Source organism: Enoplosus armatus, chromosome 13 (genome assembly GCF_043641665.1).
Source record: "Enoplosus armatus isolate fEnoArm2 chromosome 13, fEnoArm2.hap1, whole genome shotgun sequence".
Taxonomy (NCBI): Eukaryota; Metazoa; Chordata; class Actinopteri; order Centrarchiformes; family Enoplosidae; genus Enoplosus; species Enoplosus armatus.
Window position 1 is genome coordinate 13,903,422 of NC_092192.1, and position 120,505 is coordinate 14,023,926.

The window sequence follows — 120,505 nt, forward strand, 5'->3', positions numbered from 1 at the left end:
ATTATCAGAGGGCAAAAAGGATCTACACTGGGCTTATCAGGCGTTCTATAGGATCCCAAATCATAAACCCTACAGGCGAATCATATTAATGTAAACATACACTTTATGTTGAAGTGGTTTATATTGCGTGACATGGAAGGGGTTATGTTCCAGTGGGGTTAGACTCCTCAAAGAATGCAACTTGGAAAGAAAGTAAAACAGGAAACCAGAGAGAAAAAAAAAACAAACGTGTATAAAAAATGAGGCGTCCATATAAGAAAGGCTACAAAAACCTCCACTGGCCCTCTGGCATCGGCATACAGCAAAAGGCACCACAATATTACTCTATTTTTTACGTTGTGAAAAAACTGGCACATCTTTTTATGCTGTAAATCAAAATGTACATATAAATAGAGTTTTCCCTATAAAAAAGTCTTTACTGTTAACTAGTAGACAACTTTTGCTAAAATGAAAATAAATATTTCATTTGTTTAGAATATCTGTCAGTTATATAAAATAAAAATATTTCTTATAGATGCAGGTCTATACTATATTGATTTTTGTTGGTTCATGTTCACTCTTTAATGGGGTGTATTGTCCGGTTTGGAGCGTGAGTGTGTAAGTCTTGTATGCATGTTGCCATGCCCACTGTGCCGCCCCGATGAGTGAGAAGTCCGACTGTCCACCGGCCTGTAGATGGTGGAGGGCTCGGCATTCATGTTCTGCATACTGAGGAAGGGCGTGCTCTCACCGTCCTCTTCTGACTCACTATCTGTTAGGCAGCTTCGAGACCCATAGTCCCGAGATGCCTCATATCCGCGCGGGGCCACGTGGCCATTCAGTCTGGATCTCCGCCAGCGCCGGCTACCAGTTCCACTGGACCCACTTCTCTTTGGTTGCTCCCGAGAGGAGAGATACTCCTGGGTGGTCTCATAGTCCTCCTCCTCAGCCAGCCGGTAGGGGCTGGAGGGCAGGCTGCCTCTGCTATCATTTAGATAGGTACGGCGCTGCTGCCGGTAGGGCTCCTGGCACTGGGCATCGTGTAGGGGCACCTGGTAGCGGCGCAACAGAGGCTGGTCATCCGCCAGAGGGTAGGGGTTGTGGACAGCAGGAGGGAGAGACATGGCGTGGCTGGCATTGGGGGATGTGATCTGGAAGGTAGGCACCTGCGAGGGCAATGAGTAATGGAAATCCACCGGTGAGAGGCGGGCTGGTGTCGTCAGGGCTGACACATATCTGTAGTAAATGCAGAGGGGAGTAAACAGTTAAGAAGAGCAAAGAACAGAAACGACAAAGAGGAGGAATGTACAAAAAGAAGTTTGAATGTTTTATTGAATGTTGATTGAAGGAACATTGCATCTTAAGTGCCGAGTTACAGCAAGCTGTAAATGGGTTCTTAAATATTCAGTGGAAAAACTGTCTGTAACCATTGGCAAAAGCTTCCAGTGGTGTCGCCCAGGGATCTATTCTGGATCCACTTTTGTTAAAATTCTTGGGTCTTGCAAAAGTGGAATTATTATTATTATGCCCATTAACATTGGTAACATTGGGTGCAGTATTCAAACTATCTTAATTACAGTTTTGAATTTTATTAAATTTGCACCAATTTGCATCACCTGGCTACATCTGAGCTTCTCAAGCAGTTTAATCCAAAGCCCAGCCTGAGGTCCTCAGGCAGGAGCAGCTGCTTGGGCTGCCCGTCAGTCTAAACTCAAGACTGATGGTGACTAAACTGTTTTCCTCTGCACCCCTATGCTCTGGACCAACCTGCCCAACAAGACTGGCCTGCCAACTCAGTGTCCTACTTTGTAACACTTTTAAAAACAAACCTTTTAAGCCTGGCTTGATCTAAAACCTAACTAGTCTTGTATTCAAGAATTAAGCATACTCTGAAGCAGCACATTAGCCACTTTACCTTTTTTAGCATGTTAGTGAACAGGCTGATTACCAGGCAGACATACTATTCCTAATTCTCTCTCATACCTTCCCAGGTCCTTATCTCTGCACAATAAGTGGTCAGCTACTGAGTAATGTTACGGTGCAACCTCTCCTGAATCTTCATCCCACTGTATTATTTTTAAATGAACTGCTATCTACACAACTCATGGTTACTGAGGTTGTCATCTTAGGAGGCTTTGTTCAAACGTGGTCATGTGGGCACCACAGCTGAATGCTGAAGTCAACATGGAGGTTCTTGAAGATGTGGAACCCCTAATAACTGTTGGCTGCAAGCTCTAAAAACTTCTCAAAGTAGAAAGTCAATATTAAGCTTTAAAGAAAGGTACTTTTTGGAGTGTGTTTTCCTGACAGACAGAAGTCTTTGCCTCACACTCCGTTGTCATGGTTGCCACTTTTCCATCCCTCTTCCACCTAGGATTAAACCTTTATAACCAAATTTGGATTGTCTGGTTTGTCAAAACATCAGAAACGTATGGGTGTCACTCATACAGTCCTGCAGACATAATACCATAATCATATAATCATAATCCAACTAAACACATCAATACATTTGAAAATCAACGGTGAAAAGAATTTACATATCACTGATGGTGAATCACTGTGGATCAGAGTGTTTGCATCGTCTGTTTAATGCCTTGAGGAAGCTGCAACAGGCCGTGTGAGACACAGGCCTGAGATATTCCCACAACACTGCTGATTCAGCTGGTGCAGAAGCTGTCGTCATGATGGAAGAGGCGCTTGTTACCTGGAATGACTCTGAGGGGATGTTGGTTATGCAATCTGGCTCTGCATAACAACTCAAGTCCCACATGCTTGCCGTATGCCGGCATTGTTGATACCTTAGAGCTCAAGCACATAAAAGGCAAGGCATGCCTTGTCTGGTTAGTTTTTGACAATTTATATGGCACTGGTCATTTGCTTTAGATACTTTTTATTCAGCCAACAATTGCCATCACTGCATAGTCAAATTTCTTTTTCAAGTTCTTGTGATTTATATCTATGTAGTTAAGTTTTCGCTGCAGCCAGCAGCTGGGTTAGGAACATCCTTGCTCCATTCACTTCATTTTGGCTCTGTTGTTAAAGCATGAAGCTGGACATGCTCTAATTTGCATATTCAACACAATCAATGCAGGAATAGCAGGCCATGTATCACAGACCATTAAGTATAGTCCTAGACTGAGGTGGCCCTAAGTGTGCCTTTGGTAGGCCTCAATGTGCTTGAAAAGTGCATAGCTATTGGAACCTTGTTCAGCCAAAAGGCAGGCTCAGATGATCTGAGGTCATTTTGCACACTGATCCAGTGGACGCTCGTACGCTGCACACCTTTGTTAATGAATGTAAGTATTATAGACATAGATTTGTTTTCATTTCCACTTTTTGTTTGTGAAAAGGAAGGTGGCTTCATACCGGTGACCTGTGCACATTTTACACATTTAAATAGAGGACACTTGGGCTTTGCACTTGCACAATCAAGTGTTTGTTATGAAAACCCTGTGCAAGGGTTTATTTACTGAAAACGTCCCACTTGCGTGAGAATGTGACCACTTATTTGTTTGTTAAAAAGTAATGTCAATGAAAGACGTCTGCTTTGTGACCACCTTGGCTCTGGCTTTGCCAACATCATGCTGTCATATCCACTGGATCTTATGTGGTTTCCCTGGGCACGTTTTCTTCAAGCTCAGGTTCCATTGAGCTATCATTGTACAGTAACTTATCTAATGGTGAGCCATCTGCTATGGATTGGCTGATGCTGTGCATAATCAAGGTTCCATGAATGAAGACATTTGGGTTAACAGCAGTGAATGAGGGCCTGTGTTTAAGCTATACGAAAGGAAAGGGCAGGGCGTCCTCATGTATAGCAACTTTTAGCGTCTTCAATTACAGGGTCAACAGAGACAGACTTGCTCTACCTAACTGGGCCATCATTCCCTTCCTGCAAAAAATGTGTGTGCTATTAGAAGAAATACCAAACCAACTGTTTTTATAGGTGTTGTGTTGATGCTTAAACATACACTCCATCATTTTAGCATAGGGACCAACCGTGCTCCCATATCCCAAAATTTCCTCCCAGCTTACTGCTAATATAGACTTGTTGAGCGATGACTGCTTAGCTCGGAAATGTGCTGGAATTCAAAACATCAGCAGCCAGTAAGGGAGGCATTTTGGGATTTGGGGGGTCACTATTGGGCCCTACAACAAAATCAGGAAGGCATTTGCAAGCAAGTTCAAATTCAGCCCATGAGTGACATTGAGCACTACTGAAATAGAGAGCATATGGAAGTCCTGAAAGCACATTATTTAGAGTGGATCAATTGTTTGAGTTATGTCAAGTTCTAGTTCATGTTAAAGGAACAGTCCAACATTTTGGGAAATATGCCACCTTGCCCAAAGTCACATGAGAAGATTGATATTTCTGTGCCTTCAGTACAGAAATAGGTGCAGGATAATTATAGACAACTTTGGAGTTGTCTAAAGGTATATATTCCTCATTTCTGACAGACAGCGCTAACTGCTTCTTCCTGCTTCCTCTCTTTGTGCTAAGCTCGGCTAAATCCATCCTGGACCTATCGTAAAGATAAAATTGAAATCTTATGTGTATCGGGGCAAGATGGCAAATAAGTGCATTTCCCAAATTGTCACATTGTTTCTTAAATAAAATTAAAGGGAACACTTTAGCCAAGCAGAATTACATACTGACCAGGTAGTAATGTTACAGTAGCTGTATACACAGAGTTCCCATTGAAATAAGCACTGTTTTTCACTCTTGCCTACCTTAGCGAATTTCATCATCATGCCTGCTGTGTGTCAGTTTCCACTGAGTCTCTCAGAGTGCCCTGACTGGCCTCTCGAGGCTGAGAGAGAACCAGCAGAGAGAGGAAACTTCTCAAAATGTTCACGACAAACCCAGTGCCATATCAGCCACGCAGGCCTGTTTCCCACCTGTCGCTGTGCGGAGAGTCTCCCAGCGAGTCGAAGGAGTCTCCGTACTGTAGGCCCGGCCGATGGGGGTCCGAGTAACCACAGTGTGCAGCGCGCCGGGCCCGTGCCTCCATGCATGCAGGACTGCTGCATTTACTGGTCCCCACGGATGATGACATAATTCCCGGCGAGTCAGAGAGGATGCTGTCAGAATGTTCCAGGCTCCATGTCCGTTCCTCGTGCCTGACAGATAAAAAAAAAGGTGTTAACATGCACACACCCCAGCGTGTCCCAGTGTGAATCTTTTTTTTCTATCCTTTTTTCAAAAAGACGCTTGACAAGCGTTGCACCACCGCTCAACCACTTAACCAAATGAATCTGTATTTATGCAAAATGATAGTGCTGAACGTAAGGTAGGCATGAGGGCAAACACACGTCATGTATGGTGCATGCTTACCTGTGAGTTGATGAATGGGCTCGTGTGGAAGAGTTGTGAGATCTGGAAGAGGCATGGCTGGCAGGGAACGATCCCTCTGTTGCAGGCCGTATGACTCGTTCAGTTGCAGGGACGTTCTTTGATATGTACTGTGTCGGGGGGGGGGGATGGATTTGGCAGATGGAAAAATGTGAAAAAAAGACAAGCTTTTGATTATATAACTAAGCATAAAACCATTTGGTGCACATCTGTGTGCGTATACTTTAATAACGTTAGGAATCCTTTCAGAAACTCACATCTATCATAGGGATTTCCTCTGGGCCTGGTCCTGGGTGATTGGGTCCGTTAGCTAAGTTACGATTGGGATGTTCTGGACACATGTTTTGTCGCAGATGATTGTGCATCTTCTTTCTTTGTTTCCTGTTGAGCAAATCTCTGTCATTCTCTCTCACTCTTTTTTTGTGTTAACATTATGATTTTTTACTTGATGTCATAACTAGATCACTTTTTTTTTTTTTTACCTGTTAACATATCTTATAATTTAAAAAGACTACATTTTAAGACAGCAAACTCATTAATCTATTATTCCCACCTATGCTGCATATTACAGGCACTGTCAACAGTAAGTCAGCAGTGTAAGTATACAGTAAACAGTTAATAAGTAACTTAAATGCAGGTGGTAATAGAAATCTGAAAGGAAAGGCTACATGTTCAAAAATCATGAGCTGAATCATTTATCAGCAGGACTTACTTGGTTTTACAGTAGGCAACCACACACACGATGCCCACCACCAACAGAGCCACACAAATACCCGTGATTGTCAGGACTCTTTTCTGGTAGAGTTCCTCTGCCTCTGTCAACATCACACCCACAAATACACAGACGCACCCACACACACCACATGCACACAGTGAGAGAAATAAAAGGGAAAAAAAATTAGTGTCTTGAAGGTGCAGGTTTTCACTGTATATCCACATTTCTTTCTTTCTTTTTTTTTTTTTTTTTTTTACTAAATCCTGAGCAGTATGAAGCTTCATCTTCCCCTTCCCTGACAACTCACTTCACGGTCAAACCTCTCCTCTCACATAATCACAAATACAACAGATGCTGTTGCTGCCTGTGCTGCAGTAAGGCAGTGTGCGTGGGGGCAGGGGCTCAGCAATAGTTACGGCCGATCTATTCTCTAAAAATTAGTAGTAAGTAATTTCAAAATTACATATGATACTATAATGGTTAGGGCCTTTAACTGATGACCAGAAGAACCTGCAAACTGTGCAGTATAGCACCAAAGCACATGAATTGGAAATGTGCAATGTTTGTCTAAAGTTCTATTACTCATATGTGATAAGTCAACAACAACCTAATTCACTTATAGAAGTCTTCATCTACTCAGGCATTCAGTAAGCACCATGATGAGATCTTATTTACAGTAATTTAAGAAACAAGTGAATTTTGAAATGAAAATATCATTAAATATGAATCTGGAGAAATCTTGACTGATGCTTTTTGCTTTTCCAGAGAAGAGCTTGTGCGAGGTTGAGGTAGACTCTTTGTGTTCCCGGGGGGAAATGACGGAGCAAAGAGGTAGTGTGGTTGCTGATAAATAATGTAATAAAAAGGAATTGAATGTGTGCGACTCCTTCCATCTGAGGTTTCCCCCTTTCATTCACCAGCAGCCATTTTACATCGGCACGCCAAATTGTGTCAAGTTTCTGACACCATAAATAAATCATATTCATAAATGGTATTGATGTTGGTCTAACAACACGATGTCCTCATGGTCCAGTACGTAAATGTACTTGTATAATTAAATTATCCCTGAAAAGAAGCCTCCAGTATTTATTCTACACTCTCAACCACTGAAGCACTTTTCTGGAAAAGGCAGCAGAAAACAAGAGCTAACAATGAAGGAGGATGGAAATAGCGGCAGGTAGAAGAAAAATATGACTGTAAGTTCTAAATATAGCATTGCATGCTCACATCACAGCATCTACTCCTTGAAGGATAATTCAAACCAGTAACACAGGTATTATATGTCATACTTCAAAGTTACATTTCAGCCATACTAAAGACGGGGTGATGCAGGAAACATGGACAAGATCACACATAAATAAAAAGATAAGAGATGGCATATCAAAGGAAAACACAAGACAATAAAGGCATGAGACTAAAAGGATTGGATAGGTAGAGTTGAAGATTGAGGAAAGACATCTGGTAGCTACAAACATGATACATCATGCTTATTACAGATGGAATGAGGAACCAAAAATCAGTCCAAAAGGGAAAATATGCTACCGTGAGTGAGATGGAAACTCAGTTAATAGTTCTACTCTTCCATTGCACATGTATGAGAGGTGCAGGTGATGACATCCATGTTAATGATGTTTGATGGAGGATCAGTTGCATCGACTGAGGGTTTGTCATTACAATGAGTTATGGCAGGGTTGATCGAGAGGTTGATTGGTTAATCGAGGGACAACATGATTTACAGTTCACACCACAGACGGAACGAGAGCAAGTCAAAACCAAGGACATCTATTTAGTAGCTATGCTAGGACTGAGAATCAAAATGGATTGTTCCATACCCATAAATTCAATCCCAAGATGCTCTGCCATTGCAGAGGGTTGACAGTTGGAAGAAAAAAACAAAAAGAAACAAAAAGACCAGATTAAGTGGCACCTTCTAACATATAGTGGAGCAAACAAAAATAGGCATTACAGCAACTGGGACAACAAACTCTTGTCAGTAATTGTCAGTATTTTCAAAGACGAGACACCAGAACACACTCACAGCATGCAACACACTATACAAAACTACATGACTACACAACTACAATTATTTCATGACTGATATATTCTAATATAGCTCAGGATCTTCCTCTTGTGGGAAATTTCTATCTACCATATGTCTCAACACAGTCCAATGTTAGTGCTGCTTTCAGAGGAGGTGCCTCAGTTCGATATTTTACACTTTACAGGTGTTTTCTGATTGAGGTTTCAGGTTTACAGAAAGTGCTATTTCTTTCCATAACCAAACAAAATCTCCTAATGGGAATAGGACACATTAGATGCACAGTCGCTCTCATTACTGCTGTCTGGGGAAAATATGCGTCATCTGCTGAGATTACCTGTGCTTTCAGTTTTCTGCTCTCTAAAAAACGCTACACTGTCAGTTCCCGAACACACCCATCACATGAACAGGCAAGTTAAAAGGAGTGTATCTGTACAGTATCAGAATAATAAACGCTGAATGGGAAGACTTGTAGTTGGACTTTATATTATATGGCAGAGTAAGGCCATAGGGAGGCTGCACCAACCAGCTGAGTCCATATCTCTGGCGCACAGTTGCTTTACTTGAGTTGAAGCAAGTCCCAGCTGTTCTTATGACCACATGCTCTTGTTAAGCCAAGCCCTTATGGCTGAGGAGCAGAAACCATCCTCCTTCTATTTGGTATCTCCTGGGGATGGGAGGCGCCCCCATCCAGGAGGCGGGTGTTTAAGTAAGTAATAGATGTGTGTGTGTGTGTGCGCACATGTGCCTGCTCTTCGAGAGAAAATTTGATTTATTCTCCTTAATTGAGGGTAGAAAATGTGAAATATGTGAGAGGCCATTAAAGCTAATTTAAAGGCTGCATCCACTACATCTATCATGTCTGAATTTGGCTTTTATGAATCTGATTTCTACTGTGGATCTGCATTTTTCGACGAGAGGTCAATAGCCATATGTAGAAAAACTGCACAACATCTTACACTTGGATTGAGAGGAGGCTCAGTCTTTTCTATTTGAAATTTTAATTAAGTACACAGGGATGAATGCATCCTGTCTCACCGTTGGTTTCATGAAATCTGATTGTTTTCACCCTGCTCTTTTAAATCTATCGTCTCTTAATAATCAGGTCATTGATTTGAACATATATGCATGTAAACGAAGTGATCAACGCCTGGTCTGTGTCCATGCGGCTGGATGAGAACTGGACATAAATGCAGTCGCACAGCTGCACCGAAGTTAAACAGAATGCAGAGAAAGTGAGTGAGTGTAGGAAAAAGAGCTCCCACACAGCACTGTCTACTCTGCCAGAAAAACAAGTCATTTCAGAACTGTGCACTACGACTTAATGTGAGCTGAAATTACTTGTAGTTAGGAAGGGGGTTTTCGTGTTGTACTGAGCCAACATACAACAAACAGTATGTGTAAGCTCTACAAGCCAGACTACAGAGATGAGACTCCGTAACAACGACAGGCAACTCCAAAAGCAGATGCAGTTAGTTATTTTCTAACTGTAATGTTACATTGAATTGCAAACACATGGGCTTGCAAAGACATGACGCTGACAAATATTCAGTAAGATAGACATCTGACATGAATTACAGGCTTCGTATCTAATTCTATAGTATTATTATCATACTCTATCTTTAACGTTGTGTATGTGTTCTTTGGAGAACCAAGTCAAAGCTACATGCAATCTCATTGTTGTTTATGTTTCATTAATGTCAGGTCACTCACTCCTTTCAATACCACTTGAGGTACTTTACAAGTAATAAACGAACAGGTAATACTGAGGTGTAAAACACTGAAGACTGCAGTTGATAATCTTAAGAAGCATGATTCCACAGCAAGCGGAGGGTTTTCAAATATAAAAAAAAAAAACCTTAAGGGCAAGATCTATCAAGCCGTAGTTCTCCACAAACCTTCATCTAATCTCCGTATAATTCTGCAGTTGGCAGATGGATATGATTGCTGATATTGGTGTGTGATGTGGTGCAGGGTTGACTTCTCTAACCCCAGGCTAGCAAAGCTGTTTGACACGGCACTCTAGTACAGCACGAACTCTATGCTGAGGTCATCTGCTGTGAGAGCACCATTTTGTTGCTACTTCTGAAGCAATGTGTGTTAGCAACAAATGCAAACTTTTGGACTTGTTGACAAATGCGCGGTGGCTGTAATTGAGGTCTTAAACACGTTGTCGGCTTTTTTCAACAGCTTGGCATATATTGAAGAAATGTGCCCTACCTGTATTTGCATATTTATTCAACTTAAATCAACTGTGATCCATGGAATGAGAACGCTAACATTTCAAGTATTTGCTATGAATGATTGGACCTTTGGGAAATACCCAAGTATCTTTAAAATCAAATCAATTTAGTCAAGAATTACATGAAAGCTAACTGGATCTTTGTCATGTTGGCTCAAGTATGACCTGCACACTGAGGAAATTTCACACTAATATATTTATGAAGAAATCCTACATGTCGTATCTTGCGTGTCTGGAATACATACACAAGGGCCTATAATAAAAGCAAGACTATAGTTTGAGCGTTAGCTGATCAGATCCCTTCATGTTATGGCTTTCTTGATCAGTTAAGCCAGTGCACTACCTAACACATTCAATCATTGGTCATGCCTATTAGTTAATGCTGGCTTTCCATCCATCAGCTCTGAAAGGCTCATACATGCTTGTGTTTGCAGCTGATTGCATAAACAAGCATCATTAGTAAGTGAGCTAAAGGTTGAGTTTTGCCATTAGACTGTGTTGTTACATGCAGCTGAGTTTGTGCAAATCAACTTCCACAAAGCATCTAAATTCTGCCGCCTACTTGTTGCTATCAAACTTACTATCAGCTCTGATTCTGAGAGTGCACATGCAATACACTGTGAGTTAAAAGGCATCCAATATCACATGCAGACCAAACACAATAACAGACTCAACTAAACTATGCCAGCTTGTGAATGAGTCATCGTAGGAGGCACAGACACTACTATTAGGTAATAACAGGAAATTAATGTAATCTGTCTACACTCGGCATGCACGCATGACACCAGGACAGTCGGACAGAGTGACAGAAGAGGAAATTGACATACGGTAGAAACTGGCCATAACGTAGGTTTGACAGCGATCACCAGTAAAGTCATTTGGACACCTGATGGAAAGAAACAAAGCCACAAAAAGAGAGGGAGGAGAAGGGTGGTGGATGAGTGAGAAAGAGAAAGAAAACAGGAAGAGAGAGGGCAAAGGGTGGAGTGAAAAGGAGAGTATGCGTAAGAGAAAGTGAGGAGGGAGGGAGAGAGGGAGGGAGGGAGAGAGAGAGGCAGAGAGACACAGAATTAGAACAACAGCACAACTACAGACAGCAGAAGCAGAGCGCTCCCATGGATGACACCACCGTGTACATGGTGTAGTGCACAGCTCATTGCGTGTTGACCTGAGAAGGAGAAAGAGGAGGAGAAAGAGGAGGAGAACTGGGGGAGGAGGGGGGCAGCAAGAGTCCACAGAGGTAATCCAGGGACAACTGTGTCTCTGTTCTCAGCTGCTCATATCAAGTGAACATACTTTTGAAAGGATTGGGCATGTACAACCGCAGCGGCTCAGTCTGTAAGCATCGAGGGCCGAAGTATCCATCCGGACATCTGGGAAGGAGCAGACAAGTGTTATGAAAAGGAAAACACAGGAAGTGAGGTGCACTGTAAATATTACTGTGACCTTTAACAGCACATTGTTAAAGGTCACAGTGAAGCCATATGGATAAAGCAAAAAAAAAGAAAAAGAAAGTGAAAACACAAGAAACTTTGTCACTTCCAAAGGTGACCCAAGCGTTAACGTGTTCATTGACATATTAGTGATGACTGCCGGACACCTGTTCATATTGCCACAAATAACTGATTTAAAATAGATAACTACGGCTTTCAATAATCATTATGATAATATTATTAATTATTATAATTATTATTATCATTATGATTATTATTAATAATTATTGTTATTATGATATTAATAATAATCACAAAACTTTACTTTGATAGAAATCTATATAAATATAAGTTAAGGCACTTAACAAAAAAAGTGAAATGGAAAACAATAGAAACAATAAAACCTGCTACTACAAGTTACCCACAGTACACTACAAAAGATTAAAAAAGATATGTAATAATCAAAAATAAATAAAATAAAAGAATCAATAAGGGGCAAGTTTACAAAAACAGGTTTCAAATGATGATATAAAAGGTAATATTTAGGCTTCAGGGTCTCTGACAGCAAAGGCCCACTCTCTTTTGGACTGGAGTGTATGGACAAAAAAAAGTGGAATGTATGTGGGGATAAACCAGTCGCACTGCTTTGTAGGTGATCAATAAATCAATCCTAGGAAGCCTGTGCAACAAAGCTGAAATTGGGGTAATGTTGCCTCGTGGTGCCTGTTGGGAGCCTGGTAGCTCCGTGTTCATAACCTGCAAATGTGACAGTTTTATACAGCATAAGACAGTGAGTCATAAAGTGGCCAAATCAAGAGGAAATAAAATCCTCCATTTGTATTCCCAGTTCTGAAAGAATAATTTGAATACAATGGAAAAACATGACTGGGCAACTCTCTTTACTTGTGGTTTGAAACATAAGTCAGAGTCAAGAACAGTTTTCTGACATGCAGCTTTATGTTTTTGTAACTAAAGACAAACTACTGTATCATCACCATCAAGCGTGTTGGGCCAAACCATATTTCCTCATTATAATCCCATTAGGATGAGCAGTTGGTCTTTTAGGGGCACCAACATTCCACTCACAGTCACAACTAGACCACCAATCCGACAAAGGTCATCGCTCGTGATTTAACACCTCCCAGGAGCACCATAACATTCAGCATTAAATTACTCATCCTGAGTGATGGTGTTTAACTGGGGGATAGCACCACCCAGACCAAGGAAACGTGGCTGAAAGATGAAAGAAATGAACTGTCACCATATAATTTAAAAATTAGAAGAGGGCACAAATATCCAGCTGCAAATTCTATTATCACTCTTTTATCTTGAGTTTAAAAAAGGGGAAATAAATCATTGTTAGAATCATTCATTATTCTCTGATCAAAAATAAACATGCAACATTTAGGAGGAAAAAGAATGAATGTTTTACCATGTGTTAGGAGACATGAAGCAGGACCAGTACTGTAAAATATTCTACATACTGTGTATACAGTAGACTTACACAACCAGTTCCTGTCTCAAGGCCCACAGAAAGGTGATTTGGTTCCCAGTGCACAATGTTGATAATTCTACTTTTCTTATGATTTTATTAAGAAATGATTCCCTTTCAATGAAGGCTGCTAATGTACTTTTATACATTTTTGTACAGCTGAAACCATTAGTCACTCAATCGAATAGTCGTTTGACAGAAAATTCTGCAACTATTTTACAAATCTCTGCTTCCAGCTTCTCCAATGTGAGATTTGCTGCTTTCCTTTGTTTTATATCATTGAAAACTGAATATCTTGGGGGTTTGGTTTATTGGTCAGATGAAACAACCAGTTTGAAAACATCGCTCATGGCGTTAGGAAATTATAATAAGCAAAGACCAAAACTACCAATCAATTGACCAAGGAAAACATTGACCTTTATTCAAGTTTGAAATGAATACTAACTATTCTTACTATTGTCACACCACGTAGACACATGTAGATTATATGTTACATTTTGGATACAATAGATTAAAAAAAAGTTTTTAGCTAGAGAAAAAGACAATTACTTATTTATTCAAATTCAAAGAGGCTGAATTCCTTTTTTACAATCAAATTATGTGAAGGAAATCATCAGAAAAAATATGCTTACTTTAGTGAGTTACTTACTTTGGGTCATTTATTAACCTAACCTCTCCCCAAAACAAAGTTTAGACCTCAAAGTGAAGGAGCTGGGCATAAAAGTAGGGCTAGCTGTCTGCAGGACTTGTTTAGCCAGTGAGTAATGCCCACTGAAGTCTGGCCTATATTGAATGAGATGGCTGTGGGGCAACAAATCCCCGCAGGCCTTCACTGCATTATCCAACTTTTCTGGACCCATGCCCTGGCCGTGAGTGAATTAGCTGCAGCAATTGAGTTATTGCTGCCTCCAATTTGTACACAGCGTATTGAACGGCTGTTGCAGCCATGTCCTCATTGCTTGTCGAGCATTCTTCCCTGGGCCAACTGGGCACAAAAGCCTCAGCTCTATATCAGACCAGCCAAAGGACTTATGCTATGATGACATATGGTCGAACAGAACCTGCAACATAATATTTGACAACCATGACAAAAGACAATGTGTGTATTTTGTGATATAGGTATATTATAGCAGCCCTCCTGATTTACTGGTTGTAGCAGTTACTGTAGTGGTGCTATACTGATTGAAACACGATTAGGACAGCAAATAACAATTATTTTCTGGGGATCATTTTCTTGATTCATTGATGAATGTAAAAATGATTTAGAAGATTAAAAAAAACAGCCTATACATCTACATTTGAGAAACTTGAACTTGTGAATGTTTGGTATTTTTGCTTAAAAACTGACTTAAAGGATTAATCAATTATCAAAATAGTTGACGATTTATTTTCTTACAATCGATTAATCGGGTCATCATTGCATCTCTACACACAAAAACGTATTACTGATCTGAAAAATAGAAAAAATAAGAGAGAAAACAGTTATTTTCAATGCTATCTCCTCCTGAACATCGTGCCAAATAATGTTTCTTGACCTCGAGTCTAATACAAACTAAAATGCAAACGTCAAAGAAAGAAAAAAGGTTGTTTCTGTGATAATGTCAACCTGTTTTCTTCCTGAAAAGCTGAGAAACATGGTTCCAGCAGCACACTTTACACATGGGCCTTGATCCCCCTCTGCCAAGGACCTCAAATGTAAGCAATGATTCTATTTACCTCACTGGGGGCCTCTAACAGGCATAAATATTTGCTCACTACTAAACCAGTGACTCATGACATTTTGAAAAGGCTTTTAATGTGCAGCCCTCCTGTACACTAAACATGACTTAAAAGGATGAGCACACCACCGCCTCCCTCCATTATTAGTGTTAAAATACACAACAGGTGGGTAGTTAGGCAGACTGGCAGCATTTTCCTGTGATGTGATGTGTTGCTGCTGCTGCTGCTGAAAGAAAGAAGAACGGAAATCAAGTGCTATCAGGAAAATAAACAGCAGGATAAAAATGAGTAGTTAGGATGTTGAGGGAAAAAAAAACATCATGAAAGGAGCTTTCATTAAGGGACAAAGAAGATTGACAATGCAAATGTAATTTGTTTGTGAATCCAAAAACAAAAAGAGATAACTCACTTGCAGGAGAGCTGATTTATACCATGTATGAAGTAACATTCGCCGCCATTCACACAGTAGGCCTTCTCTGTGTCGTTGCATCTTCTGGCGTGGCCTGAGCCTGGAGATAGCGTTGTGGTTACTGATAAAAAAAGACAAAAAAAACAAAACAAAACAGAACGCATTAGCACCAGCTGTAATCATCTTAATCTTAATTCATCTTAATAGCCTCAGTAAGATGAATAAATGCTGAAATATGAACTTGGTTGTTATTTAAATCAGCATGACAGTCTTGCATCTCTACAAGCCTTCTCAGCTTTGCTCATATTATACACTTGTATTTCCACGAGAACTCTTAGTTTCCCATCCACAAATGTAATTGTGTCTCTAAGCAGTGTTGACACTATCTCAAGAAGTTTCTATGAGCAAAGATAAATATTTCCCTGACATAGCGTAGGAGTTGTTTACGCGTTGACTCCGGTCCTTGGAATGGCCCAAAATGTCATGTATCTGCACTTAATCCCCCCGACTGAATAGATATAATATGTTTGGGATGAAGTCTGCTTATCAGGACCAAAAGCAGGGACGTCTGAAGTAAGGGGAGTGCTAAGAGAGGCGCAGAGTGGCAGGATTGGGCTTGAGAAGGGAGGAGTGTGCTTCGCATGTCAGATCCTGACACGTGATTGCAACTGTGTACCTGCTGTCAGATGCTATTAGCACCTTAGCAGAGTGTGACAGTTTGTTGGTAGGAATACGGAGGTTTCCGATTGGAAGACCTTTTACACCTACAATACATCAGCTTCAGCAGTCATGTCATGCAAAATGTTGTGACAAGAATTTGCACTGGGATGTTATTCAGCTGGGCCCGGCTCTGACATATAGTAGGCTGTTTGCCACCAGAGGTAGATTTCACAACTCCCATTTGTTACACAGTTGAAGAAGTCAGTTTGACTCTCTCCTCTGGTTGGAGAAGTGTGCTCGGTCTTGTTCAGAAGCACACTTCTGGTTTAGCTAAAATAACAGAGGTTAATTCCCATGCTAGTTAGCATAACAAAACAAACGGAGGACATCAGTCTGCGCTTCACTTGCCAATACGAGTACGAGAGAGAGAACTGTGAATGAATAAGTCAGCACTTTGCAAATTCCAAACACAATATTACATCTAAAACTAGACATGTCGTGTTATTTGTCAGTATATATCATTTATTACCAAAATAGGATGTCATCGCTCTGCAAAAAACTATTGTATTACTTTCCAATTCCTATCATACAGCCCAGATAGGTTACTGGATATCAAAATCTTCCTTTCAGTGTTTCTGGCATGTATTCTGGTGGTTCTCATGGTCTGGCAGACATAAAGGTTTACTATTACGGACATCCATCCAATCAACAAGCCAAGTCATAAATCTGATGAGACGTGCTGATGTAAGTTGTGATTTATAACTAACCTTTCATTTTTGGAGTTAAAAGGGTATTAAATTTAGGCTTATGTCACAAGCTGCCATGTTATTGTTCTGCCGAAGTTCCCCAAAAATGATTTAATGTTTCCAACATAACACAGCACCTCTTCCACTATAACCTAAACATTTTCCAAAAAGCATTTCCAGATTTACCAGTTAATCAGAACTACCTCATCGTCACACCTGACCTCTCACTTGGAGAGCTGGCGTGTAAAACACCTCGTAAAAAAAGATCAGACAAAGCTGTCAGGAAGGGGGAACCTCAAAACATTGTAAAAAAAAAAAAAAAAACCTCCTACGCTCAAAATAGAAGCCTTGTGCAGTCTTCAACTGTAAAACACGCAAAACAAAAGGCGGCAAAAACAAGCTGCACGAATCTCTATCTGGGGCAGCGGCCCATCCCAGAATGCACCGGTGGGAGGGAGGGGGACGTCCTGGACAGATCATCAGTCCTCTGCAGGGCGTGCTAACACATAGACCATCATACTCACACATAATCTCCAGTCCACCTGGCTTACATGTGGGTGGACTGTGGGTGGAAAACAGACGACCCGGAGAAAACCCACACAAGGAGGTGGAGAACATGTAAACTTCACACAGAGAGGATCAGGGCTGATACGTGAACCCTGGACGTGTTCTGCTGTTAAAGTTTATGTGGCTACTGGTCATACCAAATCCATTTCACTGTACCCCCCCTCTTTTTTTTTTTAACTCATTCTCATAATTTCCGGTCCAAAAGACAACTTCTGGTACTTTTTGAGAATGTAGCTTAGTTTAGGTGATTCATTAAATATCCAGCGGGCCACCAACTGATCTCGGACCACATTTAAGTACAATACTTTCATTGTAAAGAAACACTTCCATCCTTATTTGGATGATGACAACTTGGTCTGGACATCAATATAGGATAAATATCATAGTCTGAGAAGAAACTGAAAGCTGTGGACTTTGTCTTAGACCCAAACAGCTGTAGTACCCGTCTTGTTTTGTTTTGCCATCCATCCGAAAGCCCACACATCACCTGCCTTTTTTAAAAGCTTCTAGGAAGAGCAGGAGGGGTGGACATTCCAGTGGACATTATTTTACCCTCAATGCAGTAAAAAAGAGAAAAAAGTGAGTCTTCTTTTGACAATTCAATGCTCTCTGAGGGAACTCAGTATCTCTCTTTTAAACACAGGATAAATTGTAATTATCTGTACCCATTCATTTGTAAATCTTCTCAACTGACATCTCAGAAAAGATTCAGTAGCACTACAAACAATATCAAAACAATGAAATGATTACATGAGGGGTTAAAAGTTAAAAGACTGGCGAAGAGCCCCCTGAAGGGTCTTGCAGAAAAACCTCTACCTGTAATGTACACTTATTAACAACATCAGTTTAACGGCAACAGTAGCTATATATCACTCAGCTTCATGTATATAAAATATGGGAAAGGATTTTATATAAATCCTACATCATGTAAATAATTATCACGTAATTATATGTGCTGTGTAAGGTGTCACCACAGGCATAGAGGAACCCCAAACCTTTCAAAATGATCATTTTGATCAAGATTTTTTTTCCCTCAAAACTTAGCAACATTCAACTAACTGCTGCAACTTGCTTTCAGTGGCTTCAAAGATGGCATGTGTCCCAATACTAACAAAAACAATCCATTTGAGAACATTTATTGGCCTGCAGTCATCAACTGACATCCAATCTATGACACTGCACAGTAAGTGTCCCAATTTTCTTCTCCTCTCCTCCTTTTCTCTGCCGTCCTCCATTCTTTCTTTCCTTTGTGTCCTCCTATAACTCCCCCAGAGTGGGAAAAGGTTCTGGTTTCAGCACGCCTTACATAAACTGAGTGTCAGTCCTATGTCCCAAGCTTAGAAATACTGGATTATAAAGCACTCATACATTGACTACCAAATAATATAACACAACTTGGCATAGCAGGACATCTGTAAAGTAAACACAATTCGATAACCAGGAACTATCAACGATTCAGATTATTACGTTTAAGTTTAAAATTTAAACTACATGTATGGCTATTTTGATTCAAACAGCTCGAGGCCAAAGTGAGGGAACTGACACGAAACTGATGCACGAGCAACTATAAATTCCACATGTGCACCCACTTCAAGTTTTATAATAAACCTGTAAAGCTTGACAAAAGTATGTAAAAACCTGCTGAGCAGCAGTAAAATACCCGGGCAGGACTCTGTACGAGAGTCCGTTACTGCTTCTCATATTCACCTGCAGCCAGCGGTAGTGTCGGGCTGAATGCCCACGTCCTCATAACAAATACTGTAACCAGCCACTGTATCTGTTGTTCGCGAACAACCCATAGGCCAAGATGAACCTATGTGCATGTATCAGCAGGAAATAATAAAAAAAAACTGTTTTTCCATGAGATGTGGCAGTAACGATTAGTTTGCTGGCATTTCCATCATTAGATAGCACCAACCAATTGACTCCTAGAGTCAGGCATATAAATGATTTCCTGCAACAAGTTATGTTTTGCTGTACCAAAGAACTACATCCTATTGCAAAATCCTTATTCAGAAACAATGTTATTGTGTAGTAAATTGAGAGGCCGTTAGCTGACTGAAAAATGTTAACCTCATTTGTGCATTTTAAGTGGTGGTGAATACTTGCATTTGTAGACATTCTCTCTTCCTGCTCGATATTTTAACATAAAAAGGCTCGAGCCACAATTGAACGAAGGCCCAACAGCAACAGTCGCTTCTTTTGGCCCCTTGACTTGTTTGACTGAACTTTAACATGACAAACCAGAAAATTAGAAGAATGGCAGACCAGACCACCGCGGATATCGCTGAGGTAGTAGTTCTCTCATTTATTGGAAAACCCATACAAGGAGAAGCACATACGGACCCTGTCCTGGTGATGAAACAAGAACAGTGTTTTCTCTCTGAGGTGATCTGGTTCAGCCAATACAGTGTTTACTCAGGCTGCACCACATGTTTACTCGAGATTAAAACTAATGACAAGGACGAAAAAATTTATTGACATGCTTAGAGATACATATACAAACAACAGAGGAGAATCTCATTTAGTGGCGTATGATGTGGATATAAAATTATATTGAAATTACTGCACTAGTGTGGTTGCAACACAGTTACAAGATAACTTTTGACAAGACTTTGTGGGAATACGTTTCCTCTATAAAGGAGTGCAGGCCTACGGTGACACAACATATCTGCAAGCATGCCAGTACATTTTGTCCTTTGATAGGAACAGATATTATTTCAGCATTATGTCACGACACATACAGAGTAAGAATACACTGGAGCACCATTTTACAACAATCTTAGGCACTGAGTGTTTAAACAGCTGATACTAAGGACAATAGCAACCTTTTGTTTTCAATATATTGCATATAGAGTTTTATGTTTGAGTTGATTTTTATGTTGTTTTTGAGGGAACCTGGGTTACATACATAACCATATCTATGTCTTTTCTCAATCTGTGTCGGTCTTTGTCAATTGAGAGACTTTCTATTGATCTAGTCCTTAAATTTCATTGAGGATTCTGTCTTCATATACAGTAAGGGAGGATAAATGATGTGATGACATGAGTTTTATATGTTACTCTGCTTTTGTATTATATTGCATTGTTTTGTCCAAGCAGGTATGTAGTGTTGAATCCCAAAGGCTGATGTGAGGTGGACTCATTTGTAATCATCCAGTGAGGCTGCCGTGAACAGACCACAGCCATTTCTGTTGACAGTTGGCATAATAACATGTGTAGTGAATGCTGTACGTGTTCATCACGGCCATGTAGAGCAGCTGTTCAGCCGGGTACGTGTGAGAGTGTTTATGCACGTGTCGAATAAAGAAAGTACTTTGCATTGTACATTGTCATGTATCAGTAATACATATTGGTTTCAAACCTCCCGAAAGCCACAGTCTAATTCAAACAATGTATTTTACAAACCAATCAAGAGACATATTCTGTCACTTGAGAGCTCCTCTGTTCCACCTGCTCCAGTTATTCCTGTCAACTGAAGGATTGTTTTCTCTATATAGTGTTTGAAGTGATAATTAAAGGAAGGACAACAGTGGGCAGCACTATTAACAAAAATAGCTTTGTCTCATTTGGAAATGAACAGTTTTGCTCTAACTCCCCTTTTGTGCTTTTTATTGGTTGTCATCTTCTTTCCGGAGACGGCACTTTTATCTGCATCTATCCCCAAGAGGCAAGACAGTAATGGCGAGGCTAAAAATGGTTGATAAAAGAGAGACCTCAGCCTGATCATAGCAATCTGGACGTTTTTGTACTCGTCTTGCGTTACAGTGAGAATGCATTCAATCACTGGGAACAGATTTTGAGTCATGGCCAGAATGACATCAAACTCCATTTGTTAAAATCTTTACTCGTAACAGAGAATCCATAAATATCAAGCAGCACAATCCCCCCACCTCACAAAGGCGACCAGAGTTCAGGTGTATTTGTCAAGGTTGACTCTGCTTTCCTGGCTGGATGTTGGAGACAAATTCCTTTAACCCAAGGAGGAGATCAGCCGCTCTGCTAAACGGAGTTCGTTTATCTGCGCTTAGTTAAGTTTGCTTGGTTTTTTAACCTCAGGTTTCAACTTTCCTCGGTCCCGTAGCCCAGGGGCTGAATCTGAGTTGGAGTTGAAGAGGGGTTTCCTCTAGGTTAGTGAGGGCCACAGTGTTTAGCCATCAGCCCTTGCCACTGACTTTGATTAATCCTTCATGGCCCAAGAACTGAAAAGAAAAGCTGGGGGTGCAAGCAGGACCATCTGGAAACCTTCATAAACATGCCTGTCTTTCCACGCTCTCCAAAGGATTCTAGGAAAATCGTAAAAATGAAAAGAGAGGTCCCTATTGCACAGTTTTTTTTTGCTCTTGAGGCACCCTGTGCATATGCAGCAAACAGAAAAGCGCTCACACTGAATCCTAGCCCTGCGCTGCACCTCACAACCCAGCCCCAATTGTGTAATGAAATACATTTCCAATCGGCCTGTCTATGGTGCAGAGTTATACACATGCCCCCCCTAATTTATGACAAATGTTAATAATTTACTGCAGCTTGGCTTAATCTTTTTCACTTCTGCGCTGCAATTGAACAGAAAGCCATCTCAAAAGACAGAATCTGATTCTGTGCAGGGAGAAAGCCAAGGGAGTTATTCAACCAGTGGTGGATCGGTTCCATCTGGACTTTGTTGCGGCTTTGTGTTTTCACTCTTAAAAGCAATGCTATCAGGATAAAAAGTATAAATTATGTAGCCTGTTTGGGAGTATGTCAGTGTGCGAGAACAGTGTGCAGACCGCTCCATCTCTGGCAGTACTAGATGAAGGGACATCCAAAAACTAAAATTCATATCTAACGTTAAGATACAATCTTGAACTTTTCAGTCATGTAAATGTTTAATTATGTTACAAATGCAAACTAGCCTCAGATACATGCAGAACTCTTTCAGTCACACTTATACTTGACAAAAAAGCTAATTAATTAATATATAAATTGATAAAGTGCTAGCTGGGCAGTGCTTTGTCAACAGGTGGCACCGTACTGCAATACCACACAGGGCCTTTGACTCTTTCTTTTATCAGATAAAGTAAATCATCACAATTTAAACAAGGAGAAAAATTAAACTCGGGCCATATAAATCGGTCAGATGGGAAATTGATAAATGTCTTAAGTACTGACCCTTCGGCAGACACATAAAGAGGATGGTATCTGTAATAGCTCTGCCACCCAGACATGCTTTTCCACAAGTCAGTTTTATGTACCAGAAAAAAGCTCTGCGTGCCCCCCTTCCCTCACCTCCTGACTCTTGGCAGGGAATGTCTGACATGTCTCCTGTTACAGCTGGGACCGAGATCTTTTATCTCTATACTAGAGGCCAATTCATATTGCATGCATTCTTGCTACACTTGTGTGGCGTCCATTGTGTTCTTTTCTGTAATCCTGAAAGGGCAGCCTATTCTAGACGGAACAAATAAATAAGATAAACAGATAAGGAAAAATTCCAAAAACCAAATTGGTAAGTGTGGTTTCTGCTCAATGTGAAGTTGTTGACAGCTGGGTGTGATGTGGTGAAATGGGATGTGATGGGATTTTTTTACCTATTTACATTGTAGGAGTAGTGGTGTTGAATAGTGGTATTATAGTTCTATAGAAAGTGGAGCCGGAGACAAACACAAAGCAAGATAAATGTCTGGACGTTGCCTGCAGGCTTCGCATATGCTACAAGGAGGATCTGCTACATGTACAAATTTGCTTTTATATTTATAAGATGGATACTTTGCTATTTGAATTTTGATAATTAAATACAATACATGTTTTCATTTTCAGATTTAGCACAACAATGTATTTTGACAGGAGCTCAAGTCCAGACAAATGTAGCAGCAATGAAAGAAAAATGAAAAAAAACAAACAAACAAATGAGAAGAAAGGTCAAAAGAGAGAGAGATGGATATAGGAGTAATGCAGGGAAGAGGAGGGTTGAGAAAAGACGGTTTGTCGACAGGATCTTAAGTTGGAAAATATTTCAGCGTGCCAAAGCCAACAAAAAACAAGCACGCACCTACTTCCACACATAGAGTATAGGCACACCCAATCAATGGCAATATCCAGCATCTGTGTCTTCAAGCATTTTGTACAGAGTTCAAAATGAGCAAGAGAGATTTCATGTCAAATACCCAAAGAGGAATTAAATTACTATTTACTGTAGGTAGGACGCAGGAAAGAGCCCATTATGAATGAGAGTGCACTTAAAGCTTTTTTTCAATAGAAAATTATCCACAATTCAAACACCTTCAGTATGAAACAGGAATGTTTAGAAATGAACAAAATGGAGCCTGCCAGGAACATTAATCTACCACCCACTCTCCAGCAAGACTGCCACTGCCACAACCAGTGTGTCTTCTTTTATATTCTTGTCTCCTATTACCATTTTTCAGTCACATAGCTGATATGCCTGGTCTTGCCTGCCTCAATCGTCTCACCGCTGAAGTGAAATCAAAGAGCAGCCCAGTGTGTGATTGCACAACAGCTGCTCATGCACTGCAAAGAAGCAAAGTGCACTTAGGAGGGCAGGGTATGGTGCGGGTGCATAAACGGGTGGTGGTGTGGCCGCTGGCGGGCACCAGAATGTGTGCAGTTGGCAACAAAGTGACACATGGTGTAGTCCGCGGCACAGATCCAGACAGGGCTGTTTCCTGCTCTGTCCCAGCAGCAGCTCGGGCTCAGTGTGACGGTGCCACCGCTGTTGCTTCCTTGTTTTGAGTCTGAAGACGCCTGTTGCTTTCATTTTCCCACTCTGACCGGAGAAACTGTTGGGATCCCCAATTGGGAAAGATGCAAGCACAAGGATGCACCTTTCCCAACTGCTAGGTATGGCCACTACAGTCACAGATGAGCAGCAAAAGGTGAGGAGGAGCAAGAGGACGCCTCGGCAGAAAACTTTCAATGACACTGTCATTGACTCTGCTCCTGCAGGGGAGTGTGCTCAGAAAATAAATCACAAATAACATTCGGTTGCCCGAGATTCAAGAGACTGAATCACTCTGGTAAAAGGGAAAATCCACTACATGTTTCCAGGACAAATGCTCATCCACTTTAGAGCCACTCAGCCTGATGGCATATTTTGTCTAACCTCATCTGACAGACGGCAACACTGGAGGTCGGAGGAGCAGATTTGTGGCTTGAAGGTGACACATTTGAACCTGAGGGCCAGGATGAATATTTTGTGAAAATACACTCTTCTGTTCCTTAGCAAGATGTTTAAAACACCTTCGCTCAGCTGAAGCAGCTCAGTGACCAACAACAGGAGATGTCTCCCACTTCTTTTAATCTGGATAAAATGTAATATATGAGGGAGGTTAGTACTGAAAAAGAGCCAGCATGCCGATTTTGTTTATGTGTGGTACTGTTTTGCTACTGCACAAGGATTCATTGGGGGGAATGTACACACGTAATAAAGTGATTACATGCATTGTCTGACTAATTTAAGATTAGATGACAAATCCAGTTATTTTCATAAATTAACTACTTATAAAATTATTCTTGAATTTCCCTCAAAATCAAAGAATGTGTCTCAAGCGCCAACTAAACACATTTGCACTGACAGTGGAAGCAGAGATGATTGGGTTAATAACAGACTGAAGTTGCCCCGTCCGACAGATGAAGATAGTCTGAGTAAATGTGTAAGTTATTCAATGTCAAAGCGCTAGTCTAAAATGGGCAATGACACAGAATTTTGGATAAAATACCATTAACGTACTGCTTCTGTCCGACCTCGACAGTCTGGATGTGACAGTGCTGTGAAGAGTAGCTAATTAAAAACCAGCAGAAAATAGCTAGCTTATGATTTAAATCATCAAACTCCATGATTTATTGCATTGTAATTGGAAGAAATGCATTCTTTATTAAAATTGGAAACACATGATACTGTAAATGTGTAAAATTTTGGACAGGAAACGTACTTCCAAGCTAGCAAGAGATATACAAGAAGTATGCATTTAGTAGATTACAACCTTTATTTTCAATTAATTTAATGTGTTTCCACAGGATCTCCTGGACAGATTTCTTTACATACACTACTGTGTTGCAGGTTTATAAGTTAGGTGCCACTGCAGTAACGGCAGCTTATCTACTTCTGCCTAAAACTCGAATTTGTCTACAGGACACATAAGTAAGGACACTGGAAGAAGAAAGAAGAACTCTTAGGTAGTTGTACATAGCTGTGAGAGCCACCAGGGCAGGAAAGACAAAGAAGAGGACGTTTACCTACGGAAAGTCAAACTTTGACCATATATTGCCAAAAATGTAAACAATATATTAGTATCACAAAATAATTCTAGATAATTATCACTTTAAAAAGGACAGAATCGAAGGTATCCACATCCTTCCGCTGCCCTTCATCTTCAACAGCTGGCCCTCATTTCTGAGGAAGGGCAGACTTTGCAACCGTGTACCAGATACAGAAGACATATAGCTCCATATTTGGGTCTTGTGCTCACAGCTACAGTAGTGGCCAGCTGCTAGGACTAAAGGTTTCCCCTCTGCTATTCCCCCGAAAGCCAGAAAGCACACAGTCTGCTTGTATGAGTGTGCTGCAGCTCTACTTCACTCATGTACACACCACCCACACTCGCTCTACGTCCTGAAAACGGGCAATGTATACTAAAGGATGAGTTCACGGTGAGTGTATCAGTGATTAAAGTGAGGCCTATTGCATCCACAGCTCCCACCTACACACTCAAAAGAACTTACACAGAATCCCCAGGAAAGAACCTACTCACCCCAACGGACATGATGCGATGAATACAGTTGCAAAATCACCAACAAAAGGAAAGAGCGTGATGGAGTAATGGGAGGTTTAGGATGGGAGACAGCTGTGGCAACCAAACTATAGTAATGCGCTCCTGAGCTTTAAGCAATGGAATGGTAAGTATATGTTCCTCTTGTGCTCAAAGAAAACTTTAAAAAGTGCGAAGACACCCAGGATTGCTCATGTCCAATTCTGACAAATGCAAAGTAATAGGAGGAGCAGGGATTTCGTTTGATGTGAGTGAACAATAGTTTACTCACAGACCAGTTCTCAGTGTGCTTGGCTCTGTTCACTGGATACCCAAGCAACTGCAAATTATTACTGACTCAGTGCAAGCAAGCCTTTATGAAGCAATGAATCATTTTTAGGCAATCATTTTTCCTGTTTTAAAGTATTGACAAACACAGAAGTGCTTGTTAGTTATTTGGCAAAAAAACAGAATCCTGCTCAGTCACCCACAGTTGTGGGGGGGGGTTCACCATCAGGGGAAGACCACCAGGACAGCTGAGGGGGCCTGAAAGGGAATCTTTTATTATGCTATTAAATGAAGTCTCAGATAAGTTTTGTGCCCGGGCCCGGGAAGAGTTAACAAAGCCCTGCACACAGCAAAACCTCATGTCACCTCCTGCTCACATCACTCAGCTCTTCAAGTGTAACAGCTGCTTCCTTCCACACACATAGCAATATCCTCACTCATTCACACTGAGGGCTTAACTGTCCCACATAACACAGCGAGATTACTGGATATCCTAAGAAGTGAGATGTGTTTTGATTTTCAATAACTTAGTTGTTTTTGCAAAGATTTGATTGAGGGCGCCCACTTATCACATTGGATTGACGGGATTAAAGTGAATTAAGAGAGCAAGCAAAACATAACGATGCTCTGAGAAACTTTTTTCCGAGGCCTTTTATTTTATATCTTTTTTGCTCATTTTTCTCTGATTCTGATAACGATAGGATGCAACAGCTGCCTCTTCTCCAACACATTAGCACATACATGTCAAAGCCAATAACTCATACCATGCATAGCCCTTGTCAAAAAGCAATGAATTACTGACATATTAGGGAGCTGATTTATGTTTTATGTGTCAGCCACCTAACATTACTTATCTTCTCTCACTTTAACTTGAGGTTGTTGGACTGCTCAATAAACTGTGCTCCCATTGCTATGTCAGAAAACACATAAAACACATCTGAAAACTAATACGAACTTACCTTGTAGGTTTTGCTATGGTATACATACAAAGTGTTAGAAAATGCAATTATAACACACATAATCAAAACACACATTCCCAGGCTTAAATGCTTCTGGAAATATGTACACCTAGATGCCAAAAGAGCAGAAAAACATGGAGGTGTCTCTTTCCTTATAGGCATTACAAGCATGCAACAACGAGTTGCTATCTCATGCTACAATTTCTGAGCCTCATTGAAATATCTGTATCCTATCAAGTTGCTTGATATTCATCATAAGTTAGTATGTTCCTTTGATTTATTATTCCTTTGGATGATGTTTGAAGCGTAGGGTTCAAGTCCTCCTCAGTCCTGTGCTGTACGTATACACTGAACCCATTTGTAACATCACATGCCGTGCCTTGATGGCTTGGTGATGCTGCACAGCCGCATGGTGTGTGCTTACGATGCTGTGGGCGTTCATCCGCTCATGACATAAACTCTTCCATTTACTCTGGGTCTTCCCACTGTAACGGATGCTGCCCACTAATACAGAAAGGCCATAAACAAACACAACATGCAGTGTGGGTTAAGTGACGATTTTGTGACTGCCTCTGGAAGTAAACATTATTGTGTCTAAACTCTGACACGTTCCAGCTGTCATGAGGTAAGACGTGATGTCAGACAGAATAACAAACACTCTCATTTCAGTTGATAATATTTTAGCACGGAATTTGAAAATAATTACTTGATATGATTTAAAACTGTTTGGTTTCTGTGGTCAGTGTTGGGCATTTGACCTTGACACATTGAGGTTATTTTCAACTTTTTCACTCTCTTGTTTGTGCTGTGGGACACATACACGTAAACAGATTTTTTCAACAAAGCTAGAGCAACATAGATTCAGATTTCTTTGCAATAACATCTTCTGTAAATTTGCCTGTAGGCTGTTATGAATACCATGCAGAACTAAGGACTTTGTTGTTTTGCTTCCAAAAGCAAAGATCAGGATCACTTCCTTGCATCATTGTTAATTTTACATGGCATACATTCAGCAGGCATTTCCAAACCACAGTGTCCATGCCAACAACAATTTGTTTTTATGCTTTGTGTGTCTTTCAGATTACAGCATCCTATTTGCTCCACAGGGCAAAAACTGGATCCTGATTTTGTGGTCAAACCCGCCAGCTGACAAAGACCTGAGATTCTGGTGCAATGAGACGGCCACCTCAGAGGAATGCCTGTCCAGACCCCAGGACTGAGGATAATTTTGAAAAAGTGGGCATGACTAATAGCACAGCGGCTTGATCCACAGAACCCGACAAGCTGTTCTCCAGTGGCCTGTAAATACAGAACGCTTGGCAGATGTGGAGGCCTGTTCCTCTCAGACGTGGCTGCTGCTGCTTACCCACACCAATCAATAGAATTGACTGGCGTACAGATACTCCACATTGAGCAAAGACCACAACTAACATCCTTTAGCGTCATTAGAGATGAGTTTATCTTGACGCTTGCGTAGTAAGAGTGAGTAAGTTTTGTTTTTACTAAATAGAGACATAGATGGACTGAAGGAAGTTGTTGTTTATCTGGTTCAAAGTGGTGCTTACTGTAATGTTTCACTTACGTAGGACAGATATGAAAACTTACTGGAAGAAAACAGAAAGAATCTGTGGGAGTTTTTTGTCTGGTTTACGTTTATTTGTGTTAAGTGAAGTTCTCTGTCACATGTAACACACTTTAGATACTTTCCTCTTGTGTGTCACCAAGACATTAAACACAATTTCACCTGTTCATAGGCTATAATAATAAGTGACAATTAGGCCTCTAAAAGCCTTTTTTTTTTTTTTTTTTTTTTTTTTTTTTTACAAAATCTCACTAAAATAACTTATCATAACAATAAAAAAATTTAACTCAAGATTTAGGCCCAGGATGCCTGGAGTGTGACACGTCTGCTTCATTCACAACTGAGCTTCATTTGAAATAGCAAAATACATGGTTGTAGACTCTTTGTAGCTCTGAAGGCAAATGCAGTTTGTGCAGCACAATTTTATGACATTTTTGGTGATGGCTTATTGATGAGTTTACTGCTTACTAAAAGTGCAAAATGTTCTGATTCTTTACCACTTTCAGATGTTTTTCTGTTGCTGTTTTCTGGCACACTTCGATGGAGCGACACTGTAGTGCCAAATCACTACCAATCAGAACCATCCTTTCATTCTCTAAAGGAATGCATTAAGAAATCCTTTTTATTTGCTATATGAATATATTTTCTGTAGCTGAATGATGTATAATGAGACAGTGATTCCAGCTTCCTACAGTGGCCTGAAGTCATATTCAGCACGTATGAGATGTGATGGGAAAAAACTACTTGAAGCAAAGATCCAACCATGGCATGTGTTGGAGTCAACAGTGACCAAGATGCAACACCTTGTCAAGTCTATATCTCGACAAATTGAGCGCACCGTGGCATTGCTGAGATGCTAAAGTGTTGTTTTGTCCACTCGGTTGTAAAAGTTACAAGGTCATTTTTACTTAGTTAAGCATTAGTTTATGTGACGGGGGGACTGTGTTTGACTTCAGGATGGGGAGTGAAAACATGTAAAGGTATGTGCACATGTGCGTGTGTGTGTGCGTGTGTGCGTGGGCCTGCGTGCATGCATGCGCGAAATTGTTGCTAGTGGGCCCCAGCATGACTGCTGAGGTTGGAGCAATCATATGTTCAGCTGTGATTTCCATCAACACATTCCTGGACGCTCACACACTCTCTCAGTGGAGCTGCGCACAGCACCCCCCAAGGATGTGACCTGCAGCCTGCAGACACATGGCTGCCTCACAAGCGCTTATCACAACACAGCAGCCTGTAGGATAATGGGAGGCCTTAATCTGAAGCCACGTGGAGCCAAGCAAACTTTGACTAGTGTTGCTCCTTCACACTGGCCTTATAGAAAACAGTTGATGATATACTACACCGTTCTGCAGAAGGCCAGCAGGTCTTACCATGCCAGACTGATTACAGGGTAGAGGTCAGACCACATGGACAACAAATGGTCCCTGGTCCTCTACACTGGGGGTTGGGCCTGAGGCTGAAAACACCACTTTGTAAAAGGCAGCAATTGTTACAGAAACTGCTAAAAAGGACACATGATATTCCGGACCACCAGGACACACACACTCACACACGTGCTGTGTACTGTTACGCATTCTGTCACAATGCAGAAGTTGGCAAAATACGAACAATAAAACATGGCGGATTCAGAAAAGAATGTAAAAATTCCACCACTGATTGATCTCACGTTTCAGCTAAAACGCAGCCGCAGAGAAGGACTCAAGTAACTCAACGAGTCTTGAGGCTGAAACATTGATAACAAACAACTTAAAGATTCAACATCTGTGCTGAATAATGATACAGTAACTAGCAATTTATCAGCTGACAGAGTGTGTTTCTCTTCTACTGGTCAAACAAAAAGGCATGAGTTAAAATCCCCAAACAGGTCCAATCAGTCAATGTTATTGGCAAACTGAATGGCAGCCATGAAGCCACAATGTACAGTGTGCTTTAAAATGCATGAGGGATTCACTTTGAGTTTCGGTTCAGTCTTGAACACACCGGTTCTTTTTTCCCGCCCAAGGCAATTTGCACACCATGCTTCACATCTCGGCTCAGAGGTGTCGCATTTGTCTTGCTACACAAATATTGATATGGGTTGGCTGGGCTGAGTAATGACCAGCTGTTATGACTATTATCAATAATGAGGGTTTCTATGTTTTTGCCTTTTATGGCAAGGGGCAGTGATTCTTCCCTTCTACATACTATTTCATGATAAACTGAGCTATCACTTTTTATTTAAGGAATGTTTAGGCAACTCCTATATCATCACACCTCAGGGCTACGTGTCAGGTTTGTCTGGCACTCCTTGTGTAATTGATGAAAGGCAAATCAACTCAAAAGTACCTATGTTCAAACTCGTTGATAAAATGTTCTGCTGTGTTTGGTGCAGCTGAAATTTCATAAGCAAACTGCTGTTACACTATTTAAACAACAGTGGAAATGCAAAGGAGAACAAGATTTTTGCAATTTTAGCGATGCAGAAAGATTAAGGGAAAAAAAACACAAAATAAATGAGTAATTCAGAAAATAATATTAATCAAGAGCTACTTCCACCATCCACCTCACACAAACACAACAATGAGTCAAATCAACGACTGGCACGATGCAGGACTCTGTGTAAGCTGCTGAGCTTGTGGTGGCCTGTATTCACCATGTGGTGGAGCTGAGTGATGGTTTCCCAAAGCCTGCCTTCACCAGAGCAGGCAGCAGACAGGCACAGCCATGTGCTACATCCTCTCTCGCTGTGAGGCTTGAGAATGATGCTCCAGTGCAGAGCTACTGTTTGACTTCATCAGCCGTGATTGTTAGCTTTCCCTTTCTGTCTGTGCAAGCTGGTATGACGGACAATATTTCTAATGATTGCATTTTCCTCTGAGACTCCACACTGATCGAGCAGGCTCCAGCCTGTGTTAGCATGCTTGCTTGCCAGATACTGTCAGTGGTACAACACAGGTAGAAAAAGCCATGCTCTAGCACCTGACTGTAGACATCAGATACAGTAGGAAGGTGCTTTGGACAAAGCTAGCAAGCAGTAACTGCATTCTAAAATGGGTGTGAAAGTCTCCTCTGCAACACAGCGGGCTCTTGTCTTCCTCCTCTTCATACTTTTCTCTCTCTCTCCCTCACTGTCTGTCTCTCTTTCCTTTCGCTGTATCCCCTTCTCGCTCTCTCCCCTAATGTCTTTGTCTGCTTCCTGTCATGCATTCCCTCATTTTGTAATTTTCCCCCCCTTTATTCACGCTCTCTTCTTCTTTTGCTCTCTCTGTCCATCTACATCTGCACCCCTCCCCTTGCTGTCCCTCCCTAGAAGGCACACATACACAGATAATACTGCGGCTACATGCTGCTTCGGCAACATACTGCAGCAGGCAAGCATACTCCACTGCAGCCCTTTCACACAATAGCCATTTCTCTTATGACCTTAGGATGAAAAGCAGCCCTTGGTCTAAATGAATCACATATCCTCTGTATCAAAATCAAGCAGCACATTTGGCTCAAACAGATGTTTTTAAATCCAACCTGTTTCATAGGCAGAGAAAGCTCATTATTGTCACAAACATTCTCTGCAAGCGCAATGTGCCTTTTTTTTCTCAACATCTGCTGATTTCAGCCTCCCATCAGCATATGATAATCACAGCAACATGCACTGTTTGCTGCCATTTCCTTTTATTGACGTATGTAGTTTCAGTGAAGCCCTCCCCCTGCCTATGGACATACCACCCCTGATTCGCCCCGTCTTGCCTTCTCCCCTGAAGCATGACGGAACTAGGCGTGCTGCTGTACACAATGGGACTTTTTTTATTGAACGGTGAACAAGCACATTCGCACATACACAAACAAAAACACACGGAGACAGACATCTGATGATCATGGCTCATGATAGGACGTACAGTGATGCCATTGTTTGAATATCCAGGAGTGACTTGAGGAAATGTCAGTGCTGACAGACCGACAGCCTCGCAAAGGAACACACAGGGATGCATTTACACAAATACATGCGCAAAAATGGGCAAATGTGAATGAGATTCAAGACATTGGGCACAAATATGCACAAATGTGTTTTAACATCAGTTTTAACTATTAGCAGCCTGCACCAGATGTGGGGATATCATGTTTTACTTGTTTTAAAAAGTGTGTGCTGCAAGTGAAAACACTGTCTAGTGTACCGTATAATTGCTCAGTCATGTTTTATCCATTGTGGCTACTGTACGCCTCAGCCCACTTGTTCATTGCTTTGTAATATTATATTTTCTTTGATATTGTTGCATTACAAGCACTTTTGCCTGCTAAGATCATCATATAGAGTTTCATGGGGCCACCAGTCACATGTTCATAAGCCTTCATTAAACACTCGGGCAAACAGGTGCTACCACCAGGGATTCCCCCGACCTTTGCAGGGTGTAGAGCACGATTTAACCTATTTTATTTAATTGCCATTAAGCATGATTGTTACTTAGTAATTACCGTTTATCAAATTAATTTTTCATAAATGTTAGCACCATATGTCTGGGGCTTGGATTCTTGCATCACTGACCCTTTTAATGTTGCATGCTCGTGAGTAAGAATAAATATATCATTGCTGTGGAATAAAGCCAAGTGTCATAACAGGCGTACAGTATAAGTCACACGATCTGGCTATAAAACTCAACTGAAGCTTTTTAGATGTCAGAAAATAAAAAGAGGCAATGTGCAGCCCCATTTAAATACAAGATGGATGACTTCTTTTCTGCACAATTGTTTGCTGGAAATGAAACTTGCATGTTGGAACCACTGAGAATCTCTGTGTTTTCAAACACAATGGGCCCTTTCTTTATCTGAAAAGAGCTGCTACTCTAATAATGCAGCTCAGCTTAAATCTGCTAACGGTAAACAATAGCACTAAAAGGTGGCCTTGACAAATATAAAAGAGAGAAGGGGGAGTGATTATAGTGCCTGAAAGTGAATACAAGGACAATGAGTGATGGCTAAACTCCAGTCCCTCCTTTTCCTTACCAGCTATACCTCTCTTGCCCTCATGCCAGTGTGGGATGTCTACAGAAATCCTCCTGCTGTCAAGGTCAGCGATGAGAACGAGAGGATCTCCTCTGTGGTGCGGTATGAGGAACCTTCCTTGGCACCACTTTTAACTCACCGATGCTCCAAAAGCAGTGAAAGTATAATGAATATTTGAATCCAGTCAACTCAGACAGTTCACCTGCAATAGCATGAATACGAATATTTCGCCATGTATGTTAAGTAAAAAAAAAAAAAAAAACACTATCTGCACTGACCCTGTTCAACATCACAGCGCCTTGTCTGCACAGTATATATAGATATAACAGTTGAACTCAGTGTGCCGGCAGGAAGTTCATTTTCTGACTCATGTGTATCAGACAACCTGCCGTGTAGTTCTCTGACGGCCCAGAACCAGATAACATCATTCCTTGATCGAGGCAGAAGCACAGCTACATGAATTGTATCTGCTGCGTAAGGGCCTTATATTGTTTTTTTTGTTTTTTTACGCTGGCTCCATCCACTCAGACAACAAGCTACACACTCACTACCCGCACTGCTCGGAACAAACACAAACTCACCACCCCACCAAATGGAAGCAGCTGTTATCAGAACTCTTTCATCTGCTACAGTACTTTGCAAAACTCAGCAATACACACACACCACTACTGAGCAAGCCTGTTAGATTCTATCACACACTCTGAAGATTTAGATTTACTTTTTTTTTTCTTTTTTTTTTTACAACTTTCATATTCTGTCGAGCTATGTTTTAGATTTTACACTCTATAGTCTGCTGCTGCTTTTGTTGTGTGTTAGCGACGGTCAAAGGCACGGTGCTGAGTAGTTTTGTGGGATTTCACATTGCCAGCAGGCTGCATTGAACAGAAAAAAGAGATCACGCCATACATTGCATTTAAATTCCGCTCACCTCCAAGTACGATGTACTGTTACACTGATTAATGGCCTGCAGCCACATGTGTGGACAGTTGTCCTTCATGCGTGTTACCATAGTTACATGCCTGTTTGCGATGGCTCCTTTTCGATTTCTCTTTTGGCAGGAGAACAGTCGTAACAACAACAACAATGTACATCTGTGTCACTTCACTTCTTGCTTAGGAGTCAGTACTCACTGCTTTGGACGTTAACAGTGCCAGTGGAGTTGTCCTTTCCCAGCGGGTTCTCCACCACACATGTGTAATTCCCAGAATCCTCCAGTTTTGCTCTGTTGATCTGGACTCTGGAGTTTTTCCTGTGGGAGACAACACTCGCACAGCTGAGTCAGGGGAATCGGGGCAGGGAGGAAATAGCATGGAAACGCAACAAGTGGAAACATGGGGGACAGAGAGGCAGACAACAGGGCAAGCAGTAGCATGGCAACAAGTCTCTGCTTTGAAATGGACACATAATCACTTACTCTGGTGCCAAATTTGAGGGGGAGAAACTGCTTACAATAAGAAAGCATAGGACCAAATGTTACAGCTACCGACATGACTGGGACTGGAACAGGACCATGGATGTATTAAGAGACCTGGATATGGTGGCACCAGTCAGCCTTGCTGCTAATTTGCCTCAGTGGCCAATTGTGGAACTGCAACAAAAAAATCCCTTGCAGCCCAAAAAGCATTTTTCCCAACTAACTTTTGACAGGACACCTCAAACAATGTCAATTATAACTCTGATGAGTGTAAAAAAGTTAATTTATGTGCGTGCTGTCATCCCAAGGGAAACTCTATGGGCTGAGAGTAACTGAGCAGGCGGGGCCAGGACATGTGCAGTCGGCTGCACAACATAGAAGAAAACCAGGAAGACAGAAAACTTGTTTGGCTGAGCAATTTTTATTCAAACAAATGGGCACCATCTTGGAGTCTTGTATCCAGTTCTTATAATACATCCATGGATCAAAAACAGGAAACGACAGTTGTGAAAGGTACTGTGTGTTTTCGTCTGGTTTTACTCTCGTGATTAAATCCATGAAACGTTAAACTGCGACATGTATTTGAATGAGAAAGTTACAAAGGCATGAGGAGGGATGACAAATTGACTTGATTTAGTATAAATCATTACACTACATTTCAATGAAGGAATAAGCCTTTATAATCCCGAATATCAAATAAAGGTTTTTATTTTCTATATTGATATTGATTTTTAAATTAGTTTCAAACTGCCGTTTCCTGAAAAACTGCATTAGCACAGTCTGCTGATAATAGCAACCTTGCTTCGACTTTGGAGTACCTCCGTCTCTTTTCATCTTGCACTGTTTGTGTTAGGTTTACAGGACATGTGTGACTTGTACTCACTCGCCGTTCCTTATTCGGACTTTTTTGCTTTTCTTCAGCTCGTTGCCATCTTTGAACCATCTGTAGGTGGGGTGAGGGTTCCCTGTGGCCTCACACTTAACTATGAGCTTGCTTCCCTCATCCACTATTATTGGATTCCTCATCGGTTTTAACTTTGGAGCCGCAGCTAAAAAGAGAGAAAGAGAAAAAAAATCAATGTTATCAAACACTATAGACAAAAACTTGATTATAGTTGGGTTTGCATAGTTCCTTTATGATTGTGTGTTGGTGTTTTAGGAGAGACAACAAGACAAAGAAGGACAGAGAGACAGCAACAGAGCCAATCATCATCTCTATGGACTGAGCCAACAACTCTCTCATGTGACCACCAGATGTTGTCACTAGAGACATTATCAACTTTGCCTCAGACTAATAAACAGGCTGAATTTCACTCCGGCTTTGCTGCTATAAAAACACCTGAAGCAATATTTAGCAAACATCCACCAACTGATCTGAGAAAATCTGCCACCACAAACTCATGCGCAATTAGAGGCAATTGGCAAACAAGAAAAGCCAGCAATATTTTGACACTTTAATAAGTAGTTTGTTGTGATGACAATATCAAAAAGCACTTTTATAAGTCTTTCATCTGCTTCAGTACTTTGCAAAACCTGTAGTGTAGTTAAACTGTAGTGTTTATTATATGTATTATATATTCCATCATTTCTTGCAACTTTTTTTCCTCCAAAGAAAAAACTAATTGAAATATGAAAAGAAATGATCTTTGTCCAAAGGCACACATACATGCACACACAACACACACTCACACAAACACTTGCCAGCTGACAGCTGCACACATGTTTAGAAGAAGACTCATGCAGGGTGGAGCGAGAGAGAAGGGGTGAACAAGGGTCAACCAGGGGCTGGCCAGGATGCCCCCCCCCCACGCTCTCCCTCTCTTATACACAAACTCTCTCCATGTGTAACATTTACAATTTCATGCATATGCTAAACTGAGTAATCCTACAAATTACAGCTATTTGCTGTGCATCACCTCTAAAGGATGACAGCAGAATGAAGACAAACAAAGCATGACAAGCAAAGTGAAGTATACATAGGTAATGACTTCAATTAAACATTGAAAAAGAGGTGCACCAAAATTATCCCCTGTCGTCCTCTTTTTTCAGAGACTGTCCTACTTCACTGACCTGGTAAAGGCGACGTGTCTGCACAGAAAGTAAAAACCTCAATGAGGCTGCATTTTTTTAATTTTCTTTGTGGATTCAAGTGGACAAGCAAGTGAGATGGATTTGGGGTACAGTTAGGTACAGCATTTTCACACATCAAATGTGCCTCTGTCAATGACAATGTGATGTGCACCAACTTTTTAAAAAATATAAGTCACTATAATCATTCACAGCCCATGTCAATTCTGCAGACGTCACTGTTGTTTATTACTGATCCTAACTCAGCTCACCATATCAGCACATACACAAGTGTTCACATACAAACAACAGCCCTTTCTTAAGCTTTGTCCTGGCAGATGTGGCTATTAAAGAGCTCTGCTGACGGCAAACAAGCACCTTGTGAGTACGTCCTGTGTGCTCTGCCACCTCTGGTCACTTGACAGTGCTGACCAGTTTAAGGGGCACCAATGACCAGTTTTGAAATACAAAGGCAATTCACATTACAAGCAGGCATGACTATTCCACGACACTGATTATCACATACACTAAGAGAGTTGTCTGTCTGTCGTACTTTGTGCTGATTTCCACTCGAATCACAGATAGTGAAATGTCAAATTCAAAATAGCTAACAAACAGCACAGATCAATGGAAAAGCAACTATTCTTAGTTCAATAGCAGCTATTTGTTACTAAAATTACTCTGTAGCTGCTAAGACAGTGGACTTTTATCTGTGAGCAGCTTCCTGTTGGAAAATGTGAGTGATGATATTCATGGCATTTGGAAAATAAAGACAATGATTCCAACACAAGGCAGATGTGCCTTTGTACCAGGGTACTTAGTAACCTTAATGGGCTTACTCTCAGGATGGATCTGCAATTGCTCGAGCAGTTAGTTCAAGATTTTTACAGTCCCAAAAGGGTTTGGGACAATAAAACCCTCATTTATACAGCAAGGCATAAATGCGGTTTTGCTGAAAGTCATAACATTATATAGGCTGAACATATACAGTATATATCGCATTTTAAAATCAGCTCTGCAAGTGGTGCGGGTTTATCGATGGCCTCCAGCAAGGCCACATACTGAACATGAGACTCCTGATGTTCCAGATGTTCTTCATTAAACATTTTCTGTTATTTTAACAAATGTAATTTACTATATGGGACTTGATGTTAAATAAAGATCAGACTGCACAATGCCCTATGGTCTACTGATCCCCCTAATTTTCACATTACACATGCTAATGGAGAGATGACCAACACCGCATCAGTTGTGCTGTACATAATGACAGAGTTTTGTAACTACTGCATGGCACATTGATAAATACTATAACATATGCACATGTGTAATGTTCTATAAGCAGCTTCATCAAACATTTTCATGAACTATTCTTAAGTTACAAATGTAGTTTGGCAAGAAAACCTTAATTTTCATCTAATTAGAACAACTGTTTGTATAGTGCTGTATCTAATGACTTACAAAAGCTACAGAACAGAACTTAACAAAAGCCTGCATATGTAGATGATTTTCATACACACTCAACCCTGGCAGACTCAGCCCAGCACACTGCCTGAGGAAAGCCTTGTCAGTCATAGTGAGAGAACAGCAGGAATGAGGCTGCACCATAAAGAAAAATGTTTAGTACTTCGCCTGGACACAGGTTTGTCCTTGCCAAGCAAATTAAACAAGCTTTGTCCTTGCCTGGAAAAGTTACAGAAACACAGGACTGCACTTCTCATCAACCCCGTGAGCCAGATGTGTAAGAGGGTCTGCTCCATCTACAGGATACAGCTCTAATGAAGACACAGTCCATCAGACACTGTAGCTTAGAGATACAGATGTTTCACATTATACTGCAGAGTGATTAGCCTTCACATCCACGTTAAGTAATGTCTGTCTCTCCAGCTCTTTTATCTGCGTAACACAAAATAAATGAACAAAACAAATGCCTCTATAATCCATACACTTCTAGAAATCATAAAAGAACACACTCTGACAGCCTGGTCACTGATATACAGCAGTCACACATGTTTGGAATGACAGATGTGAAAAACGCAGCATTATACATTATATAGCTTGATGGACAAAACTTACGTACTTTGTACATAAAGTACTTTACATAAAGCACGTTCATTTTACCTATTGTAATTAATGTTTCCAACAAGAAAACAAGGAGTCATCATCATTGGAAATAAAATAATTTCTCGGACACAAATGGTTATCTCATTTTCCATTACACCAGTGGAAAAAGTGTCCGGCAGCAGTGATAAACCCTTGCCTCAACAACAGCCTGATTCTCTCTTTTTGAAGTGGAGGGGCAGCTGCAGACATGGACTATAAAAACCAAATTTGAGAATAGAAGCCTGACCGGCGTGTCAACAGCTCATGCCTTGGGTAACAGTTGGAAACCTCAGCCCAGAAAGAGGTTCAAAAACAAAGTCACTTGATGAATTAACAATGCATTGCTAGTATTATTGAGTTAACATTTCTGTTTTACTTCCAGGAGCTTAGAAAAGGAATCTGAGGCATGCCTTTGTATTTTTCCCTTCTAGACAAAGTATCCCTGATTACTCTGGTGTTATGTCACTTCACTGCACGTTGTCAAAAGACAAATTACATGGTGAGGCAGCTAGAGAAATGGGTTTGCATATGGGAATGGTCTTCAGACACTGCACACTAGTCACTGTAACATAACATCTGTTCAAAGAGATCATTTCAACAGCCTCCCACCACAGCCAATACACTTTCACCAAATAATTATCTGGTACATTGTTTATATAAGACTCCAAACACTCAACTTCTCTGTCACTAAACTCTCAAGACATGCTACTAATAGTGTAACTTTTCAAATGAATTACATATGTTTTATTCTCTGCAACAGTAAAACATAGGAAGAAGTGTATGACAAACATTTCTTTATTCTGATTTTGGCCAACTTTTTATCCTCAATCCAGTTTTGGCCCTCATTAATGACATTAATGAAAAGTGATTTTATGAGTAGAATTTCACAGAAATGGTGATCGCTACTTCGGTTTCAGTGAATTAATTTTTGTTCTTTTACACTTTTCATTTCTAATAAATTACTTTGACAATCCATCACTGACTCTTAATGTAAATCTAGTTGTCAGGGTTTCTGCGCACATCAAGTGTTCAAAGTAGAGAGAAAAATAGAGTAAACAATGTCGACACAGTGCTCGTTTTCTCCAGATGTGAATTGAAAAAGGTTAGCTAACTGTTTCCTGGATTTTGTTTGGTTGTACAGTGAAAAGCACAAAATCACCAAAGCACCTTTTGCCATTGTTTCAATTGTTTAAACTGTGTAGGCTAGTAAGACATGTGAACAAAATAAATGTCATTTGCAATAAATGTTCACAGGACACTGAGGTGAAGGTGGAATGTAAACAGTTGTTGTCCCCAAAAAGAGCTGCTTTTCAACACAGGAGAAAGAGCCAAAAAGATATCATAAATGATACTACTTTGGGTGAATTAGGACCAAAAGAGGTGAAATCAACTGGCCTCCATTTACAGTTTGGCGCCCTGAACATCTTGGAGCCAAAGATTTACCAGTCGGCCGCAGTCACCATGTTTCTCTCTCTAGGTTTTTCTCCACAGGGAGTTCATATTCAAGACGCTGAAATACTCAAAATATTGTACTTTTTTTGTTTTTACATACACCTCTACAGTTCATGCATATGGTAACAGGACTACTTATCTAGGTGTGTGCAGTACGATATATACAGCATACAGTATACTGCAATAGGACATGCGGAGACTTTTTTTTTTGTGATAGTATACCAATTTTATATTTTTGGCCATGTAATTTCAGATCAACCAAATTTCAAGCTGGATTGCTGACAACAGTTGAAACAATAGTGTAAATAGTGCACAAATGTCACTCAATGGCTTACTGTGTATGTGAAATAGTTGGTGGATATGGCAACTGGATGACAACAAGTTCCTGTGATTAACAAAGTGTGAACATCTTTGCTCAGTCAGTTCTGTGACCGCCATGTCTTGCAGTGCTAAAACCACCAACATGGAAAGTTGAAGTCCAGGTCACCTCTTCACAAGTTACCAGGTGTTGAACTGAAGTCTGCGTCGACCACCTTCACAAAGTCTATAATGTTACAGCAACAGTATTCCATCCCAACACGTAAAATAAACTATGTTTTCAATGGATACTGTCATACCGAAATGGACTAAAAACATGATTGCTGTCACTTCTTATGAACCCATTGCCTGTTCTGTCCTGGTCTTACTTCTTAGTAACTGACCTTTGTGTTCAGGAAGTTTTCATAGGTACACTGTAAATGTGGCTGCCACTGAGGGAAATCATCATTCTTATACAGTATGTGCAGCTTTTTGTGGCACAGTTGGGACATTCAACGCAACAATGAGTAATTGGCCATATAACAAAACTGAGTAACAATTTTGTTATATGGCCTATTCCAATCAAACATATATATTAACAACTAACAGTTTGTTCCACTAATCAATACTTTTAAATTGAATGAGACAGTGTTGTTAATACTACTGATCCCACTGACAATCACCACCCCAGTATATAGCTCTACATGGTTGGGTCCTTCTGGCTCTCACCAACTCCCCCATATAACACTATGAGCATATGCTGCCAACACACAAACTCACACACACTGGATGTTCACTGCCTGCCCATGCCTGTAATGACGAGGAGAAGTTAAATACAGGCTGGTGAAGAAAGTTGAACATTGAGCAAACAAGGGGAAATGTTTCCTCAGGAGTTGCTGACTCAAACCAGGGCAGACCAGATCAAATACTGTATTACACTTCAACAGCTGTGAAGAGAGAGGACTCCAATGGGATGCCCATGTTACTCTGTTTCTGCTAGATGTGTTATACACTTTCAGACGGACACAGTGATCTAGGTTAAATCTACATCTGCCCTTCTCCTAACTTGGGCTACTGACATTGGTCAACAGGCATTTAAATAAGGGATGGGAATTGTGCTTAATATTGCTGTTATTCATGCACCAGCCAACTAATTTACAACATAAAGAGAGAGAGGGGGAGAAGGATGAGGGGAAAGGGAAATCATGCACAAGTGAGCACACCAAAGACTACAAATGTTACGTTTGATGTGATTTCTTGCAAAATATGTCCATTGATTCTCTGTTGGTATAGCAAAGTAACTAAATATGACAGCAAGGGCACTTGTAAAGCAATTGCCACAAATGGTTAACATTGTAACAGCACGGCAAACTAAAGTGCATAACATGCACTCACAACATTACATGGAAGCTCTTTGGCAAACCAGCAATTTCATCTGCAGATTGCTTTCAGATTAAAAATTTGTCATAATTTGTCTCTAGACATTTTCTTTGAGAACTACCCTTCAAAAGACTTCTGTTTGCTTACCAATTTGTGTTTTTTATTAGCCATGTTTTGAGACGTCGAGATTAATTTCAAAGTGTTTTTTAGGCACTATAATGCTGTACGTATAGGTCAGTTGTATGACGAGTGAAGTTATATTAGCTGGCTTTCTGATTAGTTTTCCGGTTTCCAGTCGTTGTTTGTACCAACACACCAAACAACAATTTTGTAAGAGCAATTATATGAAGCAAGATCACACCTGAATTGGACGTTGAGGTTGTCTGAGGCTTCACCACCACCTACTGTGACTGTCTCTATTTTGTTGCTGAATAATTTCAATAGCTCTATTTCAATTACAAAGGTGTGGTAGGTATTAGTACATGATAAAAAGCATCTGGCACAAAATGAAGGACTCTTCACTTCCGTAACTAATTATTACCACCCTCACTACGCACGCAACCCAGTCACACAGACAGGAACTTGTTGTGTTTTGCCTTGACATAAGATAAGATGGATGGTAGAAGTTTATGAATTCTAATGTCATCACCAGCAAAAGCATATTTATGTAGGTCAGGCAGACCGTGCAGGGATTTCTAACTACTACTTGAAAAACAGAGAGACATACATTCATGTTGCATTGTATTGATGACAGATTTGATGAAATGCCTGTAGCATTTTGCTCTCCTTGTCTTATTTGTAAGAAAGATAACAATGTTACACTGTTTTTCCCTCCCTCGGGGGTCTTTTCTTTCCAATGAGGACTGACATTTTGGCATAAATATCTTCGTTAGGATCTGCAGAAGTTTTCCCTTTCTAACCCTGGGCCTGTGTCATTAGAACAAACATGCAAAATTCTTTAAAGAGTGTCAACTTTCAGCCACATGACTTTAAAAAAAAAACGACCTGGAAGGAAATCATCATGCATCTTGCAGCAGTACAATGTCCTAAATCAACACTTTCTGGTCCAAATGCTGGAGATGTCAGAGCCACTGAATAGGAAATTATAGCTGAGAAATACCTGCTATGAAGTAATCTCCTTCAATAAATGTGGAAAACTAAGTTCTCAGGGAACGTAAGGTACAATACTGTCTTGTTCCTGTGATGTCGGTGATGGTTCACTGACAGTCTAACAGAGCGCTCATGGGCTAGATTACATACAATTATATTTTGACACACCTCCACGCAAACACATGTACACATGCACACGCACACACAGTACATTGTATAACGTATTATCCACAACGCAGCGCACTGTTGCATCGATTCAAAAAGTTGAGTTGATATAACATCTTGAGTCTAAATAAATTTCACATTTTAAAGCATTGCTCAAAACAGTTTTATGACAGCCATACTAGAAGCCACAAATACAAGAAAACGAAAAGAAAAGATGAATGAGTCTTAAACAATTTGACCAGCTGCAATGAAAAATCAGCTAAGAACCAGCTATCTCGTGGAAGCAGTGAGACCGACCTGCGATGTTACGTTTGCGAACAATCGATTCTTAGTTCGTACTTGGTGAGAGCCGTTCTTTTCACTGCCTGCCCTAAATCCTCTCCCCTTTACACGAACAGTGAGAACCAGCTAGTCTCAGAGTTGCATGAATTGCATTCAAGGCAAGGCAACTTTATTCACATGACACATTTCATACAAAGGATAAATTCACTGACAAAGTGGAGGGATATGGCGTCACCATGTGTAATGTTTACAGTGTAGTGCATTGACATTAGGTCAGGCAATGCAAATAATTTAGTGATGCTGTGTACACAACGCATTTAATTAATTTTTAATTAGTAGCCTACATAGATCACGCATAGCTGCACTCCTGGTTGTGCAGACTTGTTCCCAAACTTCTTTTGAACGTGATTTATTGATAAACTGCATGCTCAACAGAGTGATGTCAGTCATGTGTAATTACAAGCTGGCAACATTTATTAAAGAGCCAGATCAGACTGAACTAGTGGGCAGAGGATCCTTCTCTAAAAGGGTTCTTGGTTTCTTGATTCTCTCTTTTTATCTTGGATGACCCATTTTGGAGCCTTAGGCCCAGAACACACCTAGTGTGTGACAAACCATTAGAGCAGACACAACAAGCATCACCCATGAGAAGGTCTTCATTGTGACCTACTTTGAAGCTCCATTTTACTTAATGGGTTAGGGTATAGTTTCACACAGGTTACCCATTTACCCAGTTTTGTGATAAATCAATAACAGATCTCATCTTTCATGAGGAAAATTACGATTCAAGATCAGATGCTCTGGATACATTTAAAACTGGCATGACATACGTCAGCTGTATGTATCAGTGAACAACAGTAACAAATACATTTAAAGCTACATTGTTACATGCATATTGATCAAATTCAACAATAGACAAGTACAGTCTATTTTCATTTGTGTCATTTCGTGAAAAGTAGAGAAAATAAACCAGAGTATCTTCATCACACGCAGTTCTTCTCTATGTATACGGCAGCTGTGCGCTTTGAGAAACAAAGATGCCAAAAAAATATTCTGCAAGCACTCTGTGTCCAGTGTAGTTTGGGGAGCAGTTTATCTTACATGTTTATAGATCGCAATCAAACTTGGAATGAGGACCAGTAATTATTTATATACTCAACTTTTCATGGGTAATAAAACGAGAAAATTAACCACAGATGCCAAAAACAACTACAGTAGCACATTTAAGCTGAAAAAGGCGCAATATGAATACCTAGAAGGCCTACAAAAAATCTTCTATGAAGAAAAAACCTTGAAAATGCTAAACCCAGTCTTTAGGGTTATCTGTTAGAAGCTGACAGCAGTGACATCAACAGGTACAAAATGGCCACCAACATCAAGAGATGCTGTCGAAGATACAATATCTGATCAAACCAAGAATGACACATTCTGCAGCAGCTACGGCGATAATCATGATATCGTCCTTAAAGTGTCACTGAAACGGGGGTTGGGCTTCCCCATGACCTGAGGTCAAACTACAGTGACATGCTGCAGCTTGTAGGATCCACCACTGAGCAAGCACATTGTTACGTTTGTGGCTCTGAAAGACAAGCAGCTCCATGCTATTGCAATGTCAAAGCAGCTTCTAGCTAAAATATAGGCAGACTTTTATGTTGGATGAGTCATCACAGACTCCGAATTAAGATGAAAGCACTCTAGCAACTGTTGAATTATTAACCCTGTCAAAAAGTGCGTAATGAAACACTGTATTCCGCGATACAAACATCACGTTTATGAAAAAGGCAGACTTTTTTTTCAAATCTGTGATATGTGGCAGAGCGTTTGTGAAAACGTGAACGCAAACCTCTACAGCACAGTTATTGCCAGTCACTGGTTTTCAGAGAGACTCATAATACAGCTGTACTTTGGTTCTGAGAGGTCCACAGCCTTTTCAGCTAAAAGTTTTAGGTGATTTTGTTCACAAGTCATATCATTTGACTTCCCAACCATTCCAAAGTGCTGCCAAAACCAGATGTGCCTCTACACGCTGTCCACATTTGGAGACCAATCCATGTGACAACCTATCCGCAAGCTTTGACAAGCCAAGGGGATACTTACTTAGTCCCACACTTCCGTGATACAGTAACACAAACTTAATCTCACTTTTTTTTCTCTCCAAGTCTCTGTCTCTCTCTCTCTCTCTCTCACACACACACACACACACACACACACACACACAGATAAATATATATGTATATACATAAAATCTTACACAGAAACCACCTATAATTTCCTTTTACCTTGAGTGGGATCGCCCTCTTTCTCCTTTTGTCCTCTCTTAACCCCCTTCTTTCTCCCTTTCTTATCTTTCCTCTTGCTCTCCGGCATGCTGTCAGAAGAAAGTAAATCCTCTCAGGAGTAGACACAGGAAAAAAAAAACAGGTAGTCCTATTGGGAACGTGTGGCAAGTGGGCACCACCAGACTCTGAGCCTGTTAGAGCGTCTCTCCTCCTATATAGACTCACACCAATCAAGTACAGCAAGGAACCACCTACTCACAGCAGGGCAGAGGGAGAGAGAGGAAGGGAGAGGGAGAGAGAGGGAGGGAGGGAGGGAGGGAGCAGGGAGGAAAAATATGGAGAGAAAGGTAGAGAGGCACTGCTCAAACACTAAGAGGGGAAAAGTGAGAGAATACAGAAGGAGGGAGGGAAGAAAGAGGGAGGGAGTGAGGAAGGCATTTCCCATTGCTTTAAGGCAATCAACTGTTCCCTTACTGGATTTATCAGATAAGCAGTGGCTCTTCCAGGCCCTGCAGCCACGACGGAGAGAGACCGGTCCTAAAGAGTCCACACAAAAGTCTGAAGTTGGCCCATTCAAGCTCCATGTCCACGCTTTGTAGCCAACTCTGTTTCCACTACCTAGGGAGCATCTTCTCCTCAGTAATGACCCATGCAAAAGTGGAGCGAGACCACTTAAGTTGTCCCCTCTGCACCGCTGACCCCACCCAGATAATTCAGAGACCTGCCCTTGCCAGGTTGATGTCGGGGTCCCAAAACACTTCACATCTGGTTCAGATTTGCTGAGCGCAGATTCTGTGGGGACGTGTGAGAGAGCGATGTGTGAGGTGCCGAATGTCAGATCACAATCTGTGACAGACTGCTTCTTGAAAAATTACACAAAAATCATCTCTGGCTTCCCGGGCTGCTCCCCTTCCTCACCTCTCTTGTCTGTCAGTCCCCCTCTCAATACTATAGGCGAGTTCCAGCATGTCTGTGGCTGTATCTCTCTCTTTCACTGTCGCTGTTAGCCAGGTGTCATCAATGTCCACGCAGCAATACGGACTGAGAACCATTAAAACCCTGGCCTCCTACAAATAAGTCAAATCCATTTTTTTGGTGAAAGGTGAGTGGGCATCTGACGTCTGCTTACCTTTGGTATTTTTTATGTGTTCAGTAGAGAATTTGACAGCACAGAGGAAAATAGGGCAAGGGGAGACACGAGATAAAGGTAGGACAGGACTGAGTTGAAGGCCAGCAGGGGCACACGTGTGGCTCCAGAAGTAGCAGAAAAAAAAATCTAAGTACAGAACTTTCTTAAAGTGGCAATCACTCCTGAATTTAATACAACAAGAGGATATTTATCTCAGGTTAGTGTGAAACAGTATCTAATGCAAACATAACTTCAACAACAACAACGCTGCGGCTAATCTGTTTATCTTCATTTGACATAGCCCAAACTGTGACTACATGATGATCCCAGTATCATCTTAAGCGGCTCAAAAGGTTTTCTAATTTCATGCTGACTGAGCTCCACTGTCCTCCAAAGTGGCAAGAAAATAAATTTCGTTGAAACAACACAAGGGTGACTCTCAATGAAACTAGTGTGTTAAAAAAAAAAAAAAGAGATCTGTAGATGAGTCATCTGCGGGGCCCTCCCGGGGTTTGTCTCAGTCCAGCCCTCAGAGGATTCTTGATGTATCTTGGGAGGAGGCGGCGGCAGCAGGGATTGGAAGGGGGCAGCAGAAGGGTCATGTCTTAACAGGTCAGCACACTCAATAGCACAAGCCTCATCTGTGGGCAAGAAGAGGTCAAATCGAGGCCAAGGTTTGACACGGCAATCAGGTCCAATGTAGTGCTTTTCCTACTTCAAAAACAAATTGCTCTTTCCTCTCTCCTCTCTCCCGATGATCTAATCTGTCAGCAGAGGTAACTGAGGACTGGCAGGGGCTACGGTGTGTCAGAGAGCTGCCCCTGCCGCCCCACCGCCCTATCTCCCCCACCAACCTCAACACTCACTTCCTCCTCTACAATTCAACAAGATGAGACTTGTTCCCAGGCCTGTGTGTCTGTGGGTGGGCATGTGGTTTGTGTATGTGTCAGAAATGTGAGTATTTGTGACATCAGGACAAAAGAAATGCGAGCTTCGTGACGATGGGATGAAGATTTAGAACAAGATTTGTCAACCGGCTCTTTCAAGATCCCACAACTGTCTTCCAGCAAAGCCACACAACATGCAAATTAGTGCAATTTATTAGCTGACATGAGTTATGAGGGTGCACTGCACATAACTGTGGGACCATTGGGAGCAACCTTGGGGATAGTGTGGACATCAATATGTAAGCTCTTGTCTCAAAGTTTTTGCAAACTTGCTGAACTGCTGCTGAACTGTGAACAAATTCTAAAATTTGCAGTATACAGCAGTATGGAGGCTAAAATGTTTAGTTTTACAAGCACTACTTGCCACAACTGTGTCCCACTTGGCAGAGTTACATGCAAAAAGGGCACGTACATACATAAGAAAGGGGAAGAAAAGGGAGTCATAGTAGACGATACACTGTAAGAAAATTAGGTTCGATTTTTTTGTCCACAAGATTGTGTGATGAGCTCTGAGCAAGTTTGAGCTTTGGTATATATGAGGTTGCGGAGTACAACAAGAGTCTGAAATGAACTAAATTTTTCACACCCAGACACAAATATGGTCATGGACATGTGCATCTAAATCTCTTTCTCTTTTTTCTAGTCTACTCGAAAGCATCTGCTGTTTTTCAACAGCCGTGGGCTGTCCTTGGATCAGGGTCTGGAGGTGGAGGGGCACAGTGGGCCAGTGTGGGAGGAGCATGACTTGAAGAACACATCCCCAACAAAAAAAAAAAAAAAAATGGAGCCAACCCCTAAAAGTTCTGACATGGATCCTTTGTATGCCCTGCTCATAAATGCTTCACAGGCCCCATCTCTGCCTGCCTCCTAATCCCTCCTCGCTGCCCCCAGAAAAGGGGAGACAGCTTTCCTGTATGATGGAGCTGAGCAGCTCCCTCCTAACAACAGCATACCTGCACATCATCACATTGATACCGCTCAACAGCACTCCTGCCCTTTCACAGGCACGAGAGTTTATCTTTTTAGACATAATGGCTTTAAACAGCCATTAGGTTACGTTGTTTACATCTGTCTGCTTTTTTGCCAACAAAGTGTATATGGGTGTGGGGGGCTTAAAGTAGGGTATAGTGCCTGCTTTTAACACACGTCTGTAGTCTTGACTCTCAGAGGTGAAGCAAGGGCAAAGGGGGAGAGAGACGACACAACCTCTAAGAGAAACAGAAACGAAAGAGGATAAATGGAAAGGATGGAAAAAAGAGAAGAGGGAAGGAAGGAGGGAGGAAAGGGGAGGAAAAAAGTGCGAAAGAGAGATTTGGGAGTGAAAATAATGTCCTCTTCATCAGATGACAGAAAACAGCCCCACCTGCTGATATTCACCTTTTAACAAGGCATCTGCTTCCTCAGCTGACCATGCACCGAGGTGTGTTGTTGGAACAACACCGGCAGGCTGCCTGATTACCGAAATAAAAGCCTGCTCATCCAGCAGTAGTATCTGTTGTAAGTACAGACCAAGGAGACTGCGTAAAACACATTCCTACACACATAAATATAATCTGGTTATAGCAATCAGCATCGCTGCTTTGTCCATGTGTGTTTAAATATGTATGTACTGTAGGTGTCTGTGCAAGTGGCTCTCTGTATGAATGCCAGGCAAAAGATGAGAAGCATGTGACGAGGCAACGAAGATTTATGTCACTGGCGGGCTGGCGAAGCCCCCTTGAAGGGAGACACGACACAAATCAATGTCCGTGACATCTGGAGGCCCGAGGAAGGGGCTATTTTTTCAAGGTCAGCTGTGCCAAGGTCAACTGAAATTCCAAATCTGAGTGTTACTAATGACTTCGATCAGCAACAGCTGAGATCAGGATCACGGAAAGAGACCAGAAACCACATTCACTGCCTCATTTACAACATAGCAAATTAATGGATGAATTCATATCGAGCATGCATGTTCGGAATTCACAGAGAGATGCTAGAAATCAAAGAGAAACAGCAAGAAAGAATTTAAGTGTTAAACAAGGAAGTGATCCGGGGTGGATTCAGCTCTTTGACGTTTCCGCAGCACATAGTTGTCACCATGGTAACCACAGTCTTAAGGGTAGCAACTAGAGTATGTGAGAGAGATGTGGAAGGGCGGAGTGAGGATGAGAGACAGGGAGAGAGAAACAAGAAAGGATGCAAGCGAGAAAGTAGGAGATAATGTGCAAGAAATACAATGGGAGGAATGAGTGAGAGAGGCAGGAATAAAAGACAGGAGAGCGATGAAGAGCAAAACCGTCAGAGAGCGAAACAAAGAAACACAGAGAGAGGTATCCACTGAGCAGCTGCAGCCTGGCCACTGTATCGCTCCATAAGAGAGATGTCCATGAGTAAGCCTGTGCCAAGCCTGCTGGGAAGCACTGCAGTAGCATCTCAGAGCGCGAGAGATGACAAACATCAGCACTGAGCATGCTCCACTCTCAAGGCCACTGAGAAAATGAGATTTCAGCTCTTTAGCCTCTCAGTTTGTTCAGTTCTCCAGCTCTAGTCCAGCCTCCATCTGTCACTATCCAGCTTTCATGGGCACATCACACCACCACAGTGCCTCTCTCTGCTTCAGATGTGGCTCCACACTGGATAAAGTCTGACTGATGTGTCCGATAACTGATTGATCTAATGGTAAGGGGCATCTTTCCCACTTATGGCCACGCTGACTGATATTGTGACAGGTTTGATTGGGGCTGAGAGGAGCAAGAGATGAGCATAGCAACTCATTAGCCAATGGGGCATGATACTGCAATAACAGGCCAGCACCACACACACACACACACACACACACACACACACACACACACACACACACACACACACACACACACACACACACACACACACAGCCCTGTTGCCAGATGTGATCTCTGTGCCTCCGAACTCTTACTGATCGTCTTCCTTGTCTGGACGGCTGCCAGAGCTGCGCTGTAAATGACAGCCATACATTTGTGTCAGACCTGCAATTAAGCCGAGGTTGATTTATTTACTTTTTGCTCTTCATGCTTGTTCTGCAGGCAGACAGACAGACACGCCCACGCTGAGATACAATTGTGTGCTTTTCAGTTTCATGACTGAAAATTGACGCCTCTTTTTTGCCATCAGTCACAGTTATGCGATGCGGTAACGTGTGTGTGAGAGAGACAAAGTTTGTGTGTGCACTGTATGTATTGTGAGTGTGTGTGAGGACACAGTGTAGTTGAAAAAGAAGCTACAGAGGATGTCAATTGCCACTCCACTGTGGCTAAAGCACCGAAGACTGTAAAATAATTTTCTGCTTGCTGATAACACTGGTGATAAAACGTTCAATAAAAGTTGACGTACTACATCCTCACTGTCTATATATCTTTCTTCACAGAAAACAAAGAGCCTCTCAATTGGACAATAATAGCTTATTGCGGTGATACTGAAATAGCACAAATATTTTTAATGACAGATGCTGTCTGAGTATGACTTTGATGATCCTCTTAAACAGAAATCCGCTCTATCTTCTTAAGGCTGCCTGATTGAATCTCTCTATCTCCCTTTCTCCCTGTATTTTTCCTCTTTTTAAACGTATTTATTTTTCTGAGTCTCTGCCTCTCTGTCTGTCTCTCTCTGCCTGTCTCCCTCCCTTCTGTCGAAGGGAGAGATAAAGAGGTTTGTGTGACTGTGAGCAGATTGACTTGAAGATAGAGGCTGGAAGCAGATCTCTTCCACCTCCTCATTCTGCTCTTTCTCTCCTGCTCTCACCCAGATGAATAGACAAACAGTCTCCCACATGCTCTCACAGTTTATCAAACACACACCCACATAGAAGCAGGTCTTCATGCAAACACATATGTGTGCTCTCACCACAGAGAACAGCACACACTCAGTCTAAGTGTCCTCAGGCCGACAAAGTATACACTGTCACACTCAAATACAAACATACCCCCTCAAACACGCACATACGCATACGCATACAAACACACAGGTGCATCCACACGTAAATAGAAGAAGCACATGGGTCACTGATGCGTTCAAAATGGACCTGTTTTCCACTCATAGTGTACCTAATACAAACCATTTCCCTGTATAAAAGCGCACTTAATTTACGAAATGGACTGTTAAGACACCACATCTGAATCACTGCATAACACCAGGCTTGTGTTTTTTTTTTCCATTGCGCACACATTTTTCACTTTAAAACCAGCTGACTAAACTTTTTTAACATCTTACACGCCATCATTGCATATCATTTAATATTATCATGTTAATAAAAATCCATTAAATTAATCTTAGTCATAAAAGACAATGTGCTAATGTACAGTAAAGCCATAAATGTTATCATTTTTATTGTCTGTACATGCACACTTGGGCAATTCACAATCTTAATCTCAGGAAAGATTGAAAATGACTCCCCAGTCTTCACGATTTGTTTTGGAGCAAACCCATGACTGCAACAGTAAATAAACATTTGAATCGTGGATTTAAATTAATGAATGATCAATGAAACTTCACTGTAAATGAACCTATCAATTAACATTTCATACATGGTTAAAATCGACTTTAAACTGCAGAAATGTAAATTTACACGAGGGAAAACACGGGAAGGTTGTGCTCTTATCAGCAACCCCCCTTCAAAAACATGCGTGCATCCGCTCTCTGCTTTTGCATTCTTCGCATCAAATCAAATTCCTTTTGCGCTCTGCACTTGTCCTTTATCTCCAGAATGTGCTTTTAGAGCAGCACAAACATGTCACAATGAGGACACTGTGAGGAGTTTCACACAGAGGGAAACCAGCTTCTTGGTCAAATGATTTGCATTTCTGCTTTTGCCTCTCATGGCTGAGCTCTGGCTTATCAAGAGTCCGTCTTATCTCTTTGTTTGTTTTTCACCAATGTAGGCTTTTCCTGGAAAACAGGCCACTACGCATGTGTAAGCTTAGATCATGCTTTGGCGGCATATGCCCAGATCAAGGCGGTCTCAAATTGAGTGATGCTTGATAAGTGGGCAAGAGAGTGGCCCCAGTTGACGTTGCCAGGGTGGCCTCACACTGTGCTCTGACGAGCGAGACATGGGTGACAGGAAGCCAGGGCTGTGGTGATGACTGCACAGGCCCACAAAACCCTCTCCACCCCTCTAGAAGCAGTTCAATCCATCGGCAAGCGCACCAGTGACTGACTAAGAAGGAGGCCAAAGCTAGCTAAAGCTGTAACCGTTCTAAATAGGCAAGCCACCGGCAGTATGAGCAGCTTAGTGATGGAGGAGCTTTAGCCTAAAAATCTAATAGTTGTGTTTTAGCCAACAGAGTATTAATTGTTGCTCAAAAAGCCATGTAGTAACAATATAATAGTAAACCATGTTTGTGTGAATATAGTTTTATCAGAATGGCATTACAGAGTTTTGACAGGATAAAAGGAGAAGCCATCCTTTGTATTAGTTTTCATGGTACGGTTTGTGTTCTTTTGCTGGCTTGTCTACAGTGGTTTCCTGGCCCATGGCCATTTGCAGTATGATAACTGCCTGCTTGCAAGCCTAATGTCATGGAGAGAACAAGGGAATGAAAAGAAACATGCCTAGACAATGCGTAGCAAAAGTACACATCCCAACAGATGTGATGGAGAAAAAGCGGAAACGGGGGCTACAGGGCTCACACCACAGGGACTTTCTGTAACACTGATCTTACTGGCTTTTACAAGTACAGCAGACCTCTGTGAGGAATGTTGCTTTCTCATTTAGGGTAAAACACCCCCGGAGTTAAGGGGTATCAATATCACAAGGGAGATATATTCCTCTTTTGTCTGCATTTGCTGCAGTGAGGTGATGGTTAGTGTGCTGGTCTGTGGGCCAGCTGGGACACATCTCAGTTCACCCGTGCACACACACACGCACCCACACACACAAACACAGGCACATACTGAAAGCTTGCTCTATGCTGCTCACTATCTTTCAACAACAAGCTGAGCAGGGACCAGACGGAAAGAGGTCCTATTTGTGCAGGAAGATAAATACACTTCTGCACCCAGTCCTGTCCCCTCCAGATTAGAGCAACACAATAATGAGCAGGAGCACTGGTGGAAGGTCAGAAGAAAGCAAGGGTAAAGGATAGAGTAACAGCTTACTACCAAAACACACACATCCCCGCACACATACATGCAAGAGTAATCACTGACTGGCACGCATGCTTTTATCTTTAATTATCAGAACTTCAGAATTCAAGAATTCAATAATTGTCTAAATTAGCAACAATATTTTGTACTGTATTTTGCTCGGGAATTTAACAATTCAGGTGCATTATTTGTTAAATTAAAGTATGTCCCGTTTGAATATGAATGAAACCCCTGTGGGGATTTACTATCTTTTGCTATCTTTCCCAAATCATTCAATCTGGAAAAGCTCCAGGATTTTACAACTTGATGGCGTCACAGTTTTTAGAGACACATGACAGCATGCAAGATTCACTGTGGGTGTGTGTCAAATATCTGGTCATCTCATAGTGGGATGACAGTGAATTAAAATATGTCTGTCTTTATATGCACATACATACTGTAAATATTCAGGAATGCGTGTCGAGTTGTGTACAAGTTATTCTTCTGTGAGTCAGCAGTGTCATAATCTTTTATCAGCTCCTCCTCTATTCGGGATGGTAACACTCAATCACGGACCGCAGAATTAGGCAATTCATCTCCACTCTGCTATGGATGCATGTTTTCTCTAACCCTGCTGAAAACGAAGCTCTGCCTCAAAGCAGGATACCCCTCCGCTGTTGAGGGAAACATGATTTTCTCCTGGTCCACTTCCAAACACTGCTAACAAGCCATTCCATTCTGTTTAAAGTCTTTTCATGTTAAGACACACATCAATCCACACCTACAACATACCTGAGGAAACAAACCTTCTCTCAGGATATGTACTGTGTGTGTGGGGTGAACATGGCCGGACACGTCCCTTAAACACACCGGGAGGCGCCCAGCGGGAGTGCCGGCAGCCCCTCTTTTCAACACTTCGGCACGCTGCACACAAACACAGTTGCCCTTCCCATGGTCCTTTTGTTCCCTATCGTTTTGTTGAAGTTCCTGTCATGGACACTGTCAGCCCACTCTGGACATTTATAACCGACAGTTATATTACACTTTTGGACTAACACGCACTTTGATGTATGATATTTTTTATTTTTCAGGACTGCATGGCACTACTCATGCTTGAATCACTGTGCAAATGCAGACAAGCTTCTGAAATTAGCCACCTTACAACTGACGCAAGAAAACATGCATATGCTTGCCGACACAGAATTATAGCAAACGTACTTTACAGAAATTCAGACAATTACCCAAAGAATAACACACCCAAGCACTTGCAAGCATCTACACAGACCTGGGAACAAATTGACTTAAATTGCTTGCATTCCTTATGAGACTCTCTGAAGGTACTCGACTCGATGCAGATAAATAGAGTTGGAAGAGGCTTGTTTTAGTTTATGTATGTTTTTAAAAAAATGGCTGTAAAGGTACCACTTTGAGGATATGCGGGTAAATATAGTTTTACAAGTAGCATGCCAGTCCCAGTTTCCAGTGTTGGAATAACAAACTTTATTACCATAACATGACCTAAAAAACGGCCAAAAGACTGTTGTTGATGTAACAGAACATGCCCAAATCTACAGATAAAACCAGACGAGGACTAGAAATTGGTGCATGATGAGATTGAAGCAGTGGCCTGGGGCCTATAGTAAATGAATGCCAGAGAGTGAGTCTGCAGTGAAAGGTTATCTCCTGCACTGTCCTTCAGTGTCATGCTGCTTCCTGTGAATCTACCTGACACCTTGGTGAGGAGACGCTGCAATGAAGAAGCACCAGGAGCTACAAATGAATAACTGACGAGCAGATTTCATGCACAAACTGCAGAAATAAATCAATTCTCCAAGCAGCATATTTTAAACAGCACTGACTTACATACACTTTTAAACATACTCTCCGAAGCACCACTGGCCAGACACAAAAAAAAAATGCACACACACACACACACACACACACACACCATCACAAATGTAGCATACACTACAATACGCTTCAAAACTACCTGCCTCTTACTAATAGTAATTGAGTAATAATTAGCTGTACTAATTCTGCCAAAATCTCTGGCACCCATTGTTGGCATTTTACTTTTACAACTGAGTAGACATTTTCCTTCTACCTTGCAGCTAAAACACGTTGCCTCGTTTCCCGGAACATCATCGTAAATTCCCCAAGCAAAGTGATACGTGTTGCTTTTGTGCTGTTTTTCTGAGGTTATAAGCAGGACATGAATTGATGAATATTGTGACATTGCTCTCAGGTTTGAACTCATGTCTTCCATTGACATTGGCAACAAGACAATGCACCAATTTTTTTTTATTTTGTGTGGCGTTGCACCATTAAAAAAACACATTGACATTGAAGACCTTAAGCTGTTTACACAAACCTTTGATACCCTGTGATTGAGGATCCCTGTTGTCATCTATAAACCAGTTTATGGAATATTATGGAATGTGTTTTCTGTGGTGCTACACCCACAGTTAGAAAAATCTACAAGCAAAAGAACATGGAAATGTGTGCCCGCCAGCTTCACCCTCCCTCCTTGGATGGAGCAATAGTAGGTTACTTCTACAACATGCCAAAACAATGTTGATCTCAACAGTAATTTGTGTGATCTTGACAGTCCTGACAACAAGCCTGGTGTTACAGGCAATTATACCGTTCATAAAAAGTATCCATCAACTGTGAATCCAGCCCTGTGTCGGTATGAGTTTGCAGAGACAACAAGTACCAGAAATGGGCAGAAAAAACATTTTACATGCCACAGTAACCAGCAGCTTAATCAGAGTTCAGATCATTGAAAAATTAGCTTACCTGGGTTATGCCATTTACATGCATTGATCCAGAGCTGGATTACCGGACTAAACAGGGTTAATAATGGAGCCGTCGATAGTGTAAACAAAGCCAAATGCATATGAACCGAGGTTAATAGCCCTGAAACAAATTATTGGCAGCTTTTTTTTATTTTTTTATTAGTCAATCTGTTGGCCACATATATGTAGTACAATGCCAAAACAGACGGACAATAATGTTTTATTAATGGTGGTGAATGATTGATTTGTTTTCTGTTCTGTTGTTGTTTTCTGGTTGCAAAATGACAAATCCATGGTGTGGTCTTGTTTGTGCAAGACAAAGAGATTATTTTCTGTACACCTACATGTGTTGTACATTACATAGTGTGTGCTTGCCTATTACTGATGTGCAGTTTTCTTTACTCTGGCCCGATTTCTTGTTCAACACTGATAGTATTTGTGACTCTAAAGGGTTAATTTTGTCGACAACCTTTCATGCTGTGCACAGAAAAAAAAAATGTTTTAAATATTTAATTACATGCACTGGCTGCAGCCTGTGAAGGAAGAGTATTGCAGCCCAAGATAGCTGCAAATTACTGAATGATTCAAAAGGCAAGGTAAACTTAAACTGCCTGCACAAAACAGTAGGACACAAGTCGTAAAGAGCAGTGTAACACATTAAACAGGTAAAATGAATCGGCCATATTATAAAGCAGGTTTGTGTCCTGAATTTTTGTGTTTTTCATTTCATTGTAGATTTTGTGTTTTTCATGATTTGTCTGTAGGGATATTTTAATGTTGGCATATGCCTTATATCATATTGTTCAATGATTGATGGATTGTGACTCAAATAAGAAAAAAAACTGTATCCAGGACGCCATGTTTGTAAGATATCAACATTATCTAATGGTGTTGTATTTAAAAGTTACTGTTTCTGTCTTTTCTTCTTTTTTTGGGAATATTCTCTCTCTCATAGCCATGGATGTTTTTCTCTACACAACTGCTCAGAGTTATTACTGGGCATCTTTTTGACCTCAGTCCAACACTGTACATGATTGCTTCTCCCTGAGGGACACCATTACAGTTAGTTCAGTCAAAAGAACACATCCGCTTATAGCTGACTGCAGTATTGCCAGCGTAGGTCTAACACTAGAAAGATGGCTTCCTTTTGTGAACAAAGTAAAATCCAAATGGCAGTGACTTTCACAGTTGTTATCCTGTACATATCTCCCAGACTGTGCAGTGACTGTGGGCTTTTGAGTGTTTTTGACACAGCTCCAGCCACAGGGGCAGGGAGCCTAACAACTGCTGTGACATTCCCAACGGACTCATCCCTTTCAACTTTTCGGTGTTTCTCCTGCTTCCTGATCCTGATCATATACTGCCTCATTGTGGTGAAGGCAACATTCTTCAGTGGGTTAAAACATTTAGAGTTTTAAATGTTGGAAAAGCAGAGAGGCACAATGTAAACTGCGATCACAGAGGATAAAGCCAAAATACTGTTAACTATGAAATAATAATATAATAATATGTTTTGTTTAATGAGACGTTTGGTTGTTACTGAATAAACAGCTGCTTGCTGCTGGGCAGTACCAGTAGCCTATAGCGATGTAGCCTATAGCAATATACAAAGGGACACAGACAACATAACTAAACTATATAAAGGATTAAGAATCAAGGTTTAAGAGTTATTTCAGTTCTGCAACCATTAAAATATCTACCAGTACAGTGTTATTTCACTGCAATTACAATTCGTGCAAGTGAGACTGTGACTCCTGTTAAACTTCCTGCAGTTTATCTGATGCTGAGATTTAAGGAATGAATGCTTGTTGTAAATAAAGTTTGATGCTCTAGATATTTTAGAAATATAATATACACCTTAAGTTATTCAGGAAATGTTGCAACTTGTGACATCTATAATGGAAATGTTTACTCATAGCAGTAATCCTATAATGAAGCTAAATGCCACAACAATGATTCTACAAATACACAAGATCTTAGTAACATGGTAATATAATTATTTTAAGATGTTTACATGACCCATGTCTTCATCAAAGTGCGCTTATAATCATATCAATGTCATCTCTTAAAGTCCGCATATAAATAGCCACTGACTGCTCTCGAATTATATGCCGATATTCATTACTTTGATGTAAGGCATATTCTTCATTCAGACCTAGGAGATGTATCTGTGGATTCACATACAAATACAACATTTTGATCTCATGCCTTAATACTGAGAGCACAAGACAAAAGCAAATGCAACTCTACCACCAAACCCGTAAGACATAAATGTGTGTGTCCTCTCTGAAAATCAAATTCTGTTCTAAATAGTTTTTCTGTTGCGAAAGCAGCTTTCATCCCATTGTATGAATTCAAGCCAGAGATTAATGGAGATTATTGGTTGTGACATTATGTACTAACTGTAAAACTAATCTGCATTCACACCACCAGCAGCCGACCCAATCCTGCTCCTCTGTCTGATGGCTGATTTCAGCCAGCTGTTTGCAGGCTGCAGTGTTGCAGCAGCACTGTAGGTGATACACATACGAATTATATTAAAAAAGAGGTAAGTGCTATACATATATATATATATATATAAAACACTAGAAAGTCTCTCGAAATGCAAACGCACGTAGCCTTGGCTGATAAAAGTTGGTAGGAAGAGCCTGACTGTCATGTAGCAGAACTTGCAGATGAACTGACAAAATAATGGTGCTAAATGCATATTCCTAATTGTATCTTTCTACCCTTTTTCCCTAAAAATTGCCCAAAAAAAAAATATATATAAAACTAATCTGACATAGATGCAAGCAAATATTAGTATTGATTATTAATACAAAATGTCAATACTATAAGGAGATACAACATGTTTTAAATGCACAATGCATGTTTTGCCATTGATGTCAGATGTGCAGATTTTCCCTCATCAGGTTTTAACTAAGGAAACAAACAAACGATCTACCACCTCTGCCATCATGCAATTTTGCTAGCTGTTACTTCCCCAATCTCCCCAGTCTGCACATCAAACAAATATTTTAAATTCTTTGAATATCTCACAGAAGTAGTTTGCAGTTATGTGGAGCATATGATTATTTTGATACAAAATTACAAGCCTCAAACTGCATGGCATTGCAGACTTGTTTTCATTGTTCTTATCCTGCTGAATTTAGAATAAGCCCATTATTCTCCATGAGCCCAGGCATAATTCTGTATTACAGCATGGAAATTTATAATCATCCAAAGCATTGCTTTGGTGTGTGTGAAATCAAAGGGCATGTTAAACAGACATTCAAAACTGTGGAAAATATCTGTCACAGTAGAGTGGTTAAACCACTCATGTAGAACTAAACTCATGTTAAACCACTCATAAAGGCTGGTAGTACTTTAGTTCTGTGGTGCAGCACATTAGAGCAGAATTAGGAAATGATAACAACTTAGTTTTGTGTCATGTCCAGAGCTTGCACAAACAAACTCATCAAAGGGAGACCTATTTCATAGAAGTGGGTCTTTTTGTATGTATAGTATAATCCAAGGTTTTTGGCTTACTGTAGTCTATCAAAACACAACTCTGTTTTCACACTCTCATGTAAGTCTTTTAGGAGTGTAATCCTGAAAATCTCCATGCGCACTGTTGTTGGAATTCCTTCAGCTCGATATGAACTTTGGAGCAATAACGTTAAAATGAGACTGTAAGAAAGAAAAACCAAAATATAATGAAGTTAGTTAGATAGTGCTTTTTCACACCCAAAAAGAAATTGATGAATCTCTTTTTGCTTGATTTTCTCGAATGTGGACTGGCAGGATTATTGTCACCCTCTCGTGCTCATGATCTCATCTGTGATGCTATTACATTCTGGATGTGTTCTTCAGAGGTCTGCTAGTGTGAAATGCCAGAGAAGCTGCTTAGACCTCTCTCGAGGCAGACATTTTGTGTAACTAATAACCTTAATAATGGCTGCATTCCATTTAGGTGAGCATGTCCCCTAATATTGTGCATGCTGGTTTATAGCTTACAGGAACATCAGAGCAAACCATTGACGCCTGTTACACCTATGCTTGTCCTGGTATGACGAGTTAAACTGTACACGTCGAGAAAGGTCTACTATTACCTCGGCCAAAATCAAGATGGACATTATATCAGGTAATGTGGGATGCCAGTGAGTCCTCATCACAGTACATAGTTAATGCTAATGGTAGACATCAAATACAGGCATTCGATTGGCAATGAGTTTGAAAACAACTGCCTCCAGAAATGGCAAGTCTAGTTTAGTTCTCTGTTTGAGCACAAGCTAGTTCTCTCTTGCATCACTTTATTAGTGTCAAGTAGCACTAGAGCCCACTTTCTCTAAGCCATTTTCTAAATAACTAATGTGCCATCACCTCTCTAAACCACAGTGAACTGTGGAGACAGAGGTCTGGCTACATGAGATTATTTTATATTAGCTGTCATAAAGATGACGTGTCTTCCCTAATTAAGTATGTTGCTAATGGCTAACAATCTTTGAACTACAAACTTTGATGCAAAATCTACATCACAGGTCCACTTTACTGCTCCAGTAGCCGTGAAGCTGTTCTTACCGAAAAAGGTTCAATAAACTGAATGTACACCACCTGCCCAGCACCAAACGGCAGACAGACAAAGTTAGCGACTAGCTAGCTACTGAAGAACCATCTAGCAAACTAAAAACCCTTGTACTTTTTGCAGCACATAGAGACCAAAACAAAGAAGACTCCACATGATTGCTAATGTTGCTTCATGTCAGCTGGATGAATAAGGCAACTGTTTGCTAACACATATCTGGACTTTGGCTTTGACATCCAAAACTCTGACTCATGATTGACCTGGATGAAAAAACCTCTAGCATTAAGTTCCATTGTAAATCTTACACTTATTATTTACAGTTGTTGGATTTTGCTTTGATATGCTGGCTTTTACATTAGCTAGGAGCACAGTGTTAAGTTAGGTTAGGCTAGGCTAAAGCTCTTTACAAATGATGATTGTATCTACATTTTAAAACAATTTAAGTGTTAATTTGCCTCATTTGCGAAGACTTTTATCTGCCAAAGCTTGTGTTCAACCATGTTCAAAAGTCCAATGAAACCAAAGGAAGGAGACAAGCTATTCCAACAGCACGCAACATTCATCAGCACATTGTTGTAAGCTACTCGTTCGTCGTAAGGTATGGCTTTGCAAGTACAATTCCAAAATCGCATGTGAAGAAAAAGAAAATGGAGGAACATATGTTTCAACAACTACCAAAACAGAAATGTCTCTCTTCATATAAAATGTGGTTGCAACTAAAGAGTCTATGCTTAGGGGACAAAACAGTATTTTTTTTAGCAGATATTTCAGTAAGCTACGAATGGTACGTTTGCATGAAAGCCTTGAAATGTATTAACAGGTTGGAGTGATATAAAAAACAGCTTATCTAACTGGTCTACAGTAGACTAGATCCTCTTAATACACACCGTGGCTTTACCCTGATCATTGCAGGGCTGTATTAACTATATAGCAGCAGTAGATGCTGCACACTTAGCTAAAGACAATTGGATTGTCCATTGTCTATGTATTTGTTTACATACACAAGGGTATAGGTTTGATTCGTAAAGTGGTGGGGACCTAGATTTGGCTGGGGGTCTGGAGATTACAGCTCACAGTTGAAATGCTTACCTGGTCACCTCTTTCTCCTCTCTCTGCCTGGCCTGGCCTCTGTTGCTCTTCCTCTCTCTGTCTGTCTGTCTGTCTACCTCTATCTGTCTCTGATGCCTGTATAGACAACCAGTTACACTGTCACCGACAACAATATTTGCCTAGTTTTGGTCTTGCACATGGGATAAATATTTTAACAATTACATCAGAAAGATGTGCTCCATGAGATAACATTACAGCGCACAGGTCTGACAACCACTAAGTGATACACCTTCGTTAAAAAAAAAAAACTCTGTTCATGCATTTATAATGAGCGATGAGAGAAATTGGTTTACAACAATGTTCAAATTAGAATGATGTGCTCTTTGAGGTAACATTACAGCTCATAGTGCAAATTCTTACCCGTTCTCTTTACCTGCCCGGCCTGGGCTTTTGCTCTTTCTTTTTCTGTCTCTCTCTGAGGTCTGTTTTAACAACACAGTTAAATGAAAATGAATGTAATTCCTAATTTGCCATACTAGTTATGAAACTGAAGGAAACTTCTGCAATACAACACTAGATAATAAATGAACTCACCAAGCATGAGCTTACTCGCAAATGTTATTTGCTGACAGATGTAACGCAAGTGAGCTAACCATTTAGCTACTTACATTTACCAAGAAATAAGATCTTATGTCCCTCCCTTTCTTGGCGTCCATGATGCTAATCCACACTGCTGAATTAAGAGGAAATATTGCAGGAGGTTCAGTCATCAGAAAATAATTAATTGCAACGTTAACTACAGTAAACCTGTTTCACCCCCCAGGGATCAATAAAGTATTTCTGATTCTGAATACGTTTAGCAGTACTCCTAAATTGCAATGCATTCATTGTATTTTACAGTGGCCGCACAGATGGGATTCGAAACTGGGGAAGATGGAATAGCAAACCTGGAAGTATTACTAATGCTCCTCTTGTTTGGAACAGCAGTTAATGTAATTACTAATAATAGCACTAAATCCCCCTGCAGCACACCATGTCACAACATTTAGTTTGCTAGCTAACTACATTATCTGTTAATGGTAGCTAAGTATACTAGCTAACTAGTATAATGTGAAATCGCTGATATGTAACATAACATGTTTGTAAAGTGCTAACCTGAGCAAAACAATTTCAGTTCCTGGTTTGTAGTGAGTTAGCCAGCACCAGGACAGCTGTGTGTTTCATACTGCTGAACAATCGCCGTGTTTAATTTATACTGGCGCCATAACATTACAATCACAGAAGGTAAAGCACCTGCCACACGACAGCCTGGATTGTCTCGTGCTATAGCCTCGAGCTCTCTCCTCTGACTGGGCGCACTGCGCAGTTTCAGATTCAAACTGCACTCCAGCAATCACAATGCTGCATGTAAAGGAGGCGGGAACAAAGCAAACAAACACCAATAGAAACTCTATTTCTCATCCTGTGGGAACATGAGGGAGTTATCCCTTTGTAGAGCCGATGGAAATTATATTTGATTTAAACGCACATGCTATTAATATCAAATTAGTGGTGGGGATGTACATAAATATTAAGACACATGATTATACTGTAAGGGCTGTAAGTCCAGTTAAGAAAATATGAGGCAGAAAATGTGGATAGATAATGGATGGATAATGTGTATGAAGCCTGGACTGATGCAATTTGAAAGGACTGCTGAATGTAAAGCGCTTCAAAGTAAAATGCTGAGAAGACCAAAGTTGGAGCAGAACAGGAATTTAAATCCCTCACTCCTGTATTAGTCATCTAACCCCAACAAATATGCATCATTCTTAAGAGAATCAACTAGTGAACTACACAAAATATTGGTTCACACAATACTACTATCAAACAAATATGTGGCAATCATGTCTCTGCAAAGAAGGAATTCATTTTGTTATGAATCTTCTTTTATTTCATAACGTTGTACAAGGCAAATATAGTTGATTATTTGAATCTTTGTTAAACTGTGAAAAGACAGAGGCTGCTTTTTGTCCCACACACGTTGTAGCATAACACTGGGCAGCAACAATCACAAACACCACCTGATGAAACCCCCCTGATTTGATATTTCTAAGGGGTATTAATGCCCAGCGACTGAAAGGCTCCAGGCACACCACTTACTCTCGTCACACATCTGCTTTGTAACAGGTGTGCTCTGCAAACAGGTATCAACCATGACCCGAATCAGCAAGCCTCACCTCTACCATGAAAGCTGGTCTGTCACTGCAGAGCTGTGACTTTTGTAGACACAAAAGACAGAGACCCAATATGCTCACTCTGCCATAATGATAGCTTGTAAAATGATGTCTTTAGAAATGTGGAGTACAAATCTGAGTGATTGTGAGAAAGTGTCTAATAGGAGAGGAAAATGAGGGGCCAATTACTGAAAATGGCCGTGCCCTTTTTTTTCATACATCTTATAAATATACATCAAGCTATCTTGTCGGAGTAGAGCAGCCGAGCGGAGATTCAGCAGGGCAGAAAGTCTACATCAATGACCCAGTGAACATAGAAAACAGTCCACACAAACACACAGCATAACCTCAGTCGAAACAAATCCATGCTTCCAGCTGGTCAATCTCATTAGCCTGTACCTCTGCCCTGGGCTAGAGACACTACAGCACTGACAGCCGAAAACACTTCAATCATTCTTATCTGAACAAACACACATCCTGTACACGACAATAATCTCGGTGGTGAAATACAGTAAATTAGCACCTTTGTCACAGTCAAAAACTGTTTGCTAAATTGCCCTTGAATGTGCTATTAGGTGACCAACCTGAAGATGCTTGTTGATTCATACTGCCGCCAGACAAACTTGTGGGAACCCAGTATCCATCAGCAGCTGTCATTCATGTTCTATGTCTAGCTCTTCTTAGGAACTCTCTCACTTCACAGAAAGATGCATAGCTCAGGGCAAAATTCTGCCTGTCTACCACCTCAATGCAGCAGCTGCGACCTGCATACAGTGGGACTTCACAGTGACAGATTAGTGACAGAGTGTGCATTCACAACAACATTGTTACATTAATTTACATCAGAGGAATAAACGGGCTTAATGAGCATAAATAAATACTCACAAGAGTGAGAATGACTTGCACGTCTGTTAATTACGAGTATGAAGGCGGTTTTAGGGCGATGTGTTACTCCTCCACTCAGATGACCTTTTATTGTGCGTAAGTGTTGCACCGATTTGTGCTGTCTTTTACTGATTCAATGCTCCCACCAGTCTGCACACACCCACACACATGCACACAGAAAATGCAATAATGTAGGTCTCCTCCATGGGGTCTTTGGATAGACAAAAAGCTAGGGGCCTCACTTACCACATTTGTTTCATTATGCAGACTTTTGATTTAGACTGAGCCATGAAGGACAAAAACACTATTGTTATGCTAAATAGTAAGAGCTAAACGGCAGATGTGACACACTTAAAATTACAGTTCTAAGTACGGCAATGTCAGACTCCACTCCAATTGAAAACATACCCACTCTCATTAAGGTAGATGTCATGTCATCTCATACCCTCACTTGATAAAAAAGCAGTACATGGCATGTAACCCAGCACACAATCAACAAAGCTGCTAATGCTAACTACTAACAGTCTTCTGTCATAGAAAAGGACTCAGTGTCTGAATGGATAAGATATCACTTGCACAAACAGACAAAAACATGTACGTAGAGGTGTCGGCCTCCTGGTTCAGTACTTCCATACCGTTATTTATTCTGTGAAACAAATGTCAAATATGCTAAATGTGTTAAATGTTAGGCAAACTTCCTCTTAAAGTCGATGGTGTTTTGTCATCATCAGTGACTTGTCACAATGCAGCACTGGGCTTCCAGGAAATACTTCCTGTCATGTGCTAACACTAAGATACAGTGCTTGACTGAGATGTCTTTACTCTTTCTTTTCTTTACAGTACAATAATGTCAGAGATGATGTTGCAGTTTCAGTCAGATACAACATGATCTGCTTGAGGGACAGATTTGATAGCTTAACATGAGCCTGTCTTTGCATATGTTTTGTTGTACTCTGTATCAGAAGAACAGTATTTCTTGGTGTTTTCTCTTCTTCTTTGGCAGAACTCCCTGCTGACTGAGTCCTGAGGAAGGGGTGCAGGTGGTAAGAACTGTAGGTAGCCTGTTATTCAGGCAGCCCTTAGGAACCGTAAGACAACAACTGCATCACTGTGAGAACTGTACAGAATGTGCGTTCAGTCCCCTGGTTCACACACTTGGGAGCTTGTGTACCACTGCACGAGAGGGATTCAAGGCAAGTTTGGGATGTGTGCTAATTGGGCCTGGAATCAGTGTTTGGGCCCTGACAACGCTGCTTATGCAGATGTTCAAGGCCAAGACATAACCCAATGGCCCATAATATAGATGCATTGATACGGTGTTAGGGAATTTAATATGAGGGCAAGAGGCAGTCAAGTGAACGCAGTTGATCTGGAGTCCCTGCTGAATGAAAGAGGGCGCTCAAAGGGACAAGACGATGTCAAGGGACTGACTGTTTATCTGTCTGTATGAAAGGCTATGTTGAAAATGGCATGACTGGGGAGGAGGCAGGGTCAGGAAAGAAACAGTGATGAGATCAATTACACTGAGTAAGAAGCCCCTCAATCACAATGGCCCACCAGAGCAACACCAGCTATGTTGTTGGGCATTTTAAACAGAATAAAAGAGATCTACAGAGGCCCAGAAAGCGGGCGTGGCAACTCTCTCAGGTAATACAGTGAGGCGGCTGTGCCAGTTTGATCACGTCACTGACGAGCTAAGTGGTAGAAGAATTGACGGGGGACGCTTGGGCTGTTCGAGTAACTTGAGAGGTAATAAGGCACATTTTGTGTTGCCTCTCTAATGGGATGATGAATTTAAAAGCCAGAGTGAGTGTGGCAAAATCAAGAAGAGAGGGGAGCATTTGTGTCTCATGAGTACAGGCTAAGAGGATTTAAGAAGGCTGCAGACCAGGGCACACATCATGTTCTGAGCCACAAACACTCAAGTGGAAGTACAAATGTATGTAGTCATTTTTATCATAGGTGTGACATATGCACTAATTGGCTCAAAACATTCAAAGTATGGAAGACGAGCTGCCTCACATTTTGAGGTTGTGTTGCAGGCTGACCAGCGTGGGACTTACGTTGTAGACACGAGTAAAGGAGTGGCTCGGTGACAAGCACCGAGAGATGTTTAAGTTACCAGACACTGACACTACTTTATATTTAAAGTAGTAGAGACTCATTTTACCCCGGTGAAGAGCAAGAAAGACACTCTCTGTGACATTTGAGCTCTTGACAAGTGGCTCTGGCAAATCTAGTGAGAACAGAACCCCCCATGAACAAAACAACACACACTAATTTGTGTGTCTGTGCATCAACATACACATGCAAAGTAATAAATGTACTTGTGTGCAGCCTACTGCATCAACACCAGTGCAACATCATGCTGCGTTGTTCTTAATCAATAACTTCCACAGCCTAAACAAAATGATCAGCCTTGATTTTCATCTCACATTAAGCCACGTGGGAGAAAGAAAGGGAAATCTTTGTCCACTGAAACAATATAAATACATTTAAATAGCAGTGACAATACATACAGTAAAAAATAAATAAATAACGCCTTATTACAAACAAAAGGTGCCTGGTGTGATTTTAAAATGACTCCCTAAGGGCGACATCTACTGACCGAAGTCCATTCCTGAACTACGTGTGCAACAATCTATAAAATCTAAAGAAGTGTTGGCTGGTAAAGTTGATCATTTGATATTTTCAGCAACAATCCCCAGTGATTTCAGGTTAGGACCACAACACACACACTGCTAGCCCTCTGCCTGCACTGAAGATACATATGTCCATACAGGACTTGGACTACGATAAGTGTGGGGTATTAAAGCATTAAAGCGGGGCGTGGGCCTAAATATAGCCTAGGAACCAATTTGCTTAGGACAGCGTGATTTTCCTCACGTGACACCGGCGATACAGGCCGCTGTCCCCGGTCCTGAAATTGTACCGGGTTCAGGAAACCCATGTGCTCGATGTTCATATGAGAAGCCGCGACAATTTAGGGAAATAGAGATCTGCATAGGAAGCACATGAAGTAAAATATGCATTCGAAGGTGCCTAAAACGTTTAAAGTGGAGCCTAATGCGGGTTTACAGGATGCGGATATAGTTCGATACACACACAAACTGCAATTCCTCATAAGCAACAGTGCGAGGCGCATGTCTGATGCAGTTCAGGGGAAAGAGAATGGGAGAGAGAAAGAGAGTTTGATTGATCATGTGGGCTATGGGAGCCTGCGAGAGTTGTCGAAAATTGCTGCATAGACGCCCCTTAGGCACCTATCTGGTACCCACTGACTCCAAACCATGCTGTGGCCATAATAACCACAATTCACCAGAGTGCATGTTACCAAAAGCCCTAAACCAGGGGCTGTTAACAGACCGTGCATTCTTCCGGGTTGGACTTCACCGGTAATCCACAATACATTAACTTACCGCAGTCCTCACACAAGATCTTCCCAACATCCTTTTTTAGGTTCTTTGCACTCGTGTCCAGAGGCGCAAACGATGCCTTGAAAACCAAGGGCTCGTCAGTGGGGTCCATGAAAAAAATGTACTTGTGGTTCTTCTTCACTTTGGTGCACGGAGCCTCAGATCCAAATTCCCCCACGGTGACGAGCTGTTCTCGCTCCAGACCCCCGCTGTTTAGGGGCCAAACATCCAGCACTTTGACATTCACACGGTAGGGCTCCGCGGAGACGTTCACAGGCGTAGACTGCACCTTGCCCTCGATCACCACGGCGGATTTGTAAGCCTGGTCCTGCAGGGAATTCAAACTCGGGGAGTAGCAGGCGAATGAGACCCCGATGACCAGCATGGATAAATGCACTGAATCAAGCCTCATGCCGCCTGCTTTGGCTCGGTGGTCGCTGGTCGCGTTGCGGCAGGGCTCTCTCGGCTGCGGGGCGATGGCGATGGAGCTGGGTTGAATGAAGAGACAGCAAGTAGGCTCCAGTAGCACGGCAGCGCGGCAGACCTTGCATAAGTGTCCATGCCATCGGGATCCGCTGCTTTTTCGAGTGATTTTTAATGGGTAAACAGCAGCTTTGAAACGGGGAAACCGCGGGATGATGCTGGGTTTCAAATCCAGTCACTGCTTTCTGCTAATAATAAGGCATTGTAGATAGGCTTAGCAAGGAATTGGCGGATTCTCCCCTCCAGAAGATGCCCCCTATGCTGCCATAGTAGCCTTAACTGCAAGACGACGCCACTCTTATCTTTGCCCAAAAATTGCAGTGATGGGGTACAGCTATGATGGTTTTCTGTATCATCTGCAGCGGAGGGAAAAGACGCAAAATGCTGCAGTGAACCACAAGTTTGGTAGTCCGGTCGCAAAACATAAGCCGCGTTTCATTCCAAAAAGATACAGCAATATTTCTGGTCGGCAGCTATAACGCTAATACGGCGCCTTCCACCGCGGCTCTCTCTCCGCCTCCCCCACTAGCCACAGACGGAGAGAAAATAATGCCGATTGCCAAGGGGCTCCGTCAACAAAAACGCAGGATTGGAGCACTGATATACAGGCAACCGATGGACCAAAGGGTCGATCTCCTCACTCCCAAAACCCAGTTCCTGTATGCCAATCACTCCATGGTGTTTTATCAGCGGTGATCTCACGTTATTAAGGAAACAAACGAAATCCTAAATCCATGACTGTCCCTCCTCAAAATCGCATCTTACTGTAACCAAGGCATTACTCCAAAGAAAAAAAAGAAATAGATTCACATTAAAAAATGCAGCCGCATATAGTCCGGTGGGCCTAGAAAAATCATATGGCTGCGATGACTAAGGCTGCGAAAGCATTTCAGATTCTTCAAGAGACTGTTTTGAATGAGTTTTGCGTCTCATCCCATTAAGTCATGCCCTGCATTCAGGTCACATTCGCTGCTCTGCCTCAAAAAAAAAACTGATGTTGAAGCACCGCATTAAATCCATACAGCTAAAACAGCAGCAACATTGAAGTCCAAAGCAGAGAAACACAGTTTTAAACCACCTTAGTAGGAGAATATTCGGTGAAAGTGTTTTTACAATTCTAATTGCATTTGCTCTTATTATAATATAGAGCACTTTGACAAAAGATTAGACCACACCAAGAAGCATAATGTAACATACATGAACATCAATGCGTTTGATCGTCATCAATGGCAATGTTTAGGTCAAGTTATGATTGTGATGGTTTGCTTTGGTTGAGCCTAAATGCCAAACAGAATGCGGATACAGGATGTTGTACTGACAGAATTCACAAAGAGCGACATCTGCTGACCACAGTGTATTTATGAGCGATTTGACACGTACTTGCTGTAAATGCTGCTGTAAATCACACAGCAAAGGTACTAACTTTGCTGTGTGATGTGTGAAAATCAGGGCACCAAATCTGAATTTTGTCCAACAAAATGTGCTCGATGTGGACTGACTTACTTATGTCTTCATTTATCCGCATGTCTTGTAGATCTGACACAGCCCTGGCTGCTCTCCGTGGTGCTGAAACTATATATAAATTAGGCCTATGGAGTGCTGATGTAAGACACAGGCATAAAGCCATTTATTACTTAGTGAACGGAAGTCCTCTTTCCTGTAACAAGAATTGCCAATGTGCTTTTTAAGCAACACAGAATAGACGCACAGGGCATGTGCACGCGTGTAACACTTATTCCCTGAAAGATTCAGCCTGTAAAGGGAGACTCAGCTCATAACATCCCAACTGTGCTTGTAACAGGGTGCTGATAGTAGCAATGCCCCCTTACTTCTTTAGACACTGCCCTCCATTACAGTTGCAAATAAAGGGTTGCCCTACCTGTTACCACCAGAAGGCAAAGCTGCAGTTCCTCAATAACGCCAAGGGGGGGCGCGCGTCCACCGTGTTCCCACAGTGCGTGTTGACATCAGAGGTGAAGCGTGCGGCGTTGAACTTGTGCGTGTGTCGCTCTCCGTGCCACGACTCGCCGTTTCTTGTCCATCTTGTGAAGCAAGCAGAAGCGGTCCGCGGCGCTGTCACAAAGGCCTCCGAGCGTATTCTCATGTGTCTTTTGCCTCGTCTCGTCTTCTGCGGCACGCCGACGAGGCTCTGAGGCGCCCCTGCTGCAGACTGAGCGGTGTAAGGTAGGTTGTGGGATCTCGCATGGTGGAATGACGCTTTATTTATTATGTCATTCGGATGGTCACCGTCCTGCAGCATTCAAGTGTCCTAACGTGCAGACAAGCACATACGGCATTGCCTCGCAGAGTTTACAGAAGCAGAACATACAGCGTTGTGCGGCCGTGCGTCTGTTCGGAAATAATAATGGAGCTGCGTTTGGAGCAGCGCCACGGCATTCCTGTGTCGGGATGTAGGGCAAAACTTTGTGAGGTGATCACAGCGGCTGCCGTTTTACAAACTGCGACGACACCTTTTTGAGGCTGAAATCTGCGTTGGACGTGGCCTCGGCGTCCGAACAGAACTGCTTTTACTGACTCATATTCATGATTTAAAATTGGTCTGAAAAATACTGACTGATGATATAGATTAATTAAATTCACAGGTTGTTTGTGGTCTGATGGAGCAGCTGATAAACCACAGCGCTGCAGAGACACGCTCTGTATAGCCTCGAAGTAAATTAGACAGAAATGTAACCTGCTTGATTTTAGATTAGAAAGTCATTTCAAAGTCTAAATGGGACTTTTTAATATGGACAATTGAGGCCCCAAGAGGAAAGGACTTATACCAGCTTACGCAGGATGCATAGTATCTAATACCAAAACAACAAGACCCCGTCTGAGTTCAGGAATGACTTGCCTATTTTGCATGCATCCAGGCTCGTGTTCATCCTGCATACTGCATCACAGCGGCCCTTCACAAAAGAGTGACACAATAAGGTGATTTGCAGCTTTGCTTTAACTATAGCAATAGAAATAAACTAACGTGAATAATTAAATAATGGACTGCCGTGGAATAATGTAACAGCGAGGAAAGTGGAGGATGAACCAACCAAACGGCTAGAATGCATATATTTCTGCACAAATAGGCCAACGTCATGCTGAACGTCAGAATGAGACAAGTTATACAAATTGCCATGTTTTTATTATTCAGTTTTACTTCCCTTTTGCTCACGTGAATGTTGCTTTGTCTTATTAAGATCACCAATAATTTACTCACCTTTTTACTTTCCCAAACATTACTGGATTTTGTGCTTGCTGTGGAGCTGATCAGGAGGCCGGGCGACATTTGAGGCATTAAGAGCGAGGCATGTTTATATGAGTTTATATAACAAATGTAAACGTAGACAAAGGTTAAATAAGAAAGTAAGAAAATAAAAAAAAATAAAAAAAAGATCAGCTAATCCATGGTAACTTCTGGCCGGCATGCTCATGCACATGGAGGTAAGACAGCAGCACAAATGTATATATAATATATATAATATACTTAAATAAATAAGTTTGCAGAGTAATTTAAAGTTTTGGCCCAAACGTTATTTTGGAGTTATGATTTTCAATAAATGAACGTGACTTGTTTCTTAGCGTGTTTATTACAGCGTTTTAAGGCTCATGGTTGTTATATTACCAATCATTAATCCAAATATTTTGCCTCTCTAATACAGCATATAGAAAATAAAGTGAAAAATACTTTACTTTGTCCTAATAATTACGAGCATAAAATAGAAATAATTAGTTCACCTGCGCCTTTCTTCAGCATTCTGACTCAATATCACAATATATATCCATTTTATATTATTTTATGTTTTATATGCTCATTAACTTAAGGATTATTTCAACGTTGTACTCAATTAATTGTGGGAAGCTTTATTACAAAAGGTGATTTGGCATTTTGAATGTATTTATATACAAGAGCAAAGCAACATTTGACATATAAAACATTTTAAATAATGTGTCTTAATATTTCACTGTGTGACAATAACCAAGATTTATACTAATTATAAATAAAACGGTATCTATTGATGTAAACATATTTGACGTGCTGTAGTTTCTGGGTTAGACTACCATATTGAACTCCTCTCAGGCCTTCAGGACGCCTGCAGTGAAGAAATGTCCACGTTAAAAAGTAACTTGGTCTCTTGTTTATTCTTAACAAATCTGTCAATGTGATATATTTTCTTTCTTTTTTTCTATGAATAAAAGTAAAATAATATACATGTTGAAACAATAATGACCACAAACCCTGAAAAAAACCTAATCACAGATCAAATTACATATAGGCCCATCTATCGTAAGTAGTAGATAATCCACTTGTTTTAAGCTAAGTATATTTTTCAAGTATCAATGCTCACCCTTTTAAGATGAACATTTGTGAAGATAATAACGAATATTGATTGGAGGAGTTCTGAAAGAGCGTCCTATTTAAACGGCTGCTGGCCATCCGTTTTATTTAGACTGGGAGGAGTCCAGCGCACATCAACATTGAACGCTTACTACGCACACAAATAGTCCTCAAGATATATCGGCCTAAAAAAGGCGTGCGTGGTTTAAAATGAGATTCAGCATCTATGGACAGCCATATAGATGTGGCCCGAAACATAGCTGTTTCACAGTGCTAAAAAATATACCTGCAATTCTTATATATTAATGTAGACATTTTATTTGATTTATTTCACATGCAAACAAATTAATAACTTTTCCAAATAGAATAATAACCTTATTTATCATTTTCTCATAGAATATGATTTGAATGAATAAATGCAAAAGTCCTATTAAAACGCTCAGAAATGATGCCATAGCAGATTGGCACAAACGAATTTAGGCTGAATAAATAAAAACTCTTGGCCTACATGTAGACAATAGATACTTCGAGTGAAAGGTCTGCGCAGTCACATTTGTTTGCAGGTGGACAAGAAGGAAGATTTTTTACTGTGGAGAAAGTATCGCCAGCATGGGGACAGCATTTGCCCAAGTGACCAATAACAGGTAAATGTTGTGTGTAGCCCATTAAAATGTGTTGATTGAGTACTTTAATTTAAAATTACTATAATTAAAATTTGAATTTATCAAAATTTCAGACGAGAAATATTTATCAGCTACTTGTAAGCTCCGCCTTTGAAGTGAACAATTACGCCACATCACCGTCTGTAAGATGGTTTGGTCTTTTCATACAATGACAGTTTATGTTGTTGTTTATGTAACATACGAAAGTCTAAACATGCGAAATAAGAGCACAGCAAATTGTGGGTATTATTTTCAGGCCGATCTAACATAGATTTATACAAATTATAGGCAACTACTTTATGATATGCTGCTATAGAAAAAGCAGCTCTGACATAAGTGACATCACTTAGATCATTAAGATCTACGGCAGGCCTGTCAGCAGCACTCAGACCAAGCTGAGACACCTGGGCGAGGACTGGCTGTAATGACACATTGAAAATAGCATGGTGATTATCCACGACTAAGTTGTGGACTCAAGGCATAAATCAGATGCCTTCAGAGATGACTAGTCAAAAATAACTTGGCTTGACTGTCGCCCCAAGGCCAAAGATTAAAAATAGTGCTATTATTCCATTTGTGCCTCTCGTGAGCGCGCTCGCGGCGGGCTACGGGTACAACACGCTGTAGTTTTAGGCCCAGACTGACCCACGGAAGGCCTATGAGCATACAGATGGAGTTGTTTTAGAGGTTTCTTAGGGACGTTTTGATCATTTTTTTTTTGCATCAAAAATGACTTCAAGCTGACCACAGTTCACTGAAGGGAAGAAACTACCAGGTTTTACCCGCCCCCTCTCAAACCTTACAGGAGTTAATAATAGGCCTACTAAAAACCTAAAACAAAAACATAGGTGAAACGGTCTCTCTCTGCCCTTTTCCCGACATGCTTTGGCAATACTGCACCGGCCATGCCAGGAAAGCACATTTGAATTTGAGTTGTGGGAGAACAAATTCTAATGTAGACATGCAGTGTTTAAAACTAAATAGGGTGATGTTGCCTATAATTCACACGAGAAGTCGCCTATCCGGTTTTGAAATAAATAATGCTGTTTTGTATCCGTGTATGTTATTCACTACCTTAAAGTTGAAAAAGGTTAAGGAGGACTAGTTACGCTAATAAAGGATCTATTATGGATCTTGTGCCATTGTACAAGGCTGGCAGGCAGGGGGGAAATATGATTCACCGTTATTACTCTTATTGTTAATATTATTGTATTACTAGTAGGCCTAATTTCGTTAAATATTAAAAAAATATATATTTCATTAGGTGATGAGGCCTAATGATTTTCTTAGGAGAAGTTAAAGAATTAGACTTGAGGGACTTAATCTCCACCATGACAGGATTTTCTTATGACTTGAGTTATTAGAAATCAATGAATTCGGCCCAATTTTGGATCAGTCCACTCTCTCTTACACTTAAAATAAGCAGTACTTTTTTATGTCAGGTTAACACAACTTATTAATCGTTTGTAAAATCGTTAGCACATTAAACGTGCACAGACGCACTCGTGATATATAACCAGTGCTTCTTTGGAAGGATAAGTATTTCCTCCTGGCGCTTTAAAACAGAGGGCAAGCTAGGGTCTTTCCACGAAGCAAAAACATCATCATTTTCAGACGCTCTATCGACATATCGAAACTCAACCACACTGCGGCAGATGCATTTCTTCCGAACAACCGTTGGTTTCGTTTCCAACATAAGTGACAGCTCATGACATTACACCTTGTGGGAGAAAACACAGCGTCCTCACTCTGCATTAACGACTCCCCCCCTCGCTTTTTATACCTTTGTGTAGATATCGCGAGAGCTCCAGCGTTCGCTGTGGCTGGCCGTGGCTTTGCAGCAGACAGAGGGAGAAGGCAGGCAGGCAGCATCATGGCGGACAGAGACAGTGGAAGTGAGCAGGGAGGAGCAGCCACGGGCCCAGGCTTCGGTCCCATGCACCTAGCGACAGGAGGGGCGGGCTCGGCTTCCGGGCTCCAGCATGAGACACAAGAGCTGGCGTCGAAGCGGGTTGACATCCAAAACAAACGCTTCTATTTGGACGTTAAGCAGAACGCGAAAGGCCGCTTCTTAAAGATAGCAGAAGTCGGGGCCGGTGGAAACAAGAGCCGCCTCACTCTCTCCATGTCCGTGGCGGTCGAGTTCCGTGACTACCTAGGGGACTTCATCGAACATTATGCCCAGCTAGGTCCGAGCAACCCGGGACTGGTACAGGACGAGCCCAGGCGAGCACTCAAAAGCGAGTTCTTGGTCCGAGAAAATCGGAAATACTATATGGATCTGAAAGAGAACCAGAGGGGACGGTTTCTGAGGATTCGACAGACCGTTAACCGGGGGCCCGGTTTGGGATCCACGCAAGGCCAGACGATTGCTCTGCCTGCACAGGGACTTATTGAGTTTCGTGACGCTTTGGCTAAACTTATTGACGATTACGGTGTAGAGGACGAACCTGCAGAGTTGCCCGAAGGGTCATCATTGACTGTGGACAACAAACGGTTTTTCTTCGACGTCGGATCCAATAAGTATGGTGTGTTCATGAGGGTAAGCGAGGTGAAGCCAACGTACCGCAATTCAATTACGGTGCCCTACAAAGTGTGGTCCAAATTTGGGAATACTTTCAGTAAATATGCCGAGGAGATGAAGAAGATCCAGGAGAAACAGCGGGAGAAAAGGGCATGCGAGCTGCAGCAACAAGAGGAGATGCAGGCGGACGATGGAGACGAGGATTGATATAGAGAGCAAAAAAGATGCAAGAGTAATGAAAATAACAAGAGAAATATAATTAAAAACTCTACTGTATAAAGAAAGAAATCTAAAGATTTAACTGTAATGGTTTAACTCCAAGGGAGCATCACCCACAATATAAGAAACCTCCACAACCTGACAGTTATGACATGTTGTCACTCATCGCTGGATGTTACCCCACTTATCCACCATTAATACAGTAACAGGCTGCTAAACAAAGTAATAACATTATATTTGAACATTGTTTCCTACTTGACAAACAATATTGAACTGAGTGTTATATTTCCCTTATTAACAGACAACTTTTGTACCAGTTAAAGCTATTGTAAAAAAAAAAAAAAAGTGTTTGCAATGTTCAAATGGAATTATTGCCGAGTTCTGAGGAAAAAGCTTTTCCTTTTCATGTGAGCTAATGACTTCAGCACAAATCAGATATTTTAATTTTTAAACCAAAATTCAAAAACTTTGTAAAAGGTTGTCACATGTACTTGCCATCCTATTTACCTTTACCTGTGAGTAGAGATGTGTTTACACATAAATCATATGAGGGCTAGGCCTGCTTCGGAAACTGGTTAGATGTCATGCAGTATAAAAGGAACATATAGGCATTTTCATGAAATGAAATAAGTGCTCTATTTGTTGTGCAATATGCATTGCATAAAAATCAAATATATTGAACTGGTCAATGGATCTTGACATGATGACATTTGCCAGAGGCATTCAAAGAAATATTAATATTGTAATTTTGTTTCAGTTGAAATTGTTGCCATGCAGATGGATATATTATAGACTACCTTTGTGTCTCGTTGTTAATGCAATGTGTTCATTTTAAAGGTACTAAATGTGTATTCGATAGAGGAAATGCAGTGACAACATGTAGCAAATGGCCTGAATTGCAGATCACCTAAAGACAAACACTCTACACATACTGTGCAGATTGGTTAAGCGGTCTGAAAAAAGAGGCAAAATTCAGCAGAGCATTATTGGTTTGTACATCTGGAACAGAAACATTTTGTGATCTTGTTCAGTCATAAAAGTCCAAATGGTGCCAAGGAGTGCTGTTGCTGCATGTTAATCTGCACTAAGATAGATTTCGTTGGTCTCCCAAAATATTGGCTCAAGGACCCTTCCATATGTATCTTTATCTGCCTTTAGTGTACGAATCTCAAGTTTGAGTACTGAGTGATTTCCATCCAAAGGCTTGGTGTAATTGTAGTGGAAGTTGTTTCAAAGCGTGATTGTAAAAGGAGCGACCTTGTGAACTGTAATCAAAATATCACCATCACACTATGAGGAGGGCCACTGAGGAGCACGCCTGAACAAGCCATGGTGAAGAGGGTTTAGTTCACCTGTTGGTGAACCTTCAGTAGTGTGTCAATGGATGTGCCGATCCCTACAAGTTTAAGATCTGAAGGTGTGAAGTTCAGTGGGGCTACTTTGAATACATACTCATAGCTCCACTTTAGATTTGTAAGCCCAAATATCTACCCGGGGGTGATGAGATTCTGTTTTGGTCTAATTGTAAATATTTGGGCTGCCACACGGAAAACAACTGGTTCTAATCCAGTTTAGTCGCATCTCATAGATGTGTGATAGCAGTTTTATAAACTCTGTCAGTAAACTCCAGAGAAACTGGCAACAATCAGATAATGTCAGATTTACCTCAGCATTGAATTAAATGATTGCTCCCATGTTTAGATTGACTGGAAACCAGCAAACTAGACTGTCCTTGACCACCTATTTTTGGAGCCTCTGGTATAGCCTAAACGATACCTGATTGGGAGCATCCTCTTCAGCATATAAACAACCTGGTGCCTTACACACTCCGCATGCTTACACGCTGGCCTGGTGCTTTGGATCGCAGTTTAGCTTCTCTTTGTTATTGTTTCTTCTTTCTTTTCTTCCATTTTTGTGTCTCCAGCCCCCTTGTGTGCTAGCGCACGACTCGTGGTGCTAAAAGGGTTTGTTACAAACTCTTAAGAAAAATTTGGAGCAGAATTCGTAACTTTTTTCTGCTACCTTCCTTCTTCCCTAACTTCATTGCCATCCCCATTCCCCAGCCATCCAGGTATCGGCCTACATGTAAACATGGAAGGGGGTGGTCACCTAGATGCAAGATGATGCAGAAGAGTTGGCTCTTCACTAACCAAGCGCACTAGAGCAGGGGCTGATTGGGAACATCGGTAGTAGCCTGAAATTATATAAATTATTGGCAAGCCCCCTTTCAAATGCTCGTTCTATAGCTTGGGTAGTTATGTGTAAGTTGTAAGTCGCTCAATTAATGGGGAGCAGCAAGCATGTCTTGTTTTGTTTTACGTAGTTTTACCTTCTCAGCATTATTCCACATTATTTGTAATTTTGGAATGTTTTCGCCCACAAAAAATATATCTATTTTTTCTGTGCAACATTTCATCACTGTGTGCAATATCGTATGTGCCAATGGTGGCAATATATGTATATCAATTAAATATATGATTACTATTTGAAAGCATGTGGCTGAATTCCATGTTTATTTCTCATGAAGGAGTTGTATGCCTTTATTTGCACTCAAAGCTCCATCCTAGAGGAAAATATAGTAAACCAAGGTCTTAGCAACCTGTTGGGTCGAGCAGTTCACATAAGTACTTTAACTTGAAATAGAACAATGTCACTGCAAGTATGCCTCTCTTTAGGAAAAGGGTAAACTTGGCTCATGGGTTGTTGAAGGTAGACTATAAACACAATGGAGTTTTTGTGAAAAGGAAAACGTAAAAAAAAAAAACAGTGAAATCTCCATTTTAGCTTTAAGCTAAGAAAAGGTGCTTCAGTCCAATCCTCATTAAGGTGTATGGTGAACTGTCTTCAGTGGTTGTTGTGTGTAGCACTTTGCTTTCCCAGGTTAATGAAATGCCTGACAAATACTTGTTTAAAATAATCTCAACAAAGAATGTCATTCTCTCCTATGTTGGTTCTTTTCTTTTTTTTTTAAAGAGGGTATTTGATTTGCTCATTTGGTTTTGATGCATTGAATATAATTTATGTACATTTGACAAATTTTAAAAATAAATATAATTTACCCATGAGGGAAAATCTACATTCAAAATGTATGTGTTTTTTATGTTTCATTTCTTGTTGGAAAAAAAACTTCCCAAAATGTCAACAATTCACTGATGAAAAGTATGTTTAATTTTGATGTAGTGTTGTCCACAATGTCTGACTCTACATTTGCAATGATACTAATTACTAAAGCTTAATTTTACAGCCTTTAAAATGCAAACTTTGCAATGACAAGTATGATGACTCATGTCTTCTTAGCGATTTCTACATTAGTACTGTATGTGTAATACCAGGCTGTAAAATAAAGCATTACTTTGTTCTCTTATCATCCTGACTATGCAATTTGTGATCATCTGTATGCAACGATTGCTCTTCTGTGAGCTTTACTGCTTGTATAACACCAAAGAAATGAGAGCTTATTGATCACGACTCAACAGAACCTGCATGTCTTTTAAGCTTTGCAACTGTTTGTTTTTTCTGATATGAGTTTTGGGGTTTGTTTGCTACTGTGATTAAGACAAACAAGCCAATGCCAAAGAAAAGCAGGTTGCAAAGTTAAGTTAGGAAGTTACTTATTAATACTTTTATTACGTTTATAGCTTTTTCCAAGTTAGATGGATTTCTAGTCATAAGTTAGATTTCTGATTGCAAGTTAATAAAAAGTTACGATGTGGAAGATGTTAATTATTGTAACTGTTGAAAATAGGCCAAGCACCACATCAGCAGCAGCCCCAGTGTTGTTTCTGCCTCTAAAAACATGGCAGAGTTGCTATGACATAGGGAGATGTTGCCAGGGCCGTCAACGTTGAGAGGATTTTTACTACTTTAAACAGTCCTCTACCTTCTCCTCCAAAAGAAACCACATTAGAGAAACGTCAATATAAGGAAAGATTGTGTCCCACCACAAACACTCACTCTCCTGGGAGGTCAGAGTGCAGGTCTGGACATGATCAAAGGCCTTTCTGCAGGACATACTGTATGTATGTATGCCTGGGCTTTGTTGTGAAGTTGATGGTCTCTCAGCCTCTTGGCCCCCCTGCCGGCCAGGAGGAAAGGTGAAAAAACTGAAGGGGTTGTGCTAGATTGAGATGGACTCCAGCCCAGATACCAGCTCAGGCTCTGAGTTTGCTCCTCATCCAAGAACCCACATAGAGGATTGGTTGAGGTCATCACGGCTTTGGAAGCACAAGTGCAACACATCAGAACTGGTGATAAATTGTATTTAGTCAAACAAAGACTCTTTGTGAAAGCATATTTTGAAAGTATAATGTATTCTGTTGATGAAAGGCTATAGAAGTTGGTCAGATAGTTCGTCAGTCATGCTACTTAGGACCACAGTGACAATAATTTCCCACAGGAATGCTGCTAGGGAAGATTAATCGCAGGTTTAGTCTGGTCCAGCTGCTACACTGCTGAGAGAGAACTACTTGATCAAATTCACATTTTATTGCTGCTGCAACATAGTCATCATCACCTGAGCACTCCCAGACAGCACAGAGTATCATGAATGGCTGCCACAATGTTCAACATACTGCCACTTTTTACCTTTTACATACAAGCGTCTGCACGTATGTTTATTAGTGGTGTGGTGTTACTTAGCTTCGCAGCATATGTTTGGAAATACTGCCTTCGCTTTAACCTCGTTATACAACTTGTAATTTAGTGCTATATTCTGAAGCAGTTTAGCATTGGCTTTGGTGGTGACGTAATCCACAACAGGCTTCTCTGGCTTCGGCCACCAGAGGATGCTCTTTACCTATAAATGAAAAGGGAAAGGAGAAGAGTCCCAGAGGAGAAATCTGCCATTGGCTTCCATGTGGTAGAATTAACAACAGAGAAGGTAAAGCAAACAGCTACTTAAATAAATGCCACAAGGCACATGAGCAATTTAACAAGAGAGCTTCCCGAGCTTCTACCTACATAGAATATGTACATACAATTTAGAATCAACAATTGATTATTTATGTTCTATTGTTTTATCTGTTGCTTGATAGGTTAAAACATTCACTCCTCCTGAGCTCATGTTTTAATGTCACAGTCATTTAGCATTATATGTTCAGTGTGTGTAATAATGTGCCATATATCAACTGACTAATGACAAGGCAATGGGAGATACATTTCTCATTTCATTTTCATAATTTGATATTTAAGCAATAATCAACTGAAGTATGTACAGTATATGCATACACACACAGGGTCTTTGAAGAAATAAAAAAACAACTGTATGTTATTCAAGAGTTAGTGCTGTACTATTTTTGTACCAACTTTATTTTTACATTCACAGTTGATGTAAAAATTTGTATTTAATTCATACCACTATTACTATCACTTGGTGGGAGCGCAGTGATTAAAAAGGAGCTTGAAACTTTATTGGTTTAGGTTTATTTTTCCACTCTTTTGTTTATACAACTTCTTTAATGTGTGAGGTCAACTTCCTGAATTCCTCTCTCTTCCCCTTTTTCAAATAAAGTGTGTGTGAGTGTCAGAGAAAGAGAGAGAAAGAGAGAGAGAGAGAGAGAGAGAGAGAGAGAGAGAGAGAGAGAGAGAGAGTGAGAGAGAGACAGAGAGAGAGAGAGACAGAGAGAGACAGAGAGACAGAGAGAGCAAGAGAGACAGAGAGAGAGAGAGAGACAGAGAGAGAAGGAGAGAGAGAGAGAGAGAGAGAAAGCAGAGGGAGGGAGAGAGATTATGGAATGCTGTGATGTCATCAGCCCAGTCATACACACAAAGACGAGGAGGACCCACAGGCGCTCAGACTCTCTCAGCTTAGTTAGCATACTCTGCTGTGGAGCGGCTGTCTACATCCCACTGTGAGTACTTCAGCGTATTCTACCCTTCTCTTACAACTCCCTTCGGTTTTGTATCACTTACTTTCTCTGTTCACCCCCCCCCCCTTCTCCTGGGCTTCCTTCTCTGCACCCTACAATGTGTTTAGTAGACACCAATCTGTATTACACCAGTGTGATAGTTCTCAGTCTGAGACAAGCTTCCTTTCCCTCCAAGTGCTGCTTATGTGGAAGCCATTGTTTAACTACCCACTGTGATTGGAGGAGTCCAATTTCAATCCCCTTGAGAAATCGGCTCATGCTGTCCTGGGCTATGACCCTGTTTTTTTTTTTTCTCTTACAACCAGAAACTGACCATGTTAAAATGGAGCCGCTATCTCATGGGAGTTTGGGGGAGAAAGGAACATGGGTTTGGGAAGGGATGTGTGGTGAGGAGGGGGAGGAGGGAGGTTGGCCACTGATGACAGAAGCAGTCCCATTCCTTTGGAATCTCCTCCCATTCTGGGCTGCGGTCTTTCTGTCAGTTTAGAAACAGGGTTTGGGCTCTTCCGTATTCATGAAGGGAGGTACAAGATAACCAGCTGAAACATAATAGAAGAAAATACGTTTCTGAATGTGACAAAGGTGGGATCGAGAAATATATTGCAACTTTGAGGAAAAATGAAGAATTTATAGGGCACAACATAATCTTCCAAATGTTCCAAGTGTTCTCTGTTTTTTTTCTTGTAGATTGTTCCAATGATGACCTCCAAAGTCAAAGGAAACTGACATCTGAGTAGGGTGGGGGAGCTGTCAGCACAACACAGAAAGGAAACCAAATTTTGTGAGTGTATGTATGCGGTTGTACAGTATGTACAAAAATGTGTGAGGATGAGCATGCACCTTGATTCATGAAGAGAAGTTTGTGTGTAAATAAGAGGAGCTGTAGCATAAAGAAGCTGTGAAAGTCTTCTTCTAACGACATGAGACTATAAACCAATACTGTCCACCTCAAGAAGCTGCTGGCCAAAGACAGCTGACAGCGCCTCCTCCTCCCTCTGACGGTTTGGCCAGGTGGTACCAAGTCAACCCACCATGCTGCAGCAGATTTTAAAGGACATGTACATCGACCCTGATGTGCTGGATGCTCTTAACGAGGACCAGAAAAAGACTCTGTTCCTGAAAATGCGCCAGGAGCAGGTACGGCGCTGGAAAGAGCGAGAGGAGAAACTAGAGAGAGAAGGGGGGGACGCTGAGTGCAAGCGAACAAAGCCAAAAAAAGGTAACCAAACCAACCCATCACCACCACCTCACCTTTGTTCACTTTTCTTCTTCCTGTTTATCGAGTGCAACAGGGTGCAGCTTCAAGTTTTTCAAACATACTGACCATCAATCTCTTAAACAAAGCCTTTGACAGAAAACCATCTGTTCCCCCTTTTAAGGATGACATTCTGAACCCTTTTTGTCAAGATGTTTGCATAGTGTGTTGTTAATCACCTGATAGAGAGTTACAAAGCTTGAGAAGTGCACTGCAGAAGCATGTGTGCAGTGGTTGTGACAAACATCCTGTGCTGCTGCAGCTCGTGTTCACCGCCATCTCAACAGCTGTTTCCCAAGGCAGGCACAGCGTTTACCTGAAGTCCACTTGGCAAGTTTAAAGTTTCCTAAAATACGAACTTGGGCTAACAAACACCAGCTGCTCCACATTAATGTGCCTGTGATGTTGTAGACTTGCGAGAGGGTACAGAGACAGAAACCAAAGACCATTTATACTTCACTAACATGGAGTTCTATTTATGTCTGAAGTCCTAAACAATTACAGCAGATTGATGATGTTGGTGAATTAATGTTAGCATTACACTCACAGATGATGTTAACATTTACACAAGCAAAGTAGATGTCACGGTAAAATAATATTCACCCTGAAACGAGTGTATTATAAGAGGCATATATTAATAGCGTTTCCTGATAGATATTTCCATAATGGTGAATGTGAAGTATGAGGCAGACACACACATGTTTTTCTGTCAGGCTCTCACTTAGATAATTTTGACTGTGGGCCTTCGAGCGACAGAGAAGAATATTCACTGGGTCAGAGATGTCAGACATGTCACTGGATAGGCGGCAGATGAAAACATCGGCATGATAGACATGAGATGACGAGAAAAGAAATGCACAGGCAACGCGAAAGGTAAATGGGTTTTTCAGGAACTGGCTTCTGCTCAAAAGCGACAGTTGGAGTCAACAGTATACATGCAGCAATCCAACAAAACAAAACAACCAGAAAGTCAGGAGGCCGCAAGTCCTCCTGAAACTGGTTTGACGCATGCTACAGAATCTTGCCTGTCTGCATTCTCTCTTAAGTCGTAGCAAGTCCCAGTATGAGAAATGTATGGTGTAATGACTCTGACATAACAAATTGCTCTATTTTTATATTCCAAAGAAGGACTCCTAGACGGTAAAGCTAGCAAAACTACAGACGTTTGGAAGGATACAGCAACTGCTGGAAAGCTTCTTGAATATGACTTAAAGCCAATTAACAGCACACTGCAGTTGGTGCATTAACTCTGATTGACATAGTAATGTGATCGGTCTTGTCTTGGCTAATAACAAAGCACTTTCTATCAACTGTGGTGCAGAGTGAGAGGACAGACCTCTTTCTATCTCTTAATGACCAATGCAGCTGTTCTCAGGAGGCTGGACGGAGACTGCAGGCTGAGATCACATGGTCACAACTCTTCCCCACACAGGCTGCTCGTCTGTAGTGCAGAGGAAATGGTGGATAGTTTGTGTTTCTGTGTTAAGAACTCACTTCCTGAGTCAAGACTCAATCCTTCAAACAATTGGCAGGGGGTGAAAACAGGAAGTATGCAGGAAATGTATGTGTTTGAAAAACAAAGAGAGAGTTAGATTTTTTCTGGATGGCCTTGTGGGAGAGCTCACATGCTAAGTTTGTTTTTATGCATTGAATGAAGCCGCGTCTCTCTCACGGCTGCTTTCTTTCAGCATTTAGCCCTTACTGATCATGGGACCTTTGCTGTGGTTAGGCTGCCTTTATGGCAATAAGTGTTTAAGTACTCTACATGCTGGTGTGTTTGTGTGCATGTGTTTATGTTATAGGCAGACTGGTGACATTCACATGAGGCTGAGATGGCTCAACTTTTTTTCAGATTAGCAACCTTAGTCTTGTTCTTCAGATATGAAAAACCGTCTCCTCTCACTTTAGAAACATTATTCCGTTCACTTTGACAAGGCAGTGCACCACATTATTGTAAGTGACATTTGTGTTTTAACTCTCCCTATTACAGTACAACTTATGCAACACATTAAAACCCTATACAACAATTATCTCACCTGCTCCTGACAGTTGTATTGTGGTTTGTAGCTGTCAGTTTGCACTAATAGATGGTTTACCAAGGTATGGCCTGGCTGCTGTGTTTTCGTAGTCATCCTGGTATGCCCTGCTAGAATGCGATCCACAAGGCAGGCTGGCAAAACCAGTTCGCCATGAAAATATGTTATCCTGTTTTCAACCCTACAAGCTCTCACCCTCTGAGCCCACGTGAGCTGGTTTATCTCCATAAAGTGACTTTTGTATGCTCCCAAATCTGGTCACAAGGCCGTGACGTTATGTTGTGAAAGCGTCTGTGTCCTGTTGTGCTTGTATGCTTATGAGGACTCAATGTCCTCACAAAGATAGATAGATAAGGAGAAGCCAAGTGAGAGTGTAAGGCGAGATCTCATTTGATGATATTTTAGGGTTAGAAACTGGCATTGGGTTTAAGGTAGGAATTAAAAGATGGTTTCATGTAAGAAATAGTTCAGATTAGGGAATGAAAACAGTAAATGGAAGGCTCTCACAAGCATATGTCTACAAAACGAGGACAGGGTATTCCCCCATCAGCTCGATATGAGGGTCCTGTCCCATACATTTGTGGTTTGCTGCTTTGGGCCCACCAGCTGTTGCTCCTGTCAGTCTAAACCAAAACAGCAGCCTCAGTTTATCAGATACACTTGTGATAAGTTGAATTCAGAATGAGCAGCTCTACAACTGATTATCTGAGAGATCTGAAATACTTATCAATACAGTATTTCAAAATAGTTGTTGACTATGACTGAAAAGGACACATATTACATCAAAAATCTTTCTATTGTTGAGTGTGATTTCGATGCATAATTTACACGTATAAACATATTCAAACTTTAACTCAGTGTTTCAATAGCCAAGTAACTCATATTTTATGTGTGTGTGTGTGTGTGTGTGTGTGTGTGTGTGTTTCCTCCAGCCAACAGTAAGAATGTGAGCTGGCTGCTCGGCCGGGATGGAGATGTGGCGGTCCTTGTGATCGGAGAGGTGGATGAGCTGAGCTCCAAATTCATCTGCTCAGGAATTGGAGAAAAGAAGGCGGCGAGTCTTCAGAACAATACACAGTAATACACCTTTGTAATAGATTCGATTACAGGCAGTGAACAATATGTAACACGTATGTTGTTTACAGAGTGCAATTTGAGAGGTTTCTGTTGTAAACTGTATTCTGATTTTATTATGTTAGTATTATTATATATATTATATTATTATATATTATATATATAGTATATATAAAAAGATGTGACATGCTCTAATTGTGTTTTGCAGCCATCAAACTATCTTGAAGAGCAGAAAAACAACAGAACCTGTCCGGACAGAGAGAGCGAACCTCCCTCCTAAAACACAACCTGGAATCTCACTGAATTTAAAGGTGTGTAGCTGAAATCAAATCATGTTGTCTGTCATAGTGATTCTCAAGACGAGAAACAAAGATGATTTAGAGGATGATGAAAAACAGATTACAGACTCCTGTTTCTGGGGGTTTTTCTTCATGTGAAATGACTCGCTCCTGGCCTCTTTATTATTTGATCAAACAAAACAAACTGATACAGAAAAACCATCATTTGACTGAACTATTAACCACTCTGTATATGAACATAAACATATAAAAAGATTGACAGAAATAAAAGAGATTGAGATTGAGAATCACTGCTCTGTCAGACCAACTTATTCTGAAGTGCTATAATACCCTTTTGTCCTTTAATCTTTGCTTTTTGACTGCTTTCTTTGCCTCATTCCCTCACTTCAACACAAACATAACACTCCCATCACTTCATTTTCACTTCTTTTACCTGCCTTGCAGTTTGTGAAAACTATCAATTAGGCATTTGAGCACATCTGCTTAAAATCAGTCCTCATTAAATGTGTAACCCTATTCATTTTGTGTCACATTAAGCACTCTCTGTGGATAATTTCCAGGGTGTGTGCACTTGGCGGTGTGTGTGAGCTGTTGATTTTAGGAGTTGGTGGTGGTGGTGGTGGGGGGGGGTCTCCTTTTTTCACGCTATCTTTAAAAAGAGATTTGCTGCGTTGTCATGGCAACCTTGCACACACTGAGCCAGAGCGAGCCGGGGCGGACGGTCTCATCTGGCCTGACCACGATGGTTCTCTGAGCTGAAGCTGCACGCTGCTCACTCAGTGGAAACACGAGCATCTCCAGCCAGCCTCTGGCTTTCCTGCAGTCACAATACCACACCCACTGTGCAGATATGCTTTTCAGTTTTGTTTTGTTTTTTAATATGATTATCTCTTTCAACTCGTGCTCTGTTTTTCCCCGCTCATTCCAAGTACTGAACTGACTCACTGTTAAGGAGGATGACGTGTCCCCTCTTGTATCATCTAACATGGCACTGTCTCTCCCAACAGGGGAAATCTGAGGAGACGAGCACTTCACCCCCTCTGCCGGTGAGTTGGAGCAACTGCCTGCTACAATAATTGAGCTATGTGCTCTCGGGTTGCATCATGGCCTGTAACGCTCATGTAATGTCTTTGTTGAACCCACAGGTGTCAGTGAGTGAGCGTTTATCACCTCCAGCAGCAGAAAAGGTATTTGTGAATGTGAGAAAGTAATTGAAGGTTTTTATTTATAGTTCCTGTAAATCCAGTTTTAGCTTTTTTAAAAATATTTTTGCTGCTCTTAGTGTATATTCTAGATGGTTTATAAAGCAGAGAACAGTTTGTTTTCTAGTGTCATCTGCACTGAACCACACAGCTTTTAAAACACACAGTATAGACATCCACTCTTCAGCTCTTTGAAATGTGGCTTTAGAGTGCCTGCGTGTCTTTGCATGGCAGTTCCACCCTCAGTGAGTGAGTAACAGGAAATGGTGGTTAGGCCAGCTGTCCCCTCACTCCCAGCCTCTCTGCAGATCATCTTTCTCCCAGAATTCTCCCTCTCTGTGCTCCCCGCTCGTCTGAGCTGCCGCACCCCTCGCAGCTCTCTCTCCGGGGAACAGCTGAACTGAACTGTCCTCCCACTGGCTCCATCATCGCTCCAGCCTTGGGTTGTCTGGGGAGTGTATGCTCTCTATCTCCCCTCGCTTTCTTTCTCTTTATGTGTTGCTTGTGTGTGTGTGTGTGTGTGTGTGTGTGTGTGTGTGTGTGCAGGTGACACGCGTCGCAAGAACAGCTGAATCACAGAGGCAAGGCAGGATTTCTGGACTGCCCTAGAACAGATGGTTGATGAACTTGATCAGGGAATTAAAACGCCAGAGATAGAGAATGCGTCAGTCGCAGATGGATGGGATTTGTGGGATAGTCTCCTGAGGTTTGGGCTCGTGAGCTCTCCTCTGTTCTCTGTTTTTCCCTCCTCTTTGCCACAGAAGGAAGTGTCTCTCCCTCACTTCTTATATCTATACCAAACTCTCTATATTACAGGCCCCAACACATCTCTGGCCAACCCATGCTGATGTGGCAATGAACATCCACACCTTAGGAGGTTTGGCCGGTCTGACAGCCAGGAAATCACAGCCTAAGCTAGCCTTCCCCTCTTACAAGATTCATTATTTTGTTGAAAGTCTCTTTTTTGGAATGATTTGTGTCTGGAAACAGGAAGGGGCAGGTTTTGGTGCTGCAGATGTAGAAGTGGCTGTTGCTAGCGCCGCTGCAGGTTTTCTCCAGTTGATTTAGAGGGGGAAGGAGTCAGCCTGAGAGAGGACCAGAGAGTGAGATTGTTGATTAAGAAGGCGTGAGATCAGGAAGGAAGATTAGCGAGGCAGCTTGATTTCCAAGTCACCTTATAATTTTCTCTCCACACATCCTTAAACTCTTAATCAACGGTCATAGTTCTGTGTGTTTCATTATGGTGCAGTGTAGTCACTGGAGAACTGTAATTTGGTGAATCATTTATCCAATGATTTAATCAAACATGACAGTAATTCCACTGTATGTGAATTAGCTGTCAACACTGATCGCACTCCTCCGTCCGCTTTTGTCACTCTTCCCTCCACAGCCCGAGTTGAAGTCAGTCAGTGCGACTGAGGAGAAGTCAGCTCCCCAGCCCTCCATCTGCTCCAGGCCTCCCATGAGAGCTAGCCCTGTCAATGTGAGACCAGCTTCTGCAAATGCAGCACCAGGCTCTATCAACACGAGACCCGGCCTTGCAAATATGAGGCTGGCCGCCGCCGCCGTCGCCACCGCCGCCACGCCATCAGCTTCCCCCAGCAGCACTGTCAAAATAGACTCTGGAACAACATCACCCATCAGAGTTGGCCTGCGCTCACAGGAACCTCAGAAGCCCCAGGAATCGCAGGGTGGGAAAGGTGAGCATAGCATCATGGGTAAGGACACATAATGGGTCTGACACATCAAAATGTATTATTTTAGGTATGTTTATACAATTTTTCTCTATATCCATTAAATGACCCGATATTTTTTTCCAGACCCCACAGTCTTTCACTTGCTGAATAATAAAGAGAAATACATAAACAGCAATATTAATGATGGCTGCTGTCATCATGGATAAACATAGCCAATAGAGACATCCCTGGAACTGGGATATCCATGAATCTTTTTTCTTTTAGTTAAATGTTACATATGGACACAGATGTACGTTGAATATCAAGTCCACAATAATGCAACTAGCTTACATCACAAACACGACAAGCCACTGAGCAGTTCAAAGAGGGCCCCTCTCCACTGCTTCTTCTCTGAGAGCCAGCCATTAGAACTGAGCAGAACCAGTCTGACCAAAGTTCATACTAGTTATGTTTCCCAGCGCTGCAGCAAAGAAGAAGGATCTATTTCCTCAAACCTAATGTGCTCGCCAAACAGTACCTCAGCCCGCTGGAATCTTTATGGACTGGCAGAGCTTAAAGAGGCCATGCCTAAAGGGGAGAAAAGCTTGTGTGACTGGCATTTGTGTCTTGGTACCACATCGTTCCCACACACCTGCTTGTTTGCTAGCTTCTGTACTGTCATAGGTGCATGTCAGCGGTGAAACTGCCAATAAACACTGTAGATTGACTGAGGTGCATGGTTATTTAACAATATCTGATGGATATCTAGAGGATGGACAGATATAAGATGGAACATTACAGGATTTTTGATTTAATGTGGGTTGGAATCAGCAACAGGAAACCTTCAAAACTTCATGGTCAAACAAAGAATTTCCATAAATCGGAGATTCAGCAGCATGTGAAAATAAGGGTATGTGTCTTGATGGATTGCACACATTGTTTACAGCACATGAGAGTTTAACCATTTGATCTATATTGGGATTTTTGTTGGCCTTACACTATGTCGTCTGTGCTATTTGGCAGCTTTTTCCATCATTGAACCGGTGAGAACAGGTAGCTTTGCAATGCATAAAGGCATGAGGGGAGAGTGGTGGCAAAAGTAGCTGATTAACTGCACCCCTTACAGGCTTTACATTTAAGTGAAGCGGGATGCTGTATCTGTCTTTTTGTTTCTCTCATTGTGTCTGTTATATGCTCTGTGCTACTTGTGTATCTCTGTCTTTGTTCATACAGATGTTCATTGTGTGTAGATGGTTGTTTTCAGGCTTTCTCTCTATAATATTAGTGTCACTGGGTCTTACAGTGTGTTGTGCAGATTGCTTCCTATTTGAATCTGGTTCGAATTATCATTGTGATTCCTAGACTTCCCAGTGTGAACACAGCACCCAATTTCATGAATCGACCAAACACTCATTCACCATACAGTGACCCAGTTATGCAGAGAAATGGGAAATGCAAGGGTGAGGTTAGCACCATCCAGTGGAAAACAAGGAAACTGTAGAAAAAAAGTCCAGTTGGATAGAAAACCTCGTCTCCAGAAGGTCCCTCTGCTGGAAAAATGTTCATCCTACAGCATGTTCACGCATGGAAAACACACTGCAACACTTCCTGGAAGAGTTTTAGGAGAAGGTTAAATAGAAAGTAAGATTTCTTCATCACTATTTGAACATTTGAGTTGAACTGTCATTGTCTTTTGTGACAGACACAAAGTAAAACATAAATAGAACAACACATCACTGGTCCAGCTGCAAGAACACAGGAATGCATTTCTTATTCCTTTGAATACTGATTCAAAGAGACGGTGGCGGGGTCAATGCCATGCTTGACTACTGTACAGTAGTTTCAAATTAATGCACAATTAGATGAGATGTCAGCTTGACATTATCTGAGTCAAATTCTGTCAAAGTAGATAATTTCCTTTAGAAACAACCACCACAACAGCAAATCCCCCAACATAATGACACAATGACAGACAGTTCCTCAAGGTTGAGTGTGTGTGTGTGTGTGTGTGTGTGTGTGTGTGTGTGTGTGTGTGTGTTCTTTAGCCTGCATGTGTTCTTGCACTCATTAAAGACGGCTGAATGGGAGAAAAAAACGATTTCTGCCCCCCCCGCTCTCTCTCTCTTTAGTGTCTGGTTCATTCTGAACATTCCTGGCAGTTCATTGTAGATTTTGGAGAACGGGCAAATCTCTCTCTCCAAAAGCCAGACACTAGAGAGCTAACAAACTCTTAATAATGTCATCAAGAGCAGACAAAATCCTGGAAATATTAGTGAAATCATGTTTGCAGATATTGACTGAACTCGACTGGACTGACCATAGAAGATCATTGTCAAATATCGTTTTTTAAGGCAATTTCTGCTCCGATACCACCAAGAAATAAATCTGTTTGTGATGGCATGTAGAAAGAAGAAACCAAAAGACACAATTCCAATAAATTGCAGTTGCACAGGCATGTGTATGTGTGTGTGTGTGTGTGTGTGTGCCTTCACCCACATTCGTGGCTGGATATGAGATCAGTGGGCAATGCCTGGGCAGCGAATAAGCGACGAATGCAGGGAAAACCGAAAAGAAAGGGAAAGGAACAGCTGGCGTGGTGGGAGTTGAGGTGGACTGAATAAATGTGTCTTGACTCTGGACAGAAAATACTGACAGCGTGTCTGTCCTTGACAATGGCAGGAAGCTTGTTCCAAGGGGAGGAGAAGGCTGACTAGGATAAGGCTCATGCCTCAGCTGTTTTTCTTTTGAATGTGGGTAATGACAAGGATTCCTGCATCCTGTGAGCAGAGCCTGTGGCCCACATAACAGTTAGAAGATGAACTTCATAATCTGCTTTGGTGACATTCTTGTGTATTTACAAGCACAAGCAGAGTATAACACCTGAGAATTGAAGAAGTTGTGTAAGAGACTGGATGCCATAACAAAAAAATAGTGAATGAAAGTATCAAGTTCTGGATATTGTCAAGACGCAGTTGTCAAATGTCAGAAAAGCGAGAGTTTTTTGAGGGTTTGGGGACAGAATAAGCTTTTAATGTCATCTGAAGTTATCTACTTTATTGTTGTCTGAAAAACAGGATTCAAGATATCTTTATTATTTTACTTTTCATTAAAGAAAAAAGATCATTAGCCTACAGATGTCTTGATTACAGTCAGGTAAAAATCAGATTTGAAAAATAGAATAGTTTAAGAAATCAGTGTGAAATTATTATTTAAATAGTATTTTAAGCAGAAACAGCATTTATTTACTTACTGTATGGGAATGAGGGCGTGGAAATCAGTTTAAGCCAACCTACTTTTTAATTTAAAATCTGTAAAAACTGAAGATGAAGAGGCTAACTGACCGCTTGATGCTAAGTTATGTGTCATCTGCATAAAAATAAACGTGAGGGATGTATTATGGGTAATATTTCAGATAATAGGGGGAGCGTGTAGCATCAGTGTAAGAGTGAGTCTAGAAGTGAACCTAGAGCTGCGTGTTGTGTTTGCGTGTCAATGTGTCATATGATTTGAGCAGTGTGTTCGTGAAGTATATCAATCTCCAGCAGCTGGCGTTACGTGTTCATGTGTGTGTGTGTGTGTGTGTGTGTGTGTGTGTGTGTGTTCATGTTTATAAACCCTTCTCTGTCTGTCGGTCGGCTTTCCTCTCCTCTCTCTTCACCTTCAGAGGGAAGGACACACATTCCAGCGCTGCTTCCCGACTCTAGCCCTGGGCGACGCTCAGCCAGAGCTGATAAGTGACAGGGGCCCCAGCCCCCACACAGGAGGGCCCCCCCCCACCCACCCACCCCCACACTTGCTTACACACACACACACACACACACACACACACACACCTCCTCTCCTCCCTGCCCTTCAGTCCACTGACATGCTGCTTGGGAATTCTGCCCTCTGCCCCACTTCTGCCCCCCACCTCCTCACCCGAGCCCCTCCTTCCTCCCTTTCTGCCAGAGACGTGGAGGTCTTTAAAGAGATAGATTGGTCTTTAATTTTTGCGCTAGCCTGGTCAGTGACACTGCTTCCCGCCCCCCTCCTCTTTGTCCTCCCTGTACATTTACGAGCTGGACTGAGATGTGAGGAGTGGCGTGCGAAAGCTCAAATGGGAGATTAATCAATCTCGACGAGTGATTTAATGCAGAGATTCTCTTTCATTTTAATAGGTGTTTTCACAGGTAGCTTTAATGACTGTTTCTGCTGACGGAGCTAAGAGTGCAGCTGCTGAGGAGAGTTTCAGGCAGAAAGGCGTGGGGGTTTGAGCATTTTTTTTTGGGTGTGTTAAGGCAGTTTAGTCAGCGTACCTGTGGGAGTGTGTTAGGATTTTTGCCTCAAGAAATACTCTCAATATATATATGTATATATACTTCTTTACAACAGTCCATGCACATAACACCAATTCTCCCTCTCCTTCTCTTTCTATCTCTCTGTTTCTCTATTAAGCATTCCACTCAGACCTGCACCGAGGCTCTGAGCTCAAAAAACTCTCTGACCATGAGTGTGTATGTGCCTGTGTGTGTGTTTGTGCGTATCTGTGTGTGTGTGTGTGTGTGTGTCTGCGTGTGTGCTTGGTGCGTGCCTGAATGTGTGTCAGCCTCAATTGCTGGAGCCTATCCAAGGTTTCCGTGGTGACCACACAACACAACGAGACAATCAGAGGCAAGCCCACGCAGCGCGGCAAGAGGACATTAACACAGGAACCGCGGGTCAGGGGGCAGAGGAAGGCAGGGCAAGACAGGGGGAGAGGAAGATGAAGAGGAGGGTGGAGGGAGGTGTTAGAGCCACAGGGAGAGGAGCGAAAGGAGAGTAAACAACAATAAACAATAACACAACCTTAAAGGCTACTTTAGGTTTCTCCCTTTCATGCCTGCAAGACATCAAGAGCTTTAAAGGCTTCCTGGCCCCAGGAGTGCCTGTGGTTTTGGCTGTACCCCACCTCTGTGTGTGTGTGTGTGACTCTGTGCTATGCCTTGGTGTTAGTGAGAGATGGCTGCATGCGTGACTGAATCCATGAGCAGGAGGGCTGTGCGAAGGTGCATGTTTGTGTTTATGTGCGTGTTTGGGAGCATGCATGGACCTGAATGTAACATGAGAACGTGCGTGTGTCTTTTGAAATTCAACTGTGTTAGAAACTGTGCACGCTTGTGCATGTTTTCACTTTATTTTGTGTGTGTGTGTGTGTGTGAGCTTGTGTGCGTCTGTAGCCGTGCACGCGGGCGCTCTCACATATCTCTGTCCCCCGGGGATGACGCTAAAAATATGTGGCTCCTCAAGCCTTCTGGTGTCTGAGCAGCGTCTGTCTGCTCTCCATTGCTGTCCCTGTGGCCCTCCCTCCCCTCCGTTACTCCTGTTCCCTCCATTCCTCCCTCAATTACACCCTCTTCCAAACGCAGTACCTCAGCAAGCACATACACACACACACACACACACACACACACACCAACTACACCCAGCTGTGTCCCTACTACACTTCCACTGAGGATGACCTCTGTTCAGCCAGAGTAGGATAAAGAGAAATGGCCAGAAAAAAATGGCAGAAAAGAGTGAAGGAAAATGTAGGCGCAATATTTGGAGAGGGGAAATCATCGAGTGGTGTGGGAAGAGTAGATTCCTGCTTTTACAACAATAGCATGCATGTGTTGAATGTGTAACTCTCATTGTTTATGGTTGTTACAGATTTTCACATAGTACATCAGTTTAAACTGATTTTCACCTGGATTTTATGTTCTCATGCTTCCAAAAAGGTGTTGTGTGTCCCGCTGCAACAGGACACTGATCGCTGTAGTTTACAGTAAACAAGGTCCCCTTGTGACAAGCACAGCACAGAAAATCATCTTATAATACACAGTGAAGAGAAAAAATGAGGGAAAATGCAAATGAAGAGATGGTTATGAACTTAAAATAAAAAAATAAAAAGTTATTCTTTAAGGTCTTCTTACTGATACAGAGTGCAGCACTTTCCCTTTTTTTTATTTGTTTATATTTTTTGAAATACAGACCTAAAAATAAGGAATCAATATTAATCACCCCTCTGTACATGGCAGTCAGGCTGTCACCCATATGTTCGAGCTCTTAAGGAAATCTGACCCTCTCTTTTTGCAGATATTGGTGCATCAGAAGCGTCTCGGAGGGCTGCTGCCTCGGAGGAGGCCGGGTCATCAGGGAGCGCACCAACCTGCGCAGGGCGTGGTCGGGTGGCTCAGCTGATGAAAACCTTCAGCGCTGAAAACACTACAACCCCCACACAGACCCCCTCTCGCAGCATCAAGCCTCCTCTCCCCACCAAGCCTGGTCACTTGCGTCTAACGACCACACCTACTGTCAGGTAATCCTTACACACTGGTGCATAGACGCCGACCCATGCTTCACGTATCCCCGTGATTCAAATGAAGCCACACTAGACAATGTCAGACGCCTAATGTGGAGCCTCAGCCAGTGGGCTAACGGGATGGAGAGCTCCAAAGGTGGCTCTCAGAAATGGTAATGTCCACAATGTTGCTATCACTCCCAAAGCACAGCAATGGAAATGCTTGAATGTAATGGTTTTATTTTTGGATGCTGCAGTACTGTAAACACTCTTTATGGGAAAGAAGTTCCAAAGCAATTGATTGCGATGTATATGTATTTGCCAGGGAATTGTTGACATGTATTCACTTGTTGATGCTTTTTTTCCACTTTGTGTAACATGTGGAGAAATACACTCTCATTCTAACGTGCTGTTTTTAAGTCCAATCTACAAACCCTCTACACACAATATTGTTTACTTACCAATAACATTATTTTCAACACTTATGAGACAGTTTGCATTAGCTGCCGACACACATGTGGTTCAGGACAAAAGAGTGGGTATGGGAGGACATAATGGGGTGAAATAAGGCACAATGGGGGCCTCCTTCATCTTGCTGTGTCCTCCCTGGGACTGTCGGGTTGTTTATTTGTCACAATGCAATGTATGTTTCTTCCTGCCGCCTGGCAGGAGCCTCTCTGCGACCTGTTGTGGACCAATAACAGTGCCAAATGCCTCGTCTGTCGCTCCCAGTGGATCAAGTTAGACAGTCGCTGCCAAATAATCCAGCTCTGTGTTACTCTTCGTCAATCTTTTCAGTAATATTTTAGAGATGTGTGGTTGTACTTTCTGTTTTTAATTTTTGCATTTTTTAAATATTTCCTATAGGGAGAAAGAAATTTTGTAATGGGATATTTAACATTACTACAATGCTCACTTGTAAAATGAGAGACATTTTTTATATTTAATGTCACGCTTGTATGGTGCAATCAAAGAAACAATAAAATTGTGTAAATTGTACAGATTGTATCTAAGTCTCCTTTTTTTATTTCTGTGTCATCCTCCCACTCTGTCTCTGTTTATGTAGCTAACTTCGATCCTCATAATTAGCACAATGCAACCCACAACACTGACATGGCGCACAGTTTACAGCTGGTTCACTGAGAATATATTTTTGAATGTCCAGCCTCAGCAAGTAGACCTTCATGCTTCACCAGGACCGGTGTAAAATTTGAATTTGAATTTCAGCAGGGCTACACACATCCACCCCCACGTTTGTCATGACTGTGCTCACACATTTCTTGCTTAATTTCCAGTAATGCTCCCCAAGCTTGCAAATGAAATTGAAATGTTTGCCGATAACAAAATTTGTGAGGCATATTTTCACATTTGTATCTTTAATTTCCATTGCAGATCGTGGTTACCATGGCTAATGTGGGCAGCTGGCTAATCTGTTTAAAGAAAATCTCCACTGTAACAAATCAGCTCGCTGGGGTGAATAAAAGCACCACTCCGACATTATATAAGTTGACACACCACTCAGAGATTAATGATGAATATATGCCCTCTGCTGCTGTACAGTATCTTCATTAAGTAAGTAGTGTTTGTCTGTGATTTATCTGGCAGAATTAAGTCCATTTCATGAATGCGTTGAAGCGGGAGGAGCACCTGTGTTGTAGGACATCATGAAAAAAAGGTAGAGCCTGGTGATTTAAGATGAGTAATTATATAATTGCAAAATTATACATTTCCGGCCTGTGGCTGGTTTTTCAAAGAGAGATAAGACGGAAAGCAAGATCCATATACACACACACACACACACACAAACACACATACATGCACATGTGTACACAAAGACGTACAGAAAGACAGACTGTGGTGGTGATTCATTGCACTACAATGGCAACCATAGACCTGTAAAGCAATACACTAATAGAGAACAGGAGAGCACAGTAGTCAGTGTATTCTCTGCAGGGTACACTGTGTTAAGTGTGTGTGTGTGTGTGTGTGTGTGTGTGTGTGTGTGTGTGTGTGTGTTATGGAACTGCTGTTGCAATAGTCAATTGTGTAGTAGTTTCAGAGAAGTTCAGAGGACAGTGATTCATCAAGACTCTTTTCTTTTCTCAACAGGTAGCATTCACAATCACACTCTGTACCATCATCATCGCTGTATTTTTCCTTTATAGAAAACCAGTATCATTGCCAGTTATTGTTGTAGTCGAGCTGAATGGGTAAGTGTGCATGGGTAAGTGCATCTGAAACCAGATGTGCCTCCACTCGACCCCCAGGTCAGATCCTAAAAGAGATTCCTCTTTGGCTCTTGCTGTTTTCAAGAAGACATTAAAAACACCTCACAGAGACAAACTGCTGCCTTGATGAATATGAGTATTTCAATAGCATGTGTATTGTAGCTTTTCAACCGTCACAATAGCTGAAGAAAACTAGTCTCACTATGCCTTAAGTTTCTTGAACATTCATGCTTGAATGGCACAGAAGAGAAATAGTCCCATTAAATGTAATAATTAGTTGTATACTGAAGTTAGGAAAATGTCAGTGCCCTTACGTCATAATATATCATGTTCAATATGGTATATGATTGACCAGTCAAGATAGTAATATATATATATATATATATATTTAAGCCAAACTCTCAGGAAATTGGGAAAAGCTGCAGTACAACAGGTCAATAGCTTGGTGTGTTCAGACTTTTTTATTGACATTAAAGTGAAACTAAATTATATTGAATATTCTTTAAATGATTTATCTGAAACATGTTGATGGTAGCTGTTACAGTGAAAGGGTTTCCAAGCTGGGGAAACATATTTCAAAGTCAGGCTTAGTTCAGCTAAAACCTCACTTATACTTGCTGTAAATTGTTTTAACATGTATAATCATTAAATTACTAGTAAAATGCTTATGTTCCCATAAACAAAGACAATACTTAATTCTTAAAGTACAGTATGTCAAAGGCTCCTCTGATACAGTTGAGAAAGCCATTTCACAGCCAACGTGATAAGACTCAAACAATGCACTGTTGTCCAACAAACACACATGGATCTTGTTGTATCTGTGTGGGCCCATATAGAGGTAGGCACCCGGTGTCACTGTTATGTTCAAGTGCATTGTGGTTTGACAAACAGTCCTCAGGGAGGCGAAGCACACATATACATGTACTGTTACAATGATATTTACAGTAGGCTGCTTGTCTTGAAGGCTTACAGCACAACACATGAAACATTTAAGGTTCCACTGTACACACACACTGTAGGTGCTTGTGCAACACACTGCAAAATGCTGAAGCACGCAACTGTGCGATACCGCCTCCGTTTCCCAATGAGCCCAACAATGGCTGTGGCTGTTCTCTGATGCGCAGAGACATCGTCGAGCAGTTTCCAGGAGATATCTGTGGCGAGTCCCTTGGTATGCCCCCCTCCCCGCACCCCCCACCCCCTCCTCCCCACACACTTCTCCTCTTCATCCACCGAGCCTGGCCACTGCTGTCGTCAGGGCCCTCCGACGGGAGATAAAAAAGAGGCTGTTGTTGTCTCCATGCAGGAGAGATGGACGCCTGTTTCTCTCTTCTTTTTCTCCTGCCTCACTCGCTTCACACCCACAGAAGGGGAAGTGAAGGGGGAAGAGAGGAAAAAACAACAGTGTGGAGGAAAGAAAGAAAGAAAGAAAGCTATACTGCGTGCTGTGGCGTTCCACCACATCACCAATAACACCCCCCCCACGCACACACTCCTCCTCCACCACCAGCCCCATCCACAGCACCCCCAGTAGAGAGAGAAACAGCGAGAGAGGAGAGAAGAGAGGGGGGCCGGGGCCATGTGATACGCAGAGCATGCGGGCACAGCTTCACCCCCAGGCAGAATGAACGGGGGCCTGCTGTGTCTCTCCTGCATGATTAATCTGGCTGAGGGGCAGGAGGACTGCCACAGCCCTGCCTGCATTAACTCCCTACTCTCCAGGTCCGCATGAACACACACACACTAACTCACACACCAGCAGCAGACCCATGGCCAGACACAGGTTGATATACACATAGTGCTGTGTGAGTGTGCGTAGCTAGTAGAGAATAGTGACTGGCACTGTAGTGGATTCCTATTGAGGTATCAGATTCTGGCCCCATTAAGTTTAACTGTATACTTGTCTTTTGCCAAGGGCACCGTCTCGCTGTCGTTTATGCACTGACACGACACTAATCCTTCTGCATGTCGCCAAACTGTAAAGAGCACCATGATGTGGGGCCGCTCAATAGTGTTGGTTTCTAGGTAGTTCTGGGTTTCTGTGAGTCATCCTCTCATGTGACCTCTGTCTCCCAGGCAACATTGTGGATGTTTGCTGGTGCCGGTCTCGTCTTTTGTGTAATTCATACGAGGCAGATGGTCCAGGAAATGTGGCTTACTCTTCAAAATTCTCCCAGACAAAGAGTATTTGGCATGTGATGGTCAAATTTTCAAATCACCATGACAGCTTCTGAGGATTGCATAGCAGGCCTGTCATATTGTCTCACAGTATTACACTCAGCTAATGTAGATGTGATACCGGAAAATAATGTATACTGTAACCGTCCCTCCCACGGCTGGCAGGACTGACTTCTTCCATAGACTGTCCTGGAATGTTTTAGCCTTGAACCGCTGCAGAGCAGGAAGTGTTGTGAGGACTGGGTATTGTGCAACAGTGGAGACAGAGCATCAAAAGGCAGGCAGAGGGTTAACATCCTGCAGTCCGCTCCACATTAACTGGAAAGGAATGAAGTGTCAAGCATGTTTTCACCACAGCGAGACGGTCAAAACCCTACCCCCTCCTCCTCCCACCAACCAGTCACCCCTCAAACCTTCTCCCCCACATCATCCGCACGCCTCCCACTCCCAACAACCTCCCACAGCCATGACCAAATTATTTTCCAGCCTCCCGAGATTTGCCTTGCCAGACAAAAATCTGCAGCGCAGTCCTGATTCAGTGCGCGAGCACACTCAGCCTCCCTCGCCTCTCTGTGCCTTTCTGCCACCACCAAGAAAATAGGTCTTCGTTTTTACCAACTTGGCCTCCTTTGAGATGGCTCTTTTTTGTGTTTACTTGACACATGTAAATTGCTACCAGCCAAGCAAGTTGCCTTTCTGCGTGTTTACTTTCTTCATTTGAACAGTGACTTGTTAAAGTGGTATGTTTTGGAAGAAGTAAATGAATCTAAATACAGGTATGGTGCTAAAATAGGTGTTCTGGTTTGGAGGGGTTAAATGAAAGTATTGAATGAGCACCAGAGACAAGGAGAGGGAGGAAGCCCAAGACAGAGAAAGAGGACGGACACTCAATGATTGAGTGAATAAGTGAAAAGGGGAGTAGAATGAGAGTGAGGAGAGACAGAACGAGGGAGGGAGAGAGAAAATAAGCCCCACCAGTGAGCAGGCCACACAGCCCTGCCAAACTGCTTGAAAAAAAGCCCCCTCTGTTTTATTTATAGTGCGCTGTATCCATGGCAACCAGAGAGGTCAGGCAAGCTGGGCCTGCGCTTCACCCTGCTCTGGGGATTAGGATTTCACAGAGGTTCTCAGATGTGAGGAAGGTGGGCTAGAGCAGCTCGCTGCTCGCCAACGCAGCCCTCCTGTCTTTTGGTGAAGTCTGGGCCCTTGGAGGCAAGAGAGGGGGAGCAGCAGAGAGTCATGGGAATACTGTGGGAACGGTGGTTTGCGGTGATGGGCCTGGGAGGAAGGGGACTAGCACGGAGGGGAAACACGCACATTAGCAGTTGCACGCAGAGGCTGTTTTGATTAGGTACCTTCTGTCACAGGAAGCCTCATTGGAGTTTATTCTTTTTTTTTTGCTTTTTTCTTATAGTAGAAATTTAAAAAGGTCATGCAAGGTCATGAGAAACTTTCTCTTTTGGCAAGATACATTAAACTGTTAAATACATTAGATTAATGTTCATGGTAATATGTAAGTACAAGTGAATAAAAGTGAGAGCACGATGACAAAACAAATCCACACCTGAAATTCACAGAAAACCGAATGCCCTGTTCTCACTAATACTTTCACTTTGCCAAGCTGTTTCTAAGAATTGAGGCTAATTTACTTTCCCCCCTCTTTTTAAAAATGTTGTGGGCTTGTTATTTTCATCCCAAGAAAGACTCCTTCCAAAACAACTAAGCCAGTTGGAAGGAAGTGTTGGGATGAGAGAAGCAGAGAGAGGTAGGGCAAGAGCGAGGGAGTTAGAGAGGAGATGAGGAAAAAGCTGATTGCCCTCCAGGAAATGCATGGTGTGACTACAGCAGAGACCTCCAGATTCCTCCTGGGGCAGAGGACGTGCGTTGCTAGGAGATGGTTGTTGGGCTGGTGTTGCCATGCATGGATGCTGTTGCCTGCCATGCTCTGATGTGCAGAAGGACAAGGATTCAATACTCTTTCAGGGAGCATGTGTGAAAAGACCAAGGAGCCTTCATCATCAGGGACTAGTAATGACTTCCCCCGTCTCTAGGGGGCACTCTCAGCACCTGAGTCACAGGACCTACAGAGCCAGCTTTTCCCTCACTGGAACTGTGACCAATCCAACATTTGTGGTTGCCAGGAATAGATGTCACAGGCACATGATCATTGTAGCTGCGTTGTAGGTGGTCAGTTCGTCCTCCTTAGAGTTGAGTATGGTTTCTGAGGGGGGTGGAGGACAAGATGTTGAGGTGTAAAGGACATTGGCTAATGGCTTGGTTGCTAGAAAGTGTACCGTTTGGAACACACCAAAGTGCAATAAGTTATAAAAGGTTTGAAGCTTGTAGGGTCAGAAATGCACCTCAATACCAAGCATATCGTTTCAGCGGCTCAACAGAGAGACAAAGCGGGAATATCAACACGTGAGAGATCAGGCAACAATGATCGCTCCAGATTACAGAAGAATGTTCCCACACATACCTGTGCATAAATGTACTTACAGAGCGAGAGATAACACAGAGTGACAGATAAGGGGGTTGTTCTTTTCATTCAGTGAAATAACCAGGTGAGCAAAGACCTTGACTGTGAATCGCTTTAAAGCTTTTATACACATTTTGCCCACCATTTGAAGATGAACTCACATTACTTTTAAATTATGTGTATTAAACTAATCTTAATTTTCAATTTATGAATTCTGAGCTTTGAGTTGTTAAACCCATAGATCAAGTAAAATGCGCTCCTGTAACACCATTCAATTATATTTTATGGACCATCATGTATGAAGCTTTTTTTTCTCCTCAACTTTTTTTTCCTCTCTGAGTGTACACGTTTACAGTTTGATGTCTGCATTTCCTTTGATTTGGACATTTTACGGTATAATAGCCTAAATGTTAACTTTAGTGAAAACTGGGTGGGAATTTCTGAGATGAGAAATCTGAAACTAACACAGGAGTGGAGTGGATGATGAATATTTAAGTACTTCTGGGACTGAAAGAAATCACTATTACCCCCTATTTGTGTTTGGGAATTACCAGTGATGTCATGCTTTATAGAAACTGACACTTAGGAAGCAACATAATTACTACAGTGCCCAGTATATTGACAGTAACGCTTCTATTGGGTGTGAAGTTATGTTCATCTTATTTCTACAGCATGAGGCAGTATATTAATCTGTCTCTGCACCATACTGTAGCAATGCAGATACAATACAGTGTCTTGGTGAGCAACAAGATGATTACGTACTATAGGTTGTAATGATATTTACACTCACCCAGGTTCGCAGGAACTGAATTATATTGCACATTATCGCAAATAGGTTTTCTGGGGAGTCTGCGTGTTGGACTAAGTAGTGAGACAAGCCCTCCAACCCGAGCAACCAGGTTCAAGCCCCTCCATTGACTCACTGCCCACCTGCTCCGGGCTGCTGTTCTGCAGCCGACCCTATAGTCTGACCTCCCTGTGGAGGAGAATTCTACTCTAAAATCCTCTACATTCATTTATTTATTTAAGATGGTGATGTAGAAAAGACATTTCCATATAAAACGATATCACTATAATTGCCTGCAGTAAAAGTAATACTCTGACATTCATTTCTGTTTCGCAGTTTTCAAAGACTCATTACTTTAACACAATAACAGCCGGCTCAAGGAAGCTTTAACAGTGGTTGCTTTTGCTGTTGTGAACAGCTGGTAGTGGGTAGTAGATGTTTATTCCAGGGATTAATCCTCCTTGGTGCGCAGGAACTAATACATTACCAGAAGCAACAGCAGCAGTTTGTTTGAAATCAATACAAGAAGACCTCGGCAGTTAGCATGAGCGCTCACAGCTGAACAAACGAACAGACTGGTTTACCTGCAGAAACTTAAATTTCATTTCGAGTTCTCAGACGTTCTTTCAAAAGCCAATCAGCAGCGAGAACGGGGACAAAGAATAAGGGCACAGAGGTGTCCAAACTTTTATTGAGTGTTTCTACTCTGCTGATCCATAAGAGCTCAGAAGTATTGTTAAAGTGGCAGGACAGAAGGACGGCACTTTTACGAGTGAATGCTCAGCAGCATAGGAGGATGAAGCAGTGGTTTAGGGTCTGAGGGGCAACAAGGTGATGCAGATCCAATTACTGAAATACACACATGGTCTTTTGTGCACTAAGCCTTTCTGATAAGTGGAGCCCCTCATATCTACTCTTACTGAATACACATAGCTCTGAGGATGCAACCTGATACAGATACAGCGCTGGACTGACTGTCCAACATTCACCTCATTTCATTCCATGCAACACCCAACCAAAGTTTTCTTCACTTGTCTATCACTTACTTATTTCTTCTTCAACTCAGTCCAACTTCAACTCCAAGTTCTACTAAACTATTTGAATATTTGTGACCACCAGGTTAAGATTTTTGTTTGATATTTTTTATTAATTTCATACATACATTTATGGAGGACTAATATTTGGATGAGTAAAGGAGGGTACAGGGGATGAGTAATGTTGCAATATACTCCTAGCTGGCTTATTAGTATTGTTTCATTAGATTACATTGCTGCAAAAAGATTACATATTCACAATTATGTTTTGATATCTATTACATATTTATATTTACTTCCTTACTTTGCACTACAATTTCCAAACCAATGTTGTATGTTATCCAGTTGTTCATATAAGACGCAACAGTCAATACAGCTGTCAACACAGGCCGTGCTGCCCCTTGGCAAATTCATCTATTGATCTGATAATATAGGAAAATGTGTTGGTATGTCTTTAGCACAATAATTTGCTCCTTTGTTCACTTGGGCAAATTTATTTCCATCTTGTGGCTCTACGACTTTAGAGTGAAATGTCCCCCTTTTTCTGTTTTGGCCACACTCCTCTGTGTTTTTCCTTCTGTCCATCTCTCTCATTGGTATTGTCCAACCATTCTGTTGATGTCTCTCTCTGTTTTGCTCATTTTTCTTTTTCCTTTCCCAGCACAGGGTGATTGGGGACTTGTGTTGGTCTGTGGAGGCAGGCGGTAGCCAGGGCTGTGAGGGGCTCAACTTGGTTCTGCTCTGGTTCTGGTGCTGGCTGACCAGAAGGCCCCCGCGGCTCAGGCCCAACTCCAGGACGGCAGTAGTGGAACGGACAAAGGACTTCATTCTCTACTGGGGGGAGAGGAGGGGGAGGATGGGAGGATGAAGGGGGCGTTAGGAGATGAGGAAAGCGAGAGAGGGAGGGGGGCTGGCGAGCCAAGCGCAAGGGGTCTTATCCTCCCGGCTCAAACACATGCCACCAGCTGCTGCCCCCTTCCTGTGCTTTCATTAAAAAGCCTCCCCGTGCTCCGCTGGGTAATCCACATGCTCTACTGAAAAAGTGTGAGGTAAATACAGTATGTCTAACCATTTCTCTGCCTCTACCATCTTTGTTTTGCCTTCTCTTTCCCTTCGTCGCTCCCTCTTTCTCTCTTTCTATGATGTGCTCTGCTGGGCAGTGGAGAGCAGTCCATTCTCTGCATGGGTTTGTGTTTGTGTTTGTGTTTGTGTGTGTGTGTGTGTGTGTGTGTGTGTGTGTGTGTGTGTGTGTGTACCTGTACGTGCGCCCATAGAGTCTGTCAGACTCTCAGTGTTTCCAGCACTCAGCCCAGAGCCAAGGCAAGCATTGCCAGAGGGAGTGCCTGCAATGTAGGGCGCCCAGCAAGCTGGACGCAGGCAGAATATCAACGCCACACGGCAGACACTCCTCCCAGCAGCCCACCTGCTGACTTACGTGATCCAAATGTGGGGAGGAGGGGGTGGGGGGGTTTAGGTGGAGAGAAGGTAGTGGGGGAGGATAGGCGGCAGGAAATTGCCAGGTAGTTTCCAGACCCACTTCCCTGTGTTGCGCCCAATTAATCAGGGCTACATCTGTGTTGGATGGACCTCTACCCCAAGGGGAGGGGGTGGAGCAGAGACGTTTGTGTTTTTGTCTGTATCCGAGCACACGTTTTGTGTTTCATGAGTGTATGTGTGCATGCTACCTGTGAGAGTGCACAGTGTGCGTGTTAGATGGTAGTGGAGGGAGAGAGGGGGGTTTTGTGTGTTTTGTGAGTATTGCCGGCAAAGACGGGAGGGGGTTGTTGATGCTGGGCTTATTCCAGCCTTGCAGTCAAAACTACAGTCATTGACAACCATCTCTGGTCCACTGTCCTCTTCCTTGTCCATATTATTCTCCTGGTTTCAGTGTCAGCTACCCCCCCCCCCCCCCCCCCCCCCCCCCCCCCAACCCCTTTTCCTACCCAACACATGCACACATACACACACATGCCTCTCTGATTTGCTGGGCCTCTCAAGGAAAAGGATCATTTTTCAGCACCTGTGTAGCTCAGAGCCTGTATGTTTACTTCCTGAAGCTTCTGGCACACCTGGACCTGAGCTACCCCTCCTTCTTTCATCTCTGCTCTGCTTTTCTTTTTCTTCTCCCCTGTTTGGCTGCTATGTCTCCAGTCTCTCTCCAGGTCTATTCATATGAATAACAAATGAAATTGAACAATATGAGGTCAGTCAGTGTGTAAGTTTCCGTGGAGAAAACAGCAGCTTCTGCTGGTTTTGCCTTTTCTTACTCGAATCTGACTAGTTGCACAAACATGTTTACATATTACATCATTATTAAAACTATCTGTAAAACTTGTCAACCCTCTTTGTCCTAAGATCTTCACTTTCTGAATAGTAAAGATTTATTTAGTTCCATACGGCGTGAGAAGGTAAGTCAGTTTGACAGAATAGAGATATGAGCACATCTTGCTGCCATTGGGGGCTGTTTATATTTCTAAGAAGCACCAAACATACATGAGCAAGACTTAATAAGCCGTTAATAAGTGTATTTCATTTGACTGCAGTCTTTTGTTAGACCATGTCTGCATTTAGGGTAATTTAGTGCTCTAAATCAATTGGTTAAATCTGGCTTTTTGAGAGAGTCATTTGACTTCACACAATAAAACTATGAGGACATGTCCTATCGCGTCTTGGTGCGTATTAATGCAAGTGTGTGTGCGTAGCTCACAATCCTGCAGGCCTGGCATAGTGTGGTGCAGTGCAGAGTGGAGAGGAGAGACAGCTGCCCTGACAGATGCCGGGAGGCAGGACCCCACTGGGAAGCAGAGGGAGGGAGCTGGCACTGTACCACCCCAGCGGAAACACCATAGGCTGCAGAGGAAGTGGGCAGGGGGACAAACCAGGGGCTCAGTGTGTGTGTGTATGATCTACTTTAAGAGGACCTTAGCAGTTGGTCATGTATGTATGCATTTACGTCTGATGCACACACACAGTAGCAGTATATACAGTATATAAGTCCAACCAATCAGGCAAGCCACGCACTCCATGCTGTGCCCATATCAGTGCTCTGATAACGTGTAGGAACAGATTCATGGCTGATCAACAGCAATGCCTGACAGAGGAAAACCTAAATATAAAGTAACGAATCCTTGAAAAAATAGTTTTGCTTGCACTTTGATAATTTCATGTGTGTCTTTCATCTAGTACTAGACGTTTTACATCACTTTTGACTCCTGAAATAGTACACTATCCATAAAGTTACCTAGTTATATTCTATTGTATTAGTACTGTGGGACTATTGGGACACAGCTGTTGTTTTGAGCATCTTTCTTCCTTAGCCTTCCTCTTGTGTTAGCTTTCTGTTGCTATCTCTTATGTTAACGGGTCGGTTTTGACCCGTGTCTTAAATCAGCCGTAAAATACCCTAAAAACAATTATTTATCATCCAATTTGTTTCTTACCTCTTGGTTACCTTGTTAGGCTTCCTTATCCATGAAAAGATTGGTTTTAATATTTTTGGTGTGGCCCCCTGGGCCTTTCTTTTGACAGCATACCCCTCGTTTTCATTTTTAAAAAATGGTAAAATTAACCTCTAGAGAATTATATAAATAAATAAAAGGTTGTTATGTTACCTGACTATTAATGAGGGGTATTAGAACACATCTCTTAAATAAATTTGTTTTATTTATTTATCTATTTTAATATTATTAACTATAGTAACATCTATGGCGTTACGGGTCAATTTTGACCCTTTGATGTTTACTTCAAGAAAAAGGCAAAAAAAGGGGCATTTTCCATGGAAAGGGACAAAACGTTCATCTACTGTCACCTCTGGCCCTGGATTGAACATCAGTGGAAGGAGCTGCACCCATCTCTCCCAGACATCCCTGATGGGAGCAAGCTTGTCAGATTTTGCTCTAGTATCTCTGTTGTCAAATCTGAGGACTCTTGATATCATTCGAAAGGTCTGAAGTGACGTTGTTGCCTGGAAAATATTCCTGCCTGTCGACGCGTCCCAGAGAGTATCAGTGGCCCCATTGCTGGATCTGTACACTGCAGCAAGAAGAAGAACACTAATATAAGCATCCAGGTATTCCTCATCAATGTCATTCCACATGTCGCCGTGGACTTTTTTTCCTTCAAGGTTTGTCATAGCAATGATGATTTTTTTAAGTGACAATGGCATAAACAGATCAAAACATGTCTTGATGTCACTTACTCTCATCACAGCAAATCTTGTGATCCCAGGGGTCATTTTGATGACCTTTGCAGCAGCTGCCCTGCCATGTACGTCAGGAGGTACTGAGCTCCAACAGATGTTACCACTTTTGGATTTGAATGTTTCAGCAGGAGCGGGAGCAGCTTCAGCACCGGTGACCTCCTCATCAGACTCATCAGATGTGTCTGTGTCTTCTGGTTGACACTCCACATCGTCTTCCTCCTCAGAGACCTTCTCATCTGTATCGCTATGCTGCTCTGTGTCCTCTGCCTCATTTTCAGTAAAGATATGATCCAGAGCTTGGCTTACTGTAAATCTTCTTCTCATTTTTGCATGCTGCAAACTGGAGATGTGTACTCTCCAAGTCATCAACTCTAAACTGAATTGGCCTTACATGTCTGGACATGTCCGTCTTTGTTTGTTTTGTTTGTTCAGGGAAGGAGACAAACAGGTAAAGAGAGAAGCCCCTAACTAAAGCTCAAGTGGTTGGGAGAGGAGCTGGCTGTTGGCTGATAGTGTTTATGATTTCAGTTTTGGCCCTAATCATTGTTTTATAATCTTATATTATAACTGGGTCGAAACCGACCCTAACAACACAAAGGTCATAATTTTCATGAGAGCATTTTATCATTTAGTGAAATAGATTTTTTAAATTTTATTTTGTTTTAATAGAAGTTCCTGACAAAGTCAAAAAGCCTTGATGCAATAAACAAATTTATGTGGTACTTTTATACATTTAAAACCTAAAAACGGGTCGGTGCCGACCCTAACACAAGAGGAAGGTTAATGTGATTTACTGCATGCCTTGTTGATTCAGGAATTTTAGGTGAGATACAGGGAATTATCATTTAATTGTAAACTAATAGGCTTAGTCAAAAGTTGATATCACTTAGAAAGAAAAAGGCCAGTTCATTTGGTTAGGTGTTGGGTTTGTTTCTTGTTTGAGCTTTGTTGTTTAATGATCATGATTGTATCTATTATAAGACTAATTTCCCTCATTGGGTTCAAGTTGTGGTTAGGTTTTTCAGTCAGGGGTCAGAGTCAATAAGTAATTGGTTAAAATATGAATAAAACCTGGTATGATATACTTCCATGTCAGACATGAGCCACCCAAGGCTCCATTAAAGCCGGCTTTCAACCTTTATAAATAATACCGATTTAATGAAATAATCTCAAGAAATCGTTGAGCAACAAATACAAGCACCGTCATAAATGGCTGAATGAACTCAAAGTGACGCTTTGACACTGCGAGCCTGAGATTTTAAGCCAGTAAATATTCAGTGAATATACAGTGATTCTTCACTTAAGTCACTTGTGAATCTGAACAGTGCGCTTAAAATCTGTAGGAACGCCATAATCACCCCAAACTTTTAGAAAAGAAAATCCAGTAGACATTTTACATCAACATTTTGAAGGTCAACTAACAAGCCCACAACATACGCGTGCAATCACATTATTGATTTATAATCAGGAAGAAAAACGAGTTGGCAGAGAGTGTAAAGAGCACAACCATTAATAGTGTTTTGTTTGAGTTACATGACCTGCCTGAACAACCAAGAGGTTCGGCAGTTTAGCATCATGAATATGCAGCATGATGACACTTTCTAATTTCGCAGTTTTTACTGAGACTTGTCATGTTTCAAAAAATATATCTGAAAGCAGTTTTAGGGTGTGTGGTGTCAAGAAATCAATCATCATTCCTCCAGCAGCCAACTACAGGTGAAAACAAAAAGGCTCTCTTTCCAGTTTTTCACTCAATTTCAAATTTCTTTGGTGTCTCTACTGCAGATGTTGCTTTCAAATGTTCTTATCCAAGTATGGAAGTGGTCCAATTTGCAACGTGAATGAATTATATGTAATCTAGACACAATCCAGCAACAGTACAGTGCAGTAATTACAGTGCATAATGAGGAAAGATGGAGAGGGAGAGTGTGAAATGCTACTGCGCACACAGATCTATAGCCACAGAAGATACATGTTTGATATATATATAGATATGATCTTTTGCATAGTGACATAGCATAGCATGTCACAATGATAAGTGTAACCGTGGCCAATTACCTTAGGTGTCCTCATGCTGCTCATCAAGTTGTTAAAAGAGTAGACTATCCAGATAGCAGCAGGTGGCTCCTCTGGTCTGAACTGTGGCGGCAGTAGCTCGGCTTGCAGGCAGCTGCGTGCTCAGTGTCACCGAACCAAAGACCCCAAGTACTTTGAACAAAGTACAAAGCATTGATTCAGCTCTTTATCCTTCATCTTTGATAAAAATAAGTCATGAGATTCAAAAGAAGCACCTTTAAAAGAAATGCTGTCATTTGTTGCTGATTTTCAACAGAAATAATCACCTCCTTCTCATAATAACTTATAACTGAGTAGTGATAAGCATGGAGTTTTCTTCTCTACAAGCGCTGAAATTTATAGGAAACAGCTGTTTAGGTGTATGTGTGTAGATGCCTATGAAGGGATGTGTTTTTTGGGTGTATGTGTACTCTTTAGGGGGTGTGTATGTGTTAGGGATGCTGGAGGCCTGGTTTGCATGCAGTGTGCAGAAGACTAATGCAGCTGCAGGGCCTGCACAGTAGGAAGTGTTGCCATGGTGAGTCGGGCTGTCGGGGCCAGAGAGACCATCCTCACAGTCCACATGGTCATTGCAGCTGTCTGCACATTCTAAGTATTGGTGTGTTTGTGCATCTTTGTGCACAAGAACAAAATGGTAACCATAAAACGATAAAAATAACAGAAGTGTGGTTTAAATCCTTGAAACAGAGTAACAGCTCTAGTGGTAATGCCCAAAGTCAATGGCTACCTCAAACTGTGCTTCCTCCTTCCCCCTTTCCTCAGACACAGCAGCTGACAGAGTAAGAAGTCCTTGGAGATCATGTCCACTGGGACCAGTGGCACAGAGGCAGAGCCCACAGAGAGCCACAGTGACACTGTCCAAGTACAATGTGTCTGTTATAGTCATCCATGTGTGACGGGCTAAGGAAGGGGGATCTTATGAGGTTTTTGTTTCTCAGAGGGACGTCAAAGAAGGCAGGGTGCCGGGCAAATACTTAAAGGAATAGTTGGATTATACTTATTCGCTTCCTTGCTGAGACTTAGATGAGAAGATCGATGACTCTCATGTCTGTACGCTAACCATGTAGCTGGAGCCAGAAGCTTGTTAGCTTAACCTAGCACAAAGACTGGAAACAAGGGGAAACAGCTAGCCTGGCGAATAAGCATATTTGCCAAAATGTTGAATTATTCCTTCAATAGTTGAAGGTTGGTCTTTAGAAGCTAAATACAGAAGGATTACACACGATACTCTTCAACATTAGTTGGCTCAGTTGTCATCACGTCATATTTCTGTACTGCATTGTGGGTTGTTTCTTGTCAGCAGTGTCAAAGCACCAGTCTCCGTCTGAAAAGTGAAGCCAATGCGGAAGTGCTTTAAACCTGCATTACTTCTAATGGCCAGCAGGGCCACTATGTCAAAACAGTAGTCCAAACCAATGGGACTTCACGGTGGCTACGACCACTTCTTTTATACAGTCTATGACAGTGGCAGATGACCTTTTGTCCTTGAGTGTTATTAAGACTGATGTTGAGTGTGGAAATTATTGGAGATATTGCAGTCTGAGTGTAAGAGAAAGTGTAGGTGCAGTGTCAATGTGTGACAGCGTAATGACTGCAACGTTCAACCTGGATTCCAAGCAGGCGCCCACCTTAGTTCAACAGCGTGAGGGTTTGTTAAATCAGACCCTGTGTGCCGGTGAACAGCCATAATAGCCTGTGTGTCAGACTCAGACATGGTATGACAAAGATGCTGAGCTCTCAGTACATGACATTATAACAATTTCAGGTGAGATTTGGCCATCCTGGCAAGATTTCAAAACATGACTCATGCTGACTCATTCTCTTGCCTCTTTATTCAGTCATTGTCTGCAGAGGTTTCAGGCCCATGTACTGTAAAATCTACTGACATGGCAACATTGTCATCAGTGTAAGTTAATTTTACTTTTTTTTATGTACTTTGGTACGTTTGTCACAAATTGGAGTTGCTTAATCTGTCCCCAAAGTCACTGTATTAAATGTAAGCAGCCACATGCTAAGGATAACCAATGCCCTAAAATAGAATTTTGTTGGAAAATAAAATGTTATATTAGTTAATTATATACAGATAAGTCTTTTAACTGCACCCGTAGATTATATAATTCAGGGCACACCAGACTTTACTTCAAATCAGGGGAATTAGTTCCTTGAGTTTCATGTCTCAGGCGTTTCTTCCTCCTAATCTGTGTACAATCCCAATCAAACTTCAACACCATTCAAATCCTCTAGGTTATATATAAATAGTGACTGTGAGGTTTGGTTTATGGGTCATAGATCCAACTAAAGAAGTGATTTGTACACAACAGGTCTGATTTCAAAGGGAAGTTAACACGTATGACAATAAATGCCATGTTTTTATCACTACAGATAATTACAGAATGTGTGAACTCAGCCATGGAGATTTAGAGTTACAATAAGTGAAACACATTTGGTACCTGGATTAACTATCTGAGAACTGGAATATTTTAACTATCCTTAATCTTATGTGTGTGGAGTCAATTTGAATGTTATATGTTAAAATGTTTCATTTGTAGTTGAGCCACTCGTCATAGGATACGACAAAAAAATGTGTTGGATTGGTGAGATATATATAAACCAGAGTTAATGGCCAAGATGCAGAGAGGACCTACATGCGGTGACATGTGGTCTTGAGTGACAGCAGGGAGCATGTCAGAGACAAGAAAGGAAGAGAGCAGCAACCTTGTTTATCTATATGGCCCCACACACACGTTTCTGTCCACACAAAATCTCGGTAACCCTGTACGGCTGCCTCTCAGGACAGAACTGTGAAATTCTTGCTAATTATTTTGGCAGGTTATACTTTAATAATAAATCATTTTAATAACAGTGATATCTTTGGTGGCCACTGTCCACTCAGGATGCTGTATCTCTGGATCTAAAGCTGTGACACATGAAAGAATGTGAAGCTCTGAGGTGATGGAAGAGCCTGAGCAACTGGATAACACCCAAGTCTGAAGTTTTCTCATGCGTAACAGTCAACATGGCATTACTGCTGCCATTTGCAAAGTCGCACGGTGAGGGAACACCTCAGATGGTCACAACGACAGTTATTTTACTTAGTAAAAATGTAGGTTTATAACACACCAAATTAGACATTTGCTGATGCCTTCTTGAGAAACTCCCGTTATAGCGTAATGATATGGTCAAGTGGTCAAACTGATTGCACTTACTCACTGAGGTCTGACGGCAGCTAAAGCTGTGTCGAAGCTTCCAAAAGCAAAGTAGATATTTTCTGTCATCGTGCCAGTCGTGTCACAATTTTCATCTTGTTATTTCTAATGTTTGCAGTGGCTTTTAAGGGCAAAGACATGTTACGCACTTTCTATACACATAATACCTGCAATAAAATTCTACTGGAACTGCTGATATCATATATCATTGTGTCGGATGAGCAGAGATGAGTGAAATGAGTGAAAACAGGAAGCAGACTCTACAAACCTCCGCGCATAGCTGAGATTCAAAATATGCATTGCACACCATGAGGCCCAGCAGTACTTCGGCATCACAGAAGATCTTTTATGCTAATCTGAATTGGAAACAAAGAAGACGTTTGTCCCCCTTGAAATCACAGAAATGTCATACACCCTGCTGCAAGCATCAAGGTGGCCATTGTAACTTAATGGTGCCCATTGTGATATAAAGGTGCATACTATGATGCATGGCCATTTGTTTGTACATTAGCATATTGGATATTTTATAAGAACAAGTACATTTCTTTGTTTTTGTCTTTGGACAGAATGAAATATAGCCATCAAGAGCCTGCACAAAAGAACAACACAAACAAAACAAATATTAATCAATTCTGGAAAAAAACATACTTCCACAATGATTTATTTTATTGTGATGTTCAGGAAGCCTTTTTATTCAATTCAACTCAGTAGTGGGTTGAAGGCACTGACTGAACACTTCATTTATATCTAGAACAAGTGGTAAGACACAGGCTATAAAAACAGTTTACAACATTAAGACAATTTACATTTACTCTCCTTGGCACTGCTGTTCATATGTGTGTCATTATTGTCACGGGGTAAAGAGAGGAGGTACATACTGTAGCTTGATAGTCATCACATTAATGTGCAAAACTTTCCTAGATTATTGGCTTATGAATTTCAATTGCCTCTCACATGTGGTGAGCTTTAGTGGCTTGGATGAATATTTTTAGTACTGGATGAATGACGGATTCGAATTTAAAGGGGAACTCCACCCATTTTAGACAGCAAAGTCTGTTTACAGGTTTAGGGGAGTACTGCTGCATGTGTGAAGAAAGCTGTATAAAGCCTTTTGTGGGTCCAGAGGAAGGTGCACGAAATCTGATAAATGTTTTCATGTCACTTGAGTTAGCGTCGGTCGGTGTTGAAGACTGGAAGTTTGAAAATGAAAAAAATCTGGGGGTGTGGAGACAGAAAATGAGCTAACCAGGTCTCTGTAGCCCGCTCCTCATCTGTGCTTGAGGCCAGCGGCTTGACGGACCTGACGAGACTAAGCCCGCAGGAAGTGCGTCAGGCTTTGAAGACGATTTGACATACAGCCAAACAATTGTAATTTCACACTGGCGAAAAAAGACATTTTCCCATAGACTTACATTATGAAAGAGACGTCTGTACATCAGTGGATAATTCTGGGACTGAACTTCCCAGTAAGAACACTTAAATTGTTCTTATTTAAATCATTATATCTTAAAAGTTGTATAGTTCACTAATAGCTGAATTCAGAGTTATTTTCCTTGCCTGTGTCATGTGAGTGAGACTGAGTGGCGGGGTTAAAAGAGACGCTAGTGCACTTGCTCTATGAGCCGCACGTTGCCAAAGTGGATCATTTTATACTCGGAAGTGAAACTTTTTTGGCTTCATGCGCCACTGAGCAACTTTCACAAGAATGAACGGGGCCCCGCCTCCGACGCTGTCTCTAGTTCTCTTTATACATTCACGGACCAAACTGCCGGCTGTCAAGTTGCATTGTGGGTAATGTAGATGCCAGGTTTTGACAAGGAAGAGGAATAAAAAAGACATCTGCATCAATTTTGATCTTATTTTTAAAACTGTCCATCTTGAGTCCCACAATTTTACAGGAGTGCAACGCTAAATCAGTGGAGTACTCTTAATAACAGCTTTATGGATCACATCACATTACATCATGAAGACATTTTACATCACTGTCACTGACAAGTTCAAGCATATCTAAACGTTGGCCTGTTTTTAGATGCTGTATACGTATGCGTACGCTCACGGATACCCGGCTGCTGTGTGAGAGGACAGACTGCAGCAAAAGTATTGTAGGGACATTCACACACATCTCTTCCCTGCACTCCTGGGGGAGGATCCATTCCCTTCCAAACACACACCATCGCCTGAGGGGCAGAGTGACCGCTCAAGCAGTGCCTGCCTCAAAACACACACACACACACACACACACACACACATACACCCCAACACTGAATGGTATGCCATTGCAACATTCTTGCCAATTGATTAGAGAATACTGAATGCCAAATGGAATGACCACCTATTAATGATTAGCAGCTAACCGAGCTGCATGAAAGATACGCTGCCCTCCAAACAAAGGGTGAATTTAGCTCAACTGCTGCACATGATCACACTTAATTTTTTTTTACGTTTCAAGATAATACCCTTATTCATCCATCATTTGTCCATTTCAAAGTCAGACCCCATGTTCCTGCTGTCTATATTTTTTTCATGAACAGAGCTGGCAGCCTCACTTGCTCTTAAACACAACAATCGTCACCTACTGTAAGAACACATGCATCTCTCTCATTGCCCTGCTGTTTAGATCTCTCTTTTCTTTTTCACTTTATAGCTCTATACCTCCTCCTTTCTCTGCCTCTCGTCATCCTCACTGCCTTCTTCCCTCCGGTCTACGACTCGTTGCAGGCCCTGTGCCTGACACCTTCCCCAGCCCTTTGACATGCTCCACTTCATGTTACGAGCATCACATGCCACCTTGCTGAGTTGTGTGTGTGTATGTGTGTGTGTGTACACATCTAGAGTGGATGTGACCGTCATTTTACGCAGGAGTTGAAGAGAGGAGAAGAGAGAATGAACAAAGAGGGAGAGTTTACGCATTTAGCCCGAGTTTGTTAATAATTAATGTGTTACAGGTTTGCAAAATTGCCTCACGCTCCCTCTTCTCAATCCTCCCTTCTTCCTCTCCCCCTCTGGCTTTCCTTTCTCTCGTTCACTCTGTCTTCTCTCCACCTCCCTTGTGGCTGGGCTACCTCTCCATCTCAATCCTTTCCCCAAACACAATGCTCAGTCTGGTGTTGCTGTGTGTGCTTTAAGGGAAGAGGAAATGCTAAAATACTTGTGGAGAAACAGGCAACAAGCGTTCAGCCAAGATGCCCACCATGACTCCGTCTTCCTGACCAACAGTGTGGGCAGTGCTGGTGACAGTGTGCTGCCATAACAACAGGGAGTTGTCAAGCTCACAGCGAAATTTGGTACCGCTGTCAGTGAAAATTTAGGTGCTTTCACTGGCTCAAATATCTGTGTTGCAGACCCTGCTGATGAGCTGCGTGTTGCCTTCCAGTTAAATTTTCACATGAAATAAACCACTAATTTGCCTAAATTCTAAAAGCCTACTAACACAACTAAATGAAAGACATTATGGTCATGTCTCTCCCTCTCTCTCCTCTCACTGCAGTGCCCGTCACTATGCCAGCCGTCTAATGCTTCAGGGTGTTGGACTGCGCAGGCGGCAGGTGACACGGATTTCAATAAAAGGGATTATAGATGTGGGGACTGCAGAGAGGAAAAACAACACGTTCGTGTACGCATTTGGGGCAAAAGCATGCCTGTGAATATGCAGTAGGCACATAAAAATTAATAGTGTGGTGTTGGATTACGTACATTTTATTTTATTGTGCAGAAAACTGATTTAAATTGTAAATGTCAGGAACAGAAGAATAATGCAGAATCTGTCAATTTCTCAGCAAATACCTGGGGAAAAAAACCCAATCTGGTTTAAAAGTGCAAACAAAAAGCAGTATGAGATGATAAAATTCTTCACACAACTTGAAAGATTATTCCTCTTATAACCTGTGTTTTTTTTATTTTCTCAGCTGAACCAATTCTTGCACCTTTCCGTGGACAATTTAAGTGCTACCAGTGGAGGAATCAATTAAACAGCAGGTAGTGTGTGATCAAAATGTAAAACAAAAAGGTTTGTCCAAACAAGTCATTTTTTGTATACTCGAGAATTGAATGGGGCTGTGTTTTAATTATTTTCAATTATAGTTCGCAATCAGTTGAGAAATGCAATAATGTGTATTTTCCATCCGCTGCAGAAGCCAAACTAGTCAATTATATGTGGATATTCCTGTAATATATATTGTCAAAAAATACACATCAGACCTTTAAATGACTGACTGCAATTATTGCTTGGACATATGCTGTAGCGTTCAAGTGACAGCAATTTAAAGGAAGAGCCTCTCAAGCTTTTTTTGAAACACTACAGTGTGTCCATTGCCAGGTGCCCAACTTATGGGTCTCAGTAGGTGGACAGAGGACCACAGTGTGACCTGCTCAGGACAGCTGCTGACATAATGAGGCCAGTAAACAAGCATCTGTCTCCCCCACTGAAAAGCGAACCCACTCAGTCCAGGTCATTTCTCTTCCCCTTCTCCCTCATTGTCAGCGTAAGCCGGGATGCTGCAAATGGTCAAACTGGTGACCATAAAAATAAAGAAACTCCTATAAGATTATGGGCATAATGTAGCAGCATTTGCACCCCTCTCTTCGTTTAATAACCACTTATACAAGGAGTAGTTGCTTAGCACACATACGTTCTTTTTCAGCAGATAGTAAGCATACAATTATGTTTTGTTTATTTCCACCTGGGAGCTACCACGTAGCAGCATGGTCACAACATGAAACTTATGGCTAATTCTTTGAGGTTCGTAAGTTTGAAGACTTTCTGCTTTCTAAATAAAAAAAATATAATAAAATAAAACAACTCTCATCCTCCCGGGCAGACAGAGCCACTGAGATCACAGTAGATTATGTTC

The 120,505-nt window shown here is 41.7% G+C and overlaps 3 protein-coding genes across 6 annotated transcripts; 2 read left to right on the forward strand and 1 right to left on the reverse strand.

The window, feature by feature from the left end:
- Positions 1 to 522: 522 nt before the first annotated feature.
- nrg2a (neuregulin 2a) lies at positions 523 to 69,947 on the reverse strand. The gene is made up of 11 exons (XM_070916957.1): positions 69,539 to 69,947; positions 36,201 to 36,366; positions 35,034 to 35,152; positions 15,381 to 15,501; positions 11,155 to 11,213; positions 7,880 to 7,903; positions 6,045 to 6,147; positions 5,590 to 5,713; positions 5,315 to 5,442; positions 4,879 to 5,100; positions 523 to 1,215 (listed from the first exon to the last, which is right to left on the reverse strand). Exons 1-11 carry the CDS (start codon positions 69,945 to 69,947, stop codon positions 561 to 563), a joined length of 2,130 nt encoding a protein of 709 aa, XP_070773058.1. The 3' UTR covers positions 523 to 560.
- A 6,911-nt stretch (positions 69,948 to 76,858) lies between these two features.
- On the forward strand, positions 76,859 to 77,747 carry puraa (purine-rich element binding protein Aa). Its single transcript, XM_070917570.1, has one exon. The coding sequence runs from the start codon at positions 76,890 to 76,892 to the stop codon at positions 77,745 to 77,747; it is 858 nt and encodes a 285-aa protein (XP_070773671.1). The 5' UTR covers positions 76,859 to 76,889.
- Positions 77,748 to 83,527: 5,780 nt separating this feature from the next.
- LOC139295278 (SH2 domain-containing protein 4A) lies at positions 83,528 to 98,465 on the forward strand. 4 transcript variants are annotated; one of them, XM_070917443.1, is made up of 9 exons: positions 83,528 to 83,608; positions 84,314 to 84,407; positions 84,580 to 84,845; positions 87,850 to 87,994; positions 88,200 to 88,302; positions 89,298 to 89,336; positions 89,436 to 89,477; positions 90,883 to 91,192; positions 97,262 to 98,465. In XM_070917443.1, the coding sequence occupies exons 3-9, from the start codon at positions 84,659 to 84,661 to the stop codon at positions 97,486 to 97,488; spliced, it is 1,053 nt and encodes a 350-aa protein (XP_070773544.1). In that variant the 5' UTR covers positions 83,528 to 83,608; positions 84,314 to 84,407; positions 84,580 to 84,658; the 3' UTR covers positions 97,489 to 98,465. The 4 variants fall into 4 exon arrangements, with proteins under 4 accessions (XP_070773544.1, XP_070773545.1, XP_070773542.1 ...); XM_070917444.1 differs by having other exon boundaries at positions 84,583 to 84,845; XM_070917441.1 differs by having other exon boundaries at positions 84,314 to 84,845.
- The last annotated feature ends 22,040 nt before the right edge of the window (positions 98,466 to 120,505 follow it).

Excerpts from the sequence above, each read along its gene's own strand:
- nrg2a (XM_070916957.1), bottom strand. The coding sequence starts at position 69,947 with ATGAGGCTTGATTCAGTGCATTTATCCATGCTGGTCATCGGGGTCTCA. Across the intron at positions 36,367-69,538 it reads GATCTTGTGTGAGGACTGCG|CTGCGGCTCCAAAGTTAAAA; the intron begins GTAAGTTAATGT and ends CTCTCTTTTTAG. Across the intron at positions 1,216-4,878 it reads GACTCTCCGCACAGCGACAG|ATATGTGTCAGCCCTGACGA; the intron begins GTGGGAAACAGG and ends CATTTACTACAG.
- puraa (XM_070917570.1), top strand. The coding sequence starts at position 76,890 with ATGGCGGACAGAGACAGTGGAAGTGAGCAGGGAGGAGCAGCCACGGGC.
- LOC139295278 (XM_070917441.1), top strand. The coding sequence starts at position 84,659 with ATGCTGCAGCAGATTTTAAAGGACATGTACATCGACCCTGATGTGCTG. Across the intron at positions 84,846-87,849 it reads GCGAACAAAGCCAAAAAAAG|CCAACAGTAAGAATGTGAGC; the intron begins GTAACCAAACCA and ends TGTTTCCTCCAG. Across the intron at positions 89,337-89,435 it reads GCACTTCACCCCCTCTGCCG|GTGTCAGTGAGTGAGCGTTT; the intron begins GTGAGTTGGAGC and ends TTGAACCCACAG.